Source organism: Elgaria multicarinata, chromosome 3 (assembly GCF_023053635.1).
Source record: "Elgaria multicarinata webbii isolate HBS135686 ecotype San Diego chromosome 3, rElgMul1.1.pri, whole genome shotgun sequence".
NCBI classification, from domain to species: domain Eukaryota; kingdom Metazoa; phylum Chordata; class Lepidosauria; order Squamata; family Anguidae; genus Elgaria; species Elgaria multicarinata.
In genome coordinates, this window is record NC_086173.1 from 26,752,541 (window position 1) to 26,896,719 (window position 144,179).

The 144,179-nt window shown below is 43.9% G+C and overlaps 2 protein-coding genes across 2 annotated transcripts; one reads left to right on the forward strand and one right to left on the reverse strand.

Moving 5' to 3' along the window:
• Positions 1–23,566: 23,566 nt before the first annotated feature.
• Positions 23,567–25,172, reverse strand: LOC134396602 (D-beta-hydroxybutyrate dehydrogenase, mitochondrial-like). Its single transcript, XM_063123127.1, has one exon. The coding sequence runs from the start codon at positions 24,955–24,957 to the stop codon at positions 23,917–23,919; it is 1,041 nt and encodes a 346-aa protein (XP_062979197.1). The 5' UTR covers positions 24,958–25,172; the 3' UTR covers positions 23,567–23,916.
• Positions 25,173–33,474: 8,302 nt separating this feature from the next.
• Positions 33,475–103,499, forward strand: SLC4A8 (solute carrier family 4 member 8). The gene is made up of 25 exons (XM_063119766.1): positions 33,475–33,834; positions 41,221–41,302; positions 53,279–53,410; positions 55,985–56,120; positions 58,631–58,791; positions 62,007–62,195; positions 62,906–62,997; positions 64,306–64,463; positions 69,058–69,145; positions 70,422–70,568; positions 74,990–75,090; positions 76,387–76,561; positions 77,576–77,709; positions 79,335–79,580; positions 80,609–80,714; positions 82,063–82,224; positions 84,461–84,574; positions 85,753–85,914; positions 89,098–89,349; positions 91,806–91,874; positions 93,209–93,382; positions 96,119–96,256; positions 98,212–98,339; positions 101,866–101,969; positions 102,813–103,499. Exons 1-24 carry the CDS (start codon positions 33,781–33,783, stop codon positions 101,951–101,953), a joined length of 3,288 nt encoding a protein of 1,095 aa, XP_062975836.1. The 5' UTR covers positions 33,475–33,780; the 3' UTR covers positions 101,954–101,969; positions 102,813–103,499.
• Positions 103,500–144,179: the final 40,680 nt, after the last annotated feature.

The following is a 144,179-nucleotide window of genomic DNA, read 5'->3' on the forward strand; positions in this document are numbered from 1 at the left end:
GTGTACAAGATAAAATAAAATAAAGACAGAATAAAACATTTAAAAATAGATTTTAAAAGAAGCAAAATGTATAGTGAACCGTGGCTGGTCATTAAGGAAAGGCTTCCTGGATTAATGGCGTTTTCAGTAGACGCTGAAAGGACTACAAAGTTGGCGCCTGCCTGACCTCCAGAGGCAGGGAATTCCGTAGGAGGGGCTACCATGCTGAAGGCTCTTCCCCTGGTGGACTCCAGTCAGAGGATGGGTCTATGTGGAACCACCAGGAGCATGCCCCCGGATGACCTCAGTGACCAGGCTGGCTGGTAGGGGAGAAGGTGCTTTCTCAGGTATCCTGGTCCCAGGTTGTTTAGGGCTTTGTACTCAAGTACAAGAACCTTAAACCTGGCCCAGTAGCAAATAGGAAGCCAGTACCATTCCCTCAGCAGAGGAGTGACATGCTGGAAAGGGGCAGCTCCAGACAACAGACAAACTGCAGCATTCTGCACTACCTCCAACTTCCAGAGTAGCTTTAAGAGCAGCCCCACATAGAGCACATTGCAGTAATCCAATCTTGAGGTTACCAATGCCTGTACCACCAAGGCCAAGCTATCCCTGTCCAAGAGAGGCAAGAGTTGGCGAACCAGCCGAAGCTGGTAAAAGGCACTCTGAGCCACCGTGGCCACTTGAGCCTCCAGCGACAGAGATGGATCTAAGAGTACCCCCAAACTACAAACCTGATCTTTCAGAGGGAGTGCAACCCCATCCAGAACAGGCAATAAGCCTATCTCCCGGACTTGGGAACCACTCACCCACAGGGCTTCCATCTTGCCAGAATTCAGTTTCACTTTATTGGCCCTCATGCAGCCCATTACTCAGTCTAGGGTCCATCTGGCCTGGTATTGTCAACACTGACTGGCAGCAATGCCAGTCAAACTAAAAATGGTATGAAGGAACGAGGCAGTTGATAGGTGGGAAATCGGGAAATTGGCCAATCATGTTGTCCTACCCTCAAAGCTCCGCCCACATGTCAAAATGTGATTTAACTCTGCCGAAGACATGTAGCCATAACGCGGCGCAAACTTGGACATGATCCAAAAGTCGTGGTAAATTGCAACTATGAATATGGGCATTATTGTGTTAAAAAACCGGTGCTACAGTGAATACATGGCTGCATCATGTGTCCTGAAACGCGAATATGCACATATAGGTTGGGGTAAACAAGCCGTATAGACAAGCCCCAAAAGACACTGTCTCTTCTTTTACGGCTACATCAAATCTACCATAAAGTGTTGCTGTAGATCAGGGCTTGTCAAGCTGACCATAACTGCAACAGCCTTGTATAGTCATCCCCCATGATCTCAGTTAACTTACAGGTTTTCCTACCTTCTTAGAGCTACATAAATGGGGGAGGTGTGTGTGTGTCCAAGCGCCTGGCAATCTGTAACCATGGCTGATGATGAGGTAAATTTGGCTCACTGGATTAGAATGTGAACAGACCCACACTAGCTGGTGCAACATTCATTAATATTTATGGAAATAAGTAGATTGAAATCGACAGGACTGATTTCTAAGTGAAAGTGTACTGTGAATGTGTACTCTGATTTCCAAGTGAATGTGTATCATCAATGTATATGGTCAATGTGTACCTTGATCTCTAACTGAATGTTGATCATGCACCAAGATCAGGTTTTCCTCTCTACCAATCAGCATTCTGTGGCCACAGAGCATGAGCAATTATCATTGGGTTATTTTGGGTCCCCGCCTCCCATATTTTTCTTTTAAGGTACTTCTACAAACTTTAGAGTTCCACAAACTTGCTGATCCCACCCACCCCATCCTGTGTGTGGATGGTACTATTTTAGCTACATAAAGATCCACAGGGAGGATGAACTTTCTGTTAGCATACAGGATATTGAGCATAACTCAGTCTGGCAGCTTTTATCTGCTTAGTAGCAGCTTGGCAGGTGAGAAATCTACTTTCTAAGCAGTGATGGCAGCGTGTGGCAAAGGCACGAGTTTTCTTTATATATCTACATTTATCAGTTATACCCTTGAGAGAAAGGGGGGAAAGCATGAAGTGACAATCACATGCTGCATGTGTAAATCACAGTGAATCATAAATAGGTGTCAGGGCCCTAGCTTAGCGGGTGGAATTGTTAATACTATTCTAATGGTATATCCTACATGGAAAGCCAAGTTGGTGGCAACATTTTCATTGAAAGCACAGTTGCAGCTTATAGTCAGGAATCATCCCTGTTCCTTATCTGGGTTTGGAACTTGTGTATGGATTGACCCTTCCCTTGTGTTCGAAACTGTGGAGATGGTGACAAGGAAACCACACTGAGGGGCATCTCAGTCACGGTAGTAATGATTTGCTTTTGACTGTTCTGGAATTTCTTGGAACCTAGAGCTAGTGACCATCAGCTATATGATTTCTGAAGTGTGTAACCATTAAGCTTTTACCGTGAGATTTCCTGCAATAAAGAAGTCTCACTGATTTGGGCATCCCGTGTCAGTTTGCCAAAATGTGTGCTTGCCTGAGAGACCGGGAAACCTGACATGTATGTTGTCGAGTTTTAATACCTCATCCATAATGTGGTCTGTAGCAAGTACAGTACTGATCAAAGGGAAAGAACAGTTTTTGTTAATTACTTAGAAATCGCAGCAGCATCAGAGCAGGTTGGCTCGGCCTGAAGAAGTACGCTTTGCTTATACTGTGGGGTGCCTTCTGTGGGCCTTGTAAGTGTTATCAACCATTCAGTCATGTAACCAATATTGCAGTATGAACATATGTGATATCCCCATCCTGATTTCTCTTTCTTCATCACAACAGGGTGTTAAAATATTGCTTGAGTTGGACAGAATGGCCATGGTTGCACATCACGGTAAGCAGGAACTGCTGGAAATTCTGGCTTACAACAAACAAGCAAGCATGCTGATGTGTACTGCTTGATCACTCCCCATTCATCCTGTTACTGGGAGCAGATAGATAAACCAGGGAACTTTTGTCTGTGGTTAGTTTACTGTTATGTCTGAACCTGGTTTTCTGTCTTGTTCTCCTAACAAGCCAGAACCATGAGCCAAGAATGATTCTGGCTTGTTGGGAGAGGAACAAGCCAGAGATTTTGGTTTGGATGTAACTGGCATGGACCAGGACCCTGAACTCTCATCCACAGAGGATTCTAACCTCTTGTCTTCAGAAGAGGCTCCAGAGTTAATGGTTCAGGGAGATGACTCAGCCATGGAAAGGCATCATGAGGCTTCCATCTCTCAGTTCTCTAGGAAGACTCCTGGGGTCAGCTCCCCTGCCATCCAGAGGAGGCTGCATTACTGCCTGAGGACTCAGGCCATAAGTAAACTAGCTTGCCACAGTCACTCTGCCGTCATTGCAGACTCAGAGTGCTAAAACAGCTCAGGCCCCTTTAAGAGACAAAACCTCAGTCAGCATGGAGATGGGGCCCACCAGCCTAACTCCAGTAACACTTCTATTTAATCCTCACTCTTGTTCTGATCCTTGTTGGAACAATATACAGACAAGTCTGTCTAGCTTCCAACCCCATTCAGAGCTCTCCAAGGTGCTGATTTCTTTTCTTTTTGCTTCCTGGGCTGACCCAACTTGACTCCTGCTCTAGATCTGATCCATAGGCGAACCCTGCAACCCAAGCATCATCAGAAACCACAGCCTGAAATGGTACAGTAACAGTAAACAAACCATGGAAGGAGGTTCCCTGTTTTGTTTACCTGGGAGGAGCCAAATGGGGGTGACCATTAAGCACTGTGCACTAGCACAATTGCTTGTTCATAGTAAGCCAGAATCTTGAGCAATTCTGGATTATTGTGATGTCTGAAACAGGCCATGTTTGGAACTGCCTCTTATAAAGACAGTTAAATTTATTTATTTATTACATTTTTATACTGCCCAATAGCCAAGGCTCTCTGGGCAGTTCACAATTAAAGCCATAAAATACAGGAAGTCGGAACATAATAACGTTTTAAAAGTTAAGAACAATACCATATAAAACTAAAGTAAATTACAGCACAGGGAAAGCCTGTGTGAAAAGATTATGTTTTCAGAAGCTGTTTAAAAGATGCTACATGCAAGAGAGGGTTTTCCAGATGGTGGGTGCCACTACAGATACAGGAGCCTTGTTCTCCATCAGAGGGTTGGCCAATGCCACATATTTGACACAAATGTGCCATGGCCCCAGCATCCTGCAACTTACTTACGTGGGATGCACAGATAGGCCTTCTGTAAGCCTCAGATGGGATAAAGCCATGGAATTGCAGCCAGTTGATTCCCTTACTCACAAAGACTTTATGGCAGAGTAGGATTCTTTGCCATGTTATCTACTTTACCCTTTCTGAACAGTAATTGCATTTTACTGGTCTGAGCTAGTTTGGCTTTGTAACGGCTTTCTAGAATTCACTTTTTGTTGTTGCAAGCCAGCATTCTGTGGTAAAGCACAATTTGTATTACTATTGAGAAAACAAGGCCACACGCCTTGATATACCTGCTCTGTATGTAGTTTGGTTCTTGCAAGTGAACTGCATTATGAGATTGGAATGATGTTTGCACCTGGATGTGCTGTATTGCTAGAACTGCTATATCAGCAAGGAAATGCTTAATTGGAATTCCTAATTGTCAAGACGTCTTGATATAGTAGAAGACAAACAAGCTAGCTTAATAAGGAGGACTGACCATCCAGGTCAGTCTGACATTGCCAGAAGAGTTAGGGGCCATCTGTTGATAAGGTATAATGAAGAAGTTTTCTTTGATCTGTCTTTGTTTTGCTCTACAACTTTGCTAACTGCTAATTGGTTAAGATGATACTATGTATAAATATACCTGCCTTTCACACTGCCAGAGGAAAAATTCTTTTTCTGCATTAAGCTCAATAAAACAGAGTTGCCTTACAACCATGTGGATTTTTATCCTTGACACTATTTAGCTTCGGCTGTTGGGCGGTATAAAAATGCAATAAGTAAATAAACAAACATTTATGTGGTGCTAATGTAATTATGCAAATAGAGCAGATTGCACAGGATATTTGCATATTAGTTTTCCAAAATTTTGGACGGAGTAATTGGAATATTATTTTTAATTTTCATTCAAAACCCACATGTCTTATTGGATCCTTTACGGGACTCATTTAAAATGACCTCATTTCCTTGATTCCAAAGAAGAGATAAATCTTTCTGCCTGGATGACAGGTGCTTTCTACTCAAATTCAAAATGTATGAAGCTGCTAGTGCTGTTCTTCCCTGCTGTGTTTGTTTCCCGAGAACAGATTGGATCCACAGAACAGTTTACATATCTCAGAGATGACATTGTTTCATCCGGGTATGGCAATCCAAAAGAGACACAGGTGCACTGGCATAACAAACCCTCTGTCAAACAAGCACTGTAGCTCTGCTGGAACAGTAACTTCTGTATTTACATAGGATGCAACCTGTATCTTTGAAAGGGTTGTCAGCCAACCAATATTTCCAAAGTTGGTGCTAGAAGTGGGATAAAGGAGACGAGTGCTTGCAATCAAATAGCTTGTCCCTACTCATTGCTAGACTACTGTGATTACTTGAAAGAAATGCACTTTTCACTCTGTGTATGTCGTCGTCGTCCTCCTCCTCTTCCTCCCCCTCCTCATCAAATTGAAATAATGCTACAATCCTCAGTATAGGTACTTGAAAGTTAACTCTTATCAAAATCAACAGATCTTATCTCAGAGAAAAAAACATGTTTATGATGGGAGCATCAATGTGAAATACACCATTAATTTTCTTTCAAAAATCTAATGCATGGGACAAAGCTCACCCCACCTCAATTGCAAGAAAGACATTTTACTACCCTCACTACCAAATTTTTCTTTTCCAGGTGTCGCTTCTAGGTATTTTACTGGTCTGAGCTGAAAAAAATGTTCTTTCTGATAACCAGAGTTGGTCTCTGAAAAGGCAGGAGAAACCAGATTCTGCCAGGTTTTGCCCTAGTTACATGAATGATCTGCCAGATTCCCTTTTTGATTTGCCTCAGATGCATCAGGTTCCAACATGGCTTTGTTTGATCTAGTTCCACCTCCTGGCCCTTCCAGATGGACTTCTATTTCTGAAATCAAGTGCTGGCAACCACATTTGACTTGCCACCTGTCCCTTATTTTCAAGAAATAGTTCCTTATTTAGTATTACATTTTACACTACTAAATAAAAACCATTCCTTGAAATAAGGCAGCACATAGTGGACATTACTGAAGACAATATTGAAGAGAGTCTTAGGCTGTATTAAAGCAGTGTCAACCCTTGGCACAGGGAGGATCTCAGTGGTAGGACACCTGCTTTGTATGCAGAAGGTGCCACGTTTGAGCCTCAGCATCACAGGTAGAAAAGATTGTCAGACAGGAAGGCTGCTAAAGATCACCCCCCTATCAAGGATGCTAGAGAGCTGCTACCTGTGAAAGTAGACCAGCCTTTCTCAACCTGGTGCCTTCAACTTGGCCAATGGTCAAGAATGCTGTGAGCTGTAGTCCAAAGCATCTGGAGGGCCCTAGGTCAGAGAAGGCTGAAGTAAACAGAACTGTGGGCAGCTGCTGGCTGGGAAAACTGCTTCACTGGCTTCACCTGCCAGTACTTCCCCTGCCAGTAGCTTCACCAGTTTCACCTGCCAGTACTTCCCCCACCAGTAGCTTCACCGGCTTCACCTGCCAGTACTTCCCCCACCAGTAGCTTCACCGGCTTTGCCTGGCAATATTTCCTCTGCCAGTGGCTTCACCAGCTTCGCCTGTCAGTACTTGACCTGCTAGTAGCTTCACCGGCTTCGCCTGCCAATACTTGACCTGCCAGTACCTTCACCAGCTTCAGCTGCCAGTACTTGACCTGCCAGTAGCTTCACCGGCTTCGCCTGCCAATACTTGACCTGCCAGTACCTTCACCAGCTTCAGCTGCCAGTACAGATATGGGGCCACCACCAGGAAGGCCCTATATGTTGTGTTCACCAGTATAATTGATTTCACTAGCAAGCATTCAGGAAATACCTCTGAAGCTGATGTTAATGCATGGGCAGGTTTGTACAGGTGAAGGTGTGTTTGATGGGTATCCTGAAGGGTAACCTGGTACCAAACCATAAAAACTTCCATAAGAAGTGTTACATCCACTGTGGAAAAAACACAACGTCAGAGCTCACATATACTTTGAGCATGTGTCTTTTCATTTTGGTCTGTGGGCATTCTGGTATGTCTTTACATTCCCTGCTACACAAATGAGTGAGAATTAATAGGTTTTATTCCTATCAGGCTACTACATATCAACTGCAGATGGGATTTGGGTCTGTCATTCTTCAGTGCCTAAAATGAACATCCGTCAAACACATGCTTACCCCAAAGTGACACCTACATCAATTTCAGTGAGCTTAAGCTAGTAAGCAATAATGAGATGCCACCTACTCTTGGGCCTTCCTTTGTTTAAGATGGATATCCATGGCTTAAGGTTGTGTAAGGATTACAGGAAGGTTTGATCCAATTGGAAGTGCTGGAATTTAATTTAAAGATGTTTGTGTGGCATTGATCGTCTCATCGGGATGACTAATGTCCTCCCTGTGTGACAATTCATTCTAAAATTATAATAAAGCTTGTTCTAAAGAGCACAAACACATGTGGTATTTAAAGATTGTGTGTATTCCAAAATGTCTTGATGGTGACTCAGGTATGACAGCCACAAAGGCTTTTTTTTAAAAAGAAAAAAAACCCCAACACTTCTGTGCTTGTAAAAAGCACTTTGCTAATCTGAAACGAGAGTAAGTAAAGTCAATTAAATCATAGTTTTAAAAACCAAACTAAGGCTGCAATTTTATACACACTTACATGGCAGTAGGTCCCATTGAACTCAATGGAGCTTACTTCTGTGTAGACATGTATAGGATTGTACTGTAATTTTATTTAATAACTATAATATTAAAACCCATAATTGTATCAGAGATTATTGTTTATAGTTCAGAACATAAGAAGAGCCATGTTGGATCAGACAAGGGTCCATCTAGTCCAGCATGCTGTTCACACAGTAGCCAAACAGCTGTGAACAAGCAGGATATGGTGCAACAGCACCCTCTCACCCATGTTCCACAGCAACCGGAGTATATAGGCTTACTGCCTCTGATACTGGAGGTAAAACATAGCAATCAGGACTAGTAAACAATGATAGCCTTCTCCTCCAGGAATTTATCCAACACACTTTAAAGCCACCAAATTGGTGGCTATCACTACATCTTGTGACAATTAATTCCATAGTTTAACTATGTGCTGTGTAAAGAAGTCTTTCCTTTTATCTGTCCTGAATCTCCCACCAATCAGCTTCATGGGATGACCCTGGGTTCTAGTATTATGGGAGAGGGAGAGCTATCAATGTGGATACCTTGACCAATAATACTTCTTAAGAGGTAACATTCTGGTAACGTATTTCAATGGGAGCTAGGATGACTCAAGAAGGCAGAGGTGATGGGTGGAAAGGATGTGTCTTTCTTTTCCCCACTAGACAATGGAAGGGGGTGAGTGAGGTCTCTGTGTGGAGCAGGATGTTAGTCTGCACTGGAACTGGGTCTCCAAGGAGGCACAATGGGTTGGGTGGTTTCCCTAGAAATCTGATGGGGAACAAGAATCTGTTCACAGCTAAGGCTGTGAAGCCTCATGTTTAATCTGCATATATGCGTAAAGAAGTCTCCAGCGCCCTCTTTCTAAGCCTAAGAACAGGGGTGGACAACCTGGTGCCCTGTTGATATTTTTGACTTCAACTCCCATAAATCCTAGCCAGGATGGGCAGTGGCCAGGGATTATGGGAGTTGTAATCCAAAGCCCGGAGTAATGTTCATTGACCCCTCCCCCCACAAAACTATATATTCACAACAACCTTGTAGGGTATAGCAGGCTGAGAGATAATGACTGGTAAGCTTTATGGCTGAGTGGAGATTTGAACCCAGGACTTTCTGGTGTTACACATTGACTTACTTTGGCATACTATTCTAAAGCAGAAAATATCTGCTCTTTTCCACTGGCACATGATTATTGGCTGTATTAGAACTGTATAACAAAACATATTTATAGCGAGTCTCCTTTTCTCTTACTATTTCCCATGTCTGCTTCCTGTAACTAACTGATAAAATATACTCTTCAAGGATGCACAGAAGAGATGGTTAAGTGCACTAATAAAAAGATATAATCTGTTTATCAACTGGGTTAGTCATGAGAGCAATTTTCTGTCTGCACAGATGCACGCACACAGCCAGAGCCACTTCTGTTTGATCCACCTATGAAACCAAAAAGGATGAAAACAACATTGTATCAGTGGATTTTCTGCATTTTTATGGATCATGAATCAGGATCCAGGCAACCATCAAAGGTGAAAACAAGAAAGTGTCTGGCGGCACTTTAAAGACTAAGAAATCTATATTTTCCATAAGAAAATTTCCAAACCCATAGTTGGGCATGCCTTTATTAGGACTAACCAAAATGTAACAAAATAGTGAGCAAGCTTTTGAGTTTTACAGAACTTTTAATCAGGTTGGATGTTACACAAGGCAAGGAGGATGGTGAACAGGACAACAAAATTAAAAAAGAACAAAAAAATTGTTGTAGCCATAAAGTGTGCATCTAGCCAAGTCTCATGATAGAGATTGCATTATTATTATTATTTATTTATACAGCACCATCAATGTACATGGTGTACATTGTACAATGTACATGCAATCTGGATTAGATTAGTTTATCAACAGTGCTGCAAGCCTTAGGTTATACTTAGGATTCTGGGACAAAGAAGCAATGGCTGATACCTTGGCTGGCCCCACTATTGATTTTGGGTGTCATGGAAGGGCAGAAAATTATTAAACATTTTGTGATGGCTGTTGTTGCTGTATTTTTACTGCCAGGGAGGGGAAGAGTTACTTGTGGGTGTTGTTGTTGTTGCCTCAACAACCAAAATGAATTGGCTGGCATTGACTTGGGGACGGATGGGGGGCATCATTCCTGGAAGTCTAGCAATTACAGCTTTCTTGTTAAGCAGACAACAGCCATGTTATTCTTGGGACACTGTGCATGTATAATAGCTAGATGCTTGAAGCTTTCTTTAAATCCTGACTCAGGATATGCCCAGGCTCCAGATAGGCAAAGCATCAATTATAAAGTATTGCAGAATGAGGGATGGAAATGCTTTTTGGCACAGGTCCTGGAGAATCAGAAGATGGGAGGGCTTGCCAGCCTGCTTCTGGGAAAAGGTAAAAGATGCCATTTCCTGTGCATGGTGTCCAAATTATTCTATTTGTTCTTGTATTTGGATTGTATGTCACCTTCCCCTCCAAAATATTTAAAACCGTATTGAAAAAAAATCCAGTTAAAATGAAATTCACCTACCTATATATTATTCCATACTCCTCCCCACCCCAGCAATGACCACAAATTCCAGCTCAGACAAAATCAGATAAAAGCATCTTCATATTCTTCTAAATGTTGGAGACAAGGCTGGAGTTGGTTACTAGTTCCCAGTTCCATACTGGAAAGTTCAAAACAGAGCAGCCTGAATAAGGAACTGAAGTTTATGTTGTTGCACCCCAAAATAAACTATGGGCTACCCTGTATTTATTTGTTTGTTTATGCCTATGAACATATCCTGCCTTCCAGGATGACCATACAAGGCATCTTACAAAAGATTTTTAAATAGTAAAACCATCAAATAATAAGATGTAAAACAGCAAAATCACACTACAACCAATCCATGTAAAGCTGTGCAGCCAAAAATCTTTAAAATAATCCCATTTTCTCCAGATTAAGAATAATAATAAACAAACAAACAATAATCTCTTAAACATGCAAAGAAAGGAGGCATGCTAGATTTCCAGCGAAACTATCCACATTTATTTGATTTATACCCTGCCTTTCCATCCAGGAAATAATGCTCAAGGCTGCTAACAAAAAATCAAAATCAAAAACTTAATTAAAACAGTCATAATACAAATACATTAAACACACAGTTTAAAGACACAACAATTAAAGAATAAAAAGAGGAACTAACCCAACACACCAGTTTACATGCCAAAGGCTTGCTTGAAATAAAAAAAAACATCTTTGTGAGCCGGTAGGACAGCAGAGGGAGCCATTCTACACTCCCATAATTTAGGTGCCACTGTAGGAAATGCCCTGTATCTAGCGCTCAATGTGGTATCATGCACCTCCATGACTGGGAGGCTCTAGTCTGTTCTACATGGCAAGATGTTTGTGAGAATGATTCCCAGTCCAGTTCTGGCAATGCCGGTTCATATCAGAAAGAAGAACATGACTTGATTTTAGGCTTATTAGCATAGATAAACTTGGGCCTGGGAGTTTCATTCTTCAAATGCAGTAGTCTTCTGACGGAAGTGAGACATCAGCCTACAACTAAAGGATTTTTCTTCTTTTGCAAAAAGCATAGGAAATAGGGCTTGGGGGGGAATGGCTGGATAATGGCAGGGATTATTATTTTTTTACCAGGGGTATCCTGCAGATTTAAAAACCAGACAATTGACCAGATAGCATGACTCTCTGGTTTTGTGCCTCCATAGGTTGCTGCCATTGTATTTGCTGGTTGCAAGCTTCTGGTCCTTATGGGTAAGGGGGGCGTACCTGGGAAAATGTCACTATAGTTATTGTTTAATTTCCCCCAACGATCCCAACGCACCTCAGTGACCATTCAGAAGAGCAATGTATTTATCTTTGGCCATTGTGTAAACTGCATCCATTCCCCCTTGTTTGAATATATTTCACTTCCAATTGCCATTTGGAATCACAGGGTATTTCTATGGCCTTTCAGAAGAAACAGTGCATTCCAATTATTACTTTTTATCTTTTTTTTTTTATTGTGGTGTCACTCTCTATCCATCATCACACCTAAAAAAAATCCCCATTTCTATTTATTTGTTTATTTATTCATTCCATTTCTATACTACCTAATAGATGAAGCTCTCTGGGCAGTTCTACGTTCTTTCACCTCATTTTCCCTTTGACCCCACTCTTTTCTGAGACCTAGGAATAGTAATTTTATTGCCTAAATTTTGTTACACATTTTTTATTGTTTATAATGGAAAAAAAATGGAAAGTTGAATAAAAATCAAGTGGGGAAAAATATTAATTGCGAGAATGCCCTGAGAACATAGTTATATAAATATTTAAAATAAAGAATATCTTAAAGTTGGTAACTCTGAAAAGCTGAAGTTAGTGTTCTGGAATTTGAAATGCATTTCCCCTCCAGCACAATGTTTGTCAGCCACCTTACGCTAGTTTCAAGAGAAGCCCTAGTCCAGGGATGAGCAGACTGTAGCTCTGAAACAACTGGTATATCTTTGGGTAATTTGCAGTAAATCACTAAGGATTTCTAACTTGTAATTATTTGACTCTAGCAGCAACCCCCTGTCCTAAATTACACTGCTGAAATGACAACAACTTGGGGGTAACCAGGAGTGGATTTTTGTGGGGAGGGACAGTGAGCCCTTTCCAGTTCTGGTATGCAACACAAATTCCTTTCACACCTGGTTCTGGTTGGCAGATCTTGGGGTTTAAGTGAAAAACAAAGTTGATTTTGCAAGCCTGAAGTCTGTCCTTCCTAGCTCTAGACATTTTGTTGATGGAAGCAGAAAATCCTTTTGCTCCCCAGGGACACAATACATTGGGAAGATCACATTTAAATGAAGTGTGTGCAGGAAGGCTTCTAGGTCAACTTTGCTCTGTGGATCAGTTGTGCGTGTCTCCCACTCTGCCACTTTCAGAAAACCTACTGCCTTGCATTGCTTGTTATCTGCTCAGCTTACTGTTAAATGCTTCAGAATCCAGAATAAGGGAGAGGAAGAAGGAGCTAAAGAGGATGGAAGGTACACGGAGGGGGCAGCCATTTCAGACAGGTGGTGGAGGGGAGAAACCAGCAGGGGCCACTTCCAAAAGTTAGGTTGGGAGAGCAAAGTGCTGGCAAAGACCGTTGTTAGTAGAGCAAGGATTGAATCCATGCTGTTGTAGTAGGATCTCAAATTACCAGATAGATACATTAAGAGGTGAAAGATAGGACCTCAATATACCATTACAGAAAGTTGGGGGAGAAAATGAGTTGCAGAAAATATATGTGTGTGTGTGTGTGTGTGTGCGCCCCCCTACTCGCTATCCTGTGGAGTCATTCCTTGAAGGCAGGAATAAGATGAATGAAGGAGGGGAAAGGTTAGGAACACGGGAATGGCCTTATACTGAATCTAGCCCAGTAATGTCAGCACTGACCAGCAGCAATGGTCAGGCGGGATTCTTTCCTAGCCCTACCTGGAGATACCAAGGATTGAACCTGGGACCTTCTGCATGCAAAGCAGCTGTTCTAACCCCTGTGCCACCAGCCCGAAAAGATTCAAGGAGGCTGAAAGGGGAGAGAAAAGTGGGGAAGGAAGGGGGCAGACAGGAAAGAGGTTGAACTTGGCTGACAGGAGTCAAAAGCAATGATGTTGGGGAGGCGGCTGCCCCATCTTGCCTCATGATTGGCCGGCCTCTGACTCCCCATTGCCTGTCATCTCCCCTCCCATACTGAAAAACGGTCCAGAAGGAAAACGGAAGAAGCCCCTTTCCCCTCATCCTCTTCGCACCGGGCAGACTCTTCCTGGCATCCTGACTTCTCTCCTGCCTTCGCAGCCACTTGTCAGCCCAGCCCAACCTTCTTCCCCTCTGCCTTTTCCTCCCCTTTCGCCCCACCCACCGCATCCCTCTCCCACCCCTCAGCCCCTGCTCCCGCTTCCTCCCAGCCGTTCCCGCCTTCTGCCCTCCCTCCATCACCTGCCTCGTGCCACTCCCACCACCACTTCTCGCTGCCGCTCCTTGCGCCTTTCCTTCCATCCCTCTCTAGCTCCTCCTCCTAATCCCCCCCACTCATTTCGCCTCCTCCTTCATCCTCCCACCCCCCTCTTGGGGGTGTCTGCTGCTTTTCTCTCTCCACAGCCCCAGTCTCTCCTTCTCTGGACTGCCATTGGTTGTTTGCCTGCCGGGGCTGGAGGAGATGGTGGTGTGGCGCGCGGCGGCGGGCTGCGGGCGCCTGTGACTCCCGGGCTCCTGGGTGGGTTGGCGCCGCTGACTGGCAGGCGCTGGCCCGGGGGTTGCTGGTGAGTGGCGGCCGGCCGAGAGGAGCCACCGGCTCGCCCAGCAGCGCCAGCCATGCCTGCGGAGAGCAACGAGCCGGATTGCCTTCTCCGCTACCAGGTGAGCCGGCAGGTCTCGGGGCGGGGCGGGAAGGGCCGCCTCAGGCAGGGGCGAAGCGGAACGCGGCGTTGGGGAAGAGGTGGGATGCGCCGCGCCGCTTCATCTCCCTCCTCCTCTTCTTCTTCTGCTGCTGCTGCTGCTGCCGCAATGTCACCTTCACGTGGGCTCAGCCCGGGGCGGGGGCTCGGCTCGGCGCTGCTGCTGCTTGCTGGTGTAGCCTGCACGGGCTGGTGTGGGAAAAGGCTGCCCACTGCGGCAGACCCATTTGCCTAGTGCAGAGAGAGAGAGAGAGAGGAAGAAGGTGGTTGGCCATGCAGCAAAGGATGAATGAGTGGCTCTCCCCACCCGTTTTGGGTAGGGATGGATGCGCACCTGTGGGGGTTTGGGAAGGGGAATCTGACTCGTCCTTCCTCCAGCAGGGATGCCAAGGCACAGAAGCAAAGGCACCGCCAAGGAAAGGGAACCCGTTATTTCCTTGGGAAAGGGAACCCGTTATTTCCACATCGGGCACACAAATAGTCAAGGGGGAGACGTGTTGTACAAGGGACCGGCCAGGTTAGGGAAGAAGACAGGCCCTTCTATGTGTTTTCGAGAGATTCATCCCATCAAACGGTCTCTGGAATCCAGCAATATGTCCAGCGATCGAGACTAGTATCATCTTTGGCTCTTATTCTAGATTAGTCTCCCGTTGTGTGTAATATATTCAGTTTTCTGATTTTAGGAAGCATAGAAATGGCTTCCACAGGTAGAGGGCGGACCCATTTTCATTGCCCCCTGTCCAAAGTACAGGACATCTTTTCTGAGGTAGGGGTGGGGGTGTGACTAGCTGAAATCTGAAAACAGACTTTTCCTTTTGTAACACAAAACTGTTTCAGTCAGACCAGCTTTGTTCTTGATCCATGTGCGTGCGTGCACCTGCATGTATGGGGGTGGGGGGCATATAAAAGGGGAAAAGGATATAGCCAGTTGCAATTTGCAGCCCACACATACACACTCACCTGTTGGGCTTTGTCTGTGTGGCTACAGTGTGCTAAATATGCATTTGCAGAGTTTTTATTTTCACAAAGCAGACTTTTGGGTGAGCTTTTGCAGTGCCAGCAGGCTGCGGTGATGGAATGGAAAAGACCCAGAGGGATTGAAGAGTTTGTGTTTATTCTTTTCAAGCTGTATTCGAATTTTTGGCCTACTGATCTCCAAAGAAGCTAATGATAATAGCATTTCCATAGTACAATCTAAGTACATTATCTCAGTAATCCTCCCACAGCTCTGCTAGGTAGGCTATTATTATTATTATAATCCTTTCTTTATTGCAGAGGGAAGGAGTGACTGAGTCTAACAACTTGCTTAGATTACTTAGTGGACCCATTCAGACAACATGCTAAACCATGCTGCTTAACCACAAAATGGTTAATGGAATGCATTAACCATTTTGTGCTTAAGCAACATGGTTTAGCGTGTTGTCTGAATGGGGCCAGTGAGTAAATGGCTGAGGTGAGTTTTGAACTGGGGAATTGTTAGTTCACACTCTCAGAAAGAAAGACCCTTATTAGAACCAACCAAAATAACACAAAAAAGTTCAAACTCTTTGTTAGGCCGGATAAAGAATACTGTAGAATTCTTTAAAAGTTCATATAGTCTTTTGTGACATTATAGATGGTCCTAATAAAGATATTGCCTAACTAGATTTTGGACTTTTCTCCTCATGGACCAGCACAGCTATCTTTGTTATTTATTACTCTTAAAAGGGTCTCATGCAGAAAACACTCATGCAGCCCCCTCCTGCTATGGGTGTACGTGTGTAAAAGACGGAAATGTAGTTACAAATACACTTATATCAGGTTTTAAAATTGATCAGTAGCCATGCAGGAAGGTGGTTTTACAAATATATTTCAATCTTGCTATGTTTTTAATGTTATTTGTAGAAGATGCAACTTATCTGAAGCATCTTTTAAAGTTTTTAGAGTTGTATACATTTGGAAATGGATTTCTTCTCATTTTAAAATTCTCCTCCCTGCACAGAACTGTGTGTATGTGAGTGAATGAATGGCAGTGTGAGAGAGGAAGAGAAGCTTTCCTGTGCCACCAGTGTAGATTCCTTCATAGTTCTCTTTCCTGGTCTTGGGTGAAACTATTAAGATGTCAGAGGAAAAAGCACAACTTGTGATATTGCAATGCACATTACTTCAAGTACACAAAGATCCCTGAGTGCTAATTAAAGTGCTTTGAAATACAGGTGTGTTATTGGTCTTAGCCACTATGCTCTACATCAGTGTGAAACTTCTTCCATGAAAAAGGTTCACTTCATTCTGTTTTGGTTTGCAGACAAAAAGTCGTTGTTTACACATAAGACTTAAATCTGCTTATGTTTAAAATTGGTTCATAAAGTGAGGATAAATTGGAGAGTGTGGGTGTAGTGTTTAGAGCAGACTTACCCAACCTGATGCCCTCCGTATATGTTGAACTTCAACACCCATCAGCCCATCTAGCATGGCCATGGTGGCTGGGGCTGATGGGAGTTGTAGTCCAATGCATACAGAGGATATCCGGTTGGGTCAGAGTATTGAATTAGGGTTGAGGAGACTTGGGTTCAAATCCCTATTCAGCCGTAATGTTCACTGGGTGACCTTAGGCCAGTCGGTGTCTCTCGGGTGAACCTGTTGTGAGGATAAAAAAGGGTGGGGGAGGAGAGAACTATTTATGCTTGGCCTTGAGCTCATTGTAGGAAAGTCTGGATATAAATGTAATAAAGAAATGGATAAGCCTACATTGACTAGATGGTTTCTCTTGAGCATCAACTTGTGACACAGAGACCATGACAGAGACTTAAATACTCTATCCAAAATTGCTGCTGAAGATGGTCATAAGGCTTTAGCACATGTCACATTCATCGTAGGTGAGAGTCAGACCATAGGTCAATCTAGCTCAGTATTGTTGACACTGACTGGCAGCAGCTCTCCAGGGCTTCATGCAGGATTTTTCCCCTAACCATTCCTGGAGATGCTGAGGATTGAACCAGGGACCTTCTGCATGCAAAACATATGCTTTCCCACTGAGCTATGCCCTCTCCCTTCAGAGATGATTGCTGGGATGTTATAATTAGGGCTGTGCATGGATCTTCCTACCTGCTTTGGCAGCTCATTTGGGGCTTCCAAATTGGTCTCAATCTGCCTCAGCCTGGAGCTGTCCAGATCCGGAGCAGAAACAAGATTTGGATGTCTGAATTATTCAGATATCTGACAGGCTAGATGGTCAGGTACCTGGCCCCCCTCCCCTGTTTGTGCCCCCACATGCACTCATGCCTGCCGAGTCACGTGAGCCCCCTGCTCCTTACCTAGACTCGACATGTGCTGCCAGCCATTCGCGCATCTGCAAGGGAGTCACCATTTTAAAAATGGCAACTAGCCTATTTCTGTAATAGAAATCCTCTGGAAATGGTGGCTGTAAAGCAGCCATGTATGCAATGTTACACTTGTTAAGTCCTCCAGTTTGAGAAGACAGGGCCAATGAAATTTCAGTTCTATCCCTGGAGGAGGAACCCCACCCCACCCCACCCCAGTCACGTGCTGGCTAATTGCAGTAGAATCAATTGAAACTACAAACCATAACTTAGAACAGATAAACAATTTCCACCAACTGGGTGTGTGTGTGTGGCGTTACACCCCACAAGTCAATTCCAAATGTATGTCTGCAGTTTGTAAGTCTGTGGTTTTTAGAATGTTGGCCTAAGTGGGCGGAGTTAGAATGTCTTGGGAGGGGGGAGGAGTGATATATATAAGGGAATGGCTGAGGGGATTGTGAGTTCTTGTTCTTGTGCTTTTCAGGAAACCTTTTCAGGGAGACTTATTAGGTACTCTTAGAGTCTGTAGTGCTCTCTGTGTTTATGGTACTTAAATTCTGGGAAATTTGAGAGTCAGTGTAGTGAGTGGTGTCTTTAGAGTGTGGTGTGCATGTAGTGGAAGTATATTAATCAATACTGATAATAAAGAAAGTTCAAGAGTGATTGTGTGAGAGAAAGGAAAGCGCGAATGTGAGAGTGACAGGATTGTATGGAAGGTTTCAAAAAGGTTTTTAAACGTTGTTATTTGAAACAAAGCTTATGAACTTTTAAAAATAAATTTTGATTGTTTTGTTTTTAAAACTACCACAAAAATCCCACGTGTCTGTTTGGCGTTTATCATCTTAAGTTTACACATTTAGCACCCACTCTGACAATCATTCACCTAAGCAGATATAACTCACAGCGCACTATTATATATATTAAAATCCATTCTCCATTTTAAACCCCTTTCTCCACATAGTTTGGAGGAAGGTGGGCTTTACCCCTTGCCTCAGGCGTATCAAGTGGTGGTGCTTGGCTTGAGCAGGGAGTAGCCTCGGCTGGGTCTGGTGTTCAGAGCCTGTGTCGTGGCAGGGGGAACAGAGCAAATTAATCCTGGATGGGATGGAGTCACTGAAACCCCGGAGTGAGCCTGTTGGATCCACTCTCCGCTGACCAACTTTCCGTTTTCAATCAGTGGAGGAGTGGCACCAACAGCAGGCCTTCTGGACGTGGAGCATGTGCTTAACTCCTGAGTTACGGCCTTGCCCTTTCCAGCCATCTTTGTCGATTTCTTTTATCTCTACTAAACTTATGTTTTTTCTTAAAATGATGAGTAGGCAATAGAATTATCAGGAAGTAAGGCACAGGAAAGTTATTACCAGTGGCTCTACAGCAAAGCTCCATGGTGTGGGAAATTGTATAAACCAGAAACTGTGCAATTATTATGCCCAGGGTTATTTGGAAGAGATGAAGATGTGGGAGGAATAAAAAGTAATGAGTGGCAAAATGACCTGTCCAAGGTCATGCTGAACTACAATTATCATCTGTGTCTCCTAGGTTTCAGCAAAGAGAGAGAGAGAGAAACCGAATAAGTCAAGTTCTTCCAACTGCAGTTAGAGAAGGAATTAAAGTAGACACATCTTCAGAACAGGAGTATATTAAAAAAAAAAAAAGGGGGGGGAGGGAGAAAACCAATGCAAGGAAGTGCAAATGGCACTTGCAAACTAAGAAGCAGGATTTGTGAGGAGAAGAGAGTGATTGCAGGCATGCCCAGGGCCAGGCAAAGCTGGAAATAGGCCAGGGCCAGATGGGAAATGTAGGCCTCATTTCAAACTGCTCATTAAGTGTTTTTTTAATCCGTTCTAAATACATATGAACTAGAACGATATAATGGCAAGCACTTCTATTCAAGATGTATGTAAGACATCACTTCTTCACATTCAGAAATGCTTTACGTGCTTTTCTTTGGGCAAATTCATCATCATAAACAACAACAGAAAAATCAAGCAACTTTGCCTTGTCAATGTCAATGTTCAAAACTCCTAATCCATTCAAACATTCTTGCACCATTGTGGACCAAAAGTATGACTTGATTCATTTTAGGACACTGAAGCTCCTCTCATTAGAGGCCACTGTTGCTGGCAATGACAGAAAAATGTGCAACGTGATGAAGACATTTGGGAAAATATTGCCCAATGTCAAGTTCAATATTTGAGCTACTTTGTAACAAATCTTTACCAAAGGGTCCCCCTTTGTCTCTACCAGGGGGACTTGGAGTAGGCCCCCTCAAAATCGTAGGCCCATGCCAAGTGGCTCCACTGCCCCCCCTCTGCCCAGCCCTGGGAATGGCGTATGTGGGTGGAAAAGTCCTAGTTTCCCATTCTCCTGAAGCTGCACCCAAAGCTCATCAGTGTTATTGATCCTGTAGATCTCAAATGCTCTTTCAAGATACCAGAAAGCACACAGGTTCTGGTATTGTAAATAGCATCACTTGAAGTCTTTGCAGTACAACAGCACTGGTTAGCGGCTGTGCATGTAGCGTGGGTGATGCTTAAGAGGCTCTCATGGGGAAAACTAACTTTTATTTGGCAGCAACTTCAGTACATTCATTATGTTTAGTCTTGATAAATAATTCTGTAATGTTACTTATATCTTTCCTTTTATATGCATGCAATGTCTTTTCCCCCCACTGGCTTTTCTTTGCACATGTCATTGATACAATACTATTCATTATTTTTTTAAAAAAAACTTCTCACTTTTAAATGCTTGCACTGTACTCTTGCTTAACTTTTCTCTTTAACATCTTTTCATACACTTTCTAGAGACCTGGCTTCTCCAATACTGATATTTTATTGTATGATCCAGTCCCTCTCACTCTTTAAGAAGCATTTCACAACATATCTATTTTCACATGTATTTTCCAGTTAACTGATTTATTTCAATTAATTTTAATTTAGGGCACAATCTTATGCATGCCTAGATGGAAAAAGTCTTGCAACTCCTGGCATTCCCCAGCCAGCTGGGGAATGCTGGGAGTTGTAGGACTTTTACCATCTAAACATGCAAAGGATTGCACCTTCAGTGTGTTTTTTCTTCTGTTGTCTTCCCCTTTTCTTCTGTTGTCTTTTTTTTCCGGTTGTCTTTCCTTTTCTTTCCTCCTTATAGTTTCTGTTTGTTTAGCTTGTACACCTGTGTGCAGGGTTATATTGATTTTTATTCTATATTCTTTTAAAATGCATATTTTATACTGTATAATAATTTTAGGTGCTCAAAGAAATAATAAACATTATGATTATCATTATACTGGTGAGCCTCACAACGATGACTTGAGAAAAGTTATCATTATTCCCATTCAACAGATCAGGAGAACTGAAACTATGGCAACTATGTGTACATCACTGAACATATCAGATGACGAGCTTGACCAGTGGTTCATTTAGCTCAGCATTGTCTTTAATATATTGCACTTTGCAAAATCTGAGCAAAAGTTTTCCCCAGTTTGCAACCTGAGATCCCTTTAAGTGGAGATGCTGGTGATTGAATTTACAACCTTGCTCTACACGAGGGGTGGGCAACTTGTGGTCCTCTAGATGTTTTGGTCTACAGCTACCAGGATCCCTCATCATTGGCTATGCTTACTAGGGCTGATAGGAGTTGTAGGCCAAACATCTGGAGGGTCACAAGTTGCCCATCTCTGCTTTATAGAAATCTGTGCTTATTCTGTAAGTGACAGACCCCTCACATACTTGGAACAATGGGAGGTGTAGGCCAGGCCTTGTAGGTTCAGTTTCATTGGAGGAGAAAGCAATGGAATCTTAAAGTACCTCTGTAAGAAATTGTGTATTGGCAAGTTTACAGGTTCACAGTGCAATAGCTCATATGAACAAAATTAGTTGCAAGGTGATGGGATCTCAGTGCAAAGCAACAGGCAGTTTAAACCTTGCCATCCCTACATGCTGAGATGAGTAGGGGGGAGTGTGGGTGTGTGTCTGAGTTGGGGAAAGGGCGTACAGTACGTGTGTGTATGTTTGTGAGAGAAATGAGGGGAGGCTGTGTTAGCCTTCTTTGCATTCTGTCTGTCAGGTTGGGTAGTTTGTAAAGATATGACGCAGTCCATCACGTTGGGCAAAACAACCTTTCATGGTTTCATTTATCAGTTGGCCCATCCCGTCACAACCACTCAATTACAAAAGTGTTTCCTTTATGCTTCTTGCGAAGGGACTTAGCTTAGACAGTATAGGTGGATAGATACTCAGAAACACGCAGTGTTGGATAAAAGCATTTTCAAATCTCATTATTCTTCACTATTTTTTCCATTTTGTGGAAGGGGAAGCTTGAGCTAAGAAATAGCTATTTGTTCAAAGCTACCTAGTGAGTCTCCTAAACCCAGTGTCTAGATTCTATTGCAATGAACTTGTGAACGTATTTCCTTTACCTCCATAGGCTTCCAATGCTGCTGGCCCATGGAGTAGCTCACAGTCTGGAAAAATCCTCAGCTGATGTTTTTTGAAGTCGTTTCTGTGTCTCAAGCATCTGCACTTCCCCGGTCCTTTTGCCACATTGATTAGGGCAACTCCCAACTCCCCTTCTGGCAACCACTGCCGCCCAGCACAAACAATAATCCTTTTGAAAGTAGTTGTCCACAAATATTATCTTGTAAAGTTGACTTGATGTGTATACATAATAGGTATTTTCTTTGTTGATGTGTTTTTAAATTAATATACAGATGGATATGGGCACATAATAGATGTATTTCTGTGGGTTTTTTGGTAATCTCTGTATTTTTGAAAAATACTGAAAGAATAAAGCTTGTATAGAGTGCCATGCCCGTCACCACTTGCTCTCTTCTCTTCCATCTGAAATTAGGAGCGTCCACAGGCAGATTTCCTTCCACTAGGACTCCTTTTAAAAGGCACTGCTCCTTTTAAAAATAAAGCACTGCCTCTATCTCCCTGGAGAGCATTCAGAGGACATAATCCAAAAATCCTTTTAAAACTTTAACAATTTATATTAAACATCACTATGCTTTGTGGAGTCATACTTTGGACAGTATGTCATTCACCCATTTTTACACTGTTCTTAATGAGGGTGAGCATATAGCCCATACTTTCAGCAGTACTGAATGGATTCCAGGATTTGTGTTTGTTTGTGTGTGTGTGTGTGTGTGTGTGTGTGTGTGGAAAGAGTTCTGAGCCAACTGGGCTTTTAAGCATTTGGCAGGTGTTCAAAGCCAGGGTGGATTCCCTCCTCCTCCTCCTCCTCCTCCTCCTCTTCCTTGGCAGAATTTAAGCACTGGTGTAAGGGCTGAGTTTTCCAAAGAACTAAGCTACCAGGAAATTCCTGCTAAGTTCTATCTGGCTTGATTTTGTAAAGCCTGCTGGGTGGGTGAGTGGGCTATGAAAACTCAATTGACTTGTAAAACTTGCTTGTAATATTGGGAACGCTCCTGAATTGCTGGGTTGGAATAATGGAGAAAAAGAAGCTGAGTGGGTAACAGGCAGTGGCACGAGCTCAGGCCCCACTGCAGGAAAGGCATCCACTTGCATTAAAACAGCACCGCAAGTACATATGAAAAGTTAATATTTTATATATATCCCCTTCAAATTTATTCATAAATCACAAGTAGGGTTGCTAACTATTTTCTGGACCTGCTCTCAACGCGAAGGACTCAGGCCTTGTAAATAACCTCACAAAAATTAGCAGCCTCCTCAACACCTCCCAATGTTTACAAACTGAACCGTACACACCTACCTATGTTAAGTCATCTTTTGTATTGTGTTGGCAGCGGGAATGGGGAAAAAAAGAACCAACTTTCCCAATTTGCAGTTGCTTAGTGACAATCAACATGATACCTCTTTGGTGTTATTCCTGGAAGGGGTTGTAAGACACCTCTTCTGTCAGGCTTTTGGTTGACATTGTGTTTAGTGTTGTTTTATTCCGTTTAATGGACAGTTTGTGTCATCATCAGTTAAAATTACTCAAGGCAGAGTATATTTGATCACAGACTCATCCTACTTGCTGAAGTTTATTACAGAAGAATGAGGAGAGGCTACTTCCCAGCTAATATCTTTTTGAAGCTCTTTTTAACACTCCAATTTTTTAGAGCAACTTTTAACGCAAATGAAACTTTGCCTTAACAGCTGAGATAAAAGGGAGAGACTGCAAATACCTGAAATTAATAGTGTTCAGCTGCGTCCCTTTGAAATACAAAACATATTCCTGTTTATGAGACACACCGTACAATGAATACATTACAGTGAAATGTTTAAATTAACAACAGTTTAGGTCTGAAATACAGTAGTTTGAAATCAACTAACCAAATTACGACTGGGAAATTCGTACACTATAATTTTAAAATGAGTTTGCCTTCCTGGTTATGCCAGGACGTGGCTCCCCTCAATAAATGTAGAGGCGATCTGAAATAGCAGCCGGCAAGTGGGTCATGACCTGCATGCGCAACCACCAATAATAGTCCATGGGATGGTACCGGGTGTAGGGCGAAGTAGCGGTCAGAGCGTGGGTAATGCTGTCGACAACGGGGGAAATATCTGAGGAGCCGCTGCTGCAGTATGACTCCATTTTGGCGACCTGCTCATCAAAATACTTCCGTCCATAGTCATTGCGCACAATTTCGGGCAGGTCGTCCCACATCTTGTTGGCAATGGCTTTAATGCGCTCGGGGCTGTACAGGCTGGTGCCAGCAATGAAATTCCCAGGCTCCACAATGCAGACGTTCACATTGTGGGAGTGCATCTCATAGCGTAGGCAGTCGGAGAAGGCTTCCACCCCAAACTTGGTGATACAGTAGGGGGAGCGAGCGGGGCTTGCCATCCGCCCCATCATGCTGGCTATGTTCACAACACGGCCTTCGGCTCGACGGATGAGAGGCAGGAAGGCCTTGGTCATGCGGACGGTCCCCCACAGATTCACTTCAGCCACTTCTTTGTAGGTATCCATGCTGGTGAATTCAACCTCCCCAAAGGTTGAGATCCCGGCATTGTTGACCAGACCCCAAACTCCAGCCTGCGGGTTCTTCAAGGAGGCAGTCACATAGTCCACAGCACGCTCCACATCCTCTTTGTTGCAGACGTTGAGCTGCATGGTTCTCATACGGTCACTCTTCAGGTCATCAAGGTCCTTGTAGCCTCCCTGGCCTTGCTCCTTCTGCAGGCAGCCAGCATAAATGATGAAGCCCTTTTCATACAGGTGCTTGGCAATGGTGAAGCCAAAGCCAGAGTCACAACCAGTGACCACTACAGACCGCTCGCCAGTATCTACTTTTGTTCCATAGGAGCGCTGGCCCCTCAGGCTCAAGGCAGAGAAAAAAAATCCTGGAAGGGGCCTAAGGCCGATGGAGGTATCTCTGAGGTGTGGAGCTTTTACAAACAGCTGGGCAAGAGACCGGGAGTTGCAGGCAGCAGCTAGGATGGTTGCCATCGATGGGTGTCTTCACCTTGATTCTGCATGGAAATCCATGGAAATATTGTTTTCTGCGGTTACATTGTTGTTACAGTGGGGTATATGTTTTAAGAAAGAAACAAACAAGCCTGTTGAAACAGTCACAAGAATGTGAAAAATAAATCTCTAAAACTATTTTTAAAAACCCGATACAAAACGTTACTAATGTGAGCCTGTGCCCACAATATGTTTTTACCATTTTTAAAAAATTCAACACTTAGGAATAGGGTCTATTTATTTCATTAAAGCCCAACTTTCTTTCATGATAGAATTCAAAGTAGCATCCATAGAGTTACCAGGTGGTCTTTCATCAAAGTACTGATGAGACCAGAGCTGCTTAGCTTTAGCACTGCAGCCTATGCCTTTAGACTATGCCCTACTAATAATTACATTACTATACCGTATTATTACTACCCCCACCCCTGTAAATATTATTGCCAGCCTCCACTTTGAATCTGGGCTGTTCTTTTTTCCTCTCTGGCTGGAAAAAAAAAGCAAAGGAGTGGGGACATATGTGTGCAGGCACATGTACAAACACCATTCTTAAATGTTATAATTATCAGCCTTCTGTCAACCTGTCTTGCTTGAGAGGCCTTTTACAACTGTGATAGTAATCTGTTTAATGGTACAGTAGGGTGATCCTTCAAGAGACATAACTTGATGCAATCCCAAAGACATAATTAAAATGCTGAAGTGTGCCAAACACATTAATTCTGTTTAATAATAGGAACTTGTGGCAGAATGGTAACTGACTGAACTACCTGTACAGTAAAAGTCCTGGACTCAGGTCAAAATAGTCAAAGTCACGTGTAACCTGAACATAGGAATATTTGCCATTCCACTATGGTCAATGGGAATTAATCCCAAATCAATAAACTTAGGGTTGCAGCCTTATTGTAAATTAGTCAGCCCTTTAATATGCATAAAGTACCACACTGCTGCTTTTCTTCTATGGTGGTTGTTGACAAGTGGTGAAAGGATGGATTTACCCTATTCTTGGTATATGCTTGTAAGGGGAGGGGGGTTGTCTCATCAAAATTATGGAATATAAGTGGGATCAGTAACAAAATATTGCAGTGTATCCCGCCTCCAAAAAGGAATGCCCCTGTTAGAGTTCCAGCAGGCTACCCACTCCAAGAAGGGCATTTTGTCACTCTACATTCTGTGGCTAATCAGCAGTGCTCAGTAAACTAGGTTTTTTTTTTGAGGGGTGGGGGCATGGGGTTGTTTCCTTAGGCATTTTTCTTTCTTGGTACTTCTGCAATCCTCAAGGTTCAATCTTGAACTCCACTAGCAGTGTTTGATTTTGTGGAGGGCCACCATTGGATACTGCCCTAAGTATAAAGTTTCAATTCTGGAGCCTCCTCTTCAGACTGAGCAACTCAGTTGTAGCACAAAGGCTGTCCTACCAGACTAAGCACCTGCTTTCCATCTTTCCTAATCACGAACAGCAAATTCCATCTCTGGAACCTGATCTGTGCCTCTGGACAAAGTGCTCACTTCTTGCCCCTCCTAGATAGTTTCCCCATTGATTTGAACAAAGTGTTAGACAAATTGCTAATTCCCCGAGGCCAAAACTGAATGTGAGAATTGCGTGAATACATCTCACAATAACTTTTTCTTTTGCTAAAAAGAGTGGGGAACTGATTTGGTTCTGTGTCATTCCGAGGAGGTGTGTGTGTGTCTAATCCTTTCCCCCTGTGCCACAGCCCCCAATCTATATTATTGTTGTTGTTGTTGTTGTTGTTGTTGTTGTTATTTCTATACTGCCCCATATCTGAAGCTCTCTGGGTGGTTTACAAAAGATTAAAACATTAAACATTGATATACAAAATTTTAAACCATAAAAATATAAATTCCCCTTTCAAACTGATATTAGCCAGACAGGGAAAAACATTCAGGTACACATATGTGCTTGTTTGTTTTCCACTGCATAATAGCAGCTTTTTGAGGGAAGGGGGCAATTTCAGCCATGGTATAGGAGGAAAGGGTTCCCCTCCACCCCATCGCTACCTTGGCCCCTGAACCAAGTCAGCCCATCCATGTGCCTGCTTTTAGCAAAAAAAAAAAAAACGTCATTTTTAGCATGGTCCTGAAGTGCTGCCTGTTCTGAGGCTCTGGAGAGAAATAAATGTCCTCCTCTTGTTTCTGGATCAGGGCAGGATCTGAAGACACATGATGGAGCCGTCTTGCTGAAGCTAAGCAGGTCTGACTCTATTCAGTGCCTGGATGGGAGATCTCCCAAGAGTCCTATGTATGGTACCTTGATCTCCATTATTGAATAAAAAATGGATTATAAAATGTAATAGATAAAATAATCCGGCATCTTAATAATAATTCACCACAACTTCCTTGTTACTGACGAATATCTCTCATTAAGGGGACCAAGGACAACCCCTGTACAGGTGCAAAAATCTTTGATCAAAGGTTTTAGCATAATCCAAATCTGTTCTAGCTGCAGTCATTACACTGAAGGCTGTGATATAATCCAGTGATGCCCAGAGCAATTTCTGAAATAAAACAAAATTATAAATACCTCCCCACAAACACTGCTTCTAACAAAAAGCATTATGTAGAGTCAAAGCAATCATTCCTACTGGTCCTTCCTTCTCTTCCATCTTGCCAATGAATCTTTTATGAAAGGACAGACATGTTAAGGCTGCAATCATATCCCTACTAACATGGGAATAAGTCCATTGAACTCTATGGGAGTAGACATGCATAGGATTATACAGTTAGGGACTTAAATGTGCGGGTACAGAACAAAACTCTCATTATGTGCAGATGATGCATTAATTTGCATAGATTTTTTCAGGTATTGCATTCATAGCTCACTTTTCTTTTCACAATAGAAAAACTCAAAGCAACCAAGAAAAGAAATAAAAAGTATGCATGGGTCAAAGCAGGCCAATAGAAAGGGACTCATGGTATTCCCCACCCACTCCTGCAGAGTAGCTAACTGCTGATTGAGGTCTGGATGGCAGTTGGGCCAGGCAAGGCTGCAGAATGCCAGAACACTGAGGAGTCCAAGATGGAAGGGGCCAGGTGGCAGTTGGCCAAGGTGATTGACCACCCAGACACTTTCATTCTTCATTTCATATGGCTAGTAGAAAAATGTGGAGCTGTACCTGGCTATGCATGGAATCAGAGTCAGTCAGAACATGTGCCCTTAGGAACAAATTCTCCACAACTGCTGTTCAAAACACGGAAATTCAAGGGGCAACCTAAAGGGACTATTTGTTTGTAATGACCTTCCTCCCCGAATATGACGCAACTGGTCAAGTGAAATGTGGACCTTACTATTAAAGAAAACAACAACAGTCGTCACTGATAAACCAGTAAAAGACATTTTGTTGTAAAGAAGGACTCTGCAGACTACTTCCTACAACTGCGAGGAAGGCCTAGAAAAAATACAGGCCGAAACGCGTCGAGCTTCTCAACCAAATACAATATAATAAAAAGTTCAGCATCTTGAGAACTCATTTCTCCCCTTTTTCGCACTTACCACTAGAGCCCTACTAAGACATTCTGTTGCTGTGTTCACTAAACATGTGAGGAGGGGGAGTCCTCTACCCTCGCCCCTTCCTCACGTGTTTCCATCTCCTTGTTCTCATAGAGGACAACTTTCTGAATGGGAGAGCTCCTGTATTTATGGAAGCTCCACACGCTATTGAGAACACTGATTTTCTCTATAATGTAAAGTTGTAATTGAACTTCCAAGTACGTATCGTTTTGTGAAGCTTCACTATGGATTTTTGCTGGATGTACCTTTTTATGTATCTGACCTGCCATGTTACATGTGGCTTGGCTCATTATTTTGCGATATGCTTGCAGGCATGGTTTTTTTATGTGGCAGTTTTGAGTCTCAAGTGTGTTGTGCCCACCACACTCTTAACTGACTCTTCCTGGCACAGGATGGAGATAATCTATGCAGTGCCTGAGGCTGTGTGATCCACAGCCTGTTGATTGCACAACCCACCCTCCAATTCCCAGTACTGGCATTCTCATCTCAACTTGCTTCACTGGGGTTCTCCCTCTAATGACTATCACCAATTTAAAGATGCTGAGATTGTTCAATATGTCCAGCTATCCTGTCCTACATCCACTCTCACCAATGATATACCCATCCATATTTACATGGACCTTCTCCGCTCCCAAGGGTTGGCAACTTTTAACCAGCCTCTGAACCTTTAATGTCACCTACAAACTTTAGCACAGAGGTGGGCAACTTGTAGCTCTCCAGGGATTGTTGGACTGCAGTCCGTGTCATCGTTCACCATTGGCTATCCTGGCCAAGTTCTGATGGGAGCTGCAGTCCAACAACATCTGGAAGGCGATAAATTTCCCATCCTGTTTTAGCAGATGATGATAATGCTTAAGCTGTGAACAGCTCAGGCATGCACAAGCACAAAACAGGCTGTATTTTCCTTGTCAGTTGACAACCCTATTTCTATCTACTCGCTCCTTTGGAGAAGCACAGCCGTTGAGTGGAGCTAATTCGCTTTCAGAATGTACAGAGGAGAAAGAAGAGTGATGGCTCACTCTTCCCAGTAATTAATCATCTTCATTTAAGTTGCCTCAGTACCTCCAATGACACAGATCCAGTAGGTGGTGAAATATATGCTGGGGCTGGGAGCAATTGGTAGGTAATAGCTGATTCACCATTGAATATACGTTCTGTCAACATATACCGCCATATGTCTTTGCCTCATCGTTGCTGTGGGCAATCCCACTCTCAGCACCTGTCCTTTTTGTTCATTGGTCCATAAAGTAATTAATTTCTTGTAAACAGCATAGTTATTGAAGTGTTTTTCAGAAAAAGGTGGAGGCATAAATAAGTCATAAGAGGCAGCTTCAACAACTAGCTATCTTTCCAAACTGTAAGCAAGCAGAGCTGGCCCTACCATTAGGCAGAGTGAGGCAGCTGCCTCAGATGGCAGATGTGGGGTGGGGGGAAGACCTCCATCCATTCCTGCTGCCCCTCCAATTGTTCCCATCCTCCTGAATCTGTACCCCAGTATAGAAGGTCTGTAGCTCAGTGGTAGAGTACTGGCTTTGCATGCAGAAAGTCCCAGGTTAAATCCCCGGCATCTCCAGCTACAGATAAGAAAGAATTCTGCCTGAAGAGCCACTGGAGAGCTGCTGCTGGTCAGAGTCAACAAATACAGGGATGGATATACCAATGGTCTGACTCTGCTAGGAACATAGGAAACTGCCTTCTACAAAACTTGCTTCTGTTGGCCTTGATACTTGCCTGCACTCCCGAAGTTAGCCTGTTGTCCTCAGATGTGGCAGAGTAGGATGCTGTCCCACAGCCATTTAAAAGCAACCAGGCTTCTGCCTATGGAATAGAGGAGTTATCTTGTTCTTTGTCTCAAGCAGCAAAATGTCTTGAGCCAGCTCTGAAACCAAGCTTTAAGGACATGTAATTACATTTGCCTACATTCTTCCTTCTCTGTTCTTCTCTCATTTTGCTACTCTCTGTTTCTGCCTGTTTCAGTCTATCTCAGGCCTCAGCTAGACCTACTAGGTCTAGCGTGATGGAGGGGTGAGGATCTCGTGTTATTTTTATACGTGCAATGACCTCGGAGGGAGAGGACGTCGTGGCCGCCATTTGTTGTTGTTGTTAAAAGAGCAGAGCGCACGGACGCTTGTGTGCAAAAGGTATTTTTTTTTAATTTTAAATATTTTTTCCGGCTCCCCCCCCACCCCACATGGGCGTAGAGCTCCTGAAGAGCTCTGTGCCCTGTGTGCGGGTCCTGGCCCCGCCCACATGTTCTGTTGTCTCAGGATCAGCCTGAGACCGTGGAAAAAGCGGGCTCAAAGGGTAGGGCGAGATCCTGAGGAAAGGGATGGATCATCCCTCCCTGCTCCTGGGATCCCCTATGCATCATGTGGACGCACAGGGATGATCCCGGGGATCACCCCGTCTAGCTACGGCTTTAGACTGAAAGCTCTTTGGGGGCAGAGACCTGCCTGTTTTTGCCTAGCTGTGTGGATAAAAAATAACTGAAAAGGTTCATAATTTATTTATTTAATTAATTTATTCAAAACATTTATATCCCACCCTATATCATTAATATATATTCTATAAATAAGATAAAATGGCAGGTGGTGGGGTATTAAGTTGATCCACAACAGCAGAAGGGTTTTGCAGCTAAGGTGTTAGATGCAGGGCAGGCATAAAACAAGTTTAAAAAATGGCAAATGACAGGAGACACGGTGGATAAACCTCCTTGAAAGACTACTTGCCCACCTACTACTACTATTCTCTTGCAAAGTGCAGCCCCAAGGGAGAGTTGGGTAGGGTATGTTTTATGTAGCATGTACTCTGAGGTTTAGCCAGAATACTTTGTAGGCTTTTGGCTCCAGAACATGGCCCAGAATCCTCCATGGGAGTTACATGGCAGATGCGTGGAAGTCCCATACCAAGTAGGTATGCTGCTTGAAAACTGCTGCTTTAAAGTTGTTGGGAATTATGTAAAATGAAGTTGTGGCTCCCATCTAATAATACTGTTCTAGTTGTGATAGGGGTAGGGTGGGGAAAAGTTTGGGATAACCCCCCTCTTCTGTGTTCTATCAACCTCTTATAGTGAGCGAGAGCTTTTAGCATTTTTTTTTACTTGATTTAATGATCCTCTAATGTTTCTTTTATTCTAAAAGCTTTTGATGTTTTCAGAATGAGGAACAGTTCCTTTCTCTGAAGTGTAGAAGAGGAATATCAATTAATTTCTTTCTGATGATTCTTCAGTTTTTTCCCTGCCTGCTTATAACCTCAGAACACCTTACATGTGTTACAGTCAGTAACTAAAGGCCGAGCAAATGCTAATAAATAAAAATTCTGCAGCCGGCTAACCTTTTGAAATTGCTTTTGAAATGGGGACTTCCCCCATTTGGCAAGCCTGATTCCTTGAAGAAAGAGTAAAAGGTTTTCATAAAATTTGGATGGAAAGCACCAAAGTTATAGGCAGCAGAAGATATAATGGGACTCTAGTCGAAACAAATGGAAAAACAGAAAGGAATTGTGGCCACCATTTGGATTCTTTTTTTTTTAAGAAAAGGAACACATGAGCGCTCAAATGAAAGGTCTCACCCTCCCCTCACCCCACCCCTGATGGGCACAGAGCTCCTGAGGAGCTTTGTGCCCCGTGCCCGGCTCCTCGTGGTTACTCGTGAGGAGCTGGGACAACCCGCGACACCCGGCCACACGTTCCGCGGTCTCGGGATCATCCAGAGACCACAGAAAAAGCAGGAAAAAAGGGTAGGGCGATATCCCAGCACAAGGGAGGGATCATCCCTCCTTGTTCCCGGGATGCCCTCAATATCAAAGGCAGGCAATTGCTGATATCTTGAGTCTATGACATACAGCTTAAAAAGACACAGGCCTCAACCCAGGCACTCCACTCTGCATATAGAAATAGGCAGTTTTTCTGTTTCAGTAAGCTAAAGCTTAGCTTGGGGTGGGGCAAGAATATGGTAAGATAACGTATATGTAACTCTCTGCCTTATTCCATGGGCATTGTGTTTTCACAAATGTTCTGCTTTTTCTCTCTAGTCAGCAGTTGCTGGCATTGCTGACTAATATTCACTGTTTTTAACTTTTGCAAACCGCTGAGTGCTTCGGCTATGGGGCGGTATATAAATTTAATAATAAATAAATAGTAAACGATGGTGCCCAGACCAGTACATACATTGGTGGTTTTAACTATATAGGATTGCTTTGTAAGTTCCAGGCTTCTGACTTTTGTGAAATTTGAGAACTGCCATAAATTTGGAGAATTTCAGCAGTCACTTAAAAAACAAGAGAAAACCTGAGTACGTGAAGGCCATTTCTACTGAAAACTTGGAAGTGCTTTGGGTAAGATTTCCACAGTCAGTAGCTTAATTTCCTCTCTACATTTCGTATTATGTTGTCTGCCTTTTCTCCCCTAGTCCCCCATGCTCTATGAGCCTTTGTGCTATTTCTGAGTCTGCAACAAAAAACTAGCGGCAGATGCCAAATACGAGCATCCATAATTGATCGAGAACATTAATTCCATTTACAGACATTTGTCTTAATTTGAATACTCTAATAACAGAATAGAATTTCAGCATCCTCGTTTTAGTATATTTTATTTGTGAATCAAATTAGCAGTTTTTCCACATAAAATTTAGCTGTGTTGCCCAGTGACACCATACTTGTTTATTCCTTTCTTTGCTTGAATGCACCTTACATTTTTAACGTGATGCTCTGACTTAGCACCACATATGTTTAGAAATATGCCTTCTAGAGCCCTCCTAGAACTGCACTACTCCAGAATGCTGATGGGAGTTCATATGATTGGTTAGGAAAAGGATGCTAGTCTGACTTTCTTCCCAACATGCTGTTTTACTGTTGCGAGGAAGGATATTTACAGAAAGGAGCATTCAAATATGCAATACCCCACCTGCACTCTAAAGTGACTTAAGGCTGTATCACTTGCTTTTACAAGTGTGCCCAGAGGGAAACTGATTTTGGTTTTTCCTTTGGTGTTCTGATTCTCCAGATGTTTACTTCTCAGGTTTTCCGGTTGTAAAACAACAAAAGGGGATAGAGGGCTGAAGGGCAAGATCACCACCTAATTTTAACTGATTAGCTATTGGTGTCCTTTTAATTTTGGATGTCATATTACACCAGTAGTCACATTTCATGCAAAGCTTGCCAGTTAACTGGTGTCATTGTTGTGAAAGCTGTTCTGCTATAGGGAAGAGAATTTTCAGTATAGAAGTCACTCGTGCACTTCAGAAGTTGGGAAATAAACCACAAACTAACAGCGCAATGCTATGCATGTTTACTCAGAAGTACGTTCCACTGTGTTTAATGGGTCTTCCTTCAAGGTAAGTGTCCATAGGATCGCAGGCTAAGTTACAACTAAGCTACAACTGTCCTTATTTATCAGTGAGAGTCTCTATTCTTCTACCTGGCCCTGGTAAACCACACTATTTTGAGGGTGGAGGGGTGGGGGAATGCATTTTTAAAAATGTTATTTATGTGAATGCTGCCATCATTCATCAAGATTCAGCTCCTTCCTCCTGACTGATTTTAGGAGTGGGAGGGGATTTTTTCTTGTTTTATCTATTGCACTTTGGTGCTTTTTAGAAAGCTGATTTTTATACTGTTTTTAGATATGAGTTAGTTTTTCTTTTAAAAAAAGATGTATGTGCTGCTTCTCCAAATATCTCATCGTTAAAGATCAACAATAAGACAAAATGAAACTTTAAAACCACTATATTCAACCCAGCCAGCACAAGGGCTGCTTTCATACATAATAGTAAGACCATAATAACACTAATCAAAGCAATGCAGCATTTAACCGTTCATAAAATAGATTACTTTCTCCACTTTCATGACTAATTGAGGCTTGGATCCCAGCATATACCTATAAGTAGTCAAAGCACACCTGTAAATAGTAAACTCCATGCAAACCTTTCCACCCCTTGAGAGCTACTGCTCTCCTCCTGGATCAAGCAGTCCAGGCAAGCGAGCATAGCAGGGTTGGAGCGAGGGATGGGCAAGTAAGTAGAAGGGTTGGCAAGACTGAGGAGCATGAGGCGGCTTCAAAATACCAGGAAGCAAGGCATTAGTAGATGAGAGCAGAGAAAGATGCTAGAGGTTTGGGATCAGTGCTTTGTTACTCTGGTAAAACCTATAGACAGGGAGGAAGAAGTTGCAAAGGAACAGGGTAGGGACAGTAACCAAAGATGTGGGAAGGTATTATTGGAGTAAAACAAGGGCTATTGAAGTTCATGGTCATCTGGGAACATCAGAAATGGTGGCCCAAGGAGCAAGACCTGAATCCAGTAGAACTCCCAGAAGAAATCTGATTTGAGGCTTCCTGCTGATGGTGACCGTGACATCCAGGCTTGATGTTATGAAGGAATGAATGCTAGGCCTGACTGTAACTTCTGTAAAGAAAAGAGTGGGGCCTTCTTACCAGATGGGAAATATGATGAAGCCCAGTGGATTTTGTACCAATTTCCAGTATCAAGAAAGGGGTGGTTACAGCGTCTAAAGCCTCAAGGATCCCTCCTTTTCCTCTCCTAGCTTTTCATGGAGATTCCCTAAGAATGTATGCATTTAGATGGGACAGAAGGATGGATCTCTCTACCAATCTGTTTGGAATCTTCATGCTGCTGTGTTCCGTGCTGTCATAATAATGATGGTCAGATCACCTTAGGAAGGATGTTAGTGAGGAAATCCTTTTGAAGCAGCCTCTCAAGTAGTCCAACTGCCCCCTCCTTCCCCATCTACCCACCTGTTTTTTAGGTTGACTAAGAGACATGGTTAAGAAGTAGTAAAATTTAAAACTGGCTTCTTCTGGTGTCAATATCCATTCAGCTAGATAGGTACATGGAATGGACTCGGGATGCCCTTTGGTTATGTCATCTTACCCCAGAAACGAACTTAGCCCGGGATTGTAATCTGAAGCCTTGATATCAGAAGAAAGTTCATTCCTGCTTTTTTCTGCCTTGCACCCCTGCTGAAGACAACCATGACATCATATAGGAACTTACAGGTAAAACACCTTTTTAAAGTGAGTGCGTTACCTTTGGAAGACTACTAGTAGTTAAATAATTTCTTGGCATTTTCCATTCATTTAAAAAAGGGGAGTTTAGGTAACCATAGCTAGCTAGAGCATTGATTAAATGCATTTTAATGGTATTTTGGCATTAACTTGCCATTGTGAGATGCAAATGTTAATGTTACCATAGTAGAAGTGCTTACTAATCACCTGTAGAAGTCCATGGAAATTCTGAATACCAGCAAATAATAATAATAATAAAATTTCTTACCCGCCTCTCTGATTGGATCAAGGCGGAGAACAACAGCAAGCATAAAATACTGATTAAAAACATAGTATACACTGTTAAAAAAATCTTAAAAACGTCCTAAAAGCATACTAAAAGCATCCTAAAATTCCACTGGATAGGCCTGCTGGAAGAGATCAGTCTTGATAGCTTTCTTGAATGCTAAAAGACTGTCAAGCTGATGAGTCTCCTGCGGCAGGCTATTCCACAGTCTGGGAGCAGCAGAAGAGAAGGTCCTCTGGGTAATTTTTGTCAGCCTAGTCTTTGCTGACTGAAGTAAATTCTTCCCGGAGGACCTGAGCGTGTGGGGAAGATTGTATGGGAGAAGGCAATCCTGCAGGTAGCCTGGTCTCAAACCATGAAGGGCTTTAGAGGTGATAACCAACACTTTATACTTCGCCCAGAAACTAATTGGCAGCCAGTGAAGAGATTTTAAGACTGGTGTAATGTGGTCACCCCTAGATATACCTGTGACCAACCTGGCTGCCATATTTTGAACTAGTTGAAGTTTCCAGACTAGGCACAAAGGTAGCACTATGTAGAGTGCGTTGCAGAAGTCGAGCCTCGAAGTTACCAGTCCGTGCACTGCCATCTTTAGGTCTTTTAACTCTAGGAAGGGGCTGAAGTTCTAGAGGAACAGATTTAAAATAAAAGCCACTGCCAAACACTTAAGGCCAACACTACCTATGGTATTCACCTCTGTTTGGCATTTGAACTAGAGTTGCCAACTTTTTTTACTAGCTCCTGAGCCTTTTAACTGGTTGATCTGCAGAAAATAGCAAGGGATGATGTTTATCTCCATGCCATGAAAAGCTTTATCTACTGGCTTCTGCGCATCAGACTGCTGGTTGTTAAGGCACCAGCAGGGGTGGAAAATAACTAGGTAGGTCCAGTCTACCTAGTTATCTTAAAGGATAGGTCTGCCTACCTAGTTGTTATTATCTTAGAGTCTCAATATTTAATATTTAACCTTTTTCTTGTGTTAGGGTAACAGAAAACAACAGAAATATTTAGAAAAATATATTTCATGAGTGCACTCCATCTATGAAATGGCTATTTTTGGTAGCCTCTCTTCAAAAGTCAGTTTAGAAAAAACCCACCCATTTTATAAATGCTTAATTCCTTGATCATCTGCTACATATCTACATGTTAGAGGTTTTATGGCTTGATTTGTAGTCTGTGGATGAGATCATGTGCTTAGTCAAATCTGTTCATTTGACTAAGTAGAATTTACTCTTCAATGTTTAGCAGGAGCTAGTCACCCTTCCTGAAATCCATGCTGATCCTCTGCCAGGACGACAGACAAAGGGAGAGAGGAAGTTTGGGTTCACACAACACTATAACACTTGATGGTTTATTTTCCGGAACAACACATGATGGGTTAACATGTTCTCTGTGGGACGTTACCCCTTTGCCCATGGTGGTTTAGAATAATATAATAATATAATAGTGGAGTTTGAAGGGGCCTATAAGGCCATCGAGTCCAATCCCCTGCTCAATGCAGGAATCCACCTTAAAGCATACCTGATAGATGGCTGTCCAGCTGCCTCTTGAAGGCCTCTAGTGTGGGATTGCCCATGGCCTCCCTAGGTCATTGGTTTCATTGTCATACTGCTCTAATAGTCAGGAAATTTTCCTTGATGTTCAGCTGGAATCTGGCTTCCTGTAACTTGAGCCCATTATTCTGTATCCTGCACTCAGAGATGATTGAGAAGAGATCCTGGCCCTCCTCTGTGTGGCAACCTTTTAAGTATTTGAAGAGTGCTATCATGTCTCCCCTCAATCTTCTCTTCTCCAGGCTAAAAATGCCCAGTTCTTTCAGTCCCTCCTCATAGGGCTTTGTTTCCACACCCCTGATCATCCTCGTTGCCCTCCTCTGAACACGCTCCAGCTTGTCTGCATCCTTCTTGAAGTGTGGTGCCCAGAACCAGACAAAGTAGTCAAGATATGGCCTAACCAGTGCTGAACAGAGGGTAACCCCTCACATGATTTGGAATCTATACTTCTCAGAGTGAATTGTTTGCTTCCTCCAACAATCCACTCAGAGAACCCTTGGTCTGCAGTAGAGGTTGTTCATATCTACGATGGGTTAGCGTGTTGTCTTTTGTGCTAGCATGGATTAGGGAGATCGCCTACAGAGCTGCACAGCAAGATTGGCCAAGAATGCTGCCCCTGCTCTGTTTCTCTCAGGCAATCTCTATTCCCACCACAAAGGAAGCTGGGAAATCTGCCTGGCTGATGGGAGAACTACAGGAGGAGGTGAAGCAAAGGAGGTGAAATAAACTATGCTGTGTAGTTTGTTTGCTTGATTGTCTGACAGGAGCACAGATTGTTTGCATAACCACTTACCCAGCAAAGCTTGCCACCCACCATTGGTTAGTGTGATGTGTGAACGCAGCCAAAGAGAACAAGAGCTAGTGTTTTGGATTTTGACTCATCTATTGCTTCTTAGAATGGAACTTGTGCAGCATGCAAGAGTACCAGCTAGGTTTTAAGTTTTCAAGTCTTAGGAGTTAGAAACAATGTTTTATTTGTTTATTTAATTGACCTCTTGTCAGTACTAACATAATTAATAATTCTCTCTCTCATGGTTATCTTGAGCAGTTTTCAGTCAGTTTTAAAAGTTTAACTTGTGTTTGTTTGACATTTCAAGCTCTGCTTTTTATTGTGCTGCCTAGGATGCCCATATATAAAAGAGGGTAGAAGCGTTACTTTCTTCTGCATGTCAAGCAGTACTTCCCAATGTCACTTCTTTTTCTACAATTACAGGCGCCTCAGGTGTCTGGCCATCCTATTGCCGCCTATCTCTAGACCTATTTGTGAGAAACAAGCTAATATGTATGCATGATATTCCTAGAAAGCAGTTTCAGTGGAAAGAGAGACCAAGGAAGTAGCCTGATAAAAATACAGGGAAGCTTTGTAAGACCGCAGATGCCTCTTTATTCCTTGTTTTCAGTTCATCGTTCAGTTTTATGGCTTTTGCCTATGCAACATCTCCTAAAATCAGATCCCTTTTTCCTGTCAGTGCTGTTCTTACTCTTTGGGCTTGATTGGATGTGGCATTTAACGTGCCACCACCTTGTTCTGCTTGTGCAAGGTCCTGCAGCCACCCTGTGGCCTTATCTAGACCTACCTCATAGTCCGCGACGGAGGAGGGAAGATCTTGTGTTGTGATTAATGCGAGATCCTTCCTCCGTTTACACATGAGGCGCGACGACCTCAGGAGGAGAGGCGTTGTGCCCGCCATTTTTTTTAAAGAGGAAGAAGCGCATGAACGCTCGTGCACTAAAGGTACGTTTTTTAAAAAACTTTAATTACTTTTTCCGCTCCCCCCACCCTACCCCTGATGGGCACAGCGTTCCTGAGGAGCACTGCGCCCTGTGTGAGGAATCGCGTGGAGCCGGGTCAAAACGCGGCAACGAGCCACACGTTCCACGGTCTCGGGCTCAGCCCGGGACCGCGGAAAAAGCGGGCTCAAAGGGGAGGCCTGTATCCCAGGGCAAGGGAGGGATGATCCCTCCCTGATCCCGGGATCCCCTGTGTGTCATGTGGATGCACAGGGACGATCCCGGGGTTCGCCCCGGGATAAAACCCGGTCTAGCTAAGGCCTGTGAATTCCCATATTTTTTCACAATGAGGAAAATATGTTAAGTGTTTTCTGGCATGCCATAGTACTGTAAAGAAATTCTGGTCCCTGTTTTCAGGACCAAGAGACATTTCTGTGGTTGTGTGGTTGTGATGTTTGCTGTGATGTTTCTGAATGAGCGTGTCCATGTAGCATAATTTCGCTCCCCTTTGTGTCATTTCATTTCTGGTTGCTGTAGTACAAATATGGCTGTTTTTCCTTTATTTATTTTTATTTTGATGATGCTGGACTTGCACACTTCTGAAGTTACCTTCTTTTGCAAATGTGCATTTGCAAGCTTCCACACAACACTGTGGCACATTTTTTTATTAAAAAAGGTGTGCACATAGGTAAACTGACTCGCCTACGCTATGCCCACAGAAACAGGAGAAGAGGGAGACACAAATGGAAGAAAGGAAAAACTGGCAGAGGGGTTGGGAAGTTGTGGCCTGGGGGAGGGATGAACAGTAGGTCTGTGAACAGGAAATCACATACTAGGGGGCAGGTGGAAAACGTAAGCAGTGTAGTAGATACTGTGAAATTTCACATTTGAGGGAAAAACAGAACACCATGATTTGTGTCTGTAAGAAGACTACCGTGCGATCAGACCTTGGTTGTCTCCCATTATTTCGTGTCTGGATTATGTCAGTGTTTTATTCAGACCTATTTCTCATCTCTACCCTCTCATTTCGGTCCTTTATTCTGCTGCCTGGCTTGTTCTTTCCAAGTATTGTTCCAACCACAATTCTCTTCTTTCTCCATCTTACCTGGCTTCTGTATCCTTTTTTTGTATCCTCTAAAACCATCTCTTTCTTACTTTTAAGTCTCTCTACTTTTTGGCTCTTAACTCCCTCCACCCCACCTGCCTATATTCCCAGTTTCCTTTGTTCTGTTGTTAGGTAAAGGTTCATTTACCTTTATAAGGTATAAATGAATTCAAGTGCAATTGACCTGAATCAGAAATAGACTGATGTGTTTATCTATAATCATGACCTGTGGGTTTTGAGAAGGCCTTAAACAGTTTTTAAGATACTGGGAAAGGCAAAAGGTCCACATTTGTTTTTTCAGAATCTCAACTGTCATTTCAAGCAAAATAAGTCTTTAAATCTGTGTATTGATTTAAAGGAGGCCTTCCCCAGATGCTTTGGGCTACAATTCCCATCAGCCTCAGCCAGCATGACTAATGCTGGCTGGATTATGGGAGCTGTTGTCCAAAACATCTGGAGCATATCAGGTTGGGGAATGCTGCTCTAAATACCTTCAACCAAAAATATCTAGTTGCAATTGTGGAGGCAATATTTAGGCGAGAGAATGAGCGGAGTTGATACTACAAGCTCATACTTGCCCAAGAGCCTAGCAACCAAAAGGTGTAAATTCTCCCCCTGGTTTTCCTATGCTATCAAAAAAGCAAACAGAACAAAAATGTGTAATGGAGGTAAGAACATATCATGGCTGCTTGAAGCCATATTTCTAGAAGACACTTCATCATGGAGACACAGAATGCTAGAATTCACGGAATGCTGTGTGTATAGCAGAAGGTTCTGAAGACAAGTTGGGTGGGATGAAATGTGACTCTGTGTGTGTGTGTGTATGTGCAAGCTTCGGTCCAAATACATATAGCCCCACCTTTGTGTGTGCAGAGGAGAAAGCAAGCATGTAAGTGACAGAAACCAATAGCATTCCAGAATATGTTTCAGCATAGAGTTGCCATGTTCTTTATTCTGGTTCTGGATACAGAGATTTGTGCACGGATATGTTTGTATGATACACTCTATTTATTTTTCTAACAGAGACCTGAGGATGAGGCTGTTGTGGATCTGGGAGGCACCAGCAATGTTGTCAACATTCATTATGAACCAGAAGAGCTTGAAGGTACTTCCTGAATTCTTTCCCTCTCTCTCCATTTTCCTGGCAGGCCATTAGTCATCATTAACGATTTGGGAATTGAAGTAAATGTGTATTCTAAAAGAGAAGGTTCAAGATGCAGTGAAAAGTATTGTGTAAATCGTATAACTGCTTATATTCTGTGGCAAAAACAAAGAATCCAGTAAAAATGCAAGTTCCAAGAAAGTCTATAGCCTTCCTTTAGGATTTTGAAGTTTGCTCATTTTTCATGTTGCTTTATTTTAAGTTCAGCAACTCAGTGTATGTGACCTTTTTGTATGTATCTGAACGTTTTTGAAACAGGGTAGATATGGTGTAAAACAAATATGATGTCACTCATGCAGGGTGGTGGTTAAGTATGCGGTGGATGGATGGATGAATGAATGGACAGATTTGCATCCAGTACATCTCTGTCCCTCCAATCCACACAACTCTCTTCAGCCTGTTTTGGTCCCTGATCTGTTTCCACTCTTCCATGTTGCAGATGGGATAGTGTGCATGACAAGTGTCATATTTTCAGCCACAGTTCATCCCATGTGAATAAAAAGACCTGTCTTGGGTTTTGGGGGGATATGCTTGCTTTGCCTTTTTATATATATATATAATTTGGTGTATAAGGCTGAACACCTTTCCTCGGGTGGTGGAAATCTTTTGTGGGGAAAATTCCAAAATGTGCCAGCTGTGCTCAGTAAAAACCTCAACCTCTTTGTGTTGGCAGGAAGGAGCGGAAGGGGCTCTAAGGCCATAGCTAGTTGGGGCTTTATCCTGGGGCGATTCCCGGGATCATCCCTGTGCATTCACATGATGCACAGGGGATCCCGGGATCAGGGAGGGATGATCCCTCCCTTGCTCCGGGATATGGCCCTACACTTTAGGCCCGCTTTTTCCATTGTCTCGGGTTGATCCCAAGACTGTGGAACGTGTGAGCGTGCGTCACGGTTTGTCCCGGCTCCTTGTGGTTACTCATGGGCTAGGACCTGCGCACCAGCCCCTCATGGAGGTGGGGTGGGGGGAGCGGGGATTTTTTTAAAAAATAAAAACTATTTACTTTTTGCGCACAAGTGCTCCTGTTCTCCTTCCTCTTTAAGAAAACAAAAACAAAATGGTGGGCGCGACGTCCTCTCCCTCTGAAGTCATCGTACGCCACGTGTAAACAGAGGGGGAGATCTCGCGATAAAAGTATCGCGAGATCTTCACCCCTCTGTTGCGCTAGACCAGTACGTCTAGCTGAGGCCTAAGCTGGCCCCTTGTCTGTGCATTGTGTGCTGGAGTCCCAGTATGGCGATTTCTGATGGCACCATCTTGCCCAAGTGGGTGCCATCCCTGGAGCAATTGCTCTGACAGTACACAATGCACATGCACCGTGTCACTTCTAATGCACTTCCTTTTCCTCTACCACCACTACTAGAGAAATTAAGGAGTAAGGGACACCTCACTGGGTACTGGGAAGAGAAACTTAGCAGTCCTAGTTTAAGTGTATAAAGCATCAATGGGGAGAGTGCAGGATGTTGCCTTCCATATATATGCCCTTAGTGAGATACAGTAGAAGTGTATGAGCAGTCAACATGATTAGAATCCAGGACAAAGGGACAGGAAGCCCTGCTATCCAGACAGACTCTGCTCCCTGGAATGTGACCTCTCCTTGGGATCTTGCATCTTGAGCAGTCCTCTCTGGGCATCAATGGGATCTCCAGTTTTTAGCTAAGAAGTGCTGGGCGAGCAGGGCACCTTTCCTGTTGTAGATTTGGTGGGCAGTCAGACACCTGTGGGAAAGGAGAGGTCAGTCAAAGCAGCCCACAGGGCAAAACAGAATGAGCCAGAGGCCTTTTTCTTAGAGTTCCACATCATGGGCAATGAAGGGTCATCCTTAGAGAAAAACTCTCACAAACAACAGTGAGGTGCCAGTCAAGAAGAGAGACTCTCACCTTTGTGGATGTCCTGTTGTTGCAAATGTTGGAACCTGGCATGTCATTGTTTTGCTTTGCTACACCTTCTCTTCCACTTCACTTTGTTCGCTTGTGAGCTAGGCTCTGTCTGCACTGCTGGCATGCAATGCAGAATGTTTGAAGTGCGTGTCAGAGAAAAATAAATAGATTTGTGGCTTTGGCTGGCTGGCATTTCTCTTAAAGACATATAAACTTCTCCTGTTGATATACAAAGCTTTTCACAGTCTAGCTCCTTCCTATCTTTCCTCTCTCATCTCACACTATTGCCCCGCTTGTGCTCTTCGCTCCTCAGATGCCATGTTTCTTACCTGCCCAAGGCTCTCTACTTCCCTTGCTCAGCTTCGTCCATTTTCTTCTGCTGCCCCTTATGCCTGGAACGCTCTTCCAGAACATTTGTGAACTACAAGTTCAATCGCAGTTTTTAAAGCTCAGCTAAAAACTTTTCTTTTTTCTAAAGCTTTTAAAACTTGATTTTGATCTTACTTTTATACTGTTAGTTTTACTCTACCGTGTGCCTGTTTGGTGCATTCTCTTCCCCTTCTTAGTGTTTTATTATGATTCTATTAGAATGTAAGCCTATGCGGCAGGGTTTTGCTATGTTATTGTTTTACTCTGTACAGCACCATGTACACTGATGGTGCTATATAAATAAATAAATAAATAAATAAATAAATAAATAATAATAATAATAGTTACACTGAAGACACAACTCAGAGATAGTTGTAGTTGAGCCCTGAGAGGCTAGCAAGCAACACAGAGCCTTTCAAGAGTATCTCAGAATCAAGTGTTAGTGCAGGCATTGGCTGGCTGGAGGCTTTGCCTGACATCAGTTTCAGACAGAGTCACAACTAAGAGATGGCTGTAGCTTAGCCCTGAGAGGCTGGCGTGCCACACAGAGCATTTTAAGAGCGTCTCAGAGTCCAGTGTTGGTGCAGGTAGATGTGGCTGGTGATGGAATTTTTTTTAAAAAACAAGTCACTGGATGCGACCAAGCTATAACTGGTACCCTACCCCTGGCCACAGGGTGCAAGTGCGCAGCCTGGCTGGACCGTTGCAAGTCTTTGGCAGAGTGAGCGAGCGGGGGGATTGTTGGAGGCTGGAGATGTTGGCTGTCTGGCATAAGGCAGAGAGAGGCTGAAGGCAACCCAGATGCACCTGTAGCTTGGCTCTGAGAGGCTGGCTTGCCACCCAGGGTGTTTTAAGAGTGCATCAGAGTCGAGCAGTTGTGCAGGAGGAGAGGAGGTGGAGGCAGCTGGTGGCGGCGGTTTTTAAAGTAAGAGTCACTGGACATGACCAAGCAATAAACTGCAATAAGCAATACCCCCGGCCACAAGTGCGCAGCCTAGCTGGACTGTCAGGAGACTTTGGCAGAGAGAGAGGGAGATTGTTTGAGTCTGGAGACTTTGGTTTGGCTGCAATGACTTAGAGACAACAGAGGCTGCACTGACAATCCAAAGACACCTGTTGTAACTTAGTCCCACAGTGCTGGCATGCAACACAGGGCATTAGAAAGAGGTTCTCATAGTTGCGTGTTTGTGCAGGAAGTAGGCAGGAGTTCAAAGTCTGGATGTGCGAAGTGGTGCCAACGCACAAGCCTTGAGAAGCTAATGTATATAAGTGAGAAGTATGAAAGTGTCCACCGCCCACAACACCCACCCTAATGTTACAGTAGAGAAACTTGTGACAATCACACACTTTTTTAAAAAAATGAAATTTAAAAATAAAGAAGTCAACTCCATTAGCAGCAGCAGCAGCAGCTTGCAGTGGAGTGAGGATACAGTCAAAAAAGATATTTGAGGGAAGGGGAGAATGTGTTACACAGAGTACAGCAAAAGCTTCAAAGTACAGCAAAAGCTGCAAAAGTAGGAGTAAGTGAAATTAATTTCTGATATTTATTATTATTATTTATTTAGAATATTTATATACCGCTCCCCATTGAAAAATTTCAGAGCGGTGTACAAGGTAAAAATGAAAATAAAAACAGAATAAAACAGTTAAAACAAAATTTAAAAAGAAGCAAAAAACAACAACACAGTAATCCAAGGCTGCATGTTAAAGAAAGGCTTCTTGGAATAAAGATGTTTTCAGGAGGCGCCGAAAGGAGTACAAGGTTGGTGCCTGCCTGACCTCCAGAGGCAGGGAATTACACAGGAGGGGCGCCACCACACTGAAGGCTCTTCCCCTGGTGGATTCCAATCGGAGGATGGATCTAGGTGGAACCACCAGGAGCAGGCCCTCGGATGACCTCAGTGACCGGGCAGGTTGGTAAGGGAGAAGGCGCTCTCTCAGGTATCCTGGCCCCAAGTTGTTTAGGGCTTTGTACACAAGTACAAGAACCTTAAACCTGGCCCGGTAGCGAATAGGCAGCCAGTGCAGTTCCCTCAGCAGAGGAGTTACATGCTGGAAAGGGGCAGCTCCAGACAACAGCCGAGCTGCAGCATTCTGCACTAGCTCCAGCTTCCGGAGCAGCTTCAAGGGCAGCCCCACATAGAGCGCGTTGCAGTAATCCAATCTTGAGGTTACCAATGCCTGTACCACCGTGGTCAAGCTATCCCTGTCCAGGAGAGGCCGTAGTTGGCGAACCAACCGAAAATGGTAAAAGGCACTCCGAGCCGTGGCGGCTACTTGATCCTCCAACGACAGAAACGGGTCTAAGAGTACCCCCAAACTACGAACCTGTTCTTTCAGAGGCAGAGCAACCCCATCCAGAACAGGCAATGAGCCTGTCTCCGGGACTCGGGAACCACTCACCCACAGGGCTTCTGTCTTGCCAGGATTCAGTCTCAGTTTATTGGCCCTCATCCAGCCCATTACTGAGTCTAGGCACTGGTCCAGGACTTGCGCAGCCTCACCTGATTCAGTTGTCACAGGGAGGTAGAGCTGCGTGTCATCAGCGTATTGATGGCATTTAGCTCCAAATCCCCTAATGACCGCTCCCAATACATTGAATGTCTCACTTGTTCTTTATTTCAGTGATTTTAACATTAAGATGTTAAGTAGAACAGATTTGTCTTAATTGTGTGCTGTAAAATCAGATAAGTGACCAAGGCTATGTTTGGGTGGGCATGCCCCCTTGGGGGCTGGGCATGCCCCCTGGGGCCGAACATATTGGTGGGTATCCCCCCTTGTGGGCCGACTATGTTGTCCTCCTTTTTGGTTTCCAAAATATGGTCACCATCTCCAACTTCTAGTCCACTTCTTGGTTCTGATTCCTGCCTGTTCCCTGGCTCTTTTGACTCTTTGGTCCTGACTCATCTCCAACAGATGCCTATGGTCCAGCCTTGTCATCCTCAAAACTACAAAAAACTTGACTTTCATAATGAATAAAAGCTGATGTTTAGAAATCAAAATCTTAGGAGTGATCATTGATTGTGTGCAGAGCTCTCAAGCACATGGAATCTAAGAAGCCAGAGCACCCTCAGTTGTGGGATCATGGAGCACTCTGTAACTGGAGTTCTCTCCTTTATAAAATGTTTATGTATCTGAGGCAAGTGGTTCCTTAATGATGTTTAAGGATCCACTAGCTTGAATGCTGAAGCTTTATGGAGATGGCACTACCATCCTTTGGGTGGCGCACCTGCTTCTATATCGACACTTGGATACAAAAGCATGTTTAAAATATCTTAACTCATGTTATGTGACAGCATGAGTACTTCCTGCTATGACTAGCAAATATTTATCCAACAAATACAGCCTGCTGCTTGTTCTGCTTGCAAATATCCCTCTGAATAAAATAGTTCCTTAGCACAAACTGTTCCAAGTCTTCATGCAAATTTTCAACATACAGATGATGTGGATGAATGAATGAGGATCTGATAGGGCTTCATTATGATGAAAAGCCAAAGTAAGACTGTATCTTTCTGTGGATCATAAGAACACACACGAACACACACACACACACACACACACACACACTGATTCAGAAATGGTTAATCTTTCCAGAGGGGCAAAACTCCACCCAAGCATGTTGTACAGTGAAATCTAATAAGAAATATTATGAACTGCCAAGAAAAGACTAAAGGAGTTTACAGTCATAAATACAGCAGAATAACAGTTTTTGGAAATTTCAGTTCTCTCCCTCCCTCCCTCCTTCTCATTCTCCCTCCCTCTCTCTCCTTCTCTCTCTCTCTCTCTCTCTCCTTCTCTCTCTCTCTCTCTCTCCTTCTCTCTTCCACACTGTGTCCCCCCCACCAAATGCCGACCTAACAAAATGCTTTCTCTTGCCTCCTGCATTCCTGCAAGAAAGAACTCAGGGGGGCTTCATAGGGAGAAGTTCCAAAGGGTGGGAGCTACAACAGAGAATGCTGAAGAGAGCCAGAATCTTCAAACTTTGGAAGAAAGGGAGGAACAGGATGCTATTAAATAATGATTCATTAGTTTTTGCATTATTAGTTTATGGCAATTAAAGTCTGATGAAAAAAACCACAAAACCCATAACAATTACAATAAAACCAATGTACAGTAACATGATGATTATTTCATTTCCATCCAGTCCTCTTTTGAGGAACTCAGGGATATTCTCACACTTACCTTGTCAGTTTATTGTTCTTACATGGCAGTTCTCATGCGAGTAGATGGCACACATGAACAGTTGTTTGCCCAAATGAGCCATCTGGTATTATTTGAATGGACTCTGGGAGTGTGCTAGGGAGATTTGCCAAGAACTGATTGGAATTTCAGGGAGCTACACAAACATTATTGGGCAGTATTGGGCAAAAGATGGGATACTACTACTACTACTACTACTACTACTACTACTAATAGGGCTACCTGGATGCTTCTTTCTGCACCCTATACCACTGCTCAGTCCATTCTTTATGGCGAGGGCAAATTAAGTCCAATTTACTTGTTGCTTTCTCCCTGCCATGAAGGGAAGGGGTGCATGAAAGCCCAAGACTTGGACTGGATTGAGATTTCACTCTGGAACATGGCGAACAAGCCCAAGAGTCAAGAATCTTCTGTCTAGAGCAGAAGCGAGGCCCACACTTTGCAGAGATCAGAGAAAAGCAGCAACCGCATTGGGGACATTTCCCCAACAGCCCCAAGCCAGACAGGATCACTGGGGCAAGGAGGTGGCGGCTTCAGGTTCCTCCCCGAGCATGAAGCAGCAGTGTGGGGTGTGTCTCCCATCACACATCAGGACGTGGGTGTGTCTCCCCAATTCCAGTGTGTTTTTGTGTCTCCCCATGTAGGTTCTAAAACAAAGTCAAAAATCCATTTCAAATTCTCAGAGGTGAATACAAAATGCAAAATCTTTATTTTGAGGTCTAAAACAACAACTGTGGATATTAAAGGAGTGTCAGTATTATTTTTATTATTTATTTATTGCATTTATATACCGCTCCATAGCCGAAGCTCTCTGGGCGGTTTACAAAAGTTTAAAACAGTAAACATTAAAACAAATATACAAAGTTTAAAAACATAAAAAGCATAAAAACACAGTATCCTTATAAAAACAGCTATTCTGGGGTCCATTAAAAACAAACAAACTCAGCATGTTCTGTTAAATGCTGTTAAATGCCTGGGAGAAGAGAAAGTATTGACCTTTTGAGAAAACAACCTTGCTTTCAGCCACTGTATTGGGATTGGGAGTCAAAATACCAAATCTTGAGTTTACTGCATTTCATTTCTGAGATTAATTTATTCCATTTCTGTCCTGAGAACTGTATTTGGAACTTCAGCTGATCTTAGGCTGTAATCCTAAACAGACTTACCAAAAAGCCAGTCCAATTTAACACAGTGGGACTTGTTTCTGAGTAAACATGCATAGGATTGCACTGTCTGTTGTTTATTTAAAATTCCATACATGCATATTAGTTACAAAGGGACTCTTAAGGTAGTTTAGAGCACTAATCTTCCTAACAGGATTTAGAAATCAATGGGGCACATTGTGTGCTTCTAGTCTCTATCAAATCCCGCACAAAGCAAGCAGGGTGTCAATTCCTATAAATAATTCCTTTTTATACCAAAGGGAAGTCGTCCTCAAGAGGGAGCCCATCTAAGTACAAAGGTGAAAAAAGAATCCTTGTAGCTCCTTCCTCTGGGTCTTATGCTTCATTCTCTTTATTCTCTTTTTGGATCCTGTGTGGCACAATGTGCTTAAATTAATAATAAAGAGCAGAGCTGCAAAATGTCATGAAATTTTCCCTCCTTCCCAGTTTTATATAAATAAAGGCCATGGTGTAACAGGCCACACACCCCAAAACTTGTGAACAGGGCTCAGTATTGGAAGATGTGCAGTAATAACAAAGAAGGGAGGGCCACTAAACATGAGCTGAGTGCACTTTCCTCACCTCTAAGTATCCATTGCCTGAGCATATTTGAGATTGGGTGCGAGAGGTCTTCCAGGTTAGAAGAGTATAGCGTCCAAGTAAACTTGCATTCAGGCAGAGGTGACCATATGAAAAGGAGGACAGGGCTCCTGTATCTTTAACAGTTGTATTGCAAAGGAAATTTCAGCAGGTGTCACTTCGAAGTATGCAGCACCTGGTGAAATTCCCTCTTCATCACAACAGTTAAAGTTGTAGTAGCTGTACTAGAATGACCAGATACAAAAGAGGGCAGGGCTCCTGCAGCTTTAACTGTTGTGATGAAGAGGGAATTTCACCAGGTGCTGCATGTATATAAATGACAGCTGCTGAAATTCCCCTTTCAATACAACTGTTAAAGGTTAAGGAGCCCTGTCCTCCTTTTCATATGGTCACCCTAATTCAGGCATCATTCTTTTTTAGAAATTAAGCACTGGGAAAACACACACATGCAAAGCTCTTAATGAAACGGTGCCAGCTGGAAAGAGCAACAGGCAGCAAGAGTGAGCTACTGACCCTTTTCAGATGACATGCTAAGCCATGGTGGTTAAACATTTGAGCTAAACATTATGGCTTAGTGTGTTGTGTGAACCACGACTTAGCGTGTCATGTGAACCATTCCTACCCATGGTAGCTCACTAACCATTTGCTGTAGAAGGGATAGCGGCCTAACCATGACTTAGTGTATTGTCTGAACAGGCCCAGTGTATCTCTAGACTTGTTGCACAGGAAGCTGCCATACACTGAGTCAGACTATTGATCCATCAAACTCAGTATTGTCAACACTGATAATACTGCTCAGTGTTATCAAGACTTCCAGACACTGACTGGCAGCATCTCCCGAGGGCTTCTAGCAGGAGTTTTTCCTGTCCTATCTGGAGATGTCAGAGATCAAACCTGGGACGTTCTGCATGCAAAGCAGGTGCTTTGACGTTGAACTACTGGCCCTCCTGAACCTCTCTGCAAGATTGTCTTACAGAGCAATCCTACACATGTTCACTTCGAAGTTAACCCCACTACATTCAGTGGAACGTATTGCCAGGTAAGCATGCATAAAGTTGCAGCCTTAGTCTGGCAGGTTTTGAAGCCTGGCTTTGAAAGCCCCAAAATAATCTAATCAGTCGCAGTTGATATGTGAATGTAAATTTCCTTATACAAGTCATTGTCAGGAGATAGGCTTAACTTAATTTGCCTATGCCTTTATGTAGTTTTTGCTTTAATCCTTCCTTCTGCTTAATGAGCTCTTCTGAGCTTTTTTTCTGATAAAACTTTTAAATTGCAATTTCCTAGTTAAAGGCTATTTTTGTTCAGTTTCCTGGGGATTAAAAAAAAAATCTGGCTTGGACAGCGACACTGGTTTTCTGTGCGCACTATGATTTGTGAAATCTAGTTTACGTGTCCGTTGGATTATGGAAAATTCCTATTCTCTCCCTCAGAGTTACTAGGGAAGAAGAGGCAAATACTAGAATGAGGCTTCTCTTGGTTCAAAGAGATCCCTAATTTTGGGCTGTCTAGGAGCTAGTTATTTGCCCCCCAAATTTAGTTTAATCTTTAAAACTCAAACAATGGCCACAATCCTTAAACAATGGCATATCAAAATGCTGTTTGGAAATCAAACTTTTCCTTCCTCTGGGCTCAGATAAACTGGTAAATGTTAACACCTGATGAGTGGATTTCCTGGTGACTCTCTTGGGATGACATTTTCAACTTAGGCCTTAGCTAGATCTAAGGTTTAAACCCAGATCGTCCCGGTTATAAATGACACACAGGATATCCCGGGAGCAGGCAGGGATGACCCCGGGATGATCCTTAGGTCTAGCTAAGGCCACAATGTAAATTGAAGATATGATTAAAGAGGGTAGGAGGTCAAGGAGCCAAATCCGAAGAGTCATGGTCATGCCAGGGGGTGGGGGAATTGATGGCTTAGTATCACGTACACCATTCTGCTTTGAGTGTCAGACCTGGCCCTTAGAATGGCAGATTTCTCCTATGCTTTTTCAAGCCGGAATTAAACCTTCCTTTTTATGTCAAAATTAGCAGAATATTGGCTTGTCTGGCAACAATTGGCTATGCTGGCTGTGGCTGTTTGGAGCTGCAGTCCACCAACATCTGGAGGGCCAGATGTTCCCTACTCCTGGCCTATATAGTGAGGTAGACCTGCTGAGTGTTTAAGCTCTGACCCTCAGTTAAGAGGTACCCAAAATGCAAAAGGACAGAGCTCTGGCTTGAAGATGTACATCATGGCATCACTTGGGGTGACTTGTGCCTTCTGTCATCTTAGTCCGGTGCTTACAAAATATGGTGGATCTCTATGGGCATTTGTCATATGCCAGACTTGCGGATGCAGGTTCCTTGCTTGAAGACTCAGAAGTTCCAGCCTCTTGGGCAGATTCAGAAATTGTTTTCTGGGGGAAGGGGATGGAAACGGATTCTTATCCCTCAAACTGGAATTCAGGCGGGCTTGGGACATGCACAAGAGGTCATAGTCCTGAAGACCGAGACCTGCCAACCCTCATCTGTGCAGAACTTCTCAGCACTATCATCAGAGGGATCTAAGGATTGGGACACAACATTAAGTCTTAGACCGGACATTCTATCTGGGTCTTAGGCTTGCTTAGATACCCCTACCATTTTTTAAGATAACTACAGCTGTGCTGATTACCTGAGAGTCAAAAGGTAGCTTGTAGCTTTTCAGCTTCTGAGTAGGCCAGGCCTGCCCTCCACAAGGTGACTCTCCTGTTTTTGCTACTTGCCTGGGATTAGAAAAAGGTGGTTGTCAAGAACTATCAGACTGCTGTACATGTCTGGTAAGCTGTGTTTGGCTTGGTAGGTGTAGACTGTGTATCTCCCTATAGTCGAATGCACTGCTTCAAGAAGCCATGGCCTACATGTTTCTCTGTTCGCCCACCAACAAATGGCCACCAGGACCCTAGTCTGTACATCCTCTGTATCTCTTTAGCCAGCTGGTAGTATGGACCAAAGTTGCCTTTCATCCTCTGTTTCCCTAGCTCCAATCTGTTAAGTGCATCACTACTTGTCTCCATGAGTTGATTTACTAGAAGCTTTTGTCCCCTTCGTACAGTATGCCTGCAATTACTATGGCCATCCCAATTTGCTTATTTCCTATATTAATATGAACCTCCCACCTGACCCTGCCTGTGACATGTAGCTGTTTACACAATTAGCATCAGGGAACTCTTACCAGGTTTTGATTCTGGCTGCGTAGTCATATTCTAAGCCCAGGCCCACTAGAGACCACTAGAGTGCTCTGTCATGGTTCCCCTGTGGGTGCAGAATATTAGATGCTGTGAAACAGTCGAACCACTGAGATCAGCCCATGCTCTCAGATGGGCAGATAATGGCAGTAAGTAGCTGAAAAGGGTTCTTGAACTGCAGCATCATTTATACAACATCATTTAGACTAACATCCACTAACAATATTATTATTGTATGAAAGAATGTATGAAAGACAGCTAAGAAATGTTTTAAATAAATAAACAAATAAAATAAATGTCTAGTTTGGCCCTCAGTATTTTTCAGAAATGTTGGAAGATCCTTGGGATTTATGAGGGTGGTGCCAGGAGAATCGTTGGGAGATGGATGAGGGTAGGGGCTGAAACACCACAATGATGAGCAGTTCTGTCGAATGATGAAATGCCCTGTTACGCTGCCAGCAATGCAGATCATAACCACCTCTGCTCTTATTCCAGGGCACAGGACTTTGTATGTCGGGGTACGGATGCCTTTAGTGAGACAGGGCCACAGGCACCACAGACCTCATGGACAGAAACACAGGAAACGAGACCGGGCGAAGGAAAGCACTCCAGATCAAGAGTCTCATGGTAAATATGCAGTGCCAGTTATTCCATGATTTGAATGTGGTGCCAGTGCAAGTGATTTATATAATTCTTCAGGGGCTCAGATGGTGGTCAACTTGATACCATGAAGCAGGTCCTTACTCTCCCAAAGATGTTGAGGTGACCATGGAGACAGATCTGTGAAATGGCTGGGATATCATAAAAATGCGGGGACCTGCTGGGGCATCTGGTCTAACCCCCAGTTCATTGAAGGAAATCCACAACTAGAGCGTCTCCAGTTGATGGTAGTCCAGCTTCTGCCCCAGGAGCTCCTGTCAACACTCTACGTCAGGGAAGGGCCACCTGTAGCCTTTCAGATGTTTTGGTAACTTGGAAACAGGTTGTATTAATGCAGCCTAAAAATCTCGCTCGTCTCTTTTTGTTTTGCAACTGCATCATGCTGTTGTGATCCTGAGATCCTTTTCACATGTGTCATTTTCCATGTGTCATTTCAGGACACTCAGAGCTGGCACAACAGCCAGTGATTTGTGGCTAAACCTGAAGTGTCTGGCAGGTGGGGTGGTGGTGGAGAGATGGATTACTATTATTTATTTATTTATTTATTTATTTATCATACTTATACCCCGCTCCTCAGCCAAAAAAGGCTCTCAAAGCGGCTTACACTTAGGAAAAAAGACATGTGTGCTGATGCTGCCCCCTCATTTTTTTGCTATTTTTAAGACCGGGCATGAGGGGTCAGCTATGTGGCAAGCTGAGTAGGATTTATGCACCATACCATAGGATTTGAACTGTACGTACAGCCAAGAGTAGGAGAAATGGGTACTATAAAGCCCTATATGGCTGGGGTCCAGGTTATCTGAAAGACCGTATTCTCTCTTATGAGCCTGCCCGTGCTTTGAGATCTTCTGGGGAAGCCCTTCTTTCAGTCCCGCCATCTTCACAGGCATGCTTGGTGGGAACATGGGAGAGGGCCTTCTCGGTGGCTGCTCCAGTGCTTTGGAATTCTCTTCTCGGGGAAGCTAGACTGGCTCCCTCCTTGATGGGCTTTCGGAAGCAGGCAAAAACTTCTTTGTTCTGGCAGGCCTTTGGAGAATAATCTGGTCCTCCATCTATGTTAAGGACTTCTAAAATTGTTGTGTATTTTAAACATTTAATGTTTTAATATTGTAAAAAAAAATTGGTACATTTCTTTTCCTAGATTTTAAAATGTATATGTTTTAAATGTTGTAAGGCCGCCTTGAGGCCCAGTATTGGGCAAAAGGCAGCATACTAATACTAATACTAATACTAAAATACTCAGAGTCTCAGACTGTCTGCAGCATGACACTCACAGTGGCCAGATAATGGTAAGGTGGGATTACAGCACCAGGAATTGATCTGAAGAATGTGCTCTGTTTCTGACCTACAGCCCTTCTCTAGGTCTGGGCAATACAATGCTATCATGAATTCTGCCCCCCCCCCCCCCCCCAAATTTAAGGGTCTCACATGACAATTTGGGGAGGTTACTTCTCTGGACATATACATTGGAAATGTTAAGGTCAAGTTCTCACATTTGGCTTTTTATCTTAGGACCAGTTTGGGGCAAATTGCTTGAACCTCCCTAGACAGGGCAAAAAGCCCAAGGTGCCACTTGATGACTGAGGATGATGTGCGTGTCAGGCTCATTGATCCAGTGTTGCATTCAAATAACATAGGGACTATGTTTGGCTTGGAAAAAAGGAGGCTAAGGGGAGACATGATAGAGGTGTACAAAATGATGCATGGCATGGAGAATGTGGATAGGGAGGCATGTTTCTCCCTCTCTCAAAATACTAGAACCCAAAGGGGTCATCCCATGAAACTGATTGGTTGGAGATCCAGGACAAATAAAAGGAAGTACTTCTTCACACAGTGCATAGTTAAATTATGGAACTCACTACCACAAGATGTAGTGATGGCCACCAAATTGGATGGCTTTAAAAGGGGGTTGGATAAATTCCTGGAAGAAAAGCCTATCAATGGCTCCTAGCCCTGATGGTTGTGTGCTATCTCCAGTATTCGAGGAAGTAAGCCTGTGTGCACCAGTTGCTGGGGAACATGGGTGGGAGGGTGCTGTTGCACTATGTCCTGCTTGTTCATTCCTGGCCGATGGCTGGTTGGCCACTGTGTGAACAGAGTTCTGGACTAGATGGACCCATGTTCTGATCCAGCAGGGCACTTCTTATGTTCTTATGCTGATCCTGCCAGTCCAAACAACCCAGCAGGGAATTGAAAGGATGGGACGCAGTCCAAACTAGAATTGGTTGCACAGAGTTCTGCAAAAATCTGAAACACTTTCGTTGCAGTCCTTCTGGTTTGATACCAAATGGCAGAGCCAATAGTGCAGAAAGTTGCTGTCTTTGCACATGCCTTCCTATTACCCTTTCCCATATTGTTCTTTATGATGAGGTGCTGCTCCTGCGGGTTAAAAGCTCCATCTCTAAAAAATATCACAGTGCTCCTCCCACTTTTGCAAGACATTTCAAAAAGTGATTCAACACATTCTCGTTAACTTTTCTCATTACTTTACTCCCCGTGCCCATCTATTTACTTATTTATTGTTATGCTTCATTTTATTAGATACCCCATCTCAGCGAGTGCAGTTTATCCTTGGCATGGAGGAGGATGAGGAGCACGTACCCCATGACTTGTTCACAGAGATGGATGAAATCTGCATAAAAGAGGGTGAAGAGTCAGATTGGAAGGAAACAGCAAGGTAAAAACAAACGGCAGTGACTGTCATGCAGCTTCCTGTGCGGTCAATTCAGCCTCACAAGACGAAACCAGAAGCACAATGTAAGCACACAGAGGGAAACTTTAAAAGAGCCAGGTATGTTTCCCCTTCCCGTGAGAACAGAAAACCAGTTGGATAGAGAGCAAATAAAATGCTGATACTGGACAGATCACCTTCTGTAGTATGACGTAACCTGGGATATGCAGGGCAATTGGCATAGTAACCTTTTGATACATGTGTATTTCATTTCATTTCATTTCATTTATTGCATTTTTATACCGCCCAATAGCCGAAGCTCTCTGGGCGGTTTACAAAAATTAGAACAACAATATTTAACAATATAGTAATCAGCAACATCACAATAATACTCAAAAATATACTAAATACAAGTTCACAGCAAAACAAACCAGATAAAAAGATAAAAAGAAAAGAAAGCTTGGTTGGAACAGCGTTTCTCCCCCTGAAGCAGCACCTCTCTTCAGCTCCAGCCTTGCTTTTTTAAAGCCTCCAGGTGTGGGGGGAGGGGAGCAGGTGGAATAGCTCACCCTTGGTGGAACAGCGTTTCTCCCCCTGAAGCAGCACCTCTCTTCAGCTCCAGCCTTGCTTTTAAAGCCTCCAGGTGGGGGGGGGGGGAGGGGAGCAGGTGGAATAGCTCACCCTTGGTGGAACAGCGTTTCTCCCCCTGAAGCAGCACCTCCCTTCAGCTCCAGCCTTGCTTTTAAAGCCTCCAGGTGGGGGGGAGGGGAGCAGGTGGAACAGCTCACCCTTGGTGGAACAAGGTGTATTGTAAGACTGAGAAGAAAGATGGAGAGAAGCACACCGTTCTACTCTGGACAGGGTTTGGCAGGCCAGGATTCCTTGCCTGGAATTCCGCAATGTTTTCTGCCCCATTCCTGATGTTCTCATTCTACCAGCAAACCTACAGGATTCTGGTGGGGACTGCTGACTCCAGATGTTTCCCCAATTTGTAGGCCATTTTGACCATGCACAGAAGCATCCTGTGTGAGCATGAGATGACAATGTTATCGAATCAGGCGGCTTCTGCTCATTGGCAGCTTAAGCTATAAAACTGGAGAAGTCTTTCAGATTTGGATCAGGATCTTCTGGATTCCACTAAATCCAATTTCTCGGCTCGTTTGTTTCTCCTGAGCGCCGTACCACTAAACTGCTACCAGATTCCATTTTGTGTAGAGTTCAATAGCATCTCTAATCCAGAAGTGCATTGAATGCACTTCCAACCCATTCAAAATACATGAATAAATATATATCCTAAATAAGAAGTATATTCGCCAAGCAAATACAAACCAAACCACAGAACACTCATTGTTGGCTTGCTTAGTTGCCTGATAATGCCACCTTCTGGCAGATGAGATGTTATTGCTGACCACTGATGCTACTAAATGCAGCATTGGTAGCTTGATTCTTTTGCTTTTTTAAACTAACAGAGCAAAGATGTATGGATTGAAACAAAGTTAGTGACGGGTAACTTCTCTTACATCTTTCTGGTTGTGAATACTGCAAGAGTTCAGCCTAGTCATCTTCTTAGATAGGGGGCTTCATAAAACTGGTTACGCTGAGCCTCGGTAAAACAAGGAATGTATCCCTTATGTTTAGTGAGATGGGAAAATTAAAGTCTGGCACTGGTCCATAGGAAGGACCTTGCAAAAACTGACTGCCTCATTGGTGTTCCAGACCTGATGGGCCTCCTGTAATCTAGTTTAGGAGGGGGTCAGGGGAACTCTGTTTGCTCAGTCAAAGCATATATAGATATTAGGGATGTGCTCTGCTCCGTTACGGATCCCCAGATCCAAAGTGGAGTGGGCCGATCCGGACCTCCGAAGCCCAGTTCCAGATCGGATTGGGGGAGGTCCGGATCGGCCCAAATAGGTTCGGAACGGTCTGAAGCGATTTGGACCGCTTTGGAGCCAGGTAAGTGGGGAGGGGAGCTTGCCTAGCTCCCCTGTCTGCCACCACTGTGGTCTGTGCGGTGATGGCGGTGGAGCCAGGTAAGTGGGGAGGGGGAGGGGGCTTACCTGGGTTTGTCATGGTCCGTGGGGCAGCTTCAACTGCCACCCAGGCCTAACGCCAGTAATAGCCTATTTCTGGCCTTAGGCCTGGGCGGCAGGTGAAGCCGCCCCACGGACCACGATGGATGGCGGAGCCAGTTAAGTGGGGGAGGGGGGCTTACCTGGCTCCTCTGTCTGCTGGCGGACGGCGGAGCCAGGTAAGGGGGGAGGGGGGCTTATTCGGCCCCCATTTTGTCTCCCCTTCTCCACTTACCTGCCTCCGCCGTCTGCTGCAAAGGCAAGTAAGTGGGGGAGGCGGGCAAAATGGGGGCTGAATATCGATCCGGACCTCTGGATCTCGCTCCGGATCGGGATCCGAAGCAGTTCGGGGTGTGTGCGCACAGCCCTACGTAATAGATATGACCCCAGGGTCATGTCGCTAGAGCTTCTCACTGCTCCCGTTTATTCAGTGTGTGTCACTTGCAGGTGGGTGAAGTTTGAGGAAGATGTGGAAGATGGAGGAGAGCGCTGGAGTAAGCCATACGTGGCTACTCTCTCCTTGCACAGTCTGTTTGAACTGCGGAGCTGCATCATCAATGGGATCGTCCTTCTGGATATGAGTGCAAACACCACGGAAGACATTGCAGGTGCTGTTTTTTGGATAACTAAAAAGGGAAAGAAAGGGAAAGCAGTAGACGGAGCTTGGTATTCAAATGGCATCTTCCTGTTGTGCATGCTAAAGAACCTTTCAGATTCAGGGCTGGGCTGGGATGAAACAACCTTGGCCAGGGACCCTGGAGAGAGCCTCTTCCAATTAGTGTAGGCAACACCAATTGGAAGTGTTGGGGAACATGGGTGGAAGGTGCTGTTGCACCATGTCCTGGTTTGTTGGTTCCTGGTTGGCAGCTGGTTGGCCAATGTGTGAACAGAATGCTGGACTAGATGGACCCTCTTCTTATGTTCTTATGGCAGTACTGGGTTACAGGCACTAATAGCTTAATTTGGTAAAAGGCATCTCCATACATTCTTATTTGGGCTGGCCTAGATTCACTCATCTTTGGGGTTCATCCCATTGACCTATCCCCCAGAAATGACATTATTTAGGGATTATGACTGGTGGGTTCCTTTCCTCTGCTTTTGTCATTGTTACTATTTTAGAAATGTCACATGTGTGATGGCAGCCAAAGGAGAGATTAGGCTACCCTATATGTCCCCCCTCCCCCAATACCCCTGGAAGAGAAGGGTGGTGGCTGGAGCTCTGGTCTGGCAGCTGCTGTATTTTTGGAGTATTTCTTAATCAGTTAAAACAAAAGGCAGAAAAAGAGATGCCAGCCATTGTGGCATGTGCCCCCTCCCACCCAAATCTATTCAAATTGCTTTGGCTCCCTACCCTGAAAATCACCAAAATGCCCCTGCCCCCCATTTTTCCACTTGTGAACAAGGATGGTAAATTTTGGGTTGGTGGAGAGGGATTTTGGCTTCGCTGCATTTGACATATGCCGGGCGCCCCCTTCATCAAGGCTAGATACAGCTCCAGCTGAGAGCCCCCTCCCTTCTTCTGCCACCTGCCACCAGAGGGAGAGGAAGCAGCCGCCCTTCCATTGTGCTTAGACCTGTTGAACTAACCCTGTCATGCAGGTGTGAAGGCAGAAAGTCAAGACGGTTTAACTCAGCCTTCCCCAACCTGGAGCCCCCCAAAGGTGTTGGACTGCAGCTCCCATAATCCTTACCCAGCATGGCTATTGACCATTGACCATGCTGTGTCCGGATTATGGACCTTGTTGTCCAGTGCAGCTGGAGAGCTCCTGGCTAGGGGAGACTGGTCTAACCATACCAAAATAGGGAGCATTGTTCAAATTCCAAAATCTTTCCATTTAAAACAACAACAACAACAACAACGCTTGAGATACAGGGAAATTGGGCCATTCAAGGAGAAAGGTGGAGCCACAATGGGCAAAGGCATAAAGTCTGGGAACAACTTCAGAGGATAGGCGTTGCAGAATGGATCAGACTGGCACAGGGGTAAAAAGAAGGTCCCCAGGGCCTGGACTGGAAGCATTGCAAGTGGATTGCACTGTAAATCATTTGGAAGAATAATATTCCTGCTAGGTATATGAAGCTAATTATCTTTTGTAAGCCACTTTGGTGGTGGTGGGGGAATTTGCCTTGAAAGGTAACGAAAAAGTATTTAAAACTAATTATTTGTTTATTTAAAGTAATTTTATGCTACATGGCCTTGATTAGTGCTGTTAGATTGGCTTGCAACCTGAAGGTTTCCACTGAAATCATGGTTCATCATGGTTTTAATTATGGATGTTAAAAGTGGAGTGCACTTTCCAAAAATAATGTGTGTGTGTTGCATGCTACATATCTCTACTAAATATTGTTAAGGTGTGTGTTTTTTTTAGTTAATATTTTGCAAGCTTTGAGGACAGTAACTGTTTAATACCATAAAATCCTGGCCTCTCACCATTAGTAATCTTTGAGACTCACCCATTACAAAGTTCAACAAGTTAATGGCAGACCCAAAACCCTTTGGAAAACACTTCCTGGTTTTTTGTAACAGAAACTACGTAGACTCTACAGGGAAGTTCATATGTAGCAGACAATGGAAGAACTATCACATTGTGTTGATCAAAGCCCCGTATTTGTCCCTTCATGACCTCTTGATCAAGCAGGAAGAAATTTGAAATGGGCCATTAGTTTTCAGAGGTAGTTGTCCTTTTGCCTGATAACCAAAGTAATGTGTTTCTGAGGAAGAGATAATGGAGCTTTCTTTTCTTTTCTTTTTTCCTTCCTTCTTTCCAAGCAGTTTTGTAGAAATGGGTTCTTGATTGGCAAGATCCCATTCAAGCCCTCCGGTATCTGATGATGTCAGATTCTTAGCACATTTCCTTCCCACGAGGGTTGCCAATATCAGCCAATTACGCAAGATATTTCAACGAGGAATGATCAGATTGCTTTTAATTGGATTAGATGCGCAGAGAAATAAAACTCTCAAATTGCGGAAGTGAACTGCATTATTTAAAATGGGGTTGCAGATGCATTATTTCGACAGTCGTTGAGCATTTCAGCAAGGCTCATTAACTGAAGGAAAAGCACTTTCCTTCTCAAAACGAACAGAGGGATTGTCTATTCAGCTGCCTTGTGCAACGTAAACGGCTTGGACCGCTGGTTTCCATGGCTCACACCATTGTTGTGTCGGGCTTTTTTTTTTTAAAGAAAACCAGCTCTGGAATTAAAAGACCTGCCAGGCATGGGAGAAATTGTGCTCAGGTGATTCTTTCCCTGGTTTTGTTGGTGTGTGTTTCTTGCTTCATGTTATTGTAGGAAGGGCCGCTTGCCTCCCACCCTTGGAGGTTGGAAGTGGATATTGGACACAGGGGTGGCTGAAGAATTTACTGTAGCCATGCATTAAGGCCAGTTGTTGTAGTTATTCTTCTGGAACTTCAGGGCAGGAGCAGAACTTATTGGATGGCTGGAGTGTAAAGATGGAGCCCTTCACACGCAACGCAACGGTTATGCAGGAACTCTCTGTGGAGTTCTCAAACCACCGTTGAGAAATGTGTTGTCCAAACTGAGCCAAAGAGAGAAATAATCCTGATCTGAGCAGGTGGGGAGGGGGAGTTTAAGTCTTTCCTCCCCTCTTGCAGTTTTAGTTCCTCTGAAGTTGCTATTTCCATTGAGAGGAAAACTCCCATCAGTCCCAATGGCACAATCATTACTTAGCATAACATTTAATCTAGCCTAAGCCTCCCCCCCCCCAAAAAAAATGTTCATTTAGAAATGAGCTTGCCCATTCATCATTGAAACTGTATTATTCTGCACTGTAACTGAGTGACTCAGCAGGTCTTCCTTTCAGACATGGTTCTGGATCAGCATGAACCTAGTAGCGACTTTGATGAAATCACCCGTAAAAAAGTCTGGGAAGCCCTCCTGAAGAAGCATCACCATCAGAATGAGAAGAAGACAAAAAACCTCCTCCCTATTGTCCGCTCTTTCGGTGACTCTGGCCAGAAAAAGTCTGATCCTCACTCGATGGATAAGACAGGTGAGAATCCTGGGGCCTTGGCCACTCTGGTCCAGTTCACACACTGTCCTGGGATGCGCTCAGGAACTTCTGGATATTTCTAGCTGTTGGAACCAAAAGCAACAGGCACTTTCTTTCATCTCATTGTCATTACTGAAATACTGCAAATGCACCCGGTGCCAGCACAAGGCACGCTAAGGCAAGTGCTGCCCCCATCATCTAAATTGATACTGGATCTCTAGGGCCCCCTTTAATTGTATTTAGTCTGGTACTGCCAAACAGGAGCAAGGGGCCCAAGCGGATTGTCCCACCAGTGCAACCACCATCTTAAATTGGAGAGAACATTCCACAATCGGGAAGCCACCAGTGAGATGCCACTTAGTTCAAGTGTAAAGCTAAATATTGCTCTTTTAAATGGAGTACTGCTAAATCTTACAGTCAGAATAGTGCAGGAGCTAATACATATTAAGGGTTTATTAAACTGAAGTGACAGTTCAGTTCACTTCTTCATGCATTTGTCATTCTCATGAACAAAAAACATCGATGGACCGCAGGACTTGTGGATGAAAGCATATGTTCCATGTACTTTATGTTGAGAAAGGTGTGTCCGTGTATATATTTTCATCCATATAAACATGCAGTTGATGAAAATAGATCCAGTGACCAAGATATGTTGAGATTCATCATTAAAGTATCTTTTCATCTATAATTATTTCATATTTTCCTCCTAGGAATGCACACATTGAATCTCCAGCCTCCTTCACACTCCTTAGACGTAAGAAATGGATTGAGCCATGATACTACTCCAACAGACTTGAGCAAAGTGAGCCCTTATTTATTCATTGCTGTTTGACCTTCATTTTACCAAAGTGAAAAAGATCACATAAAATTCAAGTCAGATTTAAAACATCTTAAAATCAAACAACTTAAAAGGAGGAGATAACATTCACACTTATGCCTGAAGTTTGAATTATTTCCTGAAGGTCATCAAATTAAGCCTTTGATCAAGCAAAGTGTCCCCAAGATGTTCTGACTTCAGTTCCACAAAGAGGAAATTCAGAAGCCTTCCAGGCCCAGTTTATCTAACTCACTCACCCATCTTCAAAGCCAGAACATCAGACTCCTCTGCCATCTTAAGGAGATGATCCAGTCAATGGGGTTGGATCTAAACTAAGGGTTGGATCCAGCATAAGTCTTCTGTGGATGAAAGGACTCTTAATTCTCCTCTGCAAATGCCCTCCCCACTGTAACAAGCAATATATGGAGCAGAGAATGTCATATTTCTCTTGTAATGTGTAGTTTCACCATCAGCCTTGTGCTCTGGATATGTCGGCTATATGAAGTCCAGACAGATCTTGCAGTACTTGACTAATTGGTCAATGAGATTGCTTAGTTAGGAGAAGACTGGTCTCTACCTTATTGCACTTAAAATATTAATTACAAAAGGAGAATTTTGAAATGAATATCTTTGATGTAAGTTTGGGGCAGAGAGAAAAGCCTAGAAGTTATGTACTGATTTTAGAGGAAACTACTAGGGTTGAAACAAGTGTTTCCCAGCAAACACAGTTTCAATGTGAAAAAGGAATTCGTAAAAGATCACCCCTAATGTACCTTTTTTTGCACCAATTTGGAGCTTTTCACAACACTGATTGGTGCAGCTTTGGTATCATTTTTTGCTCTGACACCATCACACAGCTAATCAGATTTGGTTATGTGAGGCCAAACTAAGCCACTCCTCAGTAGGGGTTCACTCTGCCTTAATGTCCTCAGCTAAGTTGCCTCTGTGATGATGTAACTATTAGCAGAAAGGGCTATTTTCAAGTAAAAATGGTGCCAAATGGATCAGTGCAAAGAAGATCAAAACAGAGTACTGGTACGGCCATGTGAATACCAGATATGATGTGTGAAGGTGTCTCACCTGAATGTGCGTTGGGGTGGTGGTGATTCATTTCTGTGCAGTTTTCCCTAGCAAAAATATATATATATTTGTGGAAGTCACTGGGCAAGGGTTCTCTCAAAAGTTCTGTGCAAACAAGGGGAGTGCACTGTTTGGCAGACAAAATATTGGTCAAATGCACTCCACTTCATTTCATTTTACCCCTAGAAATTACGTCCTGTTTTTTGGAATTAGGCAGAGCTTCATTTTATGAAGAAGATCCCTGTTGGAGCAGAAGCTTCAAACGTTCTAATCGGAGAGCTGGATTTTCTTACTCGACCCATCGTTGCCTTTGTGCGCTTAACACCAGCTGTTCTTCTCCAGGGTATGACTGAAATTCCACTCCCTACCAGGTGAGAGTTTCCGGTAATGGTAGTGGGGCTAATAATAATAATAATAATAATAATAATAATAATAATAATAATAATAATAAAAAATTATGAGAAATTTTATGCATGCATATAATTTGCCAAAGTTTGTTCTTTGAGCTTTTGTTGCAGAATTGCTTAATTTTTGTTTATGATTTGGCGGGGGTACGGGGGGAGGATTGTTGGGATATGGACTTGGTAATGGCAAGATTTGGGGGTAGTGTGGGGAATAATAGGCTTAAGGGAGGGGAAGATTTCAACCTCCTGATCAAGGGATCTTCCAACTTGCTTAAATGACCTGTGCCTTTCCATCTTTTAGCAGAAATTGGCAATCATTTTTCTGTCTTTGCCCCAGAGTCAAGATAGTAGAAACCAATAATAATAATAATAATAATAATAATAATAATAATAATAATAATAATTTCGTACCCGCCTCTCCATTTTGATCGAGGCGGAGAACAATAGTAAATATAAAATACGTAAAACTGAATTAAGAACATAATATACATTGTTAAAACATCCTAAAAACATCCTAATAATAAAAATGTAGGAAACAGTGTAAGCGAGCCTTGGCTTGGATCCTGAGATCTGCTAACACAAAGTACCAAGATTCAGCAAATAGTTGCACAAGCATTAATGCAAGACACAGTCAAAGGAATGCATGGTTGCTGCAGGACTTATTTAGTATTTCTCCAACATGTCCCCATAGTATGAATGGGTAAGAAATTTGTTCGGTTTGCATTTCAGTGAGAACTTGCCGAATTTGCACTTCCCAAACCTGAACACAGATCAGAATGCAGTTATCAAGATCTCTATTTTTCTGAAGTTGTGACACAGTTCACATGTTCTGGAAACGAAGCTAAGATCTAAAATGCAAGGACCAAGAAACATGCCTCTTCTGCACAGAATGCTTGTGGGGTTAGGAGTACTCACAGCTGAGTCATTCCAAAGGAGTTACTGGTGAAGGTCTGAGTGTTCCTGAATCTTCAGTCGCTCATTTCATTATTCAGTTGCTCACTTAATTTATTCATTGATGCAATTGTGGAAAATATGGAGGAGTTAATGGAGACCTCTACAGTACCCCAGATTCTGGCGGCCAGAAAGCATGAATTCTGTGCCATTGCTCAGTTCCCTGATATAATTTGAATTGTGGTTTGTACACATCTGTATAATTGCTCCTCCAGATTCAGAGGCAATGAACAGGAAGAAGTTCCACAGCTTGAACACACATATATATTCTGAATGTCAACAGTATGTGCAGACCTAGACTGTATGCCTGCTAGTTATGGGTGGCTCCTGCGTAAATGTATCACACTTCTCAGAGTAGTGACACCAAGTGCAGAATATATACCCATACAGCCTACAACTCCCAGCATCCAGTGCCTGGGAGGGCTGTACTTACCAGGGCCCAGGAGCAGAGGGAATACAGGAAGTAGATGCCGCCATCGCCAAGTCCTCCGTGCGATCGCCAGCTTCCCCACTGGATGCTGGGAATTGTAGGCTGTATGGGGGGCCTAGGGCTGTGCAAGAAAATGGCGGATCCATCATAAAATGGCGGATCCACCATGAAATGGCCTCCGTGATTCGGATTTCTGAATCCGAGGCTTGCACAGTCCTATCCTATTCCCATACCCTTTAAACACTTGTAGAAGGTAATGCACACAAACAGAAGCAAACTGGACCCTTAAGAGTATACACTTCATCATCGAGCGTGCATTCAGGGAAATGAAAATGCATTTCAGAATCCTGCATGGCACTAGTGGAAACGCACTGCTTGAGCCTCAACTTTTGTGGTAAAAAGCAGTGCTTCACGACGTCGTAGTCAGACAGTCACTGCCTCTTCCAGTGGAGGTCAGTGACTGTGAGATATGAGTGCCAGTCCTGCCCACATGGCAGCAGATAGAGTGGAGCAATCTGCAGCAATTTTAATTCCGGATAGTGTTGTAGAGGTACACCGCATGCTGGGGGTCACAGAGGCAGCAACACAGCTGTGCTCCAAATGGAAGCGGCTACCAGGCTGGTGCAGAACGACAGGAGAAGACTGCAATCCTGCCAGGATACTTAGTATAAGAACATTCTGGAATGCAACAGGACGTCTGCCATTTGGAGTCAGAAAGTTTCCTGGTAAGTCCCCACTGCTTGGAACCCAATATCTAGTCTCTGGGGAATGTTGGTTTTGGGGGGATGCAGGGTGTTTTGCTGCTGTTTTTGCAACCTCCATTGGGAAGGGTTTTTTGATGGGATTCCTGCACAACCTTATGGATTCTACACTAGTTGTGCAACTGCCACAGTTGTTTGTACTGGGCCCATATGGCAGTTGCGCAAAGTATACCAAGGTCCTGTGAGTGAGAATGGGTTGCTGTGGTGTTCTGCCCCACCGCCCTCCACCCTGGTGCTAATGAAAATGCACATTTGTGTCACAGCATCATACAGGTTTATCAACCACGATCGGAAGGAGGAAAGAGAAGACAGTGGCAGCAATGAGAATGTAGATGGGGAGTTTGCTGCAGAGAGAATGCAACCCTGGGAACACTGAGAGGATAGAATACAGTTAGTCATCAAGGGGCAGCCTACTGCAGCAAGAGGTGACTGCTGGTGGACAGCAGTCTGAGCATGAGCACTGTTCATCAGCCCATAGGCATCCCCCAGTTTCATGAGGGATATTGGGGGAAATACAGAGAGGATATTACAGCAACGTGAATATGCAGTTTTGTTCAGTATGTTGGAGCAGGTGAAGCTTAACTGGGTAACTGTGGCGGGGGTGGTTTTGTGAAAGCATTGGTGTGGTTTCGTTGGTTGCTGGTAACGGTCTCTGTAAATTGATCAGGAAATTTACTTGTACAGCTGTTGAGAACTGTTACCTATTATGCCTGAACAGCTTCTTCTCCCACAATCTTCTCCACAGCTGATCAGCTAGAGGCGTTGATAATGGGATCAGGCATTGTGGGACCCTCCAGGCCAGAAGGATGGCGGCAGAAGCATCAGTAGGAAATCTGTTCTTCAAAACATGGTTGTTTCATTTTTTTCTTTAATACTGCCATTGGATCTACTGTTTCTGGACAATAAAAAGAATTGTTTGAGCCAATGAACAGTGTGCAATTTATTTGCTGAATTAATACTTTGTTTGCAATGCTAAAGCATCAGCTTTAGATCAAGATTATGATATTCAGAATGCCATCTTGAGGGATCAGGTGAACATACTGCTCTAACTCTTGGAAACCATCCATGTCCATGACATCTTTCGTGAACTAGCTCATGGTTCAACTCAGTTTTCTGAGTGCAAACTCCTTCTCTTGCACTCCAACTCTCTGCTGTTAATGCTATCTGCCTCGTGCTCATGGGGTGATTAATTAGAATCCAAGCCAATGCTTTTTACTACTCTGATACAAAATAGTCTGAAGCCAACCCTGTAAGGATAAACAATTTTGTATGGGAGGTATCTCACAGTCCTGATCACCTTTCTCCCTTCTTCCTCGACCACCGCCACCCGGCAGCTGTGGAACGCTCCTCCGTTGCAATTAACATAACCGCAATACGTCTAGCAGCCCCTGCAAAGACATTCCATTTCCTTCAAGGCATTTGAACACGCTAGTAAAGACACAGAGCACTCCCACAAATTACACAGCCAGTGTGTTGTTTGAATGCACACCGTTTTTATACTGATAGTTCAAACATGCCAAGTATGGATGATATACAGTACACACCTATGCATCTTGAAACACCTGGATACACACATTTTGGAAGCTTGATTGAGCCAGGGCCGCAAGGTGTTTATGCATGAGTGTTTCATATGTTATATTTTTGTTGTAGAAAACAGTGCACCTCCACAATACAAACAGCAAGCACACAGATGACACACGCATACACACACACACACACACATACAGGATGGGACGTGGGAGACTAAAGTTGTATTTACATGCGCATGTGTTGTCCACACTGTGTGTTTATTCCCGGAAACATTGGTGTACCTACAGCAGACCGGTTTGCTGTATAAAAAGTGAAGCTAACCAGACTGTCTTCCCCTGGGGACCTGTTCCAAATAAATAATGTAGAAACCTCCGGGCTACAGAGTGGTCAGTCTAGAATAGCCCTTTCCCTTCTGTTCCTACTCAGATCTGGTTCTTACGGTGCTGTCATTGAAACCACTGTTGTCAGGGGAAAGTGTATTGTGTGAATGGGAGAGAGATGGGTGTTACCTCCCATGCCTGAGAAGGGCCAAGGGTAGTATGCAGGAATGAATCCTCAGGTGGTTGGGGCTAGAAATTAATCTGAAAGGAAGAGAGCAGCCTGACCCTTCAGCTTGGTGTCTAAAAAAAGTGTGGAAGGAGGGAGAATTGGGCTTGGGGGAGATGCACATTTGGCAGCCCATTTCCCCCCAGCAGGATCTGGACACGGGGATGCCTTGGAACATATGCTTCCTTTGTGTCCAATTATGCCTCCTTTACTTGTGAAATTTTACAGCACACCCCCCCTTGTTTAAAGGACACATGTGGGGGGCCGAAAAACGTCCAGACCTCTTAAAAACACATAGCCCATTGCATAACAAAAGTGATCTCTCCCTCTTTTTTATGTCTAGGTTCTTGTTTATCTTGCTGGGTCCGCTAGGGAAAGGACAGCAGTATCATGAAATTGGAAGGTCAATGGCTACTCTTATGACTGATGAGGTACACTAAATAAAACAAAACATTGTTGGGGTGGGGGATAGCGGAGTCATTGTGAATCCAGTTCTAGCCTCAGTTGTCCAAATGGAAGTTTATATAATCGTTTTAATAGGAAAAGCGTCATGGCATGGCAATTTCCCCATCATTCTCTTGTATTTGAGCCTACACGTGGTTAGTTTAACATTTTATCATGTCCTCGTTCAGCTTGTGGGTTCCTGGTCGACAGTTGGCCACCGTGTTTACTGGATTAGATGGACCCTTGGTCTGATCCAACATGGCTCCTCTTATGTTCCTATGTTCTTAAAAAGGACTCTGATGAATAGCAGGTTCATTCCCTATAATGGTGATAGAGGAGGCATCCGTGCTCAAATTTCAGGAAGGCAGCATGGGGCAGGCAGCCCCCTTACCTTTTGTGAAGGCCCTTTAGCTACTGTGTTTAGAAGTCTATGGAGGTGTCCGAGGATGGGGCTTCTGGGCTTTGTTAAGGGTCCTAACCTTTTCCATAATTTGAGCACTGTAAAGATTGTCCAGGGCCGGTGCTATCATTAGGCCAACTAGGCAGCCGCCTAGGGCGCAGACCTCAGAGGGGCGCAGCACTGCCCTTTAAGGGTCACAGTTTTATACAAGTTAGCTGTTTTAAGAAAAAACATAATAAAAGGAAAATATAATAGTTCAGATTTTGGTGTGTGTGTGTGCAAGTAGCTTGCCTTGCCTCGGGCGCAAAATAGTCTGGCACCAGCCCTGATGGTTACAGTGGAAACCTATTGCTAGTAATAAGAGACATTGTGCTAAGGTTGGCACTTATTTTGTGAAATTACATATTTGAAAGAAAGAGAAAAAAAAGCAAGTACAACTTCAGGAACGGCTTGTTCTTAGTAGCAGAATCGGCAGGCTACCAATAGTATATAGTAGGAGAAACTGTGTGAAAATTAGTTAATGCAGACATACCACTGACAGAAGCAGCTAATAACGGTGTGGTTCTTGGAGCCACTGCATGTTGAAGTATGCTCTTTTTTTGAGATATGCAGAAGCATTCCCCTGCCTGGTAAAATACTCTGTACCCACAAAGCCTGAATATTGCTCCACCAATAAAGTCATCCGATGTAAAGTGACTCCTTACCTATTTCATCCCTTATTTTTCAGGACAAGTAAACCAATATCTGCTCATTCAAATATATGATTTGATGAGACATTCTTTGAATTTCAAATTGCTTTTGTTGTTATTATTTCAGAGTTAATGTAATAAACTGATGTTTTTCTCTTGGTCTCCCATCTATAGGTTTTTCATGATGTTGCTTACAAAGCCAAGGACCGCACTGATCTTTTGGCTGGGATTGATGAATTTTTAGACCAGGTGACAGTCTTACCACCTGGAGAATGGGATCCATCAATCAGAATTGAGCCACCCAAAAATCTCCCTTCCCAGGTAAATCACCACTTTTTCTCTCCAGCATGCTAGAATGCAATAGCTGCACTTTTGGAAGAAAGTGCCTTATGCTGGAGAGGTTGTTCTCTAAATTAGTTGGACAGTGGTGCAGTATAATCAAGATCATAACATATTTTAAGGCTCTCTTCCTGTCTTGTCTGTAGCTAAGGCCCCACAGAGAACATGCTCAGGCATCTTGGCACATTGCAAGTGAAGGAAAAACTTTATCTATGTTGTGTCTCAAATACCACAGCTATGACAATCTGCAAATGTGTGCACATGATCCTATGTACATGATTTGACTTTCGGTACACTGTTTTAAATGCCACCTTTTGATGGCTTCTGCAGGGCATTTGCATGGACAGAAGGGGTTCCCTGCAGGTGATGTAACTGGGAGGTAATATGGGTGGAACTTTTTGTCTAGCATGAATTGAAATAGTTAGGAGCATTTGGCCTTGTCCAGCTCTTTAGTCAGGAGCAGGCCTGCAGAATCTGTATTCTACCAAGTTGAATGCAGCACACTAGAATTGGTCCTTCAGTCTCATGATAATAGTATCTCCAGATGACTCAGCCATTTCTGTGTGCTCATCCTTAAACTTCTCTGCTAAATTTCCATGCAAAACACCCCCGTTTGCTCAGCCTGTTTTCTTACTCTCAGGAACCAGAGAATCTTGAGGTAGGGGTGTCCCTGGAAACAGCCTATACTGTGGTACAGGCCATTTCCTGGGATGCTCCCTTCCCACAATGCCTGGCTCTGAGGAAGGACCCCCTCAGAGTTAAGCAGTTGGACTTGGCTGATGCTCTGTGAAACTGCACCGATTGCTTTTTCTAACTGAGGCAGCTCTTGAGGAAGCTCACCCACCCTCTGGATCATCTTGAAAGGGTGGGTGGGTGCTCTGGAGAGCAGTGTTGGTTGTGCTCCCCCTGTGGCATTTGCCACAGCAGCAGAGTGGGGCTGGCAGGGCTTTCTGAAGCACCTGCCGTTGTTGGCTCCACTCTCCAATGTGGGAAACCCCGCAGTGGGAGAGCAGCTGGCAAGGGGTCCTTCTCCATGAGGGGCCTTCTCTGCTGTGGCACCCCGGCTGTGGAATGAGCTCCCTAAGGAGGTTCGCCTGGCATCTACGCTATATTCTTTCAGGCGCCAGGTGAAGACCTTTTTATTCTCTCAGCATTTTAACAGTTTAAAGTTACTGTTTTAAATTTGTATTTTAAATTTGTATTTCTGCGCTGCTGCTGATTTTCCCCTGGTTGTGCTTTTACATTGTATTTTATATCATGCTTTTATACTGTTTGTTTTATACTTTGAATGGTTTTAATTTTTGTGAACTGCCCAGGGAGCTTCGGCTATTGGGAGGAATAAAAATGCAATAAATAAATAAATAAATAAATAAGGCTCTCCAGAGCACCTACCTACCCAGCAGCAGCCACAAGGGCCCTTCTACCAGGGAGGGAGGGGGACGTGCAAGTTGCTGCTCCGCTCATATGGCTGCTTGAGGCAGGGGATTTTCCCCACCTCATATGAAGACCAGCTGTTGATCTCCTATTCGTCAGGCAAGATTTTATACAGAGGCAGGTTTTATGGGGAGGGGGAGAACAGTGACTAGATGGTGAAGTCACATTGTCTGCAAGTTCAGGCTAGTCCCAATGTGTAGTGTGGCAGGAGGCATCTGCAGGCATTCAAAATAGGCTCAGTAGGTCATGGGATGGTTACAAGCATTTCCTCCTATCCCTGGTTTTTCTGGGAAGAAGAACGGGGAAATGTTTCATCCTCCATTTCGTGGAATACGAAGTCCAGATATTCTCAGAAGTGTTTTCCATCGTGGTCGAAGCACATGGATTTGTTCACTGGTGGATCACAGAGAGAAATTTGGTAGTCTTTATATTAATAATTTTAGAAGTTGTTCTAGGTAATAAAAGTCAATTGAAGTCAATCTGGGTAGTATTACCGAGTAGTTGCGGGGGATGAATCCCCAGAGAATAGAAGTCCCAACTGCTGGTGGTATAAAATCCTCATTCACCATTGTAGAGTCCTGCTGTGGGGTGGCAAAATATGGTATTGTCTTAGTCTCACAAAAAAGCAAAGGTAGCCGTGTTGACCAAAATAGCAGTTTGAAAAACAAAACACCACACCTGCTGCTGTAGTAGAATGAGTCAGGTAGCAACCTAAGCACAAAGAGAATGAGAAATAAGCTGAAGCAAACAGAGCATAAACCACCACCACCACCACCACCACCACCACCACACAACCCTACCAAAATTGCAAGCTGAGCCAGGTGTCTCAGGGCCCTGCTAGATGAGGGTTTAGCCCGGTGTGAGGCCCGGGCTCCCCATTGTGTGTCCAGATGACGCACAGGGGATCCCGGACTCAGGCAGGGCTCAAACCTCCCTGGCCCCGGGGTAACCGGCACCACATTTGGCCCGGTTTTTCCACAGCCCCGGGCTGAGGAAGGTCTAGCCTGTTCTGTGGCTTTCCCCGGCTACGCCGCTTACACATGAGTAGCCGGGAGAAGCTGTGCCCATCGGGCCGGGGTGGGGAGAGGAAATCACGGGGGGAGGGAGATCGGGGCCAGAGGGGGAAATTGTGGGGGGGGGGAAGAGATGGGGGCCAGAAGAGCGGACCTGGCGGGAGTGATGAGGGGGAAGAGTGGAGCCAGGGGACATCGGGGGGGATCGTGGCCCAGGGGCGATGGGGGGGATAGGAGATCACGGGCGGTTGGGGATTGATCAGAGGCGGGGGGGAAAGAGTGGAGGCGGCAGGAGAGATGGACGAGTGGAGCCAGGGTGGGGAGATCGCGGTGGGGGGGAGGGAGATTGCAGCCGGGGGGGAGGGAGATTGGAGGCAGCAGGGAGCGGGGAAACCTTTTTAAAATATTTTGAAAAAAACACCACTTACCTGAGCGCTCCTGCTCCGGTCCCTTTAAAACATAAAAAAATGACGGACACAACGGGGCTTCCTTAACCCCGTCGTGTCTGACATCTAGCTAGGAGCGACAGCACGTGCTAGCTGCAGCACGAGCTGGCCTCTCCACACGGCCGGATTCACAGGTAGGTCTACCAAAGCCCTCAGAAGCATAAAAAGAAAATCCCCTAGACCAAAGCAAACAATGCCCCCTTCAAATAAGTCAGGAACCAGCTCAAAATTAACAAATTTTGCTTATTAGAGCAGTCCCACCCACCCAAACCTGCCCTGGTTGCTTACTTGTTCTGATTTCCCCCTGGGTGGACTGCAGTCCTACCTACAAGCCACAGGCTTTTATATCAGCAGTCTGAGTCAGGGGACCCAACAGCCAAAGCTCCATCCCTAAGTTAAGAGAGGGGGGAAAAGACAGTTTGAAAATAATATATATTCCCACCCACAAGTGGAGGCAGGTGACTCAGTAGTCTAAGCAATAGGGGAATGAGGAAAAGAGTTCAAACGAACAAGAGCCAAAACCAGAATAATAGAATCATAGAATAGTAGAGTTGGAAGGGGCTTATAAGGCCAACGAGTCCAACCCCCTGCTCAATGCAGGAATCTACCTTAACGCATCCCTGACAGATGGCCGTCCAGCTGTCTCTTGAATGACTCTAGTGTGGGAGAGCCCACAACCCCCCTAGGCAATTGGTTCCATTGTCGTACTGCTCTAACAGTCGGGAAGTTTTTCCAGATGTCCAACTGAAATCTGGCTTCCTGTAACTTGAGCCCGTTATTCCGTGTCCTGCACTCTGGGAGGATCGAGAAGAGATCCTGGCCCTCCTCTGTGTGACAACCTTTTAAGTATTTGAAGAGTTCTATCATGTCTCTCCTCAATCTTCTCTTCTCCAGGCTAAGCATGCCTGGTTCTTTCAGTCTCTCCTCATAGGGCTTTGTTTCCAGACCCCTCATCATCCTGGTTGCCCTCCTCTGAACACGCTCCAGCTTGTCCACGTCCTTCTTGAATTGTGGAGCCCAGAACTGGACGCAATACTCTAGATGAGGCTTAACCAGGGCTGAATAGAGGGGAACCAGTACCTCACGCAATTTGGAAGCGATACTTCTATTAATGCAGCCCAAAATAACATTTGCCTTTCTTGCAGCTACATCACACTGTTGACTCATATTCAGCTTGTGATCTACAACATGAGAACACAGAATCCCAACCACAATAGCAGGTTGAGTTAGGTGAATTAGTAGCCGAAGCACACACACACACAGAGAGAGAAAATAGAGCAAAAAAGCCTTCAAATAAGCCACCAACTCAGCTCGAAATCTACAAATCCACCCGCTCTTTGTATCTTAGAGCAGTCTCCTATGGAACTTCCGTGGTGTCTCACTTACTCCTTTCTACAGATCTCACCTGCTTCGATTACCCCGGCTGTGAAGTATATTTAAACTCCCTGAGTCCTTGAATAGAAGACAACCCAAATTAATAAGACTGTTCATAATGTTCCAATTTTATTAGGAAAAACGAAAGACGCCAGGAATGCCAGGATTCCCCAATGGAAGTGTTTGCCATGATGAAGCTGAAGTTCACAGCGGGCCAGAGCTCCAGAGAACAGGAAGGTGAATTCTTTGTGCTTCCACCAAAGGCAGCTTCCACCCTTCCATAACACTAGAACTCAGGGTCCCCCAATGACATTGGCAGTAGCTCAAGTGTTGGCAATGGCTGCCCATGTACATCTTCTGCTTTGAAGCATTACTCCAGGTGACCTTTGCTAGCGTTCAGGGCCATATTTAGAAAACTAGTTAGTAGGGATGGCTGTCCTGGGGGGAAATCTGATTCTTTTAAGGCTCACTAGATTTCCCTTGGAGTCATTGGCTTAGCTTGCATTTGCGAGCTGAGTTCCAGGATTTTTCCTGAAATCCTCCAACTCACCTCGGTCCCCCTTCTTCTTAAAATGACAGTTATTCAAACCGCTGCTGTAATTTGTGTAATTCATGCAAATTGCGGTTGTGATTTGCTTAATTTGTGCAAATTATGACCAATAGCATGCTTAATTTGCGCAAATTGCGCTCATGACGTGCAGATATAATTTGTGCAAAATAAGCGTATGGCAGGCGTAATTTGCGCAAGTCAAGCAAATTATGGCTGGAATTTGTCCAAATTTTGCAAATTGAGATTGTGATTTCTGTAAATGTCAGTTTAAGAATGACCCCCCCACCCCCCAAAAAATCCACAGGTTGGCCCAACTTGATCTTCTTCAAGTCAAGCCAACTCGCAGGTGAGCAAGCCGAAGTCCGGGGGGCTGAGCTGATGAAAGCTTGGTGAATTTCACCCCAGGACAGATCCCTTTGACATCTCTAGTGACTAGCCTTAAGGAACACAGTAGTAAAGTTGGATAATGTATTAGTGGAGATTTAAACGTTTAAGGGCACAATCCTATGGATGAATAGACAGAAAAAAGTCCTACGGCTCCTAGCATGCCCTTGCCAGCATGCCCTAAATTATCCTAGCATGTGCAAAACCCCACTTGGAAGTAGTGTCTGAATGAGCTCAAAGTAAGATCTAGTGACCCAGGTGGCTCTGTATTTGTGGTGGCTGTAAACAGACAATCATTTTTAAGACAGTATAATTGAGGCATTATTCCCCATAGTGTGCTTATACATACACATGCACATGCACACTCTTGCTTAGTCCCACTCTCATTTGGGATCAGATAAGTTTTGCAGAGGTTTTCCTGCAGAACCTGTGAACAGGAATGATAATGGGAGAAGTGTGCACACAGCTAATACCACTCCCATGTCGTTTTCAATGTCCAGGTGTGGTGGAAGATTTTTTGTCTCTAGTCCTTTTGGTCAACTATCAAATGACGAATCCGTCTCCCTTTGGGTCGTAACCTTCCTGTCTTTCCTTTGCAGGCTCTTTGGTGGCTTGGTCTTGGATGTGAAACGGAAAGCCCCTTGGTATTGGAGCGACTATAAAGATGCTTTGAGTCTGCAGTGTTTAGCTTCCTTCCTCTTCCTCTACTGTGCCTGCATGTCTCCTGTGATCACCTTTGGGGGGTTGCTTGGAGAAGCAACAGAGGGACAAATCGTAAGAAAGTTTTCCCCCACACTTCCCTTCATGTGTTGTGAGTAATTCTCAGGTAGAGGACAGCAGCAGTGGTGACGTTACAAAAGCAGTGGGCGTTTAACTTCACCGCTGCTCTTCTACATTTGAGGTACGTGTGCCATTCAGGATTAACGGAGCCAATATTTATAGTTCAGTCCCAGAATCCATTGCCCTGTTTGTGTGGCCAGTGACACATCCTTTTAAGTTATGGAATGTTATACCATTTATGATGATGTGGCCTTTGGATATTCATTTCCAATAGAAGAAGACACACTCTCCATAAACTCCTTTAGAACAGAGACTAGGAGCTCATTCTTAAGATTACGTTCCTTGATTAATTGCCCCTGAACACATTTCAACCACGCTTTCACATTTACAGTCAGAGTCCTTAATAATGGGATCGTGTTTTTTTTAAAAAAGTGCTCTGCTGTCCTTATGGGTAGAATGTCATTCTTAACTGCGTTAGCGGTTTTGAATATACATTGAGGAGTGGTAGGTATTTGGGATTCATTTATTTTGAGAAATACCTTGCCACTTCAGCTGAGACCAAGGGATTTGGAAATGGGTGCCATGTAGGAACTACTTAAAATTGTTCCTGGTGCCATCTATCTCCACATGGTGACCCTTTTATGGCAAAAGGGTTATTTTCTCCACACAAGTGCAAATCTCCTTTCTCCTCCCCTTTTCATTAAAATAAATTGGTGGTGGTATAGAGAAAATGTAATTAAACACTACAGAGAGGAATTTAAGGCAGAATAATAATAATAATAATAATAATAATAATAATAATAATAATAATAATTTTTATTTATTTATTTATTACCCGCCTCTCCTCTGAGGCGGGGAACAACATAGGACATTATGTACCAGTTCCTCTGAAAGTTCCAACTACGTCTCCTTCGTCGAATCTGGAGTCATAATAGTGAGCTGCATGGACCGTTGGCCTGAGCTAATATGGCAGTTCTTCCATTCTCATGTCTGTGTTTCAATCTGCAGAGCGCGATAGAATCCTTGCTGGGAGCCTCCATGACTGGGGTGGTGTATTCCCTCTTTGCTGGCCAGCCTCTCACGATCTTGGGAAGTACCGGGCCTGTATTGGTCTTTGAGAAAATTTTGTTCAAGTTCTGCAAGTAAGGCTGTGGGCTCTCTTAAGGGGTAATAAACAAATAAATAAAAACTGCAGTTCAGCAAAAGGGATATTTTTTAAACCTAATTTCCCATTGCCTTCTTTCCTTCCTTCCTTTCCCTTTCCCCCCTTTTCTCTTTCCCCCTTTTCCCTTTTCTTTTTCTTTTTGCTGAGAGTGTAATCAGACTGGATTTTTCCATTGCAAAATAGACTCCTTGTAATCCATTTTTTTTTTAAAAGGAATGTGCTGCCATTTCCTGCTGTGTGCAGGAAAAGCGGCGCAATAAAAACAGCTCCTCAATGGGCCATGTGCTTGTTGCTGCTTCCTCTTCCTCTCCCTGTATAAATAGACCATCACTATTGTGGGATAGCAGCAGGAGGCCATAGCAACAGTAGGGAAATGCGAAAATCCCCCCCCCCCCCCACATCTGATGATGATCATTATTCAACTATCTGTTATTACTTTAAGGCACAATCCTGTTCATCTTTAGACAGAAAAATGTATGGCTGGCTGGGGAACGCTGGGAGTTATAGGACTTTTTTTCTGCACCCTAGAGTATAAAGTTAATAGAGTTGGGCCACAATCTAACAGAGACCTAAGAGTACTTAAAGCCCATTAAACTTTGCTTAATTCCTTGTTGGAATGCAGCTTTTATGTTCTGAATATAATTTTTAAATTGCTGGTATAAATTAGCAATATTTTGTATAATGGAGAGAGTCTAAATTTCTATTTTCATCCTGGCAACCCTCTTCCGCACAAGCTTTGCCCTTTGTATGTGGATTTCTACAGAGCCACAAATGTTCGTTGTACTGTAGACAATGCATAGATAGGTACACAACTGAGCATTAGATAAAAAGAGTATCCCTGCCAGAGGAGAACTCCACAAATGAAACAGACTTTGGACCAGTTCTTGCATTGTAAGAGCAGTTTAGTTGCCATTCCGCTGTGACTCCATCCAATGCTGGTTCTGGTAATGTAAAGATATAGAAATCATATGGGATAAGTTATGTTAATAGTGGGGCAGGGAATGGGGTGTGTGGCAAAAGTCGGGGTGGATTCAGTCAATGATTGCAGCTATTACGTGACCACCTGAACGTCTCAACAGTTGACGGCTCATTTCACAATAGACATTTCTTCTCTTAAGAATGGTAGCTGCCAAAAGGAAAAAAAAGATTATTGCCGCTTGCATAGGATGCTCAGAATCCTAGTGACTGGAATCCACATATTTTCTGATCGCCTGTGCGATCAGGAAACGGAGGAATATTATCCAATCTGTTTTTATGCTTTTTATGCTTAAATGGATATTATCTAAACTGCTTTTATGCTTTTTATGGTTTTCAATTTTGTATTTCGGTTTTAACATTCAGTGTTTTAATCTTTGTAAACTGCCCAGAGAGCTTCAGCTATGGGGCGGTATATAAATGTAATGAATGATGATGATGATGATGATGATGATGATGATGTGTGCTTTGGGGAGGAAGGGGAAAGTTGCTGATGGATTAACAGGCAAGAGGTGGGAATTGCATGGAGGTTCTGTATGGTTTTGTGATTCTGTGATAAGAACCAGCTCTGCACTCAATAATTCTCCCCCCTCTGCCTTTTATTCCCCTTGTGGCCCACTTTTGCAGAGACTATGACCTTTCTTACCTTTCCCTACGAACCTGCATTGGCCTTTGGACCGCTTTCATGTGCATCTTGCTCGTGGCGACTGATGCCAGCTCCCTCGTCTGCTACATAACTCGCTTTACAGAAGAGGCGTTTGCCTCTTTGATCTGCCTCATTTTCATCTTCGAGTCTCTAGAGAAATTGCTGAAGCTGGGGAAGACCTACCCGGTCCATAAGCACAACGATCTTGACCAACTGAGCTTGTATTAGTGAGTTACTGTCGCTTGTATTTTAAAATGTGTTTTTATTTTTTTGCCTCAATGTATTTGAATTCACCCGAGTGCTGTGAGAATGTTGGTTGTGCAGAAATGGGAGACAAAGGAATTCCCACCATTCATCAAATGCCAAACAAGATCTGGTATATAACAGGCTCATCGAAAGAGAGAGACGGTATTAAATATACACTGAAGTAGAATCTATTCTCTTGATATATTGGGTAGTATCCAATGTTAGTCCTACACAGAGAAGACCCATTGTTATGAATGAGACTTAAGTTAATCAGGACTAACTTCAGTTCCATTCATTTCAGTGGCTCTATGTAGGACTAACATTCAATATTACCTATTGGAAGAGGTTCAACTTTTCTTTTGAGACAGGTCATAGCTTTTAAGCGTGTTAGGCTGCAACCCTATGCCTACTTACCTGGGAGTAAGCCCCATTGCATTCAGTGGGACTTACTTTTGAGTAGACATGTTTAGGATTTACTGTTAAAGAACTTGGAGGCATGTTTTCATGTCTTTTTTGCTAAGTGTAAGCCGCTCTGAAAGCCTTTCTTGGCTGAGGAGCGGGGTATAAATATGATAAATAAATAAATAAATAAATAAATAAATTTTCCTTCCCATGGTGTCCCCATACCAATTTCTTTTGTCCCACTGTGGCCTTTGGTCTATCAGACTTTTCAGGTGTTTGAAACTATACAGAAACCTCTGAAACCTTTTTGACTGAAGGTGAAACAGGGGACAAGTACACATGCCACAAGCAGTGACCCTTCTTTCAAATTACCTCCAACTCTCTCCAGTCTGCTCACTTTGACCTGAAACAAATGTATGGACATAGTAAATGTTCTCAAGTAAATGCTCTTTGAATTTAGATGCTTACTCTAAATTGAATAGTTTAGAGTGCTTTTTCTCATCCCGTCCCAAATTGAGATAAGTGTGGGTTGTTTTGTGTTGAGAAGTAAACAATGCTAAATTTTGAGATACTCTGTGTTCAATTAATCCTGTCCTGTGCCCATCAGCTGCAGATGTTCAGTCCCTGAGAAACCCACCAATGACACCCTGATTTACTGGAACACCAGCAAAATCAATCCTTCCGCAGTTGCCTGGGCTAATCTCACAGTCTCTGTAAGTCTATGGATTTGTTACCCTACTTGCTGGAGATGAGATGATGTCTGTAACACAGCCTTATCTGCTGGTTAGACCAACCATTCTTAAACCAGTTGATTTTAGCACATTGTTTTTTGTTTCTGTTTCTTAAATCAAGAACCCTTAGAGCTATAATGGTTTGCACCAGAACTCCTGTTGTAGTAACTTGTATGTGTGAAAGGTAAAGATTTGGGGATTGGCATTTTCAAAGTAAAAAACATGCTCCATCAATGCTGGAGAGGAGCAGTGCCTGTGACTTACAGTGGTGGAGCATCATCCTTAGCTTCAGAGAGAAAGGGGGCAGGTACCTGAGGTATACAAGGCTTTATGGGGCAGGGAAGGTGGTGATGGTGGGGTGGGTGTGCATTTTCATCAGTAAAGACCACATTCCTTTTTGCTGCTCTCATCTTTAAAGACTACGTTAATATTAGTTCTCATTTGTGAAAATCCCATTTGTCTTAGTTCTCATTTGTTGAAAACGTCTTCATTTTGTTACGTATCATTGTGATAGAACCATCTATCGCTGTCTTCTGATAGCTCTAGGTTGCCCTAGATGATTTTATATAAATATTAAATGCAAAGGGCAACCTGAAAATCTAAGTCATTTGGGCATTCCAACATTTCATAACTCACAAGCTTTAATGCTTAGGATGTGTCTGCACACCAATGTTCCTTTCTGCAATCCATTCCGGTCCCCCTCCCTGCCCTGCCCTTTATTATCTCAGCACCAATCCTCAATCATGTCCCGCATGTACATGTTTCCGCCAATTGGGATTGGGGCTTGAGTTCCCCCCTAAGGCAGCGTTCAATTTGTGCAATTGCACCCACGCACCCGCAGTTTGTTGCTCTTGGGTAATAGAGGACCTTGCTTAGCTTGCATAGGGATCTCGTGTCCATTTACTTTTCTCCTTCCTTGCATGATGTTTCTTTAGTACTAGAAGTCAGTAGCCCTAACTTACTCAGGCGCTCACGGTAGTTTAGCCATGCAGGGTCGGTGCCAGACTATTTTGCGCCCTAGGCAAGGTGAGGTACTTGCACCCCCCCAAAAAAATGCCAACTTCGATTTTTTAAGAACAGATGTTTTGTAGAAAAAATAAAAAGCACAAAACTTGTACTTATTATGTTTTTTCCTAAAACATCTAATTTGTATAAAACTGTGACCCTTAAAGGTCAGCACTGTGCCCCTCTGAGGTCTGCGCCCTAGGTGGCTGCCTAGTTGGCCTAATGGTAGCGCCGGCCCTGAAGCCATGCACTTGTCCGTGTCCTCACCAGTGTCACTGTGGCTACGGCTGCCCTTTCAGTGTTTTGCTTATACCTGTTTGATCAGCAATGCCAGAAGATGCTTGGAGAATTCACAGGACCTACGTGTGGACACGATGGACCTTTTACCCCCGATGTCCTCTTCTGGTGCTGCATCTTGTTCTTTTCCACTTTTATCCTGTCCAGCTCGCTGAAGACATTTAAAACCAGTAACTATTTCCCGACAAAAGTAAGTAGATGGCAACAGCTAGCATTGTGAGTTTAAACCCTATGTAGCAATAACTGGCTGAATGTTTTTTCTTCTTCACTGTTCTGCATAATCGCCACATCTGGGAGTCAGGAGGGAATTCCTCCCTCACCCCAGTCAGGTAGCCCAGACTGATTTTCTTGGGAGGCTGGATTTCTGCTTGTCTTTGCCTTCCCTATGTAATTGGTGGATTGAGGTATTGAGCAATCTGGCACTGGCCAGGAGGGCCACTAGGTGGCACTGTGCTTGGGCTGGTATCTGCAACATTGTCAGAGAAGAGAGACAGGTCTTGCCCCACTAGCCTTCTTTATCCTAGGATTCGGGAGCGCAGCGCCGAGAGACTCGTGATGCACGCAGCAACTAAAGTGCTGAATGAGTCATTCCCATTTCGTATTTCTTCTTTCCTGTCAGCCCTTATCCTTTGCAAAGTTTAGCTTTTACTGTTGTGTAGGGTGAAAAGGAGGACAGGGCTCCTGTATCTTTAACAGTTGCATAGAAAAGGGAATTTCAGCAGGTGTCATTTGTATATATGGAGAACCTGGTGAAATTCCCTCTTCATCACCACAGTTAAAGCTGCAGGAGCTATACTGGAGTGACCAGATTTAAAAGAGGGCAGGGCACCTGCAGCTTTAACTGTTGTGATGAAGAGGAAATTTCACCAGGTTCCCCATATATACAAATGACACCTGCTGAAATTCCCTTTTCAATACAACTGTTAAAGATACAGGAGCCTTGTCCTCCTTTTCATATGGTCACCCTACTGTTGTGTGCTGTGGGTGACTCTAGCCTTGAAATGTGCAAGGAGGAGGAGAAGGAGCACGTTAGTATTTCCCCTCTCCATTGCGGCTTCTGTCACCCTCTGCACACAGAGGGCAACTTTCTGAAGGCGAGAGCCTCCTCTGTCCTTGGAGGCTTTCCATGCAATTTCAGACCCTGATTTTCCAGGGTTCCAAATCACAGGGAGATCCTCCATGGATAGGAGAGTCTTTCCCCCCTTCAGAAAATCACCCTCCAGGTGTAAAAGGGGGCAGGGGGGAAAGGGCTGGCACACTCCCCCTTCTCATGCATTTTCAATACACAGTTTGAGAAACAAAAGCCCAATTCAGGCTATCTCTCTGGCCTTAGCTAGACAGGGCTTTATCCCGGGGTGAACCCCAGGATTGTCCCTGTGCATACACTTGACACACAGGGCATCCCGGGATCAAGGAGGGATGATCCCTCCCTTGCCCCGGGATCTCGCCCTACATTTTAGGCCTGCTTTTTCCGCGGTCTCGGGCTGAGCCCAAGACCGCGGAATGTGTGTGCGGGCATCACAGTTTGTCCCGGTTCCTCGCGAGGAGCCAGGACCCGCGCAAAGGGCACAGAGCTCCTCAGGAGCACTGCGCCCATCAGGGGTGGGGTGGGGTGAGTGGGGATTTTTTTTAATAAAAAGCCCACAAACCTTACCTCTTGCGCACAAGCGCTCGTGCGCATCTTCTTCTTTAAGAAAAAAAACCAAAATGGCAGGCGCGACGCCTCTCCCTCTGAGGTCATCGTGCGCCGCGTGTGAACAGAGGGCGAGATCTCACGATAAAAATATCACGGGATCTTCACCCCTCCATCACACTAGACTGGTTGGCCTTTATGTGCTGTCATGTGTGATGATATCTATGCATGAGTGAGGAGGGTTCTGAGTGTCTTTCATACATGTATGAATCATTCTGGAAGGGAGAAAGGGAGGGAGAAGGAGAGAGAGATTCAGAGAGATTATATCTGTGGCCAGACTTGTATCGGGGGTTCTTCAGTTTTTTGCCTTGTTTTTCCTGTGTTCTTTTTTCAGTTGTATTGTGGACTGGGTTAGATGGAACATTTTCTGTGGTCTCTGTCCCCAACTTAGGCTGAATCACAGTATTGGCTGGGCCTCTACAACTCCACCTATCTGCCACTATCGTATGTGGCCTGGCCTATTTGCTTAAATCACCTGCTCCACCTTGGTCTAGTCTACCTGTTCTTGCTTTCTACTCATACTGCATTGTGGTTAATTTACAAGTAGGCTGATGTGAAAACAATCCGGCACTGTGTTAGGGAGGCTGGGCTGATGGTTTTCTGGCCTGTTGTCCTTTCTCAGCTCTTGCTCTCCACATCTGCAGACCAGGTATCCACTGTGATAACGAATATGGATCCTTCTGATAAACAGCGTGTACCTTTGCTGAGCCCATTTCCTGTTTTTTCCTACTAGGTACGTTCCATGGTAGGCGATTTCGCTATCTTCATTACCATCGTTATCATGGTGTTGATTGACTACTTAGTTGGAGTTCCATCACCAAAGCTAAAAGTCCCCAGCAACTTCAAGGTAGGAACATCTTTTTTTGAATATATGTATGGTGTTACTATTATTTTTACTGTTCTCCTCTGTTTGATTGTGTTTTTTCCTCGGTCAATACTGTATTATTTTATTGAGTTTTCTTGTTTGCACTCTGCTTTGGGTTTATTTTATAATGAAAGGAGGGCAAGACGTTTCTGAAATAAATAGAATGATGTGTCCTTTTTTGGGGCATGTGTGGCTGGAGCAGAGAGAAAGGGGCTCAAAGAATAAAATGTAAGGGCACAATTGCTGCCCTCTCTCTGGCAATATCTCTCTCCCGTCCCCAAGATTTCTTGCCTGTATTGCATGGGAGAAATAGGTCACTACACGGAGAACTTCAGCTCATGGTTGGTATAGAAATGTAATAAATAAAAATAAGAAATACATTGACATGTGTGCTTGATCTGATGGGTGTCTCACAACACAGTGAATCTTTAAGGCTGTGCCTTGTGCCGAAAGGTTGACATCCCTAGCACAGAGTGACCCTGTTCAGATGACATGCTAACCCCCCCGTGGTGGTTAAGCATTTTGAGCTAAACATTATGGCTCAGCGTGCCGTGTGAACCATGACTTAGCATGTCATGTGAACCATTCCTAACCATGGTGGTTACACAACCATGGTTTAAACACACTCACTAACCTAGGGTGACCATATGAAAAGGAGGACAGGGCTCCTGTATCTTTAACAGTTGTATTGAAAAGGGAATTTCAGCAGGTGTCATTTGTATATATGGAGAACCTGGTGAAATTCCCTCTTCATCACAACAGTTAAAGCTGCAGGAGCTATACTGCAGCTATACTGTGTCCAGATTTAAAAGAGGGCAGGGCACCTGCACCTTTAACTGTTGTTATGAAGAGGGAATTTCACCAGGTTCTCCATATATACAAATGACACCTGCTGAAATTCCCTTTTCAATACAACTGTTAAAGATACAGGAGCCCTGTTCTGCTTTTCATATGGTCACCCTAACTAACCATTTGCTGCAAAAGGGTTAGCAGCCTAGCCATGGCTTAGCGTGTTGTCTGAACAGGCCAAACATATTTAAATTCAGGATGGGCAGTTAAGAGCAAGGCATCCTGGAGTGACATTCAGAAAACCCTTTCAGGAGCTAGAGACCAGGCACTACATGAACATGGCATTATACATTCTGTGTATTTTTCTGCAGCCAACGAGAGATGACCGCGGGTGGCTCATTAGTCCCATAGGGCCAAACCCCTGGTGGACGGTGGTAGCAGCTATCATTCCAGCTTTGCTCTGTACCATATTGATATTTATGGACCAGCAAATCACAGCAGTGATTGTGAACAGGAAGGAACATAAACTTAAGGTAATGGAGTACCATGCTTGTAGCAGGCTGCCCTGCTTATATTCCTGTTGCTATGACGTGAGAAGTAAAGCCATCCTGTTCAATGGAATAGCTGCACCTTTCACTTGGCGGGATTAAAAGGTTCAAATTAAAGACACTGAGCAGTTCCCATCGGGGCGCTTACACCCCTGCCGATTCTCTTGCACCCTCCCAATTCCCATCTGCAAGTGGTGCCCACTGCTAGAGGAACGGAGATTTAGCACTTCTGAGAACAACTAGAATAGTGCAGATTGGCGGAGCTCACATAAGGAAGCTCTGCCATCCTAGAATCATAGAATAGCAGAGTTGGAAGGGGCCTACAAGGCCATCGAGTCCAACCCCCTGCTCAATGCAGGGATCCACCCTAAAGCATCCCTGACAGATGGTTGTCCAGCTGCCTCTTGAATGCCTCTAGTGTGGGAGAGCCCACAACCTCCCTAGGTAGCTGATTCCACTGTCGCACTGCTCTAACAGTCAGGAAGTTTTTCCTGATGTCCAGCCGGAATCTAGCTTCCTTTAACTTGAGCCCGTTATTCCGTGTCCTGCACTCTGGGAGAATCGAGAAGAGATCCTGGCCCTCCTCTGTGTGACAACCTTTTAAGTATTTGAAGAGTGCTATCATGTCTCCCCTCAATCTTCTCTTCTCCAGGCTAAACATGCCCAGTTCTTTCAGTCTCTCTTCATAGGGCTTTGTTTCTAGACCTCTGATCATCCTCGTTGCCCTCTTCTGAACACGCTCCAGCTTGTCTGCGTCCTTCTTGAATTGTGGAGCCCAGAACTGGACGCAATACTCTAGATGAGGCCTAACTAGGGCCGAATAGAGAGGAACCAGTACCTCACGTGATTTGGAAGCTATACTTCTATTAATGCAGCCCAAAATAGCATTTGCCTTTCTTGCAGCCATATCGCACTGTTGGCTCATATTCAGCTTGTGATCTACAACAATTCCAAGATCTTTCTCATTTGTAGTATTGCTGAGCCAAGTGTCCCCCATCTTGTAACTGTGCATTTGGTTTCTATTCCCTAAATGTAGAACTTGGCATTTATCCCTATTAAATTTCATTCTGTTGTTTTCAGCCCAGCACTCCAGCCTATCAAGATCACTTTGAAGTTTATTTCTGTCTTCCAGGGTATTAGCTATCCCACCCAATTTGGTGTCATCTGCAAATTTGATCAGCGTTCCCTGCACCTCCTCGTCCAAATCATTAATACAAATGTTGAAGAGCACTGGGCCCAGGACTGAGCCCTGCGGCACCCCACTCGTTGCCTCTCCCCAGTTTGAGAAGGTTCCATTGATAAGTACTCTTATCAATGGAATAAGAGTCCTGTCCCGAACCAGACTGGGCTTTCTCTAGGAAGTGTTAAATCTATTTTGCGCAAGCAGTGGGTTATGCAACGGAATGGGCAGGACTTACCGCTTACACAACAGAATCTGCAGGATGCAAGGGAATAAGTGGGAGGCATGAGCGCTCCATTGGATGCTGCCCATTGAGTTGGATGCAGACTAAGTAAGTCATGGTTTAGTGCCATTGAAATGAATGGGTTAAATTAGTCATGTCTGACTTAAACCTCATTAATTTTAGTGGGACTAAAGCAGGGGTGGGCAACTTGTTGGTTCTCCAGATGTTTTGGCCTACAACTCCCATGATTCTCTACCATTGGTTATGTTGGCTACGGCTGTTGGGAATTGTAGGCCAAAACATCTGGAGGGCCACAAGTTGCCCATCCTTGGATTAAAGCTTGGCTGACTTAGGCTGCAATTCTGTACTCATTTATCTGGGAGTAAGCCCCGCTGAACTCAAAGGGACTTGCACCTTAGAAACATGTATAAGATGACACTGCACGTCTGGATCCAACCCATTTCTTGCAGGAGCATTTTATATAGATTTGTTAGGGGTAATTTGAGTTCATTGGTTACTGTGGATAACAACCAGCTATTGTGCACATTCACCATGCCTCATGGTTATTTCCTAGTCAATATACATGGTCTTCAACAGGGTTTGGGGGAATGTGCATATCTAGACAGGAATTTTGTAAATTCTCTGGGCATTATGCATAATCTTTAACAGGTTTTGGGAATGTGTGTGTCTCTAGTATATCTTGTGCATTCCTGTGGATAATATGAACATCCTTTGGTCAATATGCATAATGTCCAAGGAACATGCCCTTGGTTTCTGTTTTTAATTTAGTGGTGGGCATCCCGACACACTCTGTTATCTATTCATTTTAAAGTACTGTTGAAAATAGGGCAACTTGGAGTCCCATTGTACAGAGGGCAGTCCTCTATTTGATGCTGTCTGCTGTTTGATGCACTCCCCAGTCCAAGTCTGGTTTAAAAATAAAGAACCATCAGAAGGGATAGAATGGAAGGGTTTTGAAGCAGTTGGCACTAGAGGTGTAGGCTGCCATGGCTCGCAAAGTTGCAGCTTTGGCACTGTTGTATTCGCAGGGATGCTGATGTCATGTGCCGCCACCCCTCAGAATTCCCTGTTCCCTCTAAGCCTAGCCACAATCCTCACCTTTGCTGTGGGGTGGGGTGGAATTAACTTTCCCAGCAACAATATAATATTCTTTGTTGTAATGCAAAGTATTTTGCAGCAGCCTGGTCTTGAATGGGCAATGAAGACTTTTAGCTTTACAAAAGTCCTGCCCCTGGTGGAGATGAAAACTGTTAGAACTGGTTTCACCACAGCCTCCTGCGATTTTTGGACTCTCCTTGGGGGCGTGGTTGTGGGGACTTCCATGATGAGTGCTTGCACTTCAAAACTGACCACATACCACTGTTTAGCACCTGGATAGCAGGCTGAGCAGGCACATAGCCTTCCTCACTATGGTTAGACATATTGTATTTCTATTTAAATTATAGTCATTGTTTCTAAATGTGCATTTATAAATATAAATTATTATATGCAATTTTCATGCAACCCTGTGCCCTCTGACCTCTTTTTTTGGGTTTTTCGACAATACATATCCTCTTTTTGGGGCGGGGGAGGGGGTTGACGTATTACTGTCCACCCTAGTTGAAAATTGGAGGCTTTTACATCTGGGTGTGGATCTGTGGATTTGCTCTTTGCCATCTGTGGTTCTGTGACAAACCTTTCCCCAGAATTTTGCAGTCTTTCATAGCTTCTTGCTGATCTCTGCTAACGTATTGTATCTCCACAGAAAGGGTGTGGCTACCACTTGGACCTTCTTATGGTGGGCATCATGCTTGGCGTATGTTCAGTGATGGGATTGCCTTGGTTTGTTGCTGCTACTGTCCTTTCCATCAGCCACGTGAATAGTCTCAAACTGGAGTCCACCACAGCAGCTCCTGGGGAGCAACCTAAATTCCTGGGCATACGTGAGCAAAGAGCTACTGGACTGATGATATTTGTACTAATGGGCCTCTCAGTTTTTATCACTGGTATATTAAAGGTAAAAGCACGGAGGAATATTCAGTGGTACATGAGGGCAATCCCTGCTCCCTTTTGGGGATAGGCCTATTATTAATCTGGTTCATAGATAATGCCATGGGTTCTTGAATTCTGAGTTGTGATGTGTGAACCCAGCTGTGCTAATAAATCATGGTTTGTTCACCACAAATAACCCAGAAAGAGAACCCATAATGGGTTGTTGGGTTTTGAATTCTGGGTTGTTTTAACTTTGGGTTGTTGTTATGTGTGAACCCAGAAGTGTGGGTTGTTCATGGTTTGTTTTGGGAGGCTACAGAGGTGGCAGGCAAGAGTAGTAAAAAACCCTGCTGCTCTGCATGCCAGTACTACAGTGTCACAGGGCATTTGGGATACAGAGTGGGAGTGGAGAAGGAGGAGGAAACTAAACAATCCAAGGATGGGGGAAAACATACCAGTTTATCCTAATCTGCCAAACAAACCGTAGCTAGAGCAACAAAGCATGGGTTAAATAAATCATGGGTTAGCGTTATGTGCAAACAAGATCATTGGGTAGGGTAGCATTAATATGAGAGACCAGCCTTGACAATAGGAATTAATTGTGAAATTCTGAGCCTTATTCCCTTCATAGCAATGTTCCATACATTATTGATACCTGCAACTCATTTTGTTCTGCATTAAAGTTGGAGTCGGATGTCCCTCTACATTTTCTCAGTCAGCTCCTAGAAGGATGGGCAGGCAACCTCCTTGCAGCTGCAGTTTGTAATGGCCTCCTGGCCTCTTGCCCTTGGCCTGATCAGGGCAGTGCTCAGAGGTGGGGTGGGGATGGAAATGATACCATTACATTTTTAATTGGGCCAGACTCATTTTCATCTGTGGTCTATTCATTTCCTTCCATTCACACTTTGAAATAATTGCAGCCCTCCTTAATGAATTCATAGCAGAAATGGGATTTGAAATAGGGACTTCCTTGTTTCCTGTTCTCTGGGCCTGCTGGCAGCCAATTCCAATCCCTCTGGGTCCATGGCAGCCTTCCTCAATGTGGTGCCCTTCAGATCTTTTAGACTACAACTCCCATCACTCCCTGCCACATGGCCAGTTATCTGGAATGATGGGAGCTGTGCTCAAAAATATCTGAAAGCACCACGTTGGAGAATACTGGCCCAAGGTGTTAACAGTTTCACTTCTCCTGGGTTTGCATAACTTTGATCCATCCATTTACATTACAATTACAGTCCCCTTGTAGGTTTAAAAAGACACAAGGGATGTGAAGCGTTGCCTTACTCTAGTGGTAGGGATACAATTCCCAAACACTTACATATTCAATCACAGTTTTGTTCACAGCAGGACTTACTTTGGTTGAATTAAATGCACAGTGACCTGTGAAAGACCTACCAGGGCCAGAGTAAATAAATTATTATTGTTTTTTCCTGGCCAGGTTGGAGAAGAGAAAGTTGTTTGATAGTGATGGGAATCCAAGACAATCATCCTAAAATATATGCTAAGAAAGCAATCTATCATTTCCCTTGGCCACTAAGAACAAAGCAAGGAGAAAGGCAAAAGGATCCTAAGCATGGTTACCCTGAAAGCAAGTCCCACTGGGTTCAATGGAGCCTGCTTCCTAGTGTGGCCTGGTTCAGACAACACGCTAAACCATGCTGCTTAACCACAAAATGGTTAATGGAATGCATTGTCTGAACCAGGCCTATGTGTGGTTAGGAATGCTGCTTAAACTTTAGGGGCCCAGTCTACGTTGCACTGATGAGGAAAAGGTGGAGGAGAGGTCAGGGACTTACATAAAGTTAGGGACGAGGTCAGTAGCTAAGAAGGCAGGCTAGGGCTTTTTTGGGAGGGGGGTCGCAACCACTTTCTCTTCCTGCCCCCTGTTTTCAAGGCATTTCTTTCTGGTTGCTGTGTGTGCTCTTGTAATGCACAACTTACTGCTGCTTAAGCCTAGCTAGTTCTCTTGGCTACGCAGAATTGCTTTTAGGTTTTCATGCTTTATGGATTTTGTGTCATAGTTTTAATGCCTTTTTTAAATGCTGTATCGAGTGCTTGAAATTAGTAGCAGAATAGGAAAAGGGAGAATAGCAGTGGAGGTGTATGGAAACGAAAATGTGGCTAAGGTGGTTCAGGAAACTCATGCTGGAAGAAGGATAGATGCTGAATGCCGGGAATTGTGGTCCAGCAGCCAGAAGAGGTTAGTGTATTGAGTTTCCAAATTTCAAAATCATATATCTGGTGGGCAGAGAATTGGATTTGGTCTTGCATCTGGGAATTCTGTGTTCAAATCCCATCTCTGCAATTGCACTCGGATCCCAAAATTTTATTGTACCTTTTAATTTTTTTTTAAAAAAATGTTTGTATATGAAAGATATTATATTACATATTTTGTATGGTGATTTTTGTGAACAGCCCAGATAAGCTTTGATTATTGGGCGGTATAGAAATGAAATGAATGAATGCTCTTTATCATTCCAGTTCATACCGATGCCTGTCCTTTATGGGGTGTTCCTCTACATGGGTGTTTCTTCTCTGAGAGGAATTCAGGTATGCACGTTATAGACTGCAGGACACAGACTGGGTATATGAAGAAGACCAACGTAATCTAGATCAGGAAATACATTCTCTGAATGTCAAGTTAGGGATGTTGCAAGCGCCTGACTGAGTCTGGGAGTCTGATAGACTCCTCCGCGTCCACTCCTCTCGGCCCAGTTAGGCGCACACGGCACAAGCGTGGACCCGCTCGTGACCCCTACGAGTGCTCTGCACTGTCTGCCCTTGCTGCCGGAATTGCGTACTCCTCCTGCTGTGTTTGTGACTATAAATGGGGCCTTTAGGGCTGTCATTGACACAGCAGGGGGAAATGTGCAATTTCAGCAGCGAGGGTAGCCAGCTGCTGAGTACTCTAGGCCAAGCCGAGCCTCACAGAAGCTTCTGCGGCCTGACAAGTAGGGGCAGATGGTGTTGGGGGGGTGAGTTCACCCTTTCCTATGTCAAGTTGTTGGGTGCAGCTCTCTGGCAAGCTTTCATCAGTTGAGGGAACAAATGTCCCTTTCCCCCATTTTACAGTACCTTCCTTGTGTGTGCAGTCCTGCCACCCAATAAAGCTGAGTTTTTATCAGCTCTGGACTGTGTCCGGTGAATGGCCCAATGCCCCAAGCTGAGGAAAGCATGGGGAAGGCCATTGAACAGCCAGCACCCCTACTCTCCAGATGGAAAGCGTTGGGAAGGGGGCTCCCATGCGACCCACATTGGTCTCATTTAGTGGCTTCATCTGCAGCGTCCCATCCCCCTGCCCAGTGGGCAGGAAGTGGTCCTTCCTTTACAGCAAGCAAAGGGAGGCCTGTGACCTATGGTGGAAGGGCAAAAGCTGAGCAAAGTGCAGGAAAAGTTCCGCAGGAGCCTCTGCTGTTAAATCGTTTCTGGTGCTTTTATAATGTATTGTTGCACCGTGCCATGGGAAAGTCACGGTCTTTATAAGTTGCTAAGAAGTATAATAATAATAATTAATAATAATTTATTACCCACCTCTCCCTCTGGATCGAGGCAGGGAACAACACAGAATCCGAACACTATCTATTAAATATAATAGACTCCAGAGGAGTACAGTACAATACAGTGCTAGGCCTGGAGTCATCCATAATGTTTTTGTAGGTAGACACACTTTGATGAAATCTGTGAATGAGCAAAAGATGTGTTTAGAAACACATATTTCAATCTATGAGCGCAAGAAATCTATGAACTGATTGTATCTGTGTCATGTGTGAAAAGATCTGGAAATATCTTCTAACAGTTTGTGATAGGTTATTTATAAAGTAACGCCTGTAGAATTTAAGCCTCATTTCAGACGCATGACCGCTTCTGTTGTACATTCTTCCCAGTTCTTTGATCGCCTGATGCTCTTTGCAATGCCAACCAAACATCAGCCAGACTTCATCTACTTGCGCCACGTTCCGTTGCGAAAAGTGCACCTCTTCACTGTAGTCCAGCTGACCTGCCTCATCCTTCTCTGGGTCATTAAGGCATCTCGTGCTGCTATTATCTTTCCTATGATGGTAAAAACACTTATTGCTGAACAGTTCATATCATAATGTGGGTAGAATTTAGATTAGCGTTGGGGCGAAAATCCGCCTGGGCCCACGAGGGCATTGGACGCTCCCATGGCAGGACCTCACGGGCCCAGATGGACAGGCCCAGTGCCAGGCCCAGGCCTGTGCCTGACTGCAAGGTTAAGAGGGCTTTTAAGTGCCCGATTGGCATGGAGGAAGAAGGCAAAGCACATTTTCTGGGTTCTCCGGAAAGTGTAAAGTTCCCCCCAGCCACGCTAATGGCCTGCCAGAGAAAAACGCACACTTTCCTGAGGCCTTGGAAAGTGCACTTTGCTGGGGGCTTGCACAGACTCCCGAGTGCTCGCCAGGCCTGCCTACCCAGAACAGGGCTGGACAAACAGGGCTTGGTGAACTGATGGGGCGGGCCCCCTGCGGGTTCTCCATTTCCTAAGTTAGATCTCCCAAGCTTTGGTCTGAGATGTGTATTGCATGTAAGCAATGTTAAGAAGCCCAGTTTGAAACTCAGATTCTGCTCCAACTAGCTTTTACATCCCTAAAATTATTTATTTAGCTTTTTACCATTTATAAACCATTTTACAAAGTGGGTAATAGCAGTCATACTAGAAGGCATATAAACTGTAACCAAAGAGCTCACAATTTAGGTAATTAAATTGGTATAGATCAACGACTCACTGCGGATGTAAACATGGACGTTGATCTAGTGTAGCCCAGCTGTGTAGCCTGTGTAGCCCAGCTCAGTAATTTATTTATTTATATTTTATTTATTACATTTTTATACTGCCCAATAGCTGAAGCTCTCTGGGCAGTGCACAATTAATTGGCAATAGTTCTAAGCTGTTATATGGCAAAAGATGGAGTGTGTGTGTGTGAGAGAGAGAGAGAAAGAAAGAGGGACTCAATCCATACCTTCACTCCCTTCAGTGTCAGCCCAAGATGTTTTGCTGCCTGATGCAGAACCCAAATGGCATTCCCCCCGCCCCCCCACAAGGACAAAAACATAAAAAACACTCATGTTGCACCATTCAGGCAGCAGTTTCTGCCTTCCTCTCCCCTCTGGTCCCTTCGTGTCACCTAAAACAGATTACTGTCCCTGACTTCCCCTTCAGAAATGCTTATAGGTGCTATTGTTGATTAGCTGATCTGGGTTAAGAAAAAACTTTTAACGTTTTGTTTAGAACTGAATACAGAAGATGGGCCTCCAGTTAATCAATTGAATTTTTGGCATAGTGGATTCTAGTTGGTATAGGAATGGATTAATTAGCATACAGATAATAATAATAATAATAATAATAATAATAATAATAATAATAATAATAATAATTAATAATAATAATAATTTTATTTATTTATTATCCTCTGGATCGAGGTGGGGAACAACATTAGATACAAATACCATAAAATACATAAAACTGATTAAAAACATATAAAAATGATACAATATTAAAATAACAGTCAAATATCTTAAAATTCGACTGGAAGAGATCAGTCTTTATAGCCTTCTTGAATTCAAAAATCACCTAGGGGAAAGGGATGTGGCCTTTTAGGTACCCCAAAGCCTGAGGTTTTGCCCTCCTCCTCCTCCTCCTCCTCTATGCTGTCTGTTCTACCTTGTAGAACAGGTAGAACAGGCTGGGCTGCTCCTCCTTTCTGAGCCTGGGGGTGCAGGGCAGGGTTTGAGGGCTCAGAGACCACATTTCTAGAGCACTGCCAGATTAACAATAAGTATAATATTCTAATTGACATAATTTATATGTGTGACTGTATTTGATATATTGTTATAGTTACTTGTTAAAATAAAGCCTTTTTTTTCTTTTGAAAAAATCTGATCTGGGTTAAAAGCATGCTAGATTTTTTGACCAGGACTATGTAGTCCTGGCAGCTAGTTAAGGGGAGGAACTGCCTGTGTACACATAGTTCCGTATCTGCCTAGGGAAATGCTACTCAGAGTAGGTTGTGGCTTTTCAAAAGTCTGGTCACTGTTAGGGATTTCCGAGAAATCTGAAATGGATCCAAATGACTTCAGATTTCTATGAATTCGACCCAGGTATTCTGCAGCTGACCAGCGTCTTCCAAATCTTGCAGATTCCGTAGACCATTTTTAAATGTAGTGGTACAAAAATACAAAAGTTACTGGAAAATACACACACACACACACACACACACATATAATATCTGCCATTTAAATTAAAAATTCCACCCACAACTTTTTCTTCCTCTCTGATCTATCTTCTGCCTTTGCTGTGTTGTCTTTTTTGTTTTGATCATTCATTGTATGCTGAGCTAAGAAAAATACACAACATATTACGTGCTAGCAAAAGTTACAAAAAGTGTGGTGGACCTTTTGCTACTTTTCCAGAGGCAGTGGGAGGGGTGGGATGGGGGGAATCCAGTTCGATGAGTGAGCTGTTGGCAGAACATAAAATGTGTGACAATCCACAAAACACACCTGGAACGAATTAAATGAAATCCACACTTCTTTGGTTTACATCACTTTAATGTATTTAGCTCTGCGAAAACTACTCCGTGTAGCTGGTATAGGACAAGCCTGCTTCCTATAATGGAGGCTCCTGGAAGAAGCATGGAAAGAAAACCCTGTTAATTTGTTCTATCAAGTGTGTTGTATCTCCTTCGTCGTCCTCTGTGTACCATGTCTGCTGGTGAAGTGTCATAATGTAAGCCTCTTTTTCACCCCCTTCTCATTTCTCTTCCCCTTACGACAAGGTTTTGGCATTGGTCTTTGTCCGGAAGGTCATGGATTTCTGCTTTGAAAAGCGGGAACTCAGCTGGCTTGATGACCTCATGCCAGAGAGCAAGAAGAAAAAACTGGATGATGCACAAAAAGTGGCAGCTGCAGAAGAGGTAAGCAGACATATTTCTACATTCATACATCCATTCTTCAGAACTTGAGAATGCTGCAGCTGAGGATGGGGGAGAAATTCATTTAGTTTGCATTTACATTTTAATGCAGACTTAGCTAATTTCACACTTCCGAACCACTATGCGAACTGTAACTCGGGTATCCTTCGAAATTCACACGTCTGCGAATTTTGCAATGGCGCTCTCTAATCAAAATAATGCGTACAAAAATGTGTACATTAAGGAAAGTAATGTTAAAATGCTTTATGCTGGAAAAGTTGCTTGCAAAAATGTGTATGCTTGGCAAAATGCATAAAATGCATGTGTTTGTAGAAAGGTGCATAAAATGCTTATGAATTTCCATGCAAAGTGCGAACACCCACCCACTCCGAATTTAAATCTCAAAGCTTTGGGATGAACTGAGCTTAAGACTGGAAAATTGAGAAATGAAGAGAGACTGAAATGAATAGGTTCGTCCATTCGTATTGGTGCAGTATAGTTAGGCGCCAACCCTAAAATTCTCTTTTACATCTTTATCAAGGCTAGTCTGTGCCATGTCACTCCCAAAACTCCCCTCCCTTCACACCTCTTCTTATTGCTTGTTTGCCCCTCTCTTTATCATTTTCAACTTTAAACCGGCACAAGTGTAGGTGTGTCGACTTTCTCCACTCAATCAGGAACCCTGCAAAAAGACTTTTCTCTTCTCCCAGGCATTTTAACAGCATTTAACAACGTTAAGTTTGTTTTTAATGGACCCCAAATTGTTGTTTTTAAATGGATACTGTTTTTATACTGTTTTTATGTTTTTTAAATTTTTGTATACTTTTAATGTTTACTATTTTTGATTGTTGTAAACCTCCCAGAGAGCTTCGGCTGTGGGGCGGTATATAAATGTAATAAATAAATAAATAAATAAATAAATAAATGTAATAAATAAAAAGGGAACCTTTTTCAGTTCGAGAGCCGATTCGGTTTTGGAGAAGTACTTGGGGTTTCATTCTGGTGGCAGGTGGGGCTGAAGCCAACGGGGCAGGTCCAAAGGCAAATTGGGTGGGGGCCAAAAACATAAAAAGAAAATACCAGCGTATTGTAGCATGAAGTTCTTACTGCCAGTCACTAAGGCTTAGGAGTAGGGCTGTGCAAGCCTTGGGCCTCAGATTCCGAAATCTGAATCACAGAGGCCATTTTATGGCAGATCCACCATTTTAAGTTGGATCCACCATTTCCTTGCACAGCCCTAAGCCCCCATACAGCCTACAACTCCCAGCATGCAGTGCCAGGGAGGGCTGTACTTACAGGGGCCCAGGAACAGAGGGCATATGTGTACTCGCCCCCGCCATTGCCTGCTCCTTGGTGTGGAACCGCCATTTCCTTGCACAGCCCTACTTAGGAGAGACATTTCAACATTTTAGAATGGGGGGAAATGACAATAAAGTTGAGAAGTCACCAAACGATTGGTGGTTTGGGGGAAGAAGGCGGGGTTAGGGAAAGGGGAGGTGTCCATTTGGGGAACCTCAGAGGGCCAGATTTGGTTTCTGGGTCTGTAGTTGCCTACTCCTGCATTACACACACAGGCTAATATCTTCTCCTCTGGGAAGGAACTAAACTGAGATAATATGCAATAGCAATGCAATTTTGGAGATATGAATGGCAATTCATATCTCCAAAATTGCATCGCTATTGCAAATCATAAGCAGACTGTATTAATTTAACTTGTTTTGTTGTAGAGGGGAAAACAGATGAAGGGCCATAAATCATACTAAATATTATGGACACAACAGTGGCAAATGTTAGTGAAGTCCTGCAGAAATTAGTATGTCTTAAAGTAGCTAGGGATCATCTTTCACTGAGTTCAGTGGAATTTCATTGGTCCAAGTATGGCTGTGTGTGTATGGAGAGTAGGAGTACAGTGTATGATTTAATTGCATTTTAAAAAGAACTGTTTATGTGTTAATTAGGAGTCCGAGAAGATGGTGGATGCCCCTCAACAGACTGTACTTGAAATTCCTGTGCCGAGTGTAAATTATCTGACTGTACCCAGAAGTGAAGAACAGCTGCCACCAAGTGTTTCGCTGAAAAATAACAGGTACAAATTGATAAATTAAGAGAGAACAAGCTATTATTTGTCTCTAGTTCTTTTGGGGGAAAGTAATGGAATACTCCTTCAGCATGAAATGGGCATTCAAGGCCTGCTATAATGTTAGGTGGATGTCATACATCTGCCAGTGTCATGTTTCCTTTTGAAACCACGTATTGGTGAAGACACTCATTACTCCACCCCTTTATTTATTTATTTGATGGGAATGATGCAGCTCTGGTACTACCTGGTGTTTTTTTTAAAATGGCTTTGGCCCTCTCTTGAAGCCGCAACAGATGTTTGAGTGCTGTGATTCCAGTTCTGGAAATAGATTCTTTAAAGTGATTGAACTTGTCTGCTCCTGCCTCAACCGCAGACATTTCTGCACCTTTCTTGTTGGGGAAATTAATCATCTGACCTGAGCCAAGTTTTCACCAGGAATTGAAATTTCAGGAAGGGGGCAGTGTTTAAATTTTCAGTGGAATAAGGGATGTGTGTGTGTGTGTGGGGGGGGCTTTTTGACCTTGCAAATATGGGATCAGTCTGCCTGGCACAATAGCCAAAAATAAAATAAAATAAATAAAATAAAATAAAATAATGTTTTCACAATCAAGGTTAGATTTAACTTACACTTCAAAGTTAGTTACACTGACATCCTTGTCTTGTAATTTTTTTTCACTAGACGGCTAATGAACGTTTTGAATGCAGTGCTATTTGTTCATTATCAGTCATTTCTTGAACATCCAGCAGTTCTAGTCCTTAACTTGGTATACTGAAGGTGCAGTCCTGTGGTTCTTCCCAGGGCCTCCCAGGGGCCATAGGATAGATAGATAGATAGCTTCATCCCACGTACCTGTTTCCCTCGAATTATCCCCTACAGCGCTAAGCTGTCGTTGTTGTTGCTAGCTAAATCACACCCCAGGTGGCAGCGCTTCTAAGATCCTTTGCATACCAGGAAAAGGGTTTAAGGGGGAAATGTAAAAAAATCAATGGATGACCCAATCCGATTCAAATTTGGTATGCTTAAAGCTCTCCTTAATATGTATTGCTGTGCCAATTTTGATGTCTTTATCTTTAAAACTTATGCACACGTAAGCATTTGTTTAATTTGAAGCTTAAAAGTATCAAATCCTGCTCCTGCGCCCCCAGTGGCCGCTCGGAAAACAACAAATGATTCGCTGCAAAACTAGTAGCAAGATAGGTCGGGTCTTTTGGCTTTATAGCACAATTAAAGGAGGATGCATGGGAGTACTTCGCAGTCAAAGCAGATTATAAACTGGAAAACGTCAGAGTCTTTTGCACGCAATTCGCAGTGATTGCACAGTATAACGCTGGTGTGATAAAGCTCCAAATGTCCACCTTTTGAGGGTGAAGAGAGAGGTCAAACCTCAGAGCCCCTCTCCCAGCCCCTGTGGCAACAACTGCAGCTCTTTCATCTCGTGACTTTGGGGCTCAAACATCATAGAGGAGAAAGGGGGACAGATTGGTGGGTGGTCCCTTCATGTTCTGGGGGTGGGTGGGGAGAGGGTTTTGATCAGACATGCCTCCCAGTACTCAGACGCACTCCAAGAACAGGGGGAGAATTATTCCAGCCCTGGAGCTGGTGTAGTTCATTTGCCTCTCATAGATGCTACCAGGAGGGAAAAAGTTAAAGCAAGACCCCTGACAGCCCCCCAAAAAAGAAACTGAAAAAACAATTAAAAAAATAAAATGGACCACCCCGCCTTCACTCCAGCAAGGCCTTGAATATGTCGGAGGCTCCAGTATAAGACCTCTGCGGAAGGTCAGGGGGGATTGCTGTGTTATTATTTCTTTGGCATGTTCATGCAGAAGGCAGGTCCTTTCTCATCACACAATATAATTCAGTGTTCAGAGCTTTGGCAGCACAGAAATGAAATAAAGAAAGGAAAGATAAAGGGAACCGCAGTTGTTATATTTGGAGGTAGCCAGAGATGAATTCTTCCTACTTTGTTGATTCATTGGATCAAAACGAATATTTTTCAACTAGAAACAGACAATGCTGCCTCTGAAAGGGGGAGTGGGATCTTGAAAGAGTTCAATCAGGGCCGGATTAAGGCCAACTGATGCCCTGAGCACAGCCCAATAATGGTGCCCCTTGGCCCTTCCATTGCTTAGCGGGCAAGACATTAAGACTCTATAAGTGCTGAAGGTGAAATAAGACATTAAAAACGTGTTTTCTTCAAGGCCATCCCCCACACAGGGGGAGAACACCCCCGTTACCATATACAGACATTTGGAGTGAATAGTAAGAATAGTAAGGCTTTCTCTGCTGTGGCACCCCGGCTGTGGAATAAGCTCCCCAGAAAGGAACGCTTGGCGCCTACACTGTACTCCTTTCGTCGCCGCTGAAGACCTTTTTATTTTCTCAGCATTTTAACACTTAATTTAACTTAAATTTTAAACTTTGATGTTTTAATTCTATATTTTAACCTATATCAATTTTTGCTGTGTGGTTTTAATCCTGGTTGTGCTTTTTATATTGTATTTCGTATTCATGCTTTTAAATTGTTGGTTGTTTTATGCTTTTCATGGTTTTAATTTTTGTGAACCGCCCAGAGAACTTTGGCTACTGGGCGGTATAAAAATGTAATAAATAAATAAATAAATAAAATCAGAGGAGGGAGTTTACCATAGGCAGAAACCTGTAATTTGTATCTGAATTGATATGGAATGTATAGATATATGTGTATAGACAGATGATGTAACATTTAACCTCTGTAAGAAAAAATAAATTAAAAAAGGCCCTCCCCCATGCCAGAACACACAACTATAATAAATATAAACTGTTTTTTATTATATTTATTTAACACTAAATAGCAGCAAGCAATATTACTTACTTATAACTAGGGCAACAGAAAAAAAATACAAATTTTCATCACTGTTTTATGCATTCTTTTAATAAAACTGTTATAAGGGGGAAATGCAAATGCAAAAATTTATTGAAAACTATTTTTAATCTGGCATTCCTTAAAATTAGATTGCTGCAGCTGTGGTACTGGTACTCCACTGTGCCCCCTTCCCTTGGTGTCCTAAAGACATGCTTATATTGCTTAAAGGTTAATCCAGGGCTGAATTCAGTGAGCATGTCTAGAGAACTTCCTGTCTATTTGCAGGAGGAACAAAGAATGAAAAGACTTTACATAGTATTTATTTTGCATATTTTTGCCACATCCATTGTCAAGGGACCTGAGAGCAGGATAAATGGGATTACCTCATTTGAGTAGCATAGCAGTCATCTGATATGTAATTAACAGTGCATTCCTATGCATATTCACTCGTAAGTCTTGCTCATTCAAATGGAGCTTGCTTACTACTAAATATGTTTAGGACTGCTGTCTACAAACTCCAAAACCTTCTTTTAAACAATTTTGATTATCAGAAACATTCAAATTCTTGTGCAGATATCAGTAAGTGCTTAATAGCGTTCAGAGAATTTACAACATGTAAAGCACATTATAGGGCCTTTAATTTCACTGCACTGGGTTTTACTCTCAGGCCAAAATGTTTATTTCAGGCTTGATCCTTCAGAAATTAACATCTCCGATGAAATGTCCAAAACAGCGATGTGGAAGACCCTCACCATGAATACAGGAAAGCTCTAAATCCAGAGGGAAGAAGGTATGGAGATTTCCTGTAGTGTGGCCCTGGACTTGCACTCACCACATGCAATCTTCGAGAAATAATTTATTTTTGGGAAGTTAAGAAAATGGGGGAGGGGAGATGAAGTAGCCTAATGACTGTCCCTTCCATACCCTCTGGGCTATGACATCTGCTGGTGTGGACTCAACATTGTCAAAAAGTGCTATAGCCTCCAAAGTGGGGAAACTCAACTGCAATTCCACATGTAGTTTACAGAGGAAGAGCCTTTGCTGGGTAGCACCCCTATTCTATTTGGGCCAGTGTTTTGGGGCTTCTCTAAATGAGCGATTAATAGCATGCTCATGACTGGCCACTCATGGAAGATTGTGGGTTGATTACATGATGTTTTCAACAGCCAGGACATCTCCTGTGCTATCTCACACCACTTATCCCGCTGTCAGAAAACACAGAGATAATCAGCTATTAAAAAATAATAATCCACAAGATTGGCCCCATCTAAAGTTGGTGTTGCGCTATAATTCCATCACTAGATGGCAATATTTCATCAAATTGAATAGAGGACAGAGAGATAGAAAGTATTCAGGCCAAACCACGTTTGCTGACTGCAATCCTAGAATGAAAATCGAAGCAGAAAGCCCTGGTTAAGGCAGCCCTTTTTAAAAAAATGTAGAGAAGCTCTCTGTGTCCAACGGATATACCCATGGGACAATCACTGATATGCAAACTTTGAGCTTTTCCTCATGAACTTTTGAACTTTCTGGGGAATAGAAGAAGATGGGAAATGGGGAGAATTGGACTTTGATTTGTGCCTTCAGAATGTCCAGTATTGGTATATCTCTAATGACTTACGTTGCTTTGCAGCTTTGCCATTCAGGCTTCTCGGCTTTGGACGAGGAGCAGCTGCACAAGGAGAAGACTCAGGGAAGAGCCAAGATGTGCAGGCAGGGAAGAAATACTTTTGCAATGGAGAAAGATGCAAGCAAACAAACTGCCCTGATGCTTCATACAAGTAACCGGGTTCATATTAAAGCCATTCAGAAGTGTTTTGATTATCTTTTGTGTGCTTCAGTGGACATTCTAATTATCTTCAAACCAGCAAATTAAGACGCACATGCAGTCAATGAAAGTTCAGTGTTTAAGCCTCTCTGTGTGTGTGTGTGTGTGCACGTACGTGTAAGCGTGCACATTTTGCTGTGTCGCAGTTTCTTACTTGAAGAGGGACTGCTAGTGTTACATAGTTCTTTTCCTCTGTCTGCTTCTTAACAATTTAAACTTTGAATGTACCGCAACAGCAACCACAACTATTTTGGGTTCCTTTTTCAGATAGTATTCTCCATATTTACTTGTTCTTTGCAAGTCTATTAGTTGATTAAGGGTTTTTAGTTGAGTTCTTACATTGAATCACTTGATAGAGTTATCACAGAAGCAACAGATAAGGGATAATATGTTATAAATACCTACAAGCAGTTGGGTGAAATGACCTTGTGAACTGCTCAGTTTTATTTTTTTAAATCAAATTGCTTAAAACCTGTTCAGCTCCATTCGGGCATTTTTTTTTGGCAGCCACACTTGTGATAAGATCCTAATTCATCAAAACATTTAAACACATCCCGCACAATGTACTTAGACACGGGCCAAACATCTGTGTGCTGCTTTGGTGTGTGTGTGTGTGTGTGTTCTTAGAGAATCCAACCAAGCCATTGACCTCAGCAATGTAAATGAGCTAGTGGGACAGAGAAGGGTGATTTTCACACTTGGCACAATCTTGACAGGTACCTGCAACCTGTAGCCCGGGGGCAAAAATGAGCTGATCTGGAGAGGGGGCTCTTGTGGCTGGAAATGTGGGCAGAAATGTGAGCTCAAAGGGGAGACAAAAGTCTGGTCGTAAGAGCTTCCTCAGTGGAGATTTGCTCTGAGAGGAGTCTCTTGGGCCAGGCATCCCAGGCCAGAGCTATATCAAGCAGGATAGAACACTTTGAAAACGGCTTGAAAATGGTTTATGTAATGTTTCCTGGGCCCGAACAGTTGTCACTACCATTATAATCTATTATAAAGCAGTAGTGTAGACTCTGCCCAAGGGCCTCTGAGCCCTGTTAATAATATTCTTCTGCCCCCTTGAAGTTAATATATTAAAGCAAATGATCTACTAAACAGAGATTGGATTCTTGATCATTCTGTTTTCTATGATCATTCAGAATGTGGGGATTCTCAACCACGGTCCTTGGGGGCCTTTCCTAGTCTAGAAATGGTGTTGTATGAGCCTGCCAAACCGTCAGCTGGCAAAAGAATAATGAGTGGGCTGCTGCTGTTGTCCCAAGCAAGAAGCCAGGTGGATTATAAGAAAAGGAAGGATGCTGGGCCATTTGAACACATGACATACTTTGAGGAATCCCAGGGGCAGACTTCAAGAAAACCAATTGGCCAGTCTCTGCAACAAGTAGGAATCTGCTCTATTGGCCCTGTACTACATCCATTGTAAGCCTATGCGGCAGGGTCTTGCTATTTACTGTTTTACTCTGTACAGCACCATGTACATTGATGGTGCTATATAAATAAATAAATAATAATAATAATAATAATAATAATAATAATAATAATAATACTGGGAAGGGACGTAGCTGCCTGTGTTACAGGGCAGGGTCATGCTCTGCCTTTAGCTCATCCAGGATAGACACCAAACCTGGGGAAGGGGGCCAATAGTGTAAGAGGAAAGAGGCCATGCTTCCCCAACTGTGTGCGCCTCTAAATAGAGGTTTGCATGCAATTTTGATAATCGTGAGTCTCAGTTCTTTAGTTGGGGCGTTAGGCTCTTGCTCAAGACCCAGAGACGTTACAAAATGTGAAAAAGGAAAAAAATGGAAGTCGCCTACTGACTTTCCAGCTCAAGTTAATAATGGGCATTTCTACACAAGACTTTTACTGTGCGCTCATGATTGCTCACTCACGGCACTTTGCAGGTCCTTTACATGATTATGTTATCTTCCAAGGCATCTCCTGCTCTTTGCAACCATTAGCACTTTTTTTTTTCCACAATGAGGAAGGTCTGGTATTTTCTCTGAATTGCTGTGGAAGCCTCATGTAAATTCCACTATACCACAGTGCCATCTAGTGGTTGTATACTGAAACATATAGAAAGGCAATAAAAGAAAAATCCCAGGAAAAAAGCACATGGAAAGGAGTCGCTCTTAATCCTGCAAAGAACCTGGATGCAGAAGCCCTGGTAAAGGTGTAGGATAAAAGCGTCATGTAAAAATGCCCAACGTGGCTTGATCTCAACTGCGCTATTTTACCAAAAGGACCAGGTTTTGTTTTGAATTCCTCTCCATCCAATTCCCTGTGATCGTCAATTGGTTCTTAGTCATAACCTTTGAAGTTAGACCACCTGAGAGTTTAGTAAAGGTTCTCCAACCTAGCCACCACACCTCTGCATCTCTGTTGCAGTCATGTCTAAATGGGACACGCCGTTCCATTCTAAAGGTTTGCTTGTATTAAGACTGTACTTCAGTGTTTTCAAAACAGGGCAGGTATTTATTGAGGACTTTTTGGAAAGAGAACTTAGATGAGGGTATGAACATAGCAGGCTGACCTGTGATTTAACAATTATTCCTTCTTTCTAGAGCAGGCGTCCAACAACTGGTGCCCTCCAGATGTTTTGGACATCACTTCCCATTGGCCCAAGCAGCATGGCCAATGGTCAGAGATGCTGGGAGTTGCAGTCCAAAATATTTGTGCTAGAGAACCCCAGAATGATAGTTTTGTGATGAGTGGAGCATGGATCTCTTACCGGAGATGCTTGTCATCTTCACAAAGCTACACTTTCCAAGTTTTGATGGAAAAAGCCAGGCCAGTTTAGCTGGTATAAAACTTATAAAGGGTTGCAATATAGATATATTTATAACTTCTGTTCCATCAAAAGGATAGTTCTAATGTTGGTGCCTAAAGGATGAGTTTTGGTTAGTGCATACATGTAGAAAATGTATGTCAGAAAGGGTTATCTGTGAAGTATTCTAGGAATATTTGAATGTTACTCATAGTGTTATTCAGTAACACACTTACGTTAATAACATTAATGTAAAGATTAATGTGCCCAGTGAACCACTTCAGTAATTAAGCCCCGAAGGTCTGTTCTTACTTAAACTCATCTATTCCTTCACCACTCCCTTTTTCAAAGCCATTATCCAACAAAAACACACACATTTAAACTGCGGTCCCATGGTCTCTAGGCATGTGGGTGTCATCAGATGAGCATTTTCTTGCATGTTTGTTACTGGACACTCATGGATTTTCATGGGTCCTATTCACATTGTCATCACCGTCCTGCGCGCCTCCTGCCCCTTCTAGCCTTCTTCGTGTGACAAAAAAATAAAAGGCTCCGGTAAATCCAAATTATTTTTGAGATGGAAGTTGTCGCTATCTCCTGCAGTGTGCAGGAGAAGCAGTGGGATCAAAACAGCCTACTGAATGGGCCACACGGACATTGTTTACTTCCTCTTTCAAAAGAGGAAGTAATGAGGGACAAAAGCCCAGGCAGAGAAGTGACAGTAAGGAAACACAATTTCCTCCTGTATGATAATGCTCTGTGTCTGAGGGGCCTTAGGTTAGATCAGATCTCCCCCTCTGACGATGGAGATCCGACCTTGGGAATCCCCTGTCCAGCCCCTATGGAAACTTCTGCAGCCCTTACCTCCCCAATGTGGGAGCTCTCACATCAGAGAGTGGGGAAAGGAGGCAGATGGAGGCAACTGGCTATGTGTGTGTGCTCCCTGAGCTTTGGATCCTGCGTTCCACAAGATCCAAAGTCCTCCCAGTTCCCAGGACATATCCCCATAATGGAAGGAGAACTACACTAGCCCTAGAGTTGGCATAGTTAATTTCTCTTCCATTCATGTCAATGGAAGGCAAGTTCAAGAAAGAAAGGAAAAAACCCAGGAAAACTACATCCCCAAATACCACTCCCTCCTCTCATCCTGCTGGGTTTACGCCAGGAGAGCTTTTGCTACCTCTGAAGCTCTGATGTGAGAGCGCTCCACACAGACAGGTAGGATTGCTCTGTTGTGCTGCAATCCCATGCACATTTACCTGGCAGTAAGCCCCATTGAACCCAATAGGATTATTCAGCATGCTGAACTGTTTTGGAGTGTAGCTTCTAAGTTAATTCTTTTTTTTTGCATGCGAGAAGGGACATATTTTGAACAATTTCTTTTGAACTACAGCAACGTATCTATTTTTACACACTGTGTGTTTACTGTGGAAGAATCCTGTTGATGCCACTGAAAGAAGAGTAGACTATTATAGACATGGGATATCTTACCTTCTGCCCCAAATTGTTACCCCCTTTAAAAAAAAAAGCCATACTACATTGCTTCTTTCTTTGATTCCGTCCCTGACCCTTTCCACCACTAAGATTCCTTCTCTAAGGCTGTGTGAAGAAAACTAGTATTGTGGAACAAGTTGCGTTTGGTTTTATTTTCCTCGTAATTTTTTGCCCCAGCACCCAGAATGAACATATAAGACTCAAGCACTGGATTGAAAAGAAGACCACAATGTTTATGGACAAACATAAAGTCAGCCTTGGTATACACTACCCAAACCATGTCCCAGTGAAACTTTGGATGATTTTCCCCAAGCAAAATGGCGACTGTCTTCTTTATTGCAGAGTACTTCATTTGTGAGAACATCTAACATTATCTTTCCTTCCCTGGTAAGACTAGATGGTAGAGCCGGGGGCAGGTGGTAACAGGGCAATACCTGGCAGGAATGGGGGCTGAACCAAGGCAGGTTTTGGTGGGTCAGTAACCAAGCCAAGGCAGGATTTAGCTGGTCAGGGACAATGCAAAGGCAGAAAAATGTTGTGTTGTGTGGTGGATCCTAGCAGATAGTTGTTACTGATAGATGATGATGATGATAATGATAATTATTATTATTATTTAGAAATATATTTGCCCAATACTGGGCCTCAAGGTGGCCTTACAAAATTTAAAACATACATTTTAAAACCTATGAAAAGAAATACACAAAAGTTAATTTTTAAAATATATATTATAATATCAAAACATTAAACATTTAAAATACCCGACAATTTTAGAAGTCCTTAACATAGATGGAGGCCCAGATTATTCGCCAAAGGTCTGCTGGAACAAAGAAGATTTTGCTTGCTTCCGAAAGCACAAGGAGGGAGCCAGTCTAGCTTCCCTGGGAAGAGAGTTCCAGAGCACTGGAGCAGCCACCGAGAAGGCCCTCTCCCATGTCCCCACCAGGTGTGTCTGTGAAGATGGTGGGACTGAAAGATGGGCTTCCCCAGAAGATCTCAAAGCACGGGCAGGCTCATAAGGGAGAATATGATCTTTTATATAACCTGGACCCAAGCCATATAGTTGGGCAAGTAAAATACCAACTGGTTGGCAACCTCAATTAATTCCTGTCCAGTTTCATAGCACTTTCAGTATTTGGGGGATTTGAGCTGATCTGAGCCACCACAGCATTCCTGTTCAAGTTTTCTTGGCCACTTCACTGAAATAAGTGGAACCCCAAAGGAAATGATGTAAATTGGGTGTATAACAGACATTGTTGAGTTGGATTTAACTGGATTGCAGATCATGTAATGGTTGCAGCTGTACCTGCCAAGTGCCAACATTTAAAAAAGCATCTTTGAATTTCTTCTCTGACTTCTCTTTGAAATCTCCACTATTTGACCCACCCCACTATGGAATTAAAGCCAAGAAAATCAGAGCACTTTATGTTAGCATTTGCGTTCATACAAATCATAGTTCTAATTCTCTGTTATGGAGAACAAGCATTAAAATGCTTTATAGTGTCATGCAAGTTACCATTAATTTTACTTCATTTCTGTTCTAGGCATCTCCTTCTTACTTCTACAGAAAGGCTAAGATTTTGCAAGATATGCCTACCTGTCTAGATATGAGGTTAGGTAACAGTTCAGGTTTAGCCAGGTTTGTTTAATTAACTTGCAAGGAGTTCTGCTTTGGTCTAGCAGCTCAGGTTTGACAAAGCTAATTTCAATAAGATTTCAGAGCAGCTGTAAAGACTTTTCCTCTAATGTAGTACACTCAGCATTTGGAAAACTTACATTAATTCCTTAGAGGATTGAGTAGTTAGCCTCCATAAAGCTGGATCTGTCCAGAACAAAGGCAACGTTAGGAGATCAAAATTTAAGCAGGGCAGGAAAAAGGAACATGAACATTTTGAGCAGGAAGCACATGTGAGAGCATTTGTAGATTAAGGTGCATCTATGGCTAAGTAAGTGAAAGGGACATGTACTTTGATGGGGGTGCTATCCCCACAATATATACAGATAAAAAAAGGAGTGCCAGATGGGTATCAACCATGAAGTAACAGGAAGCAATCTTTTCTGGTTTAACACTGAAAGGTCCTAGAGGAGCCGTGGATCAATTAGGAAACATTGCTGATGAAAGGACCCTGCACTAAGAAGTAAACCCACCAAAGGCTCCTCCAGTCTATGGGGATGTAGAAGGCTATAGCTTGGGGGATTGACTTAGGCTTTGCAAGGGTCTGAGAACTTTGGGAGCTGAGGCTGAGCAGGGCAGGTCAGTGGTGCTGGGGAAAAGCAATGAGTTGGCTGGAACTGTTTGGTAAGAAGGAAGTGTGGGTCATGCCACAGTTCTTTCCTGATGCTGCTGAGCCCGTGGAAAATGTAGTCTAGGTGGTTAAAACTGATGGGAATTATTTGGTATTCCTGCCTCCTGTTAAAAAGGCAATTTGAGGGGGACGGGGGTGGGGTGGGAAAGGCAGAACAGAACAACTGTTTACCAGGCCCACAAGCACACAAGGCTAAAAAAAGAAAAGAAAAAAAAGACCACACCCTTTTTTATTGAAGAAAGGTAAAAGTGATTTACTCACAATATTCTTGCATAAAAATGCAGGTACAAACAAAGTTTGTTTAGTCTATTTCTTTGTGTTCTCCAGCAGGAAGAGAGTAAGCACATGTTCTCTTGGTAATGGTGGAAGGTCGAGAGAAGGGGGAGGGGGAAACGAAGGGGAAAAAGGAAACCACACTGTAGGTTGTAGAGAACTGAAGGCTAGTTATGCCCAAAATTCCCAGGCTACACTGCCCCCCTCCTGCAACTTGCAGACAAGGTTTCAATATTCCCAGCAAAAACACCTGTCCTTCTTCCGAAGCAAGGCAAGGACTTTTGTTGCATTTCAATCCACTATAGAGGTAGGAAGGAAGAAATGGACCATGGCTGGCCAGGCTTGGGGGACATCCAGTACTGTGGGAGGAGGATAGGAGGGCAGAAACTTGGCTCTAGCTGCCAATATGACTCTCAAGTGGTCTGCTGTCTGAAAAGCTTTAGGTAACCTATGTAAATTCTTATGGTGCATCACTTGTCTTTCAAAATCACCACCTACGTGAAGTGTTTCATAATATGAGTCAGGAGGGGAATCAAATAAAGAAAAGGTGCTGGCACATTTTTCTACTGTATTTTCTTCCTCCTCTAACCACTACATGTAGAAATAGAGAGACTATTTTCTTTTTAGATATAAAAGGGGAAAATATTTATTTTATTGTAAGAGATGTAATTTAAAAAAGCACTACACTCCATGTTGTAAATAAATATAAAAATGGGGAAATGTACTCCATCTACTTGTTCTGTACAAACTACTATTTGTTCACTATAGCACAGAAACAAGTTCTATAGACATGTATAGTTCTGTTTCACGGTAACAGACTTAAGTTCTGCCTCATAGTTCATGTCTGTGAACTGTCTGTCAGTGATGATGAAACTCTGACAATCAGAATTGTGCCTCATGTTGATCTATATGTTCACCAAAAATAAAAAGAATAAAAGCTGCCCATATTTATCTAAGTGTGCTCTCTGTGGCGTATTTTCAGAAGCCATGAGTAAACACATATAGAACTGACTTTTAAAAGTGTGGTCACTCAGAAGCTTTTTTTTTTAAGTCTAAAACAGCAAACTGGAAAGAAGTGCTCTGCAACCTTACGCTTACTTCTGAGGTCTTACTTTTGTTTACTCAGAAGTAAGTCTTTCTGTTCAATGGGGTTTACTCAAAGGTAAGCATGCATATGATTTTCGTATGACTTGGATGTAAATGCATTTGAAATCTGGGTTTTATCTTGAGTAAGGAACCAGCAGATGGATTATGAGGAAAAGGGTTTAAAGGGGAGGAAATTTTAAAATTCCTAAAAAATGAAGGGATGAACCAATCTCATTCAAACTTCACATGCTGAAAGCTGTCCTTTACCGTTATCACTGTGCAAATTTTGAACTTAAAAGTTACACAGATGTTAGCATTTTTAATATTTCCATTGAAAAATTCCTTAAAATCAAGGGATGAACTAATCTGATTCAAACTTGGGGTGTCTAAAGCCCTGGTTAAGAGCCACCACTGTGCTCCATTTACTTGCCTTTTTTGAGTGCAATTCCCATGATCCTTACCCATTGACCATGCTGCCTTGGGCTGATGGGAGTGGCAGTCCAAAATGTTTGGAGAGCATCAGGTAGGTTTCCTCTGAATTAGCTCTCTCTACAAAGCAACATTCAACCTCCTTGCGCCATTCAGCCAGAAGGATTTGCATCTCAGACAACGGCGCAGTCTGCACAGCGTAACAACCCAAACCCATCCCCCAACAACCTTAACGTCTGAACTCAGTGCCACAATAAACAACCCTGGTGTGGTGACTGCTGTGGGACAGGAACACTTGCGGGATCCAGCACACTAATTGCTTCCAATATCATGTTTTGCTGCCCTATAGTGAAAGCTCATGGGGGACGCTGGAAAACAGAACCAAGGCAACTCCAATGTTTACATGACTTCAATTGTTTTAATTAAGGAAGCCTTCATAGCTCATTAATTGGAAAGAAAGACAGGTGATGTATTGTTGGAGTCTCTTCTTCAAAATGGTGAAGAAACATCAGCTCTGCCTTCTTCCATATCTCGAGGGATATATAGACCAGGTAAGCTGCAAAAAACAAGAGCCAAAGAAACAACAAGGTGAGTTGAATACATCTCAGTTAAGAGATCCCTGTTCCTTGAGCAGATCATCGCCAGACGTTCAGAAGAGGAGGTCTTTGCGATAATCGAAAATGCACATTCCCCCCACCCTGCTTGTGCACAGTCCGCACGTCATCCCTGCAGGTTCTGCCGTTCTTCAGGAAGAGGACACATTTCCCCCCAAATTCAAAGCACAACAAATTTTACCCTGGAAAAAGCAATGCCTCAATAGCACAGCCATTGCTGCTCTGCTTGCTATGAAGAGTGATGTTGAGTCATGCAATGTTTTGTGAGCTTCTTTCTACACCCTTGAAAATAAAGCTCATTCAAGTATTTATTTCTCATAAGGCAGCAAAGAGAAGCAATGCTTCCCTGTTTGTAATTTCAGGAACCTGCTGATTCCTGTCTCCTTTCTCCTGGGGTGAACTGTTACCATGAGCCGGAAGAGGCATCCCGGGTCTGGAGATGCCTCTTTTGCAACCCCCCTCCCCTCCTGCACTTCATTGAAAAATGAAAGGAGATGCAGCCTGGGTCTTCATGGTGGGGTGTCCTCCTTCCATGTGGGATTGTGGGAATTGTAGTTCAACTCCATTACCAGTAGTCACAGGCATTTCCCACTGGTCACGATGGTGAGTTGGACAATGGAGAAGCTGAAGGTGCAGCTTCAGCAGGGGAGAAAGAGGGGGGTTGCCAGGTGGGCCTCGTATCCAAGAAGCCACTTTGCTGCTACATCAGCTGCCTGCCTTGCCCCAATGTCAGCTTATGGCCCTGTACTCATGTAAGCAGGCCCGTGTTGTGCAATTCATGCTTTTCACCCCAATTCTGTTTGCAAAAATGGCACAGAGGTTTTCTTGTTTGGGGTGCCTTGACTCTGCTTTTCAGGGCACCCTAAGCTCTGACCAAAGAACAAATCTCAATCACTAAAAAAGACATGGAGCAGAGAAAAAGATGCACTATATGTATATGCACATATATATGTATATGCACATATAGTTGCACTATATGTTAAAATACCTATCCCTGCACAGAAATACAGGCGGATCAGACTGGGAGCCCCATCGAGAGCGTCTGGATTAAAATAAATGGGGCAAGGAATAAAAAGAACATGATAATCGGAGTCTACTACTGACCACCCAATCAAGGAGAAGACGAGGACGAAACTTTTGAGAAACAAATTGCCAGTGTTTCAAGGAAGTGTGATGTAGTAGTGATGGGGGACTTCAATTACCCTGATATCTGTTGGGAAACCAATACTGCCAAAAGCGGCCCTTCCAAGAAATTCCTGACATGTGTGGGTGATAACTTCTCCTACAGAAAGTGGAGGAACGAACTAGAGGATCGGCAATCCTTGACTTGATATTGACCAATAGGGATGAATTAGTGGATAAAGTGGCAGTTACGGGAACTCTGGGAGAAAGTGACCACGTCATACTTGAATTCTTGATGATGGAGACAAAAGTTGAGTGTAGCCATACATGTACTCTGGATTTTAGGAAAGCTGATTTTAATAAACTCAGAACTATGATAAGTAAGGTCCCATGGCAAATGAGCCTAATGAGAAAAGGAGTGCAGGATGGGTGGGAGTATTTAAAAAATGAAATTTTAAAGGCACAGTTACAAACAATTCCAACAAGGAGAAAAGATAGAAGACAACAGAGGAAACCAATGTGGCTCCACAAAAAGCTTAGAGATGACCTGAAAACAAAAAGGGATACATATAGGAAGTGGAAGGAAGGCCAGGTTACAAAAGAAGAGTACAGACAGGTGGCGCAGAACTGCCGAAATGGCGTCAGGAAGGCTAAAGCTGTGAATGAGCTGAGATTAGTGAGGGATGCTAAAAGCAATAAAAAGGCTTTCTTCAGATATGTTAGTAAAAGACAGAGGAAAGAAATGGTGGTTCAACTGCTTAATGAGGATGGCAAATTGATAACAGATGACAAAGAAAAGGCTGAAGTGCTCAATTCCTACTTTGCCTCAGTCTTCGCCCAAAAGCAGGTCTATGACCCCCCTGGAAAAAGTGAAGCAGAAGTTGAGGGAGGAGGATTACAGTTTGAGATTGATAAACAAATGGTCAAAGAACACCTAATTTCCTTGAATGAGTTCAAATCTCCAGGGCCTGATGAACTGCATCCTAGAGAAATGAAGGAGCTAGCGGAAGAACTCTCAGAACCTTTGTCTATTATCTTTGCAAAATCATGGAAGACGGGTGAGGTGCTGGACGACTGGAGGAGGGCTAACGTTGTCCCTATCTTCAAAAAGGGCAAAAAGGAGGAACCTGGGAACTACAGACCAGTCAGTCTGACATCCATCCCTGGGAAAATTCTGGAGCAGATTATAAAGAAGTCAATCTGTAAACACCTTGAAATCAATGCAGTGATCACTAGAAGCCAACATGGATTTGTCAAGAACAAGTCCTGTCAGACTAATTTGATCTCATTTTTTGATAAGGTAACCTCCCTTGTGGACCGTGGGAATGCTGTGGATGTCATATATCTTGACTTCATCAAAGCTTTTGACAAAGTACCACATGACATTCTGATTAACAAACTAGCTAAAAGTGGGCTAGATGGAACAACTGTTATGTGGATTCACAGTTGGCTACAGAATCGGACTCAAAGAGTACTTATCAATGGAAACTTCTCAAACTGGGGAGAGGCAACGAGTGGGGTACCGCAGGGATCAGTCCTGGGCCCAGTGCTCTTCAACATTTTTATTAATGATTTGGACGAGGAGGTGCAGGGAAAGCTTATCAAATTTGCAGGTGACACCAAATTGGGTGGGATAGCTAATGCCCTGGAAGACAGAAACAAACTTCAAAGTGATCTTGATAGGCTGGAGTGCTGGGCTGAAAAAAACAGAATGAAATTTAATAGGGATAAATACCAAGTTCTACATTTAGGAAATAGAAACCAAATGCACAGTTACAAGATGGTGGATACTTGGCTCAGCAATACTACAAACGAGAAGGATCTTGGAATTGTTGTAGATCGCAAGCTGAATATGAGCCAACAGTGCAATATTGCTGCAAGAAAGGCCAATGCTATTTTGGGCTGCATTAATAGAAGTATAGCTTCCAAATCACGTGAGGTACTGGTTCCTCTCTATTCGGCCCTGGTTAGGCCTCATCTAGAGTATTGCGTCCAGTTCTGGGCTCCACAATTCAAGAAGGACGCAGACAAGCTGGAGCGTGTTCAGAAGAGGGCAACCAGGAAGATCAGAGGTCTAGAAACAAAGCCCTATGAAGAGAGACTGAAAGAACTGGGCATGTTTAGCCTGGAGAAGAGAAGATGGAGGGGAGACATGATAGCACTCTTCAAATACTTAAAAGGTTGTCATACAGAGGAGGGCCAGGATCTCTTCTCGATCCTCCCAGAGTGCAGGCCACGGAATAACGGGCTCAAGTTAAAGGAAGCCAGATTCCAGCTGGACATCAGGAAAAACTTCCTGACTGTTAGAGCAGTACGACAATGGAATCAGTTACCTAGGGAGGTTGTTGGCTCTCCCACACTAGAGGCATTCAAGAGGCAGCTGGAGAAGCATCTGTCAGGGATGCTTTAGGGTGGATTCCTGCATTGAGCAGGGGGTTGGACTCGATGGCCTTGTAGGCCCCTTCCAACTCTGCTATTCTATGATTCTATGTCTCCTGAGGTTGCCCTGTAGCCTAGGATAGGACACCCACTTCGGCTAGAGGCCATCCTGTTCTCCTACCTTTTCACTTCGACTTCCTTCCCAAGGGCAATGTGAGCATCTGGGCTTAGGGCTGGTTGGCATGGAGGGAAGGAGTACCATGCCATTCGACCATCCTTCTCCAGCCTGGTGGCTTCCTGGACTTTCCTTCTACCACTCCCCAAAGCCCTAACTGTTGGTCCTGCTGGCTGAGCCTGATAGGACTTGGTGTCCAAAATGCCTGGAGGACACCAGCTTGGGGAAGGCTGCATTAGGTGAATTGATCTTTTCTTCCTCCCCAGCCATGACAAATACATCAAAAGAAAACATCCATACATATATAATGTACAGTAATACAAATACTTCGAAAATACACAGATAACTTGAAATTTACCATAACTAAAACTCAGCTTTCACTCCGCAGTCTAAATCTCCATGGCAGTTTATGGCAATTTTGTCTAGTTCTCTCCTCCTAATCTTTTTTTTGCTGCCAGAGCAACCAAAGCCATTTTATGTGTCACATGACTGTTGGTACCACTCAGAAGAAAAAGAACCGTTTCTGCAAGGGCATTCTTATATCCATGTGTTAACAAGGGTTTCAGGAATCTCTCTCATGGGTCCCTATGCAGGGGGCAAATTAACATGTAGTGAACAATGTCTTCCACTTGAAGTTGGCCACAGATGTATAGTCTGCATTCAAATGACACCTTGTGGTAGTGTCCGTCCAGAACTGCAGTTGGCATCACTTGCAATCTCAGTTCAGTAAAAGCATTTCTTAGGGAAAGTGGCCTCAGTTTGGACAAATAGCTGGCTCTGAAATGTTCTGTTTTCAAAAGAGAGACCCACCGGGAGAATTTAGACTTTTTAATTAGTTGCAAATCCCTCCTAAAACCTTTCCAAAATAGCCAATCCCTTAGTTACTTCTTATCCATATCAAGGACGGGCTTCAGCTCAGGAAAGTAATAGCTATGCAGGAGCTTTTGGAGTACTGCCATCCAATAATAATTTTTGTTCATTTCCAGATAACATGTATCTGGAACATGTTCATTTGGCAAGGTGGCAATTTGTTTAAAGTATTTTAACTGAGCACACTCTATTCTTGTCCTAGGGGAGATCTACACTAAGCTGGATATACCACCTATAAACATTTTTTATTGTGTATCTGTCGTTCTATTTTCTGACCTTATCTGTATAAGTCGTATTTTCTCTTATGTGGCCGTAAGAAATCTTCCTTTTCATATATATGCTTTTCCTTAGCCAATCACCTTCCTCGGGGCGTGTTTCTTGTGTTTCCGCCCCAAAGTAGCAGCTGTTTTTCCTCTTTCTTGCCTCCTGTTCCTCTTTGCAGCCACACCCTCCCTCCCCCCTTCCATGATCTGCATGTGAATGGGCATTGTTCTATATGTGTTTACTCAGAAGTAAGACTCTCTCTGTTCAATGGGCTTTCCTCAAAGGTAAGCCAGCATGTGATGTTAGCAATTGAAATCAATGGGATTTACTTTTGAGTAAGGGAACCAGCACACCTGCAGTTCATGAACTTGAAGATGCAAGCAAGCAGGGATGGAGGGAGACTCCAGGCAGGGTTAGTGAATTTACTTTACTCAGAAGTAAATCCCATTGATTTCAACTGCTAACATGACATGCTGCCCCTTGGTTTGTGCTTAGGAAAAGGGCGCAGAAAGAGGGGAAATCTTTCCAGCCCCCCCTTCTCTCTGTTTGTCTCCCCTCCAAGCACAGACCAAGTGGCAGCAGGTCACGTTAGCAGTTGAAATCAACGGGATTTACTTTTGAGTAAAGTAAATCCCCTAACCCTCCCTCCCTCCCTCCATGGCTCCTGGTGTGGAAAGAGGGGAAATGGAAGAAAAGAGGAAGTGGGAGGAACAATAAGCAGACCGGGAACTGAAAAAACACACAAGTTACAACATACATTGTATGGCCCAGAGTGCTGCATTCCTACGGGAGAGGAAAATGGTAAGAAACATCTTAATACCTACGTGTGCCCAGCAACGTTTTAAATCGGTATAACAAATTACGTTTACTGACTGACAAAACGACATTCTATACACCAGTGTAGATCTCCCCCTAATTGATGGCCATCCAGATTGTGTACGCAAAAAAGCTGCAGGGGTTCTGGATGGGAGAGAGGAATTTTCGAAGTAAATTGTTCTGCACAATTTCCATGGCATTAATGATGGTGTTGTCAAACCTGCAAATTTCAGACCCATAAGGCATTTGCGTTATTGCTTTGATGTTGACGCCGTTTAGGACAGGTTCAATCAGCTGTCCCTATTTATTATGATAAAACTTCATTAAAGCCCCTATAGTTTTCTGTGCCTTCAGTTTCACAGCCTCCTGATGCCCTTTCCACGAGAAAGGCTCACTGAAAAGAATGCTCAAGTATCAAAATGAACGGGCTTGTTCAATAACATGTTGGTCCAAAATCAATCTATGTGTAGGGCTGTGACTATGAAAAACCATTATCTTGCTCTTAGAATAGCTTATTGCCAAGTTTTCATATTTACAATAAGAACTGACTGTGTCTAAGAGATTTTTCAAGTGCGAAAGAGAAATAAGTACTACATCATCTGCATACATTAAAATAAAAATCTATTAATAATCGAACCTGTTTTAGATAAACAGCTCCTCAGCGTCCCTCAATTCCAGATTGATTGGATCTCCACAGGCGTGCATTTCAATAAAAAGTTCCTGCTGTTGCCCTGGTTCACTCGGCGGTTGGACAGCCTGTCGCTTCCCCTGCCTTAGGTATTTTGGAAGTCTGGATGCACCACAGAGGGGTTCGTGTAAGCAAGAGAAGAAGATGGAAAGATGATCTTGCCCAATAGCCATGAGCGCCATTCTCATCCAGGAACAGGCAGCCAGTAGTGCATGAGCTTCATTGGCTTGCTGGTGTCTGCATGCGCCCTCTCGGCTGTTGACCTTCCAGGAGGGGGAGGTTGGCCTAATGCCCCCTCCTCCAGGTCACATTAAGCATAGCTGCCATATCAGGTGCACCAAGCTGAAAGGTGAACATCTCAGCTGCCTTTGATTCCCTTTTCATCCCACCCCCTCCCTGCTGCCTTCCTGGCATGCAGCCTCCCATACTGGTTAGCTGGTAGCTTTCTCTTAACTTCCTCCTTTCGAAGAATCATCCCCTCTGACCCTGTTCAGACAACAAACTAGGCTACAGTAGTTAAGAATTCTGACTTAGCATGTTGTGTGAACCATTCCTAACCATGGTGACTACATCATCCCGGTTTAAACACACTCATTAACCTATTGCTGCAAACGGGTTAGCGGCCTAACCATAGTGTAGCGCATTGTCTGAACAGGCCTGCTGTGTATCTTCCACATACTGATCGATGACTCAGTGCTCCAAATTGCCTGCTAACTTCACTAAGTGGTTTGATGGAGCTATTTTTTAAAAAATTTCTTTTCCATATCGCCCAATGGCCAAAGCTCTCTGGGTGGTTCACAAAAATTAAAACCATAAGTACAGCAAAGAATATAATAAGAAAGCTTAAGGGAGCCCCACATATAACTAGGCTGACTAAATTTGGAAAACTAAAAAAGTCGACAACTTATATGGTAGGGTTAGGGGCCAGGAAAGTGCACTATCCAGGGGCTCTGGAAAGTGCGTCATTCCCTCATCACGCTAATGTTGGTCACCATTGCCACTGTTGATGGCAATGAAAGCCAAGGAGAGCTCCAGGAGATTTATCAGGGTCTCACACACCCTGTCTTTCTACAGACACAGGTGATCCATTGGCAGTTTCTGTGCTGCAACCAGGTCAGAAAGCAGACAAAATATATATTCCTGTGTTTCTGCAAACTAGCTACACTCTTAGCTCTGTGGGCGAGATCACAGAATTTAACACCCATCACGTTAGCATCCCAGTTCTATGTTCTTGAAGAATTTTCATCCCAACTCAACTATACATATCCCAATTATGCTTACCCCGATTCATCAGCCATTTCCCAGCTGCCAGGGAGTAAAGTTGCAAGGAGCACTCCAAAAACACACAGCCAGGCGATGCTCTGCATCTTCTCTTCTGCACAGACACCAAAGTCAGAAACAAGATTGGAGCAGGAACTTCTGAAGACCCAGCAGTCTTGAAGTGGAGCAGTTGAGACTAAGCCTGCTGCTGGTACTCTTATATAGTGTCTCTGCAGCTTCCTGCTCTGCCCCTACTCCACCCCTGTTCCGCCCATTCAACTGCAGAACCCCTTCTCACTGCTTCTGCTTCTGTTCTGCCCCAGCAATCATGGAAACACACGTCGCCCTTGGCAAGTCCGCTTTGGGAAATGTGTCCTGCTTGACTGCCACAAGCTCTACACTAGGGAGACCTCAGTGTGCCCCACAGTGAGCAAAGCCCTGCTAGTTTGTTGGCCTTGATTAAAACATCGGTCGCACTTGAATCTCTGTGTACCTGTCAACTACATTCTGTATTTGCTTTAATGTTTGTTCAACTGGCTGTACATAAGTGACCATTTATTTTATATTTTGAATGGTTACTGTGGTTTTCATTTTTTGTAAACTGCCCAGAGAGCTTCGTCTATTGTGCGGTATAAAAATGTGTGTGTGTGTGTGTGTGCATGTGTCTATATCTATCTGTCTAATCTAATTTTGCTATATAGCGCAGAGAGCAATCTTAGGGCTCCTAGACACCATCCGGGGGAAACAAAGATAGTGCTTTTTCCTAGCTCCAGACTTGTAGACAGCGCTCAACGCTGGCAGCTAGGAAACCACAGCGACCTGTCTGCACTCACCAAATGGAGTGCAGAGATGGGGAGAAGGAGAAATTTCTTCAGTGGGGAGGAGAGGACACTGGGGATGTTTAGATATTTCAACATGTAGACATATCGATTTACAGATATATCAATGCTTGGCATGTTACTGAGAAGCGTTCTTGGGATACATTCCACTGTCGTTTGGAGGGGAAATGGGCTAGCAGAAGTGTTGGTGGGGTACTGGTTCCTCAGTTTTCCGGGCAGAAGGCTAAGCTCTTTCCTGCAGATGCCTCAATCTCCTCACCAGTAAAACAAAGGCCGTGGTTAAAGGATTGTGCTGATTGGGCACCCTAAATGATAAAAAAGAGAAGACGCTGGGATCACAAAGTCTCCGGCAGCAGATCCGTTAGCAATCTCTGTGCTGGACTGAGCTTTCATTGCAAGGATCTTCCCCTCAGAAGACCCAAGGCTTCCCCTGTGCAATTGCCTGGGCTCAGTCACATCCTTTGGCAGAGGGCTCAGAAGCCGTTGCTTTCCTTTCCTTTCCCTCCTGCGTCTCCCCACTCTTTCTTCTGCCTCTTCATTGTTTTTGCCCCTGAACGTCTGGTAGGGAAAAAGAGAGAGGATAGCTGCAGGAGGCTTTTGGATTACTGGCACTAGGATGTCTCCGTCTGGAAGCCCCCTCAGTCCCGTTTTCCTGCTGCTGCCTGCTGCCAAATGAACTTGCAGAACCGCTGCCATGGTATGATGCCATTTTCGAGGGGATATGGCAAAAGGAGGACATACTAGTTAGCATGAAGGAGATATTGTTGATCAGGTTACAAATGCATTGCGATTGCGATTATTTAATTGATAAACCACTCATAATTTATGAGTGACACTTCAGAAAATACAAGCAAACAGGTCTCTGCCTCAAGGAGCTTACAATCTGAAGTTAACAAGTGGGACCTGCCACAGACTGTTATGATGTATCTCTGGGATGCCCCACTATACTGCTGTGGTGTGTTGTTGCTTGTGGGTCTCCTCCATCTGCTCCTCTCTCCTCTCTCAGTGCCTCACCACGGGGAGGAGAGGGCCTCTTCCTCCTCCTTCCTGTACATCAGGTGAGGGCCACCTCTGATCTGTGGCCCTAATGTGGCTTTTGGCATTGCTGAATCCAGCCTATAGGGGGTTGGCCATCCTCTGTGCGTCTCTCTACCCGCTGCCCAAGCACTGCACCCTGGCCTGGGGAGAGGAATCCCCTTGCAATCTCCAGTCTTTGATCAGAGAAAGCAGGGGGAAGCTGCAGATGGAAGGAGCCCTCCTCGCAGTGTAAAAGGCATGATGGCAGCCCAATCTTTCCCTTCTCCACGTCCACCTTGCCTGCTATTTGGTAGGGGTCTGGGTTTGAGAGGTGCCTGTGTTGTGTTTGAGACAAGTGGTTTGGTTTCAATTGAGGGCTGTGCGTATCCTCCAACTGTACACGTACATTAGGTGCAGTGTCTACCTTTGCAGACCGTGTACCAGTTGCTGGTGCGTGCCTAATGTGTAACTGTTACTGGAACATTTCCTTCCCAATAGAACTTCCTTGATGGAATAATGGCTTCCTTTCTCGTTTTGTTCTGTATAAAATCTAATGACTTTGCTCATATGTAAATTTAAATGCTATTTTATTTTCCCATGGAACACTGAAAAACACAGCACGCTGCAAAGAGATTTTGTTTCTTTCCCATGGTAAGGAAAGATATGGAGAAATTTCCAGTGTCTGGACATTCGAGAAAGTGATATAGAAAAATGGAGAAAACTGGTAACTGGGTGGAAAAGTCAGAAGCCAATAACTTCAAAATATATCTTTCATCCCTGCTTGTTAAATCTTGCATGCTTCATGCTAAGTAGTCCTCAAAGTATAATTTGTAGGTTAGTACACAACATTGAATGAATTAGAGGTAAAGAGCACATAATACTTTGATTCATGGCCATGTTTTCTTCAAACAACACAGCAAAATGTCTTTCACAATTCTAAGGTGGTGGTAATTGTGGTACTGGAAACTGGGGGGTAGAGAAATAGCCATGTCCTAAGCCCTGCCAGTTTGTGCCAGCAAGGGCAGAAAAATATAGCACCACAAGTTGAATACATATATCCTAAATTAACATTATTATTATTATTATTATTATTATTATTATTATTATTATTGTGCCATAAATATACATGACTCTGTACATAGCCTAGAACTGATACTATTTAACCAAAATGTACCTGGATACTTTTGCGTATTCAATATCTTTTGTAAACAGAAGTGAATTTAAAATAAGTAAATAATTTTAAATTGTTTTTGGTGATTGCACAGTTCTGGTGCTGTCAGCTGAGGAAGATGACATCAAAAAGAACAAGAAGTCCGAGGTGCTCACCATTAATATTAACCAGCCAAGGAAGTCATTGACCCTTTTCAGAACATTTTGAGCTAAACATTGTGGCTTAGTTTGTCATGTGTATCATGATTTAGCATGTCATGTGAACCATTCCTAACCATGGTGGCTACATAACCACAGTTTAAACACACTCACTAACCACTTGCTGCAAAAGGCTTAGCAGCCTGGATCTCAGAAGACCATTGCATTTTGGGTCCTCCTGTAACCAGCAAGGCTCCATGATGGCTGTACCTGATGGAACCTTTGGAGAGATACCATTGCTCAGTGGCAGAAGAGATGGTCCTATGCGGAGGGCCCCATGTCCAATCCATGGCATCTTCTGTTAGAAGGATGAGATAGCATGTGGTGGGGGAAACCTGTGCCTGACACCCTGGAGAGCAGCTGCTAGGCAAAGCAGGCAATACTGATATAGAACAACACTGGATCTAATGTGGCATATGGTAGCTTCTTATGTGCCTCACCCGGGGGGCCAGGGTGGACCTTGGGCAGGTAGAAGCCAATGGTTCTGAAGTCGATACTTGCTAATCATAACAAAGAAATCCAGATATATAAGAGGGAACCATTGTTTCAGATATGCTGTCCCAGGAAAGCTATAGTGAATACTTGCCAGTATCTGTAAATACATCAGCTGCATCAATGCAAAACACAAACCAAATCCTGGCCTTGTGAAGTGTCTACATAGAGTAGCTGTAGAGTGGGATTTCTTGTATGAACTTAATGGCTTTATGGTCAAATAATTCCCAGAAATAGGGATTACCAGCTATCGGAGCTTCTTTGCAATTTATAACGTTACAAGGATACTTTGAAAATGGAATCCTAGCTTTGGTTGGTTGGTTTTGTAGACATGTTGGTGCTTTAAACACATTATATAATGATGATACTAATGATATTGTAGCAGGAGTTGAAAGTATCAGATAGATACAGTGGGGGTGGGGGGAAGGAGCAAGTTGCCAAGTAACAGAGTCAACTCTGATTGGGGAAACCTCAGCATCTGGATGAGGCCATTAAATTGTCCACAGAAATGGAAATGGCTAGAAAATTAGAAAGTAGAAATTTTCAGGCTGTTGAAACTAGGGTGCATGTGCATGCAGCCAAGGAGACAGGGGCCATTTCCCATAAATTGATGGATATGTAAATGATTGCAGAGGCTTTACAGGACATTCAGAGTGAACTTGACCTGCTTTAAAAAATTATTTATTTATTTATTTAATTACATTTATATACCGCCCCACAGCCGAAGCTCTCTGGGCGGTTTAAAAAGTTGTGGAAAGGCAGCCTTAGAGTCAAAGTAAATGGAGCACACAGACTAAGCTAAGGGAGAGGCCACCTCATCAAGAAGCAAGTGAAGGATGCTGACATTGTGGCAAGCTGAACCATTTCCAAAGGGAATGCCCCTTTCGAAGGAGGCATTCAGAACAGGGAAACCAAGAAAAGCCGTGGATGGGGGCCTATTCACTGCTGACCAGTATGATGGCCCAATCAAAGAAGTGGTAATTGCTGAGGCTGCAGGCCTGCGATATTATTTGGAAGCAAAGTTGTCAGATGTTCCATGCCAATTTTTGCTGGACTCAGGGGCACAAGTATCAATTGTGAATAGTTAATTATGGGAACAAGCTGCCACTGGAAGTGACAGGCATCTCAAACCCTGTGAGCTCACAGTCAGAGTGGCATATAGAACAAAGTTTTCCATTTTGGGAGTGTGGAATGCAATCCTCAATCTGCAAGGCCTACCGCTACCTTGTGAGTTTCTAGTGGCGAGGGAAACCACTCACAGTCTAATAGTTGGCACTACTGTTTTGAAGAAATACCAAGTTACTTTAAATTTTGGAAATTGCTCTTGTTCTTTGCTTGGAAGACAGTTTCCCTTGTGCACCATGAACAACTGTGTGGAGGTGTGTGAAGTTGAAGTGAAGGGAAATGTTGTCATACCACCCAGGAGTGAGGTGGTTATTCCAGGTTATTGAGAAGTTGAAATTGGAAAAATCAGGATGGTTTGTTTCAACCCAATCATACAAGCAAGTTAACATGCCTTAGAGCAGTGGTTCCCAAAGTGGGCAGTACTGCCCCCTTGGGGGCGGTGGGGTTGCATAGGGGGGTGTTAAGAGGCAAGGCGGTGGCAGGGGGACGCGAAGAGGCAAAGGGGCGGCAGGGGGCGTTCAAGGTGGTCTTTTCCAAGAAGCACCTCTCCAGAAGGTCTTAAAACTCAGGAACATTTTTATGGGAGAAGGTAGTTTGGTCCCAAGCCATATAGGGGAAGAATCCACACATGTATCAATACCGTTTAAGTGTCCTTTTAATGGTGAATTGAAAATGCTAATGAAGAAACATACCCTGCTTGGTGTGCCCCACCACGCCGGCTACAAAACAGAGGCATTCGCTCTCTTTTCCCTTCCTTGCCAAGCTTGCGGTGGGTGCTTCCCATTTAAAAGGGCCATGCGTGGCATGGCCCCTTTTTCATTCTCAACTTGTCAGCTAGGTTCCTCTGGCCGGCCGCTGCTGCTGCTGCTGCTGCTGCTGCTCAGCCTGGGCACCCAGACCAGCAAGATCCAGAGGAGTGCAGCCCCTTTAAATGGGAAGCACCTGCCCCAGGCTTGCCGAGTGAGGGAGGGAAATGCCTCTGTTTGCAGTGGGCGTGACGGGGCACACCAAGCAGGGTATGTCTCTTTATTAGCATTTTGGTGCTTTTGAAATATTTCAATCCACCATTAAAAGGACACTTCTTAAACGGTATTAATACATGTGTGGATTGAGGAGGGTCTTGTTGGCAGCACGGCTCCGGACAACTAGGGCTGATGGACCGCCTCTCCTGCATGAACCTACCCATAAGGTAACCATGTGAAAAGGAGGACAGGGCTCCTGTATCTTTAACAGTTGCATAGAAAAGGGAATTTCAGCAGGTGTCATTTGTATATATGGAGAACCTGGTGAAATTCCCTCTTCATCAAAACAGTTAAAGCTGCAGGCGCTATACTAGAGTGACCAGGTTTAAAAGAGGGCAGGGCACCTGCAGCTTTAACTATTGTGATGAAGAGGAAATTTCACCAGGTTCCCCATATATACAAATGATACCTGCTGAAATTTCCTTTTCTATGCAACTGTTAAAGATACAGGAGCCCTGTCCTCCTTTTCATATGGTCACCCTACCTACCCAAATATACTACAGTCATCATCTAAGGCCTTCCTCAGAACACCTCCTCCTAGCAGAGGTTTGCAAAAAATGGAGTTTCTTTTTTAAAAAAAATTAAGTTAGGATACTGCTGTGATTGACCTGCTTTTTAAGCACATGTGTTCTCTTGAAGCAGCATTTTGGCCCCGCCAGGCGCTCCTTGGCACGGGGCTTTCCACCAGCGTTAATCCCTTCCCAACCCCATTGGACTCCCAGGGGGCACTGGGCATGAGTTTGTGGAACCAAGGGGGCGATTACCTGAAAAAGTTTGGGAACCACTGCCTTATAGGATCAACAGTGAAAAGGAGTGAAGAAGGTGAGATTCTTGTCCCTAATAGCTATAGGGAAGTTTTGACAGAGCCTTAGATGCTGTATGAGGGGACAATAATCGGAACATTTGATTCAAGGGCATCCCTCTGGCAGGAACATGCTGAGTTCATCAAGGAGAAAGATGGAAGCTGATAATCAATGGAATACATCCAAATTAGAAGTTGTGTTTCCACTACAGGATCAAGAATTAGACCAGGAGCAGATAAAGGCAGCTTATGAAGTGCTGTTGCAATATTCTAATGTACTTAGCTGTAATGACCATGACATAGACTGCACTAGTTTAACAAAACACAAAATCCATGCTGGAGAAGCAGAACCAATCAAGCAGGGCCCTTGGAGAGTACCTATTCACTTTCAGAAAGAATTTGAGCAACAACTGCAGGAGATGGTTGTGAGGGGAGTAATCCAGCCTTCAACAAGTCCATGGGCAGCTCCTATTGTTCTAGTCCAGAAGAAAGTGGTGGAATGACGGTTTGTGTTGACTATTGCCGGCTTTATAGTGTAACAGTTAAAGATACTTACCCTTTACCTCGAATTGATGACATTTTGGCCTTTTGTCAAAAGCTCAATGGTTTTCCACTCTTGATTTGGCTAGTGGGTACTGGCAAGTTGAAGTGCATCCTGAAGATAAAGCTAAAACAGCTTTTTGTACAAGAAAAGGACTCTTTGAATTCAATGTTATGCCATTTGGGTTATGTAATGCTTCTAGCACATTCCAAAGACTCATGGATATTGTTTTGGCAAATTTACAAGGTTCATCTTGTTTGGTGTATTTGGATGACATAATTGTAATAGGACGAACTCTTGATGAGCATCTTCAAAAACTGACAGCATGCCAATTTGAAAGTTAAGCCAACCAAATGCCAACTTTTCTGTAAAAAGGTGAAGTATTTGAGTAATGTAATTTCCACAGATGGAGTGGGCCCAGATCCTTAAAAAATAGAGGCTGCCAATACCTCAAAATTTGACAGAACTGCATGGTTTCCTGGGCTTGGCTTATTATTATTGCAGATTTTTGGTTGGATTTGCTACTATTGCTAGTCCTTTGCATACAATGTCAAATAAGTCAAGATTTATCTGGATGGAGAAGTGTCAGAAGGCTTTCCAGGAAATAAAACAGCATTGGATATCAGCTCCTGTTTTGGCTTATCCAGATCCACAACTGCTGTTTCTGTTGGATACAGATGCCAGTGACTGGGGCCTTTGAGCTGTTTTGCCAGAAGTGGAAAACGATAAAGAAAGAATTATTGCTTTTGCAAGTTGAACTTTAAGTAAAGTGGAATGCAAGTATTCAGCTACTTGGAAGGAATTATTGGCTGTAGTGACCTTTACCAAGTACTTCAGGCATTTTTTTTTGGGGGGGGGGAAGAAGTTTTTACACTATGGACAGATCATAGTTCTCTTCAGTGGTTGCATAATTTTCACCAACCTGAGGGTCAGTTGGCCAGGTGGCTAGAACTGTTGTCCCAGTTTGACTATGAAATACTATATCGAGCAGGAACACAACACCAGAATGCTGATGCTTTATCACGTCAACCTAATTTATGTAAACTGGAGTTATCCAATGGTCTATATGTGTTTACTGAGAAGTAAATCTCTCTCTGTTCAATGGAGTTTGCTCAAATCTATTGTTCTAAATACCAGGAAGCCAAATTCCGTCATCCCTCCAAGTGGTTTTTTGGGAGTGGATTTTTAGGCATAAAGGAAGAACTAGAGATAATGGAGTCATTAACTTAATCAATACATTCTCCAGGACTATCTCATTAAGATGTTTATCATGGAATATAGCAAGTTGAGGTAGAAAAAATAAAATTCCTTTCCTTATGGATTATATAAGTAAATTTGATGTTGTATTTACAAGAAACATGGGCAGCTGAGCCCATAATTGTAAATAGATTTTTTCCCTATTCACTGAAGGCAACTCACAACAAAGGTAAAAGTCCGTCTAGCTCTGGTTTACTATGGGTTAGAAAGTTTGTTACTTGTGACTCCATTTCTATGGCCATGCTGCTTCAATTCAGGCAACAAAAGCAACAGAAAGGTCATAACCTTAACCTAAAACAATATAAGTGAAAGCATAGAAGTTAAGGAAACAGGTTAAAAAATGCACAATAATCATGCTTGTGAGCAGTGGCTGTTTAGAATACCTTCTATGGGCTTCCTTTGAATATTTGGAATTATACCGTATATTGTGGGAAGTAACATCTGATTACCTATACTATTTGGAACTTTTAAGTCAGTCCCGAGAAAAATTAGCCCACAGTACTAATCAGCTTGGCACACTGGCTGTTGAGGAAGACCAAGAGTCGAAACGTGTCTGGCCAAATTAAGTCTACTGAGCATTTTCTGTCTAGCAGTTTGATTGTTTTGTTGTATTATTGTACATGTGGAATGCTCTGTGTATGTTACTTTTAACATTATATTTTAGATTATAAAATTGCATTTTTTAACCTGTTTCCTTAACTTCTTTGCTTTCATTTCAATTCAGGCAACAACAGCTTTTGGTGTTTAATATTTACATTCCTACAGCACAGAATAACTTGATATCTACATAGCAATGGGACTTACCTTTGCCATCTGTCCTCCTACATTAGAGCCTAGATTTAAAAGTAAGATGGGGGCTCTGCATTTTTGTAGATCTATGGTTGGAAATTACGGAAATGGCCCTTTCTGGCTGCTGTGGTTTGTAACCATAGATCTATGAAAATGTCTAATGGAGGAGGACAGATGGCAAAGGTGACTTCTGCAAGTGGCAGCTCCAGCTTGGAGGAATGAGTGGGAGGGAGGGAAGTTGAATGGACTTGCGGTTGCCCTCAGTCCAGCTTTCCCACATGGCTCTGCAGGGGAGGGAGTGGACCACCATCCCAAATCAGCCCAAGGTACCCCCAAGGTGCTTCAGACCCAATCTGGTTACGGATGTTTTGGAATTCACTGAAATGCATTTGGTAGCTTATTTACCCAAAGAAATCACTGTACACCTTTGATTATTGTAATAAAATTCTGTCTTTTTTCAAAGAGGGGTGACTGTGTGTACTGTTGGATCATCTCTGCAAAGATGCACAATTGCCAAAGTTAAAAGGTCAATTAATGAATGTAGCTTGGGAGGGGTGCAAGTTTGTACTCATGTACCGAGAGGACATTCCTTAACAATCGGTATAAAAGAAACAGCACAATCTTATCTGGGTTCTCTCAAATGTAGTAAATAAAGCTTGAGAGTGACACAGAAATAGGTGATGAGATAACAGCCTGTAACAGGCTAGACAAGGTGAGATCTTGACCATCAGTTACATCAAGGGGTGGCAACATGGTGCTGTCCAGAAATAATAATAATATACGAACGTAAGAAGAGCCATCCTGGACCACACCAAGGTCTATCTAATCCAGCATTTTGTTCTCACAGTGGAGAATCAGCTGCCTCTTGGAAACCCACAAGTTGGAAATGTGTGCAATTGCACCGTCCCAGTTGCGTTCCCCTGTAACTAGTGTCAACTGTCATATTGCCTCCAATAATGGACGTACAATGTAGTTGTCAGGACTAGTAGCCATGGAGAGCATTTTCCTCCATGAATTTGTCTCACCCTCTTTTAAAGTCAACCAAACTGCTGGCCATTAATACATCTTGTGGTTGTACAGCAAACAACTTCTGTTTATCTGCCATGAATCTCCCTTCAATCAGCATTATGAGAGAGGGAGAAAAACGTCTCCCTACCCACTTTCTCTACACAGGGCAACATTTTGAACCCCTCTATCATGTCTCCATTTACTTGCCTTTTTGGAGTGCAACTCCCATGATCCTTGCCCATTGATCATGCTGCCTGGGGCTTATGGGAGTGGTAGTCCAAAACATCTGGAGAGCACCAGGTAGGTTACCTCTGAACTAGCTCTCTCTACAAAGCAACATTCAACCTCCTTGCGCCATTCATCCAGAAGGATTTGCATCTCAATGGCACACTTTGCACAGCGTAACAACCCAAACCCATCCCCCAACTACCATGACATCTGAATTCAGTGCCACAATAAACAACCCTGGCTTGGTGATTGCTGTGGGACAGGCACGCTTGCGGGATCCGGCACACTCTTGCTCGTCTCTCAACAACCCACGCTTTGTTAACTGTGGGTTCTTGAGACGTGGTGGTCAGTGCCTTCTTTCTCTGTCTGGAATCTGTGTCATATTTAAACACAGAATGCTTCCAATATCGTGTTTTGCTGCCCCACGGCGAAAGCTCACAGGAGACGCTGGATAACAGAACCAAGGGAACTCCAATGTTTGCATGACTTCAATTGTTTTAATTAAGTAAGCCTTTGTAGCTCACTAATTGGAAAGAAAGACAGGTGATGTATTGTTGGAATCTCTTCTTCAAAATGGTGAAGAAACATCAGCTCTGCCTTCTTCCATATCCCGAGGGATATATAGACCAGGTAAGCTGCAAAAAACAAGAGCCAAAGAAACAACAAGGTGAGTTGAATACATCTCAGTTAATAGATCCCTGTTCCTTGAGCTGATCATTGTCAGACGTTCAGAAGAGAAGGTCTCTGCGATAGACAAAAATGCACATTCCCCACTCCCTGCTTGTGCACAGTCCACATGTCATCTCTGCAGGTTCTGTCGTTCTTCAGGAAGAGGACACATTTCCCCCCAAATTCAAAGCACAACAAATTTTATCCTGGAAAAAGCAATGCCTCAATAGCACAGCCATTGCTGCTCTGCTTGCTATGAAGAGTGATGTTGAGTCATGCAATGTTTTGTGAGCTTCTTTCTACACCCTTGAACATAAAGCTCATTCAAATATTTATTTCTCATAAGGCAGCAAAGCGAAGCAATGTTTCCCTGTCTGCCATTTTAGGAACCGGCCGATTCCTGTCTCTTTTCTCCTGGGGTGAACTGTTACCATGAGCCGGAAGAGGCATCCCGGGTCTGGAGATGCCTCTTTTGCTTCCCCCCTCCCCTCCTGCACTTCATTGAAAATTGAAAGGAGATGCAGCCTGGGTCTTCATGGTGGGCGTCCCCCTCCCATGTGAGAATACAGGAATTGTATTTCAACTCCATTACTCAAAGTGACAGGCATTTCCCACTGGGCATGATGGCGAGTCGAACCAGAGAAGCTGAAGGTGCAACTTCAGCAGGGGAGGAAGAGGGGGAAGCCAGTTGGGCCTCTGGCATCCCAGAAGCCACTTTGCTGCCACATCTGCTGCTGCCTGCCCCGCTTTTGGCTCTGGCTGGATGTGCATGTGCTCATGTAAGCAGGTGCACATTTGCAATTCATGCTTCTCACCCCGAATCCCCTTGTAAAAATGGAGCAGAGAGGTTTTCTTGTTTGGAGTGCCTTGACTCTGCTTTTTGGAGCACCCTAAGCTGACCAAAGAACAAATCTCAATCACAAAAAAAGACACGGAGATGAGAAAAAAGCTGTCTTCTGAGGTTGCCCTGTTGTCTAGCATGGGACACCCACCTCTGCTAGAGGCCATCCTGTGCTCCTGCCTTTGCACTTTGTCTCCCTCCCCAAGGGCAATGTGAGCATCTGGGCTTAGGGCTGGCTGGTCTGGAGGGAAGGCCTCCTGGACTTTCCTACTACCACTCCTTAAAGACCTGATCATTGGTACTGCTGGCTGAGCCTGATAGGACTTGGTGTCCAAAACGTCTGGAGTATACCAGCTTGGGGAAGGCTGCATTAGGTGAATTGATCTTTTATTCCTCCACGGCCAGAGGTGGGGTTGTTATGGTCAAGGATTTGAAATAAGTTACCTAAGTTGGCATTTTTGTGTGTGTGCTTTGAAGATATATTTATCTTCAATGGATAAGAGTTTAGCGTTGTGTCTTACCTGTTTCAGATAAACAGCTCATCAGGACCCCTCACAACCAGATTCGTTTGCATAGTCACTGACAAACATTTTGTCAGAATCTTGCTTCTCCTTCTTATGGAACTGATGGGAATTGTCTAGTTGGTCAGCCTCTCGCTTCCCCTTCTAATCGGGTTGTTCTGAGTCTTCTGAAGACAACCTGAGAAGTCAGAATGAAGACCGTCATGGAGTGGGCTTTATGATCCACCACTGAAAAGGACTTCACCCTTTTATCACCCTCTTAACTTCAGAAGGATGGGGCACTAGAAGACAGGCTTCTGCATCTGGCCCTCTTGGTGTCAAACCAGTTGGAAGTCTGGAAGCACCACAGAGAGGGTAGTGTAAGCAAGAGAAGAATATGGGAAGGTGATCTTGCCCAATAGCCATGGGCGCCATCCAGGAACGGGCAACCCGTAGCGCACGAGCATCATTGGCTTGCTGGTGGCTGCTTGCTTACTCTCGGCTGTTGACCTTCCTGGGGCGGCGGGAGGTTGGCCTAATGCCCCATCCTCCAGGTCACATTAAGGATAGCTGCCATACCAGGTGCACCAAGTTGAAAGGTGAACATCTCAGCTGACTTTGATTCCTTTTTCATCCCACCCCTCCCGGCCGCCTTCCTGGAACTGTTCTTGGCATGAACCCTCCCATACTGGTTAGCTGGTAGCGTTCTTTTAACTTCCTGCTTTCAAAGAATCATCCCTTCGGACCCTGTTCAGATGACCCACTAGGCCACAGTTGTCAAGAATTCTGAGCTAACCATTACGACTTAGCATGTCATGTGAACTATTCCTAACCATGGCGACTACATCATTCCAGTTTAAACACACTCATTAACCTTTTGTTGCGAATGGGTTAGCGGCCTAACCATGGCGTAGCGCATTGTCTGAACAGGCCTGCTGCTGTGTATCATCAGCATACTGATCGATGACTTGCTCCTCCAAATTGCCCGCTAAGTTCACTCAGCGGTTTCATGCAGCTATTTATGTATTTATTTCATTTCCATATGGCCCAATGGCCAAAGCTCTCTGTGCAGTTCACAAAAATTAAAACCATAAGTAAAGCGTAGAATATAATAAGAAAGCTTAAGGGAGCCCCACGTATCACTAGGGTGCCTAAATTTGGGAAACTAAAAAAAGAGAACACCCAGTGGGGTGGGGTGGAGTTTCGGGAAAGCATGCTTTCCGAGGCCTCTGGAAAGTGCGTCAGTCTCGCGCCCTCCCCGACATGCGAATGGTGGTCGCCATGAGTGTGATGAGGGGAAAATGATGCACACTTTCCCCTCCTCCCCCAGAGAGAGTGTCATTCCCGCCCCACCCCTTCCCATGCCTCCACTCAGGGCCTTTTCTACACTGTTCCGGAATGACTCACTTTCCCTTTTAAGGCCCCGATTGGAGCAGTGGAAGGGGGAATGGTCACTGCGATGCCACCACCTCACACACAAGCCTTTGACGCGCACACACCTCCCTCAGGATAAGCACCACCACTTAAATACCTGAGGAAGGGGTAAAAAGAAAAACATAACCTTTCCCTTATAGCAGAGGGAAAAGATAAGGAGTTTTGGAAAAGGCTTTTCTGTTAATATAGCAGGGTGAAGGTTTAATATAATTTGTTTATTTATGAACTAATAGAGCAGGAGACACAGCAAAACTGACATATGGTTTTATGGTAGCAAAATAAAGAAAACGTTTATTGTTTAAAGTTCTTAGTTCCTTCAAATTCTATTCAACTCCTGCCTATTCTTAAGAATACTGGTAGAAACAAATCTAATAACAATCCTTAGGCCCTATGATCTTATTTTCACTCACTCCTCACACAACTCCTGACAAAAAATCACACAGCTAAACACATCTACCCTCTAAACCCAATCACCAACCGAACTCCTCGGACCACTCAGCTCCCCCATATATATTACAGGGAACACGGCAGTGTTCCCTGTGTTAAGGATGCTCAGTAAAAAGAGCATTCCACCATGTTAAAAGGAGTTATGGGGGTGGGGGTTCAACCTAGCATCCTAAAATGAAAAATATTTCATCAATCTTTCTGAAACAGAGTACTGCCAAAAAGAAATGCTGGTTTTACATACACTGCGCGTTTCAAGAAGATTGATGAAATATTGAGGGCAGGATGTCACTTTAAATGACAAAAAGGGGGAAGCATCTCTGTTCCAAACTGGCACAGAAATGCTTCTGGGTTGGCGACCATTTTTTTGTGCACTAATAGTTGCAAATTGGGAGCCTCCCCATGCAATCCAGTTGTAGGATTGCATTGCCCTATCCTCCCCATTGATGGAATGGCCTTTCTTTTTTCAAAAGACCATTCCATCAATTTTTTATTAATTTTTTAAAATTCCTATGTTTCCCTATGGGGAATCTGATAAGCTAACGCATGCGCCTCAGATTCCCCAGAGGGAAGGGGGGAGAAGAAGGGAGAGCGTGGCCTGCACTCATCCCCAAGAGATCAGGTAAGTGTGGGGGGGTGTTTGCCTGGGCACACTGTCGCCGCTGCAGTTTGTGTGGCAGCGGTGGAGGGCCCAGGTGGGACAGGGGGGGCTATCTTCTTTGGCAGGGGCGGGCCCGGTAGCCCGGGCCCGTCGCTGCCGCAAAAAGTAAGTGAAGGGGGGGTTGCCTGGGCCCACTGCCGCAGTTTGTGCGGTGGCGGTCCCAGGTAGGATGGGGGGCACTTACCTGCTCCGGCGGTAGCAGGTCCGGGTTAAAATGGAGCCCCCGGCTTCACCCAGAAGCAAGGCCAAAAATTGGGCCCTTGCTTCCGGGTGGAGCCAGGGACTCAATTTAAACCCGGGCCTGCTACCGCCAGAGAAGGTAACTGAAGTGTGGTAGGGGGTTGCCTGGGCCCACCGTCGCTGCTGCAGTACGTGCGGTGGCAGCGGCTGGCCCAGGAGGGACGGGGGGACTACCTTCTCTGGCAGCGGCGGGCCTGGTAGCCTGGGCCTGCTACCGCCAGAGAAGGTAAGTGAAGGGGGGGTTTGCCTGGGCCCACCGCTGCAGTTTGTGTGGTGGCAGCGGCGGGCCCAGGCGGGGGGGGTACCTTCTTTGGCAGCGGCGGGCCCAGTAGCCTGGGCCCGCCGCTGCCGCATAAGGTAAGTGAAGTAGGGTGGGGCGTTAAGTGGGGTGAGGGGGCCTTTTAAATCTCAGACATGCCTATTACATATGACTTAGAAGTCACATGTAATAGCCACATCAGAGATTTAAATGCATTTTAAAATACTGCTTCCAAAAACTGCATTTGCCTTGTATGCTGCAACCTTACACTGTTAGCTCACATTGAGAAATCCATCCAAAAGTTTAGCTTCTTTCCACCTGCCTATTCCAAAGTACATCCAAGTCATGTGCTTTGGGATAGCCAGGTGGAAAGAAGCTAACTTTTTGGATGGATTTTTCAATGTGAGCTAACAGTGTAAGGTTGCAGCATACAAGGCAAATGCAGTTTTTGGAAGCAGTATTTTACAATTCATTTAAATCTCTGATGTGGCTATTACATGTGACTTCCAAGTCATATGTAATAGGTACGTCTGAGATTTAAAAGATATCTGGTCATCCTCTACACAAAGCCATGAAATTCAATAAACAAAAAACCTACGGTTTACAAAAGAACGTTAAGGATGTACACTTTTCAACCAAGCACCAAAAAGTGGGGAAATTGGGAGTTAAGGCTCACCAGCCTTAACGCCACATCCTCCCTAAGGAGGCAGAAAGTACCAGTGAAATTCTCATTCTCCCAAAGCAGATAAACTATGAAGACAGGATGGAGAATAGGATATGCAGAGGTGGACTGTGGGGTTGTGGAAAACTGATGACGAACAACTTAGAGCCACCTACTTATTTTTTTGTTTAGAGCAGCCCTTCCCCAACCTGGTGCCCTCCAAAGGTGTTGGACTGCGATGATGGAGCAGGTAAGAACCCCCCTCCTGCCTGGCCCCGCTGCCAGGTAAGCCCCAACCCACTTGCCTGCTCCATCGTCACTGGGCCTGAGCTTGAACTGAGCCCCCTGGTTCACCCAGAAGCTCAATTCAAGCCTGGGCCCGGCAACCATGGAGCAGGTAAGAACCCCCCCTCCCGCCTGGCCCTTACCTGGACCCGCTGCCGCTGCTGTACAAACTGCGGCGGTGGCTCCAGGCAAGCCCCCCACCCCACCCCACCTACCTGCTCCATTGTTGCTGGGCCCGGGCTTGAACTGAGCCCCCTGGTCCACCCGGAAGCATGCCCGCACCTGCAGCCTTGCTTCTGGGTGGACCCAGGGGCTCGATTCAAGCCCGGGTCCAGCCATGACGGAGAAGGTAAGTGGTGGGGTGTGTGTGTGGGCTTGCCTGGAGCCGCCACCCCCACAGTTCATGCAGCAGCGGGTCCAGGTAAGGGACCAGGCAGGAGGGGGGTTGCCTGGAGCTGATGCAGTTTGTGCAGTGGTGGCAGCACGTCCAGGTAAGGGGCCAGGCGGGAGGGGGGGTTCTTACTTGCTCAGTCATCACCTGGCCCGGCCTTGAATCGAGTCCACGGGTCCACCCAGAAGCAAGGCTGCAGGTGTGGCCTTGCTTCCGGGTGGACCAGGGCGCTCAGTTCAAGCCTGGGCCCAGTGACGACAGAGCAGGTAAGTGGGGTAGGGTGGGGGCTTGCCTGGAGCTGCCACCCCACATTCCCTATCCTGCTGTCCCAGCATTCCTGACCATGCGACATACTGACTTGCAATGATGGAGGGCACCAGGTTGGGGAAGGGCTAAACAAAAAAAAAGAAGTAGGTGGCTCTACGTTGTTCGTCATCAGTTTTCCACAACCCCACAGTCACCTCTGCATATCCTATTCTCCATCCTGTCCTCATGGTTTATCTGCTTTGGGAGAATGAGAATTTCACTGGTACTTTCTGCCTCCTTAGGGAGGATGTGGCGTTAAGGCTGGTGAGCCTTAACTCCCAATTTCCCCGCTTTTTGGTGCTTGGTTGAAAAGTGTACATCCTTAACGTTGTTTTGTAAACCGTAGGTTTTTTGTTTATTGAATACATATATATACACTCCTCCCCCTTTCCACAGCATCACCAGCCACACCCACTTAGTCCAACATTCCGTACTCTCTAGACATACTCGTACAGACATATCTAAGGGAATAGAAATATGGATAACATCACAGTCACTCTGCTTATAACCCATTGCAGTAACCCGGGTGAGAGGTTAGCAGAGCCTGGATAAGTGTAGCTACGCTGTGTCCAGATAGGGGTGTCGTTGGTAGAACAGCCTAAGATGATAGATGTTAAATAAGATGGGAGATCCTGTAGCAAAACCAGGTATTTCAGAACCATTTTCCTATCTCCAGTTGTCATTTTCAACCTGCCTCTCTTTTCATTCGAGAGAGAATAGTGTGCATCTGAAATAGAAAAGGGGCAGCTTTTGGTACACATTTTTAAAAAGTGCATACTTCCCCTGATTGATTAGAGCAAAGAGAGGCATATCATAACATGCACGTCTTTCAAGAAAGATTCTTGTAAAAGAAAAAGTAAAGTTGATCCATTGGCAGTCTCTGTGCTGCAACCAGGTCAGAAAGCAGACAAAGTATTTATTCCCGTGTTTCTGCAAACTAGCTACTCTGTTAGCTCTGTGGGCGAGATCATAGAATTTAACAGCCATCACGTTAGCATCCCAGTTCTATGTCCTTGAAGATTTTTCATCCCAACTCAACTATACATGTCCCAATTATGCTTACCCTGATTCATCAGACATTTCCCAGCAACCAGGGAGTAAAGTAATGAGGAGTCCGAAAACACACAGCCAGGCGATGCTCTCCATCGTCTCTTCTGCACAGACACCAAAGTCAGAAACAAGATTGGAGCAGGAACTTCTGAAGACCCAGCTGTCTTGCAGTGGAGCAGTTGAGGCTAAGCCTGCTACTGGTACTCTTATATAGTGTCTCTGCAGCTTCCTGCTCTGCCCCAACTCCACCCCTGTTCCGCCCAATCAACTGCCAAACTCCCTCTCACTGCTTCTGCTTCTGTTCTGCCCCAGCAATCATGGAAACACACGTCGCCCTTGGCAAGTCCGCTTTGGGAAATGTTTTCTGCTGTTTGCCACAAGCTCTACACTAGGGAGACCTCGATGTGCCCCACAATGAGCAAAGCCTAGCTAATTTGTTGGCCTTGATGAAAACATTGGTTGCACTTGAGGCTCTGTAAACCTGTCAACTACATTCTTTACTTGCTTTAATGTTTGTTCCTCTGGCTTTATGTAAGAGAGTGTTTTAATTTTGCTATATAGCAGCGGGAGCAATCTTAGGGCCAATAGATATAATCTGGGGTATAGGATAGTGTGGTTTTCTTGCTCCAAATATGTCATTACGGTGACCATATGAAAAGGAGGGCAGGGCACCTGTATCTTTAACAGTTGTATTAAAAAGGGAATTTCAGCAGGTGTCATTTGTATATATGGAGAACCTGGTGAAATTCCCTTTTCATCACACCAGTTAAAGCTGCAGAAGCTATACTAGAGTGACCAGATTTAAAAGAGGGCAGGGCACCTGCAGCTTTAACTGCTGTGATGAAGAGGAAATTTCACCAGGTCCTCCATATATAAAAATGACACCTGCTGAAATTCCCTTTTCAATACAACTATTAAAGATACAGGAGTAGGGTGACCATAGTTTGAAAACCAAAAAGGAGGACAACATAGCTGCCCTATGGGCGTGTGCCCACCAGCATGTCCAGCCCCCAAGGGGGTGTGCCCACCCAAACATGGCCATGGTCGCAGGTCTGATTTCACAACACACAATTAAGACAAACCTGTTCTACATAACATCTTAATGTTAAAATCACTGGAATAAAGTATAAGTGAGACATTCAATGTATCTGAAATCAATTTCACTCATTCCTACTTCTGTAGCTTTTGCTGTACGTTGACTCTTTTGCTACACCAAGCAGGGTATTCCACTATGAAAGCGGTATATAAAAGGCAGGAGCCACACTATTACTTTATAGAGGTATTCAACTGCACTGCAGGATCTACACTAATGCTTTATAGTGGTACTGAAGTGCACTGACAACTGTTGGGGCCCATGACACATCTACACCAAGCAGGATATAACACTATGGAAGTGTTATGAAAGTGGTATATGGTATGTGTCACGGGCCCCAACAGTTGTCAGTACACTTCAATACTGCTATAAAGCAGTAGTGTGGCTCCTGGCTTTTCTATACCGCTTTCAAAGTGGAATATCCTGCTTGGTGTAGATGAGCCCTGTGTGTGATACAGTCTTCCCTTCCCTCAAATATCTTTTCTGACTGCAAATCCTTCACTGGATGACCATAGTCTAACCTTTCCTAACCTTTAACACTGTTTCTTCATCACCTTATTGCATATTGCTACCACTGAACAAATGAAGCAGTTGACAAGTATACAACAACCAAACAACCAAGCATTCAGAAAGAGTATAAACTACTATTAGCCTGCAAACATTAGCCATAGAACAAAATGGACTAAAGGCTACCACCTCTGAGCTTGCTTCAACTTCAACCAGACATAACAGTCAAAAACAACCGAGAAAAACACACCCACTTCATTGAAATTGCAATACCTAATGACAAAAATGTTGCAGAAAAGGAAGAGGAAAAGAAAGAAAAATATACACCACTGGCTATGGAAGTTAAAGAACTATGGCAACAGGAAAAACTTACAATTATTTGTTAGTCACATCAGTCACCAGCATGACATCGTTGTTGATTTTTACAGAAAACCTTCAGAAATTAGGCCTACCAAAATACATGCACGCCAACATCCAGAAAGCAGTCATACTTAAAACACGTTCAATAGTCAGGACATTTCTGAATCAGTAAAAGACAGCACGACTTGGCAAAGCCCATCATGTTCATCTAGAAAAACCACCACAAGCAAGAAAAGTGAGATAGATGATGATGATGATGATGATGATGATGATGATAATAGCAACCCTGTTAATTTTTAAAAAGGTTTTTAAGAAGGATGAACAATTATCACCCATTGTTACAAAATATACGTCATGCCAATTATAGCAAATAAATTGGAAAGGAAGGTCTATGGGTCTAAAATGCATTATTTAATAGGAATATCACCTCCAAATCATCCCCCCAACTCACACACAGAAAACTACAGCCCTTCCCCCCACACACTGCAAACATGCACATGCATCCATTCATAGTAAAACAACCAGGCATCCCATTCAGACATCAATACACTCATACACTGCCAGCATATGTGCGCGCACGCACACACACACACACTTGGCATCACTCACTCCAAAAACACGCATGCACACAGGCATTCACTCAAAGACCCCATGCACCCCATTCACCCTACATTCTCATTCTCATTCTCATATTCTCTCTCTCTCTCTCTCTCTCTCTCTCTCTCTCTCTCTCTCTCTCTCTCTCTCTCTCTCTCTCTCTCTCTCACACACACACACACACACACACACACACACACACACACACACACACACACACTCCTTAGTCTTACCTTCTACTCGCTTCTTCTCTTTCTTCTCCTCCTCCTGCTGCTTGCTTCTTTTTGCTTCTTCTTGCTGCTTCTTCTTCCTTCTTCTTCTTCGGCACTGGGGGGTGGGGTGCTGGAGGCAGCGTTGCTGGAAGTTCCTGCACACAGCCCCCAACCACTCACCTCGCTCTCGCCACCCACCTCTCACGGCGGCCATCCTGAATCTTGCCCGAACTCACACGAGATCTCAGCTGTTGGCTGGGTCTCTTGAGAGTTCCCAGCCAGCTGCCGAGATCTCGCATGAGTTCCAGCAAGATTCAAGATGGCCACCGCCACCCACAAGGGAAACTTAGGCTTGGTAAGTTGGGGTTGCGGTTGCTGCGGGCCCAGTAACCACAACCCTGGTATTTTGGGCCCTAACTCCGGTTCCTCCAGACCCCCCGATCTCCCCGGAAGTTTCCGGAATTCCCCAGAGGGTCTGGGCAGCCTATACAGGAGCCCTGTCCTCCTTTTCATATGGTCACTCTAAAACTTGTAGACAGCACTCCATGGTGGAAGCCAGGAAATGGCTCTTCCTGCTCCTTCCCCTTCTCCTCCCCTTCAGAGCTGATGAGGGGAGGGAGCACAGTGACCTGTCTGCACTCACCAAATGGGGTGCGGAGATGAGGATAAGGCAGAATTCCTTCGATGGGGAGAAGAGGACAATGGAGACATGGGGCTCTAGAGCATCCCCAGTCATCCTCAGCCTTTTTCCGCCCCCTTCCCCAACGCCTCTGCTAGATGGGCAAATTGCCCATTTAGCTAAAACGCAGAAAATGCAAGAGCAGCTTTGCTCTAGTCACAAGAGCACTGATTCCTGGGAGCAGATTTCCTGCCAAAAGAACAACTGGGCCTCAGATTGGAAACAGTACTTATAAAGCAGTAATTACAACCCCAAACAAGGCAGCAACATTCGGTGTTCACAAGATTCTTTTTTTAAAAAACAAAGTGATTGAAAGCTTGGGAATGTTCAAGCATTTCCCAAAAAGTACACCCCTGTTCTCCTTAAATACTGCAAGATTTGAGGAATGCCTAATGGAATCAATCTCTGGCCTAAGCTGTGGGGCTGGTCAGTGGTCTCCCTGCAGAATCTTCTGGCATCAGCCCTCCAGGCTGGAGCAGAACCATGGAGGCACATGGTCCCAAACCCCAAACTGGATAGCGGATTCAGAAGGATACCACTGTCGTCGGCAATGAAAGCCAAGGAGGACTCCAGGAGATTTATCAGGGTCTCACACACCCTGTCTTTCTACAGACAAAGTTGATCCATTGGCAGTCTCTGTGCTGCAACCAGGTCAGAAAGCAGACAAAATATATATTCCTGTGTTTCTGCAAACTAGCTACACTCTTAGCTCTGCGGGCAAGATCATAGAATTTAACATCTACCATGCTAGCATCCCAGTTCTACACACACAAAAGTCAGAAACAAGATTTGAGCAGGAACTTCTGAAGACCCACCAGTGGAGCAGTTGAGACAAGGCTGCTGCTGGTACTCTTATATAGGCCCAGTTCAGACGACCAAATGGGCTTTGTGGTTAATGTAACCATGGCCAGCTGTGGTTATGCTAACCACATGCAAAATGGGTGCAGATGCCACCATTAACCCTTTTGTGATTAAATTTTCCTTAACCACAAAAGTTAATGCTGCACCCGAGTCCTCCATGGGGCAGAAATCATAGAGCCCGAAGTATAGAGCAGCCAAAGTTGCTGCGGCTTCTCTATAATTCAAGCCCTGTGCCCATTGTGGGTGTGCTGGGGGGAGGATGAGGGGTTTTATTTTTAAAACTGGCAATCGGGGGGGTAGCTGGGCTGGGTGGAGGGTGCGCGTTGCCCATCATGGTGGTGATGGCTGGGCTGGGGGGAGGGCATGCGGTGTATTTAAAAATTGCCCTTCAGGGGGTGGCTTGGCTGGGGGGAGGGTGCATGTTTTTTTTCTAAAAAAAGACTTCATTGCAGGAGAGCTCCTGCGTAGTGTCCGGCCTGGGAAAGTGATTCAAAATGGTGGCCGCGACGAGCTCTGCCCTCCAGGTGTGTTGTGGGCCCAAACTATAGAGCAGCCGCGGCAATTTTGGCTGCTCTATACTTTGGGCTCTATGATTTGAGCCCCTTTACCATAGACCCCGTTCAGGCGACACTTTAACCATGGTTAGTGCAGCAAACCACGTTGCAGAATCCCTGCTCCGCCCATTCAACTGCAGAATCCCCTCTTACTGGTTCTGCTTCTGGTTCTGTTCTGCCCCAGCAATCACAGAAACACACGTCCCCCTTGGCAAGTCTGCTTTGCGAAATGTGTCCTGCTGCCTGCCACAAGCTCTACACTAGGGGGACCTCGATGTGCCCCATAATGAGCAAAGCCCAGCTAATTTGTTGGCCTTGATGAAAACATTGGTCGCACTTGAAGCTCTGTGTACCTGTCAACTACATTCTGTACTTGCTATAATGCTTGTTCCTCTGGCTGTTCATAAGGGAATATTCAAATTTTGCTATATAGTGGAGGGAGAAATCCTAGGGCCCCTAGATATCATCTGGGGTAACATAGGATAGGGTGGTTTCCTGGTTCCAAATTTTTAAACGTCTTCCCCTCTTCCTCCCTTTCAGATCCAGTGAGGGGTGGGAGCACAGAGACCTGTCTGCGCTCACCAAACAGGCTGTGGAGATGGGGATAAGGAGGAATTCCTTCAGTGGGGAGGAGAGGACACACGATGTGGGATCCTGGAGCATCCCCAGTTGTCCACAGCCTCCTTCCACCCCCTTCCCCAAAGCCACTGCTCGACGGGCAAAATTGCCCGTTCAGCTAAAATGCAGAAAATGCACGAGCAGCTTTGCTCTAATCACAAGAGCATTGATTCTTGTGAGCAGATTTCCTGCCAAATGAGCAACTGGGCCTCAGATTAGAAGCCGTACTTATAAATCAGTAATTACAACCCCAAACAAGGCAGCAACATTCGGTGTTAACAATCACATTGCTACATCTATGAGGAGGTATATTGCTTTCCCACAAATGGATGTAGAGATATATAGATGTGTGACTATATCATCTTGTAGATATTTCAATGTGCAGACATATCGATTTACAGATATATAAACGTTTGGCATGTTACAGAGAAATGTCCTTAGGATACATTCCACCATTGTTTGGAGGGCAAATGGGCTAGCAGAATTGTTGTTGGGAAACTGAACTCAGGTTTCCAGGCAGAAAGCTATGCTCTTTTCCGAAGACTCCTCAATCCCCTCACCAGTAATATAAAGGTAGGTGGACCATCACACCTGGAAAAGCTGGGAGTTCTCCAGCAAAACAGGGCTTGTCCAGGGCAACCAGGGCCAGGGCCCAATTTTCCAGAGGAAATGGGGCACCTGGCAGTGATGGTTAAGCCTCATTTTTCATCCGTTTGCTTTCAAATCTCACGAGACTTCCGGTGACACTTCTGGCATCCTGGAAGTATTGTGAGACTTGAGACTGGGAAAGCGCATCAAAATGTCCCCAGCTGGCTGGCTATCTGCACAGAAGAAGAAGCACCAGCAGTGGGACCTGACAGCAGCATCAGAGGCTGAGCGGTGGCGGCGGTGGCACCTGACCAGTGGCAGCGGCGGTGGAGGCGTG

Bases quoted from the DNA above. Each gene is read 5' to 3' on its own strand.
- SLC4A8 (XM_063119766.1), top strand. From the start codon at position 33,781: ATGCATGTTTACTCAGAAGTACGTTCCACTGTGTTTAATGGGTCTTCC. The intron at 53,411-55,984 runs GTAAATATGCAG...TCATTTTATTAG, and splicing joins TCCAGATCAAGAGTCTCATG to ATACCCCATCTCAGCGAGTG. The intron at 84,575-85,752 runs GTAGGAACATCT...ATTTTTCTGCAG, and splicing joins AAGTCCCCAGCAACTTCAAG to CCAACGAGAGATGACCGCGG.
- LOC134396602 (XM_063123127.1), bottom strand. From the start codon at position 24,957: ATGGCAACCATCCTAGCTGCTGCCTGCAACTCCCGGTCTCTTGCCCAG.